This window comes from Cololabis saira, chromosome 3 (assembly GCF_033807715.1).
Source record: "Cololabis saira isolate AMF1-May2022 chromosome 3, fColSai1.1, whole genome shotgun sequence".
NCBI classification, from domain to species: Eukaryota; Metazoa; Chordata; class Actinopteri; order Beloniformes; family Belonidae; genus Cololabis; species Cololabis saira.
Genome location: NC_084589.1, coordinates 24,439,537 through 24,571,644, shown reverse-complemented (window position 1 = coordinate 24,571,644; position 132,108 = coordinate 24,439,537). Strand labels below are relative to the sequence as shown.

Below are 132,108 nucleotides of genomic sequence, written 5' to 3'. Positions count from 1 at the left end.
GCCTGAACCCACATGATGCACAACATGGGTCAAAAATCACCCACATTTATTTCCATGATTTGTTCATGCTGGCTGAGTTTTTCTTAGTTCTATCTTTTGAAATAAATGTATTTTAAATATTCCAAGTACTCTTTAAATATCCTATTTTTTTTTAAATAATACAGGTCATTATTTCCATTTTTCCTTTTATATTTTATGACCAAAAATAGTTTTTATGCCTCAATCAATTTTGGAGTTTGGGCGTCTATTCCACATGATCCTTCATGTGTGGCATGAAAAGCTCTTTGCCCAGTTCCTTGATGAACAACTATTGTGCGTTGTTCACACCACGTTGTTCACTGCACACCACCTTTATAATCAGGGTGCTGTGTGGTGAAGATGGTATAAGCATTGAGGGTAGCGACATCCAGCATATTATACCAGAGAACCATGGGCCACCTCCTTGTTCTCTGCTTACAGGAGTAGTTGCTAAGTATCTGATCCAATTTGTCCATTCCTCCTTTCGTTTTGTTGTAGTACTGGATCAGTTCTGGTTTCTTTTTCTGACCGCTTTCATCCACCGCTTTGTCATCATGCATAGTGCTCAGGAGGACAACAGCCTTTCCCTTCCTCTGCACATAACTCACTGTGGCCATTTTGCCTTTGAATCCCAATTCGGAGCTATAAATCTCCTGTGATTTAGATTAGCTTCATGAATAGTGGTGTGTGAGCTGGCTTGCTTACAGTGTCATGCCTAAATAGTGCAGTTAATGTGTGTGTGGAAACTTGATGAAGTGTTTGTTCATGAAATAAGAAAGGGAAATAGAACTCATTTGTGCTCAATAAAATCAAGATATTTACTATAATTTGATTAGTAAATGATAAAATATGTTTATTTCAAAGATATATCATAGAAACACTCGCTCATACATAAGACAACATAGAAAATGAATATGGGTCATCTTTGACTCATGTTGTGCTTTAGAGGGGTAGCCACTCAAAAAGGGTTTTTATTCAAAAATTTAAAACGTAAAAAATAAAATAAGGATGTTTTATGATCAAAAACACATTAACTGAGGAATACCTTTGAAGACTAAATGATGAAATACATTTTTTGCAAAGATACAGAAAACCTGTATCTTTGCAAAAAAAAAAACCTCAGCCAGGTCACTTTTGGTGTATGTTGTGCATCAAAGGGTTAATTACTGCTAGACCTTTATTTTAAAATTCTCATTGGCATTAGTATGACCTATCATGTTTTCTACAGGTCTTATTTTTGATGTCAAAGAGTCTGTTGAACCAAACCAAAATAGTCATTTATTAGGGCCCGAGCACCCACAGTTCAAAGGCCCCATTGTATCTGGAGGAATTTTTCTCGTTTTTATTTTTATTTTTCTGACGAGATGAGGGCCTTTTTGCCCCCCTAAACGTGCCCCAAAAGTCACCAAATTTTGCACGCAAGCCAGGCCTGGTGAAAAATTTTATATTTCATGGTTTGCATTAATGGGCGTGGCCTAATGGCTCAACAGCGCCCCCTAGAAAATGTTGTGCCTTAAGCCCCACAATACGGTTTGACGTACATGCACAAAAATCGCTACACACCTGTATCGTGTCGCAACTTAAAGAAAAGTCTCTTGGCGCCATGGCCGAAACCGAACAGGAAGTTGGCCATTTTGAATTAATACTGTAATTTTGCTGCAATTTATGCCATTTCAAACCGTAACGTGCATCCACGTGTGTTATACATCAAAATGTGCGTCTCGATCCTGCAATGATGCGACGATTACTTTTCTCAAAGTACTCTTCAAAAGTGTTACCGTGGCGACGATAGACACCAAAAAGCGCCCCCGCCCTTTACCTGATTGGCTGATATTTGATAGACACTATTCTCTGCCATAACTTTTGAATGGTTTTACATAAAGACTCGTGGGTGGTGTCATCGGACTCTGTATTGAGTACTTGACCTTCATTGGCCTGAATTAGCCCCGCCCCTTCTTCTGACTGGTTAATATTTGATAGTCCCTATTTTCTGCTATAACTTTTGAATGGTTTGACAGAGTTGTGGGTGGTGTCATCGGATATGGTTTTGAGTCCTTGAACATAATTGCTGCAAATTAGCCCCGCCCCTTCATCTGATTGGTCAATATCTGATAGTTCCTACTTTCTGCCATAACTATTGAATGGTTTGATATAAAGAGTCGTGGCTGGTGTCATCCGCTAAATGTCCAGGCCTGAAGACATCTACAAGCAAGTCATACAAGCGCTTCCACTGCAGCACGTCTGAACGTGCACAAGGGTGCGAGGGCCCGTTCATCACTGCTTGCAGCTTTAATTATTATTTTTTGTCTGCTTGAAGTTATTTCAGTGATCATTGTGGGTTTTTCTTTCTTTTATGGAAGGGTACCAGTGAATATGTCCACATCTGTAATAGCAAAGTTCAGTAAAGCAAGAGCTGCCAAGTGATATTCTGGACTGAAAACATTGTAAAGGTAATCATCTTATGAGTTTAAATTGACCATTATGATTCCTAACTTGTCACAAGTTGGCGGCTTTTTATCTCATACTGGAGGGGATATTTTGCCACAGAGCCACAGAAGCCACATTTCAGCACAGCTTTAAAAGCCACACTAATGTTACAGTTCCAAGAGTCTCATACAAGAAGCTATGTTGTGATGCTGCATTTTCCTAATACAGCCATACCTCAATTTGTTGTGAAAGTATTATATCATATCAGTCATTTACAGAGATAGGGATCAGCGCAGCGGAATGTTTTATGTTCATTTACCTCACAGCTTGCTTCCTTGAAAACAATGAGTCTTGACTTTCATGCTTTCTGTGTTGGCTGCAGGAAAAAAAATTGAAATGGCTTTCCTGATGCCAAGTGGGTTGCAGATTCGCACTCCTCACACCTTTTGTATCAACTGTAAATGGAGACACCATCATGTACCAGTCTGCAGTTTCATTCATTACAGTAATGTCTTTGCTTAAACATATCTTAAAACATATCTGACAGCCTTTCCAACATATTCAATGTATAGCCCTTTGGGGTTAAACTCTAATAATCTAATGAAACAAGACAAACATAAAAGGACTGTCACCCTTTGGGGTTAGATACTGTAATTATTTTACATTTTATGTGATATATTGTCACAACCACATACAGTAATCCTCTTTTTGGGAGATTTCCTTGTTGACAGTTAATTAGAAACACCATGTTCTAAATTTTTAAATCAAACAAAAGTTTGTATCCAGTCGTTATGGTTACCTTACTTCTTAACCATTAATAATATCCATTAATTATATATTATATATTGTGTAAAACACCTTGAATTACCTTGTTGCTGAAATGTGTGTAGTGATCCAGGCCTGGTTTACGACACCTCCAGTCACGGACAGACTCTGCCAAACCGAGGAGAGTGAAATACATATGACCTTTTTAAGTGAGGTCACACCTGGGGAGGAACGGCCCTCAGACTCCCCCAAAGAGATACACATTTTATGAAGTATTTTAAAAGGTACCTGTAGTGCCTAGCACCAGTGGGGGAGCATAGCGTTAAGAGTCATAAAACTGACAAAAAGGGGAGAAAAAGCAGACCTGACTCCGTCTCAGGCAACCCCATCTCCATGAGAGAAACTTTGAGACTGGAATGTATGAATTAACCTTAGTTAAGAAACCTTCAATGAGATTTTCCTTTGGTTAAACAACAGTTCTATCTCCTTGTCTATCACCATGGTTGAACTATTCTGTTGTTGTTCTTTCCATGCTTTGTAAAAGATATGAGATCCTTCATTAAGTCATAAGGCCGAAAAAAGCAAAAAGGTAACTTATGTATATTCATGAAGCTATATTATTCATGAAAACCGAAATAATGTTATATATTTTCTTCTCTGATCTTAGTCTAAAGATCCTATAATCACTTTATTAGGCCGTGTTTTCCTCCATATATACATATATGCATATAGATAACCACATTTGTGTTTATTTGACTTTGTGACTTTTTATAAATGTTCCTTGAATTAATCCGTTGTGTTGTTTATTTCATGTACTCAAACCAATCCTGATTAGAACCTACGTTCAGATGAGATACTGATAAATACAATTTATTCCCCCTTTGTAATCAAAGGTGGTGCCCCAACGAGTTTATTAAATTAGGTAGGATCACTACATGTACTATACAATCAAACTTGCCTTGCTTTGCTTTACAGCAGTGTAGCAGACAAGTGTAGCAATGTGAGTGCAACAGTTTAAGGTTAAATGCATTAACAGCCCCTGGCCTCAATTTGCTAATATCTCTCCTGGTCCCTCTGTCTGGCTGTTAGACCTGCTGTGGTGCCCTTATGAACTACTCATAATGATGCATTGTGGTATAAATGTCACACCCACATTTCTTCATTGACGTTGTTTTTTTACAGTACGCTTACACAGCATGGTTGTGTTTACACACCGCAGGTGGTACTTCTAAAGTGCCTTTATTATACCATAAACAACCAATCAAATGTCTTTCTTTTTGCTCTGCCAATGAGCCCCTGAGCCACATTCTTTAAAAAAAATGTCCTCCCCCAAGTATGGTCATTGGCTAGCACTTGCTTTGTGGCAAATTTCCCAACTTTTGACTGGAGGCAGTGATCCCAGGGTGACCCTGCTTGAGACGCTTGAGATCACTCTATTGAAAGTGAATAGATGGTGACGCACAAAACTAGGACATCTGCGCTTCCAACTCTGAAGAAATAAATGGAAGATATTATCTTTTTCATGGATTTCATTCTAAAAGCATTGTAAAACCAAATCCTGGGGAACCAGTAATACCTATTCCAATATCATGGACAGTCGAGTTCATCGTACTTCCCTTTATCAAAACAAAACAGAGTTGAATGTTTGCCTTTGATTATCCCAATTTAATGTGCAGAAGTTTAACAAGGATGCTTACATTTGTTCTAATGTAAATTAAATCAACAATGCTTTTAACTCTGTTAATGTTACTTCAGATCGTTTAATACCAATTGTTATGAAGCAAGAAACCCTTGATTCAGATAAGTTAGCTATTTTAGGTAGCCCAGTTAATCTAAAACTATGCCTTTCCCATTTAAACTAGTTAAAGTAAAATTGATTCAGTCGTATTGTGCAATGTACGAGCAGCGTTAATCCTTTTCTCGTTTGTGATCTTTACCACTCCACTTGTACTGTGATTTGCAAACCCTTGTGTCCACGTGAAGATTTTGTACATGTCCCTCTATCATATATTTATGTCCAAAATATATTTAAAAAATATCGGGAAAAGGTTTACAGACAGGCAGTCATCATTGCAAAACTGTAATTAACACCAATAGCATGTCCTACTTACAGTACCAACAGCAACTAAAGGGGTCAGGCCGTACCAACAAATTAATTGTCAATGAGGTAGCAAGAAGAGACTGCACAAGACTGAACAAACATGATTTTTTTCTCTGCAAACAAATGATAAATGAGTTCTATCATTTATCATTTACTAATTCTTTTTGGTGAATCACTTTTAACATGTCCCCCTTTTAAGTTTTGCCACTTGGTATTAACCATTAATATATATGCAGACAAAGTGGAAAAAAGTTATAAATAAAACCAGTGTTCATCTCTGGCATTTACGAAATAAACTTTATAGTGTCGAGATTTTTAATAGGACTTCTTTTACGAGATTGTTTGTCAAAACATAAACATTGGTGGAACCCAAGAATCAAAAACCATTCAACCATGTTTTAGTTCATTAAGTCTGATGTGCAGTGTTCCAGTCAAGTACTAAAAAATTTGGTGAATCTTAGAACAACTCTTTAATGAACTATTTCTAGTAACTCAGTAGACTGAAAAGAACGCCTGTGCCCATTAAGGCACAAGCAACATGAAAAAAGCGGGCTTGTAAATGCTGAGAAAATGATGCAAAGGTAACTGCAATTTATCTTAAACTGTGTCTGATATATCTGTGACAAATGTTAACGACAGTTGTAAGTGAAACAAGCCTATCATAAACATGGTTAACAAGAAAAGGTCAAATAAATTGGAGAGATGTTGAATTGTAAAACCCTCCCTATTACCTTGATATCGCCTCTAGCCCCATTAGGTCTCGCAGGGTCCCAAGAACTAAATGTAGACCCCATACAGGGCCTGCATAATCTCATAGACAGTAATAAAGAGCCTTCATTACTATTTGTAAAATTGTTGAAATATTCCTAGATGTAAACATAATATTCTGTTGCCGGTTGTAGAAACATGATGTCCTATCTGCTAGTACTAGTTCAATGCATTATAAGGCATATGTTTTAGCGCACCAGAGCCACAGATGTAACCTATTTTACATTCTTTATCAAGGAAACTTCCACTTTCATTGTGTTCATCCATGTCATCATTATTGTAAATTTCACAATATGATATTGTATTTTTATTTGCATGCTCTTCTCTGCTTCTACTAAACTTATAAATACTTATAAATACTCCAAAACCTTGTGGTGTAGAATTTGCCTGTTCTCCTCTCATCATAAGCTGCTGCACACGAGCACAGCTAGACTCTGTAGATGCTGAGGGTGATGGGAAAACCTGCATATAATCTGCACCCTTGGCAGCCTCACAATAGGAACTTGTTGGTTTTTGATTGTGCCTCTGCTCTCCTCATCGCAGTTTCTTAATTTCGCTTTCAATTCATTTTTTAACTCAACTCATTGACGTTCACAAGGACAGGATGGTGGGAGGGGCGGCACGGTCTGTTGCTGTCAGAAATAAATGAACCGACTGATGTTCCGTGTCAATAACCATCTGTAGTTTAGTGGTAAGTGGGCATGTTCAGATGGTGGAAATTTGCATTTTTTTACCCCCTGCAATATGACCCTATATCCTATATTTCTAATTTATTGTCATGCTCAAAATATGTTTTAAAGCAATCTGCATATTTTGATAATAACAGTCCGCTTAAGGCATCAATGTTGTCAAGCCATTATAATGACAAGCAATATTTATGTGCATTCCTAATTTACAGAAGCTCTACACTGGTCAGTGTAGAGCAGAAGTAGTTTTTGTTGGTACCTATTATGAACCAATGAATGCAAAAACACAAACCATTCCCAAACATCACTCACATTTTCAGGAATGCCAAAACATGCCTGAACTTCTCTCTATAAGCAGTTTACCCACACTTATTTTTAGCTTTCATTTCATGTATAAGGTCCAGTGTTTGTTACATTACAATGTGGATATACTGTATAGGCCTGACTATAAGACCATGAACTCATAAGACCTGTGAATCTTCCCTAAAGCACATCTCCTTGTTTCACTGGACTGGATTTGTCAATAACGATGTGAGACAATCCCTGATATAATGTATTATGTTTTCATGGTTATTGGTACATCTGGATCATTTAATGGCTGTGCGTTGCATGCATACAATTAGATTCCCAGCTTTTTATGTACTTCTTGCAATTTTACAATATCAGGTAAAATTACCCTACAGAACATAAGAATGTGGTTTCAAATTTGCATGTGCACCTTACAAACTAGATGGACACATGTTTTTTTTCACAATTATTTTAGTTGCAGTATTTGTAACTGTTGAAACACATTATCAGTATAGTTTGACTTAAGTGGGTTTTCTGAGTTTTGTTTGTGTCTTAAGTATGTAGTTGTTTGTGTAATATCCAGGTCTGTGGAGGTGGAGGTGGTCCAGGGGGGTTTGCATATACCTGTTGTGTGTGATAAATAGAGAGCACATTAAGCTAGCCAGCTACCGTATGACTTCAGCAGAATTTATTGCATGATTACGATTTGTTTGCATTGAAACTATTTAAAACTTGAATATGATCTGATTATTATTCCTGACACGAACCATTATTGTGCTTTGTATGTAGTCCATATTGAAAATGAATCCTTTGTTATTCTGAATATTCAGTCTCACAGTGTGACTGCCAATGTTAAAACCTGTTCCCAACTATGCATAGCATTGCAATACTACAGCAATGCCCTAAAACCTTGTGAAAACATTTTTTTTTCTGCATCAGAGGCTTTTCACAGCAGTATATGCAACTTTGTTGAGTTGCTCTCTTTCTTAGTGCATTGTGTTATGATGCCTATAAATCATGATGTATGTTTAAAATTAACAGGCTAAGGAAAGAAATAAAATGGATTTCTAATTAAAACACCAGCACTGAAGATAAACATTTTAACGCTTAGTAAATTTTAAAGATATGATTTACTATTCTTGCTATTACTGTAGTGTAGTGAAATATCATGTGGGGCAACTAGTTATAGATCTTTATAGTTTTCTAACCAGACTAAACTCTTCCCTGAGGTAAAAAGAACGTTCGGTAAGGCCGTAACCTAACTACAAACTTCCATGGGCTTTCATAAATAAAAAAATAAAAATAAAAAAACTGAGAAAAGCTGCAAGATACTGTATAAACTGCAGTGATAGTACTCACCTAAAAATCTAATTTGGCTTTTCAGCTAAATCAATTAATCATTATGTGCTGTGTGAGAACTGAGAAAAAGCCCCTTGTCACCGGCAAGCTGCTTCCTGATGTAATGGACTGCAATTTTAATCTCGGCAGGCTGGAAGATTGAGAAAATGATCGTGCTTCAATTCAGCAGACACTGAGAAAAGCTTGAGATTCAGTTCACACACATTGCTGTCCTGGGAGGTATGATGCATGTACCCGATGCTGAAGTCCTGAAGGCAGGGTTAAGGCTCACTGTACAATGCTGGACTTTCTAATAAATAAATACATAAATCTCAGTCAAGATTAACCACTTGGAGGAAGGTTTTAATAAGTTGAACTCTATTTTTTTTTCTCTCTCTCTTATTGTTCTTTCCTGACACACTCATAGTTCAGAGTTGCAAAGGCACAAGGCACACACACACATACATGTACACACACACACACACACACACACACACAGTATATATATATATATATATATATATATATATATATATATATATATATATATATATATATATATATATATATATATATATATATATATTAAGACTTTAGCGCGTTAATTTCAATTAATTAATTACAGAAAAAATAGCGCGCAAGAAAAAATAGCGCATTTTAAATCGCATTAGTTTTTTCCCGACGTTTCTCACGGGACGATTTTCACACGGACAGCGCACCAATCAACCAGACCCCTTGAGAGAGAGGCTGCGTCCGAAATCGCATACTTCCACCATAATGATATTTACAAAGCGTTTTACAACTCTCTCTCTCAAGGGTTCTGCAACCAACGTGCGTTGAGTGTTACAGCGAAGTGCGGCCGTCGTCATAACACAAGTTAAGTTGTTACCACACACGTTAAAGATGAATGAAGTCGCGGACGAAAAGGGTCTCGTTGGTCCTGTGGATGGGAAATTTTGTTTAAAAAAACGGATGGATGGAAGCGTGCCTTGTTTTCTAATGTGTTTCCATGTTCTGGAATGTACTTGAAACAGTTGAAAGTATTTTGTTATATTTAAGTGTTGTTTACAGAAGGTCCTTGACTATAGGCTACCTGTCCCATTCAATGTGCATACTGCCTATATTTAATTTACTGCACTTTATAGCAAATTGCACTGATTTGTTCTTGGTGAAGCACCACCTTGATAAAAATAAACTGTTTCATAAATTGAACATATGTTTTCATTAGTCAATCATTCACTCGTATACAAAAATCCATTTGAAACAAACAAAAAAAGGAAATCTCATTGTTCTCAGGTCTAAAATTGATATGCGATCAAATTGCAATTAATTAATTTTTTATCCCTGATTTTTTTTCCCATTTTTCATCACCCAGTGCTCCTACCTAAGTCAGTCCTGGGCATTGCCATCCTCAGGGCCCTGCACTGAGCTCAGGTCTCCTCCCTAACCTGAGGAGTGATTCATTTTTTTAATCGAGTCCCAGCCCTAATATATATATATATATATATATATATATATATATATATATATATATATATATATATATATATATATATATACATACATACATATATATATACATACATACATATATACTGTATATGAAAGACAATTACGTTTTTTGATTTCTTGTTATTCTTTCCCTATACGCGGCGAATGCTATCGCTAAAGCTTTCACAAAGCTGCACATGTTGTGTTGTACACATCATTATTACCACAAGAAAGCTAGTAAGCTACACTTACTCTTTGTAAGCCGAGTCTAAGTCGTCTCTAAGAAAGTCTCTAGAGGGGGAAATATTGCATATTGCCTCAGCCTGAAATAAAACAGTCAATTCATGATACTTTCTCATCTCCTAATTTTTATACCTAATGATACAATGTCAGTGTTGTGTACTTGAGACAACAATATTGATGAATTTATGGATTTCACGCTGTGATTGGTGATCAGCAATATCGGGATTGGCAGATGCTTTTGGAGATCGGTGATCTCCCCTCAAAATCCTGATCGGTGCATCTCTAATTCCTAGGAGTGAGTGATCAAAATAGGCTTGGATCTGATTTGACATCAGTACTGCCTACATCCCATGCTTTTCTCTGATTAGTCACACAGCCAATCAGCCTATGCAGCGGTGAACAGAAGACTTTTCTTTTGTGTCTGCCGTACCGCTTCGTTGAAATAAAAGTTGAATCCAAAGGGACCAGAATAATTTGTTGTATGGAATAGGAAAAAAATTAGGATGGCTGGCCAAGCTTGTCAGTTAAAGCCCTCTCACATCTTTGGATTTCTGGATTACACTGCTGTGTTGTTAACTGAGAGACCAGGAATCGGAACGGAGCCCTCAAACCTAATCAAATGAATCAGGCTTTAGGGGACTATCATGTCTGTGCTCGGATTGCCTACTGTGATTGCACCCTTACACTGTTTCTGGATTATATTAAATCTTTTTTAATGTATTTTTTTTTACTTACCAAATACACATATAATTTGTGTTTGAGTTTCACAAAATATATTTGCAATCAGTTTGTTATATCTTACTGATGACTTTGTCTCAGAAAGATTTTGTCATACATCAGTGTTGCACAAAAACCCATTCTGGCCAAAGTTTGGCTATCAATATAAGATATGATATCAGACTATCAATAAAATTCCCACGTGAAGCTCCTGTGAACTTAGGACTGTCTAGGAGTTTAAAATAAACATGACAGCAAATCAGGTGATGTGAGTTTGTTTCACAGCACACCTATATGACCACATTTTAATTCCTTCCGAAAGTAATATATACACTTTTTATAGGGTTTTATAATGTAATAAATTGATATCTCTCACACACACACACACACACACACACACACACACACACACACACACACACACACACACACACACACACACACACACACACACACACACACACACACACACACACACACACACACACACACACACACACACACACACACACACACACACACACACACACAGCCCAAAGCAGGAAATAGGCTAAAATTAACAGCAGTTCTTTGATAATGGCAGAATAACAGAATGCGGCAGAGTGTAAGGGATTACAGATTGTGAGTGCAGATAATGATTTTAGATGCAAGATAACAGCATGTTTGACTAAACGTTCAGCTGTGGGCATAAAAGGGAAGGCAAATTTCTCATTTAGCAGCATACTCAGTCATAGTGACAGCTACTCCATCTTCCTCTCCTTCTCCTTCTATCCCTGGATCATTAGTATTGGACAAACTGATTTCTCCAAGCCATTCTCCTCTGTTTCACTCATTGTTATAGAGTTTCCCTCCTCTTCTAAATGCCTAGTTGGTCTGACCTTTACTGCCTACTCAGCTAGTGCCAGGACATAATTGTATATTTATGGCAGCCAGGTGCTATACACCTGTAAATTGGATGGTGATTATAACAACGTATTAGCCATGCGGCTGCAGAGATTACGTCAATGCCAACTCGCTTTGCTACCCTTGTCTTTCTTGTGCAAGAAAAGCTCCTACTTACCTTCATATTCCTTGTTTCATCACTGCCATGCATACATCGCTGTATGCATGGGCATTGATTGTACATTTGGAAACACAGTATAATTAGTTTAACCTGACCTGATCTATTTCATTGTATATGTGCATATGTGGACATAGAAGAAGCATGGGCACCCAAGTGCTGCTAATATGCATGCCCTTGAGAGGGAGATGGGTTTGAGGGGTCAAGCATTTGTGTCAGAAATAGAGGAATCAATAACACCCTGAAAAGGGAGCGACCTGAGGGATACAATTGAATAACTTGAAGGGAAAGTGGAAAATGGTAATGGTCTATGTTTATCAAAGCAATGGATTTCAGCCTGTTTTTCAACACAGTTGGTAAAGAAAGAAAATATGGTTTTAATGCTAAAAAAAGAGACACTGAAGATGGAGATCTTTCCTTTTCAGTGGATAAAGAATTTCTTGCATCCTAAAAGTGTGACTACATTGCCAAGCAAAAAAAAACCCCTCATTAACTAAATAAAGCAAACTTTATGTAAAATTCCTATTGAAAACCACTGAAGTGACTCATGTGTTTCATCTGGCAAAAGCTTCTCAGTCCTCAGAGTTAACAGATTACTCTCATTTTCAACCATCTTTTATAGCTTTGCAAATAGCATAACTCCAGAACCCTTTAATTATTTCAGAATGACAGGGATGGATTGTGAATCAGAGGGAGAGGATCTTCCTGAAATGAGCAGATTTTGCTCAAGACCTTTCTAATTGGTTGAACTCCCAGAGGCTTGCTGGTGGGCAAAGGTAATGGCCCAAGACTTTGCTTAACTCCTGTTGCAACTCTGGCACACATGTTTTAAGTGCATCATGTAATCAATGGTTCTTTTTCAATGTTTACTGTAAACAAAGTCAACACCTCAAACTCTTCTCTGCATATCAGACTTAAATCAGACCTAAAGTATAGTATATGGGTAAACGCCATAATGTACTGTAACAACAAATAACACAGTTGGAGGCCTTTTTACAGTTAATACTGTGCTCTTTACCCGGTACTGGAATAACACTATTGATTATCTCATCTTTCAGTCACTCACCATCAATAGATGCATGTTTATCAGTATATGTTTGTGTCTATAAATGTGTATGTGGAAAGTGTGGTAAAGTGTAGTGTCTGTCGGAAACATTTGGCTTTCAGGAAACAGAAAAGCTAAGGACACTATAGCCGAACTACTTTTGACTCCATAGTTGCTTACAATTTATACTACCTTGGTGTCTTATTAGTAAAATTGATTCCTTTTATTGTGTGTGTCACATTCTTTTAATTGTTGTATTTATTCATTTAGTTATTTTGTCAGCTTGATAAAGGGCATAAATACATGGGAACATTGTTGCCAGGTTTATTCACTGTATCCATGACCTTTGCACTAAAGTCCACACGAACACACCCACGGTTTACTTTCCCTTCGCTGTTCAGACTCACGAGCTTCTAGCACTGCAACAGCGAAAATGATCAGTTTCAGTCATTCTGCAAATCCTGACCTCACTCAGAAAACAGTATTATGTGAGATATCTAAAAAACAAACAAAAAACTAAAATATGTTTGTTCAATGATAGGGCTTGAAAGAAAAAACACGAAATGCATCCACTAAGTAGTGGTTCGCCAACTTTTCCTCACACTAAAAGTACATTTATTTGGAGAAATTTGAGAATTCTAACTAAAACACACTGATACATATATTGTGCTTGATCTACTTAAAAAAAATAAGTAAACTTTTCTCAGGAGATTATTATGTAAGCCCCTATACTTCTACAAACTTTACTAGTAAGGTTGTCATAAATTCTCCTGTTGATTTTCTTTGATTAGATTTCCCCGTTTATTCAGTGATTTTCAATCAAGATAATTCTTTTTAAGTATTTATTTATTATTTTTATTTTTTTTTAATTATATATGTTCAGCAGTTTTTAATGCAATATTAGTCATTTCAGCATCGTCTTTAGTTGTTTATTTTGCTTGATGCAGAGCATAAATGTCATCCTTCTTGAAAGCCAGACGACGGTGTCTTCTGACATAGTTGTTTTAAGTGTCTATATCTGTCCTTTCTGACTTATCTACAGTGCTACTTCAATGAATTATCATCTTCGCTGTGACCAGAGGACAGAAAGAAAAGATGAATGTGATTATACCGGCTGCCACTTTAGTAGCTACTCCTGGTACACCTAATAGCCTTTTTCTAAAACTGGCTCTCTATGACACCATAGATGGCAAAATACAGCCCATGTGTGGCTGTATTTTTGAGACATGGCCTTTACACAGAGATTCATTCAAAAAAAGATATATATGTGCTGAAGAAGGTTTCAGATGGATCAGTCAGTACATTTACATGCACTAACAGTAAGTCAAATTGTTGCCTTAATCCGACCGATTTCAAATTTTTAAAAGCCATGTATACACCTTAGCCGGGCCGAACTGAAGCTCTTGAGATCAAGCTTTTAGTGCCAGATAATTCGGTCCTAATCTGAGTTATTTTGGCATGTATACGCAACCCCCCCCCCGGAAGTGACAAGCCAGGAGAGAGAATAATAAAATTCACGGCATCACAACAACACGGTAACAGATAAACAAGGGGGAGACTTTGTGCGCATCTTACCTGCAACATGATCAGGCTTAGTATGTTCAAAATTCACAGAGCTGCTGCATCGTTAGTGTCCATTAATTTGCATGTTGTTGTCCTCCTTCGCGCTTGTTTACTAATTGTGGGATGAAGTGGGAGCCCTCTGCATCAGGGGCGTCAACTGGCTCTGGCTGCGATGGGCCTTCATGGGGGTCCACCATGCTCTGGCTTGCTTCCAGTGGGAGAATCAAGCCGGACCTCTTTGCCCCTCCTGGGGTGGAGGCGTCCCCTGTTGACGGGTGGAACAGCTGGGCTGGCGTTCCCTTCCCGATGCAGATGGCTCTGTAAGGTGGTGTTTCCTCTCTGGTCCATCTGTGCTACTCCTTTTTTTATTATTATGATGTAGTGTGTATGTGGAGTAGTGGGGTTTGTGTGAGGGGTGGGGGGTTTTGGGCCCTGTTTTAACTTTTTAAATTGTACAATTTGCAAAATTGTAAAGCTCTTTGTGCTACATATAATGTATGAAAAGTGCTTTATAAATAAAGTTTGATTGATTGAATTGTACCGGAAGAATGCAACGCGAAAGTGCGTGTGGCGCCACCTAGCGTCGCGGAGTCAAACGCACCTCACTAAATAATCGATTGTCTTCTCGTGCATGTATACTTGGATTCTTCTGAACCTCCAGTTTAAACCTTTGCTAGATTGTTGCCAATAGCTTGATTTAGATGTGCATGTAACCACACTGAGTGTTTTATACCGTTTGCCATAATTTGATTCACCAGCTGAAAAACAGACCAATTCCACTGTGTCAAATTCCTATTATGGCCATTTTTATTCCAAGTCCCTTTACTTTCTTTTTTGAGTCAAAAAGTGTTAGCAGTTATTTACCCAAATAGAAACGGGGTAGTACTTTATGGTATAATAATGTGAAACTTGACAACACCTGGCAACACTGACCAATTCATTTTGAGGCAGTTGGTGTTCCCAAACGTCTAACTCATACTGTAGAGTAGAACAAGAAAACTTGGATGAGTTAACTGCTAACTTACTTTTTAAATTTGATATAGTTATATGATATAAACTTTGTTCTGGGAAATTAGGTCTTCCAGTCTTAGAGAACGTCCAACCTTTCCAAAGACCTGTATACCTTCTACTATATATTCAATGGCTTGTAAGTCATGCTGTTTTGCAGATCCAAATGTCTGTTATCTTGAAAGAACTCAAAAGACAGTAAAGCTGCTGAGCAAAAGTAGAAACTGACCTTTTTTAGGTTAGGCATGATGAGTCTTCCCAACTATGGGAATATAAATCATTCTCTTATGTCTTTTTGTTGCCGTTAGACAGCAAAGCTCTCTTATATTGTTTACAACAGATTTCTACCATAGGTCAAAATCTTCAGTTTCTCCTTGTATATAGTTTTGGTGCTTCATATAGCTGTCTTCATGGTGCCTGATTAGACAGGTGTTTTAATATTTCTGGACTTTGTTGTGATTGCTTTTAACTCCACTGCATAGAATACATGTGCACATGTGTATGGATAAAAGGTTTATTCTGAAATTGTTTAAAAAAAAAAAAGGAAACTCATTTCAGGCTCTGACAACTCGACAACAACAAGTTCTATGTCATGCTGTATGAATGAATTTTAAAAGCCAATATTTGCCTTTTAAAGCAAAGTATAGTTTAAAATTATGTATTATCTATTTCAGTGGAAAAGAAAACAAAACAATATATTGCATTCGGAATCAATAACAGCTATTTGATAGCAACTATGTGAAAAGTATGCAAATAAAAATGTTAACTGGATTAAATTGTAAATTGCAATGTTTTCTGGTAGAAATGCAATTATCAGTTGTCCTTGAGAAACAGAGAATAAAGCATGTTAAAAGCATTTACTAATATATTATTCTATTTACAGTAAATAATGGCAGTTTTACAACAAGGTATTTTTTGTAAATACTGTAAGTTCTTTACCGTGCTTGATTCAACCCGTCTCCTCTTTTGGCTGGTTCCTTTCCCAACCTTGTCGTATCCGAGTGAGGGTGCGGTCCACGCAGGGCAGGAGGATGATCAGTTTGAGCACCAGCACCACCGAAGGCACAATCAGACAGAGCATGAACGCTGGGGGGGTGTACCATTTGTAGGTAGCCGGAAGAAGAAATTTATTCCAGCCATAAAGGTAGCCATGGGTCGTGCACACCAACAGAGTCAGATAGCCCAGCTTAGACTGAAAAATAAAAGAATAAATATATTACCTTTATATAAAATGTAAATACCAAAAGAATAATAAGACACTTAAATGAATTATGTCACTTTCTTATGTGTATTCATTTTCATTTGTGTGTTCAGCAAAGATTCTGCTTATAAAATCAAAGTTGCTCTCCAGAGGCAACATTCAATTCAGTTCAATTCAATTTTATTTATATCGCGTCTATTACAACAGAAGTTGCTTCTAGGCTCTTTCCAGAGACCCAGAGCATGACTCCCGAGCAATTATTACATAAACAAGTAAAAACACCCCTAGTGTGCGGAAAACCTTAAGCCAAACAGAGGCAAGGAAACCTTTAGGAGGGAAGAAACCTTGTGCAGGACCCGGCTTATAAGGGGGGACCCTTTCTGCCAAAGGCCAGCTGCGCAGAGCAGGAAAAGTGAGAACAGACAGAGAGAATGAAAAACAGAGAAAAGGAGACACTGGCACAATGGCTAGCTGGTGCACTACTGGGATGACTGTATATACAGATGTAGACAGCAGACACTGAGGTGGTCAGAGGGCGGGACTGCAGGGCAGCATGCAGCTCCTGAAACTCTGGCCTGCTAACACACAGAATAGAAAAGAAGGGGGCAGACCAGCACAACAAACTACAAGAACAGTTGGGAACAATTTTCGTGATGGGATACTTCTAATTAATAACTGAGGGTTGATCTGAAGAAAGAAAAGAGAAGGAGGGGTGAGGGGCACCACCCAGTGGATCATGTTGGTTTCCCCCTGCAGCGTAGGCATAAAGCAGCATATCTACAACAAAGCTATCTTTAAGAAGAACTGTTTTAGTCTTGTCCTATAGCTGCAGCTATGACTACTGGCCCTAACAGACTTTACAGTTTACAATAACTATAGGCTTTACTAAACAGAAAGTTTGCTTTTAAAGGTGGATGTGGTGTCAGCCTCCTTAATCCAAATGGGAAGTTGGTTCCATAGTAATGGTGCTTGATAGCAGAACGCCAGTCCTCCAAATCTACATTTGGATACTATAGGAACTACGAGTAAACCTGCACTGAGAACGGAGAGCTCTGTTAGGAACACAAGGTACTATTAGGTCCTGCAAATATCGCGGAGCTAGGCCGTTTCGGGCTTTAAACGCAAGTAATAAAATGTTGAATTAGATTAGGAGTTTTACGGGGAGCCAATGTAGTGAGGCTAACAGTGGAGAGAGGTGGTCTCTGTTGATTCCTGTCAGCACTAGCACTGCTGCATTTTGGATCAGCTGGAGCCAGAGAATTACTTGGACATCCTGCTAATAATACATTACAGTAATCTAGCCTAGAAGATACAAATGCGCAAATTAGTTTCACTCCAGGAGAGGATGTTCCTAATCTTTGCAATATTACGGAGATGGAAAAACGCTGTTTTACAAACCTGATTAATATGCTGTTTAAACGACAAATCCTGTTTGAAAATAATATCAAGGTTTCGCACGGTAGCAGTGGAGGCCATCGCGGCATCATCTCATCCTTTCCTAAGATGCTTGGGACCAAAAATAATAACCTGTTTTATTGGAATTTTGAAGCAAAAAATAACTGGAAATTATAGGATTGATATGATTTTTTTTTTTTTTCAATCCCCGATTTTTTCCCCATTTTCATTACCCAGTGCTCTACCTAAGTGACAGTCCTGGACATTCTCCCCTCTACCAAGCTCGGGAGAGCCCTGCACTGAGCTCAGGTCTCTTCCTAGATAGATATGATTTAAACCAACCTAGAGCTGTCCCTTTAATCCCAACAACATGCTTTAACCTGTGCAGTAAAACGCTGTGATCTACAGTGTCAAAAGCAGCAGTGAGGTCCAGTAGAACCAGTATGAACAGTAATCCTTTATCTGAGGCCATAAGAAAGTCATTTGTTACTCGAACCAGTGCTGTTTCTATGCTATGATGCATTCTGAGCCCGACTGAAAACATTTCTATACAAATGATCACATAACTGGCTTGCAATTACCTTTTCCAGATTTTCAGATACAAATGGAAATTGGTTCCCAATTAGCTAAGATGTCTGGGTCAAGAGAAAGTTTTTTAAGTAAAGGTTTAATTACTGTAACTTTAAAAACATGTGGCATATATCCTAAGCTTAGGAATAAGTTGATATGATCCAGTATTGACATACCAATAAGAGAAAAAACCTTTTTGAGTAGTCGGGAGGGATGGGAATCACGTGGATGATTTAGCTCTATAGACGACTGAAGTCAGCTCAGGGAGGTCTACAGGATCAAAACAGCAGGCGCAGCTGGTAGTGCAGCCGGTGGCTAGTCAAGGGCTAGTCTACTGCATGTTTTAGATGTTTCCCTGTCTTCAACACACCTGATTCTAATCACTGGTCGTCATCAACATGTCATCAAGGTTTACACAACTCTGTTGGCGACACAGCCTTGTCTATTAGGGTTGTGTTGAGGCAGAGAAACATCTAAAACGTGCAGTAGACTGGCCCTAAAGTACCGGCTTGTGTGCACCCCTGTGTATAGCCCAGGACTGTGTGCATGTTTTTGTGAGGGTAGCTCACATTAGCTACCCAAGGGAACAAGGGGAGAACATGCAAACTCCACACAGAAAGAATATTTTTTTAACTCAAATTTACTGTAACTTCCCTGAACCAAAGAAATCACTCACTAGAGCTAACATTTCTAGACTTCTCTTGTTTTTGTTTTTTGTTTTTTTCCTGATGTGAAGATAAATGAGCTAAAAATACAAATTGCATCACAGAGATCTAGATAATTGGTTTTGTAGCACACGAGTGTCCCTTGGGGCTCAGTTATTGATAATTACTTGGATAATGTGCTTTCATTTACATTTCTAGTATACTGTTGCAGATTTCCACATCCATTGTGGATTACATTAAGTGTAAGTATCACAATAAAGCAACATTCATATTAATGTGATGCTAATAAAAGGCTCCTGATGATAATTAAGGATCTTGTTTAACCAGTTTGCAACCAAATGACAGTTATCGTATATTAATACAGCTGAATAAAATACATATACGGTAATAATAATACATTTTATAAAATGCATGCATAAGAATGTCATTCAAAAAGAAAAATTCCTATAAAAGACCTGTTTTTCAGAACTATTCTCACCAGATCATAAAAATGATCTTGACCCAGTCCTGTTTCTCAGAGTCCCATTCCCCATCTGAGGTCTACCTGTGGACTTGACCTTTACACAAATGGGTTTGTGACCTGTATTAACGACTCTATTGCTGAGAATAATAGCAGGTATAATAATTCTATTTAATGAATAACTTAACATTTAAAGTCCCCAGCAAAAGTTTGCTAGGGTTTCACTCCGTGTGTCTGTGTTAGGCAGTTAGTTATCTTGGTTCCCTGGTGATCTCCTGGGAGTGCCGGTGACGTACTGCTTCTAGAACAGTTTAACAACTCTGATAAAAATACACGGAAACCTCAAACATTAATTACCACAAAGGCTCCACAACACATTTTTACTGGTGGCATATGACTGATAATGTATGTGAGCTTAAAGGTGAACTCACACACACGCCCACACCTGATCCAAAGTCACACAAAGGACCAACAGAGCTCTGACCTGAACAAAGTTGAATTCTCTCCAGCTGAGGGAGCCTCCAACAGAGGGCAGGGATGTTAGTCCTAGCAGCACAAAAAGGAAGAAGCCCAGGATTCCCAGAGCGAAAAATGAGTCCGTGGCCCAAGCTTCAGTTTTACTGAATTCTGTGGTTTCATTATTCTTCATCTAAAGAAAGAGAGAGAGAGAATGAATAGAAAAGGCATTTATATTTATATTATTTCTATCTTTATGTCCTTAATTGTACAAACTTGCAGAAACAAGGAAGCTGACATGGACCAACTTGTTATACCTTATTCACTGCATCAGAGACAAGTGCATTCCAGAAAGTATAGCGAAGAGGAATGATTAATGTGTAGATGACATGTAGAAAAGCAAAGCCAAGCGCAAGAAGGCCCATCTGCTTCCTGCACAGCATCCAGCGGTCCAGCCAGTAAGGGAAACGACTGAAAGACAGACACACACACACAATCATTGATTGCACATACAATAGCAAAGCAAACTGTAAATATCCAACTTTGGTTTTTTTGTCCTGTTTCACTCTCCAACCTGTATTTGGTTCCTCTGTAGAGCTGAAGAAAAGCAGCAATAGCACCAGGCAGGTAACAGAGAGACAGCATAACGAGTGCCACAATTGGAAACACCTTCAATTTGAAAGAAAAAAAATAAACAGACCACATGAGAACAGAAAGCACAATACGTAAGAGAATAAACTCGAGGGCCAAACCTTTACCTTGTTGGCCAGGGACACCATGATTCGGTAGGAGATTTCATTCCCCTTTTCGACAAATGCATAGATGACATCTCTAATGAGCAAGTAGAAGAAGAAGAAGGCCAAGAGGCTTACAGCTATCAACAGAGGCAGCCTAAACTCTGGGAACAGTTGGAGGGGGAAGTCCTCCAGCTCTCGAGCTGCTGACAGAGAGCCTTTATCCAGAACGGTGAGGCCCAGTTTGGTTGCAATCTGTGCAACTGCCTGCTTTGCTTCGGCATGGTCCCCACACAGGTACACCTGCAGAATGGTATTGATTATGTTCAAAATATGCTGCACCAGAAATATTTAATTCCATATAAATGCAAAAAAACATGAAATGGCTTACTAAAGTCATTATTTTCAGACTTCAACACATTATCTTTGTCACTCAGCCTTAAATCCAAATTTTCTATAAGAAGTGTAAATTCTCACATTTGTACTTTTGTTGGGGTTTTTTTGTTTGCCCCCCCCCCCCTAATTTATTTGGAGCGTAAATGATTATCCCATAAAAACAAGTTACTAGATGTAGGGTTTCAGCACAATAAAAAAAAAAAAAAAGCTTATGATGCTTTATTGGTTGGGCGGTATCAAAATGCCACCGTGCTGAATACAGGACAAAACGGGTATAGAAAATGGATGGATGGATGAGTCAACATGTATTGTCTAATCGACTTCACAATGAGATTATGGCATTTTCAAAAGACGTATTCACATCAGCAGCATCAGTCGTGGTTGTTCAGGTACATTCTGATAAAAGAACAAGCTTCGATATTCTTCTGTTTTACTTTTGTTATTTAGTTTAAAGGGCAGATTTAAAAAAAATAAATACATGCACCCTTTCATTAAAGATGCCTTATGATGTCAAAATTATTCTATTTCTGCATCCACATAAGCTGTTTATTGACTGAAAAATGCTTTAGACCATTATTAGATGAATTAGCAGACCTGTTATGGATATCTAGGGCATGACTGCTATGTTTTTCTAGAATAACCTTTCCTTTTTCTTTTTCTTTAAATCTCCTGGTGTTGTACCGGTAATTTTTTAGATGAAACCCTTGGCTTGTTTTACTATGTAAAGACACAAGCCCACCCAATATAGCTACATATGCTCAGTATGTAATCCCATTTCTTGATCTCGGCGTGCTGAAGCTTATTACCACACTCACAGCTCTGTGATAAGACGATTAAGTTGTTTGTGAAAGATGAGAGCTGGAGAGCGTTGGAGAGCAGTTTGACAGGCATATAGGGGAATCGGTGGGATTGAGCAGTTTTCCCCAGGTGTGTATAAGTGGACCGGGCAGCCAGCCATGTCCCCCTACATTACCGCACCAGTAACAGCATGGGACAGCCGACAGGCTAAATCTCCATCTGAATGTAAATGTGGTAAAGCCACAGCCCTGCTGTGGATCTAATCAAATTGCTGGCCAGGGAATAGTACACACTGCCAAGCCTGTGTGTGAAAGTATACTGTAATTACACATACACAGGGAAAAAAATAAAAAATCTAAGACAAAGATACCACCCCTGTTCTTTACCTGTTTTTAAAGAAATAGAGCACTGCAGTGGGGTGAGTGTGTGTAAGTGTGTCTGTGTCTGCATGTGCATCTATGAGGGCTTGTTTGTGTTGAGGAGGATTTGAGGCAGATTCAGGTTTGGTCTCCAGAGGTTCCAGCATGTTTGTGTTTCTCTTTGTAGCAGTGAAACGAACGCTGCAATAAACACAGGTCTTTCAACTTTGCAGCATCATAAAGTGTGTTTGTTCATGGATTTTTACAAACACTGTCCTCGTTTTTTTCTTGCTTTTTTTATAGAAGAGGGCAAAATCAATAACCAGCATCATGACAAATGAAATAAAATCCTTTCCTACAATTTGTATTTTGAATGGTGAAGCGATTCCCACTTATGCTTCTCAGCATAAAATAAAATGAACAAAGTAGTTATTTTTTCCTGGTTTCTTGTCAAATGTTTCTCATCGTGAAAGGATCAAGTTGGTAATCTCCCCTCCTGCTACTGCTTTGTTTTCACATCTTCTCTCTTGTCAACCAAAGTCTTCTCTAATGCTTGGAAGCTTTCTGGCTCTGTTTTACCTTGATCTCACTGATATTGTCTAATGGATTGCTTACTTTTTCCACTTCTCTCACCTGCTTTCCAGCTAGGAGTCCATTCTGCAGGGCCCAGGCGGACAGCGTGTTAAGGCCTTTCACCACAGCAGCTTTGGGAACCAGCCTGGAGAAAGCACAACATGGATTTCACTTGCTTCTATTTACAAATAACCTTGGTAGTGAGAAGATATATATTTCATCTTTGATAAATTAAGAGACCCAGCAGACCAACCTGCCTTTGGACGTTAAGGCACAGCATATTTGCGATTTACAATCAAACTTTCACAGGAGTCTGTTACCTCTGCAAGTAGGCTGCATTGGCTTCTGGGTACATGTTTTTCTTCAGGTTGTTACTGAGGTCCACCAGCACCTTAAAATCACCAATCATTATTGATCAAGAACAGAAATAAAGGAATTAGTTTAATGTATAGCTGCTATTTTTTCTAAATAAAATGTATATACTTTTGTATTTATACTTTTTTTCATCATCCATTTAGGCTTAGTCCCTCTTGGAGGGGTTGCCACAGCAGATCATAGTACGCACACCGATTTGGTGCAGTTTTACGCCAGATGCCCTTCCTGCCGCAAGCACGGGGAGACACGCGGTATTCATACTTGATTTTAATTTTTTTAATTTGTATATAAACCTTTTTCAATGAAGATAAGTCTCCATACTAGGATAATGTAACATGTTTTGTGTTGGTATCTGAAATTTATTTCAGTTATCCACGGTCAGCTGTGGGATACCATGGCAACTTGGCAGCACAACTTTGTAACTTCTTTGTATTTTTTTTTCTTTCTTTCCTTTTCCAAAGGAAATTAAAACAGTTCTTACGTTTACACAACTCTGGCACAACGGAAATTATTTTGCATTTGTGTTCATACATCATACTAGCCACATTTATTAATAAGACTATTTGTAAATTTTACACACACACACACACACACACACACACACACACACACACACACACACACACACACACACACACACACACACACACACACACACACACACACACACACACACACACACACACACACACACACACACACACACACACACACACACACACACACACAAGCTGCCAGTAAGCAGCAGCTGGAGAATAATCTGTAACATCTGTTAGACTTGTTTCAACTTGTGTTCTAAGTCCTGAATTTAAAAAAAAAGGGAATCTCAAAATCAATTAAAAAATGTTAAATACAGCAAAAGAAACCCATTGAATCATGGAAATCATTGTTATGTTTTGCCTTATGAGGAGGGCAATAACGCACTGTCACAATGTTATTTTGAAAGGTCTTGAAAATAGTCAGGAATCATTAATTTCATTAAGATAATTTCATCAACAACAGACTACTTTAGTAACATAATATTTAATTGTCCTTTTTATGTCCCTTCAGATGATGTGAGTATTTGGCATCATTGTTACTCCAGTAATATTTTTTGGGACTACTTCTGATTGGTAGGCAGGTACAAGAGAAAAAGTAACTTAAGCAATGATTAATTCAATTATATACTGTTTGAACCATTGCACGTGTGTTCCAGAACTCACAAAGCTGTATTATGCTCCCAGGTAACTTTACAACTCTAATGAATGAAAAATAGAGAAATCTGTTGTGTCTATTTAACATTCCACATAAACTGTCTATGTACCTTTCCTTTAAGATGAGGTGCCATCGTCTCCAAGAAGTCATAGTGTTCTCTGTGAACACAAATGAAGATCAAACTGGCAGCCTGAGTTGCTTCCGCATGGGTCATCACCTGCACAAAACCACATACACCACATTAAGACACACTGATACATCTGTATTTGTATGCCTTAAAACATTTTTTAAAAGCCCTATGATTTTAGAGTGATGCTATAAGTGTTGTACCTGAGCTCCTAGAGGCAAAAGACCACAGCTTTGAGGTCTGCGGCTTCCATACACCACTCTGAAGCCAGACTGAAGCAGACGCATGCCCAGAGAGCGCCCTAGGTCCCCAGTCCCAAATATGCACAGCGGCTCTAGTTCGGGGAGAGCTTCCATATCCAGAGTTTCCATTGACATGCTGTTCTACTATCTTCTCTGATGTGCTAGTTGTCAGTCATGTTTGGTCTGTTATTCCTGCCGTTAGTTATATTGCTGTGGAAACTGACCTTCACTCTGCCTCTCCCTTTTTGTCCATGACGTATCTGATGTAACAATCATGATGTGTGTGTGCCCATGTGTGTGTGTGAGTGGTGTATTTGTTTATGACACTTGTAATCAACACTTCCGAGCATGTGTTGGATAGTGCAAACATAATCATGTCTTTGCTAATATGCCACTATGAGTCATTTTTTTTAAATAGTAACATCTGATGAACAGATATAAACTGGGACTGCGAGATGTTAAACTGTAAATTATCAGCATGGGGTAATTCTCCTCACTTTGCAGTCATACTATTAACCCAAGATCCACATTTTCAAGCGTTTTATCATTTTTTTAGAAACAGAGACGGTTTTATGTTTCTAATGCAGCCAGAATCTGACTTTCTCATTTCACAGGAAAAAAGTGAAATAAAAATATCTTATGCGCCTGCTTTCTAGAGCTGTCTTGTTTTTCTATTTCCTCTGTTTTCCACAGTTGATGCCATGTGGGAGCTCCTGGCCCACATATTCATTATCATTTCAAAACCTGCTGTTCCAACCAAATGACTATAAAGAGAATTTGTGCAAATTTGGTGTTCATGTCCCCGTGGCTTAAACATCTGCAAAGTTGTGTCACAAACAGACTCAACAGAGCAGAAATTAAGGTTGGCACATATGTAAGTGTTTTGTGTGTGGCTTTTGCACTTTACTATGTATTTTTGACTTTGCTTGCAAGCTCTTTTCAGTATATGTGTATGAATTTGTGCATTTGTGTGCACTGAAATGGGTCAGAACGATCATGGCTGAATTAAGTCTCAGCTGTGATGTGCAGCACCTGGGGAGTTGGCTCTGCAGACGAGGTGACAACCTGGCTACAGAAATGACACACAGCATCACATCAAGTTTACTGACTATTGTCACAAAAAACCTACTGTTATCTCCATAAAAGCAACCTCTTTGAAATGACAAAGATACATATACATAGCCAGCAATATGTATGGCATACAAGTTGCATGTTACTTCTTTTACTGTCGTGTCCATAACTAAAGCATTAATGTCCACCTTGGGGGATATTGGGGGATACAATATGAGAAATCTTTTTCCGTCTAACTTTTAAGGCATCCATTTAGTTGCAGCATTGTTAGAACAGAACTGGTAGCAGATCCACTCTGATGACTCATTTACTAGCTCTGCCCCAGGGAAATATCTTCTTACTTTCTATTCCTATGTTTCGCTCTTTCACTATGTATTGTCACATCACACTTCTCCCAATTCTTTCTTTTGGTATTTCACTTCATTTTTAGTGCTTTCTCCAAATTCTTTTACCATTTTGCAACAAACAAGATTGGATCCTCTTACTGTGGAAAATCACTTAAAGGGGACCTATTATGAAAAACAAGTTTTTTCTTGTTTTAACATATATAAAGTGGTCTCCCCTCACCCTGCCAACACAGAAAAGATGATATCCCATGAAAATCTGCAAGGTCTGTTCCCCCCCGCCCGACTGAATCCCCCAGTGTCATGTGGTTTCCACGGGCCGTTTAGATTTGTGCATTTTCTTTACGTCACCAAAATGCAAACCACGCCCTCGGTCTCCTCCGCTGCTGAAACCACGTCCACAACCAGCTCTCTCCGCCCGCTCGAGCTTCCGCCATTGTTCAGCAGCGGTGGCTGTTTCCACCGGTTTCAACAGCGAGGGAGAGTTAAAATGAGGTTTTGCATCGACATTTACCCTCATAAAAGGATCAGATCCCACAGCACGGACCCGGCAACTGCACACGAGTCAGCGGTAACTTCCTTTTTTTGTTATTTATATTTGTATGATCTTTGCATGGGCTAAGTATTTAGCTTAGCTCCGGAGCCCCGGCGCCGAATACGGACCGGGCCGTCGAGGAGCCCCGGGTTCGGAACTCCGAACCCGGAGCCCCCGGGTTCGGAGGTCCGGAGGTCCGGTTCGGAGTGTATGTTATTATGTATATTATGTAATGTATATTATTACATGTATAGTATTACATATATTATTAACGTATTAATATAATATAATTACATAATATATATTAATATAATACATCCGTGGAATGCACGGACACGGCTGTGACGTCAGCCGTGACGTCACGCCCAGAAAGAGACTTTTCTTTGACTTTTCCGGCCGTTATAAAACATTTTTGACGGATATAAAGTCCATGACTTAAAAATATAGAATACAAAGATTAGTAAATGCCGGTGATTACAGCTGGAGGTTCCTGTGAACAGTTTTAGAGGCTTCTCTTTTACTATTGCGGTCTATGGGAAAAAAGCTTTCTGGGCCCCATGGGATTTTTTGTTGCAGTACCGCGGCTGGCCACTGGAAAAAATCGGCATGCCTTCTGAGCGCGAGATTCGGGGGCTGGACTCAGTCGGCTGGGCTTTCCTCCGCGGCCCAGTCGCGCCGGGAGCGCGCAGCCCCCCGGCCACGCGCCGCGCCGACAGCCGGTGTTCTGAGATTTCTTCCTACCTAAAATGTTTTCTACGGAGCCCCTAAAGGGACACAGATTTTTTTTATTTTTTATAATGAGCTTTAAGCGCGCGCGTGAAACCTTTACGCGCGCGCGTAAAACCTTTAAGTGAGCACGTAAAGTCGTTTACGTGAGCACGTAAAACGTTTATGCACTCACTAAAAACTTTCACGCGCTCTCGCAAAACTTATAAGTGAGCACCTAAAAGTTGTTCTACGTGAGCGCGTAAAAACAAGTACATGGGAGTATTGCTGGAACAGGAGACCCTCCAGTTGCGCCCTGCTCTGTTTATGAATGGAAATGACATTACAGGATTTAGCTGAGCTATATTTTAAAGCAGCACAACGTAACTTTCAGCTTTTCTAAGTTTGGCGGCATCTTTTGGACAAAAGCGGTAGTGCTTTACCAGAAAGAACACTACATTTCCCATGAGCACCAGCGCGTACTGCCGGAAAACTCCTGTCCCGTCGCGTGCATTTGTTTTGAGAGAAGACGGGACGCTTTTCTGTTTCACCAAGTGAACAGACGGAACGCAAAAAAAAAAGATGTTAAACTGCTGGAAAGGAACTGGAATTTACCGGGATACCTTAAACAAGGAAGCCAGGGAGCGGTATATGGAGAAAATAATGATTATTAACGGGCTGGATCCATATGAAATCCCTACTGAAGAATGGAGCTCCTCGTCAGAGCTGCACTCTTTAGAAAGCAGAAACGTATATGCATTAAATACTGTCCATACAAAGTATTAAAATACAAGAAACCAGGGGCGAAGATAGGATGTTTGAACTGGGGGGGACCAAGCTGTCAGCAAATGATTCCAACTATTTTGTGTAAATGCATATATATATACATATATATATACATTATATATATATATATATATATATGATCAGAAACTCTTTTAGGGGGCCTATGTGTACGTGGTGGAACAATGGGCCATAGAGACAGATTGTCACACTTGTCCTCTGCCTCCTTAAGTGGGAAACGGGCCCTCTTCTATTTCATTTAGGGTATGCGTGTATGTATGTATGTGTGTGTGTGTGTGTGTGTGTGTGTGTGTGTGTGTGTGTGTGTGTGTGTGTGTGTGTGTGTGTGTGTGTGTGTGTGTGTGTATTATGTATAAAAAAAATTGTTAACAAAAAAATAATATAATAATAGGATAATATTTCTTTCTGCCACTTTATTGAGGTTTTTGTAGTGAAATGAGGAGATATCATAGAGATAACTTCTCCGTTCTTCATCCATGACTGTTTCCTACAGCGCTTTCAACCTGCTTTCAACGGTGTTCTGAGATTTCTTCCTACCTAAAATTCTTTCCTACCGTAGCCAAAAATTATAATAAATGAAATCAATCAAACCTTCTTGCTGGATGTTGCAGTTAACCTTTGGTGGTCTGTCCATTTCCTGCTCTACCTGTTGATTTCCATCACTGCTTTTGGCACAAAACTGAATAACTTTTCCAGCTGTTTAATAGCCTACAGCTGGAAAAGCACATTCACACACACACATGCATAAAGACATGCATTTAATTTGTCCCTCAAACGTATATGCATTAAATACTGTCCATACAAAGTATTAAAATACAAGAAACTAACCTTTTCTCTTCCGCGGCGATCAGGTAGCAGGATATTATGGCCTTCTGAAGTCTGAAGTTGCTGCTATACGCATGCGCAGTCAACTCGAGTAGGAAAAAATGATGGGTAGGAAGAAATCTCATAAAACCGGCTCAGTCCCAACACTATGATCTTGAAGTTTGCATCATAACTTCTCCTCAGCTGCCGGTTTACCTGGCCGATCTTCGACCAAGTTTTCTCCTGATTGTCCTGATTGCAACGTTTCTCCATTTTCTGTTATCTCTTCTCTTATTTTCTTCTCTTTTCTTTCTCTGCTATTTTTTCTTTTTCTTCTTCGTGACAGGGGTTCGCTTTAAAGATATCTGGCGCCATCTAGCGTTGTGAATGGGTATAATGTCTAGACCCCGAATGTTTTCAGTTTTATTTCAAAAAACACCGTCTTATATTTGGGCCAATACGGTATTTCAGTCCAACAACGTTGCATGGGCCAGATAACAGCATTACAGATAATGCACTAAAATAGCCACAATATATGCAAATAGAGTTCACTGTAAAATATAATTATTCAGAGCAACACGCTGGTTTGGTGGTTAGCACTGTTGACTCAAAGCAAGAAGATTCTTGGTTCAAGTAGGATGGAGTTTGCATGTTTTTTCTGTACATGTGTTGGGGCACCACCTTACTACCACAATCCAAAATGTCAGCTTAATTGTTGAATTTAAATTGCCCAGGGCATTGCATGTGTGTGGTCGTTTGTCTGTGTGTAGCCTTGTGATGAATTAGTGACCTGTCCAGGATGTGCATTTGCCCAAGACAGCTGAAATAGGCTCCAAACGATCTACATGAGCCTGAAAAGGAATAAGGAGGAATACAATGATAAATTGCTTCTTTTTTTTTTCATTATTTGTATATGGTATAGCTACTACTGATGTTACAAATTATTAGATTTGTGTATTAATTTATCTAAAATTAGTAGAAGGTTCTGTCCAAGTTAGTCCCAAGTATTTGTCCAACTTCTTTACACATAGTAATTTCTTTTTGTAAGGCCTTTACACAGTTCACCAGGTACACTTTGTTCAAACATTGTATAACATTAATTACAACAGCTTAGACGGTAAAACTGCTTATCAGTTTTACATTAATTTCATGTCTGAGCTCCGACAAAATGCTTTAAAACACACAGCAGCACAAAAAGCACAAGCATGTAACTATTCATGTTTCAATCACACCTTGATTTGCACAAAACCCAAATATCAAAAAAGAAATGTGCCTGTTTTGGAAATGGATCTAATTAAAAGAAATCTCCCAAATATTGCAAAAACCTTTTTAAACATTCACAAGGTGGTTTTTCAAGCATTTCGATAATCCAGTGTAATGGAAATCATTTTTGTGCATTTCCACGCCTCTGAATGTGACATAGCGGTCAATCTAAAGTCATCAAAATCTAGTTTCCAGCTCTTTTTGGCTTCATTAATATGGTATAATTATTTGAATGATCATGCACTGCCTTCATCATCTGACTATTTTCTCAACAGCAGTGGCGGCAATCACAATAATTTGTCAAAGACTAAAGATATTTTTGTCCATCTTCTTATATCTTATAGATACGAAGAGTTATGCAGAGAGAACTGAGAGTTAAACTACGGTACATAGAAAAACACTCTTCATTGGAAACACCGCCCCCCCCTTCGCAGGGTTATCTTTGTCACAAATTTAGTTTTGCTTTTCATTGCAAAAAGGTGTAATGGAACAAGTTAATTTTTGTTAACTCATAGCTAGCTGCTGTTTCTCAGTTTCATGTTTTTCAGACTTGAGCTAGGTGACAGTTGTCATTAAATGTTCTTTCACATATTAACAATAACCAACATGAGGATCTGTGACCTGAAAAACAAATTCCACAAAATATGGACCACCAAATCCATGTTAAATGTTTTCTTTATTCTTCTACTTCTGTAAATTGTATTGATTGAAAAACATTCCTAATTTGGAGTGTTTTATATACTGTAGCTGTTTGGCATAGAGTTGCATCCACCTGTAAGCTGATTGTCATCTAGAACAGATGAGTGATAGGACAGGGACAATTCAGTGGGCTAATCAGATTTGAGCTGGGGCCAATGCCCATGTGTCCCTCTGGAACTTATTAGGGCCCGAGCACTTAAGGCCCTATTGTATCTGTAGGATTTTTTTTCTTCTCGTTTTTCTTCTCTCGAAATGAGGGCCTTTTTGCCCCCCTAAACGTGCCCCAAAAGTCACCAAATTTTGCACGCACGCCAGGCCTGGCGAAAAATTGGCTATTTAATGGTTTGCATTAATGGGCGTGGCCTAATGGCTCAAAAAAATAAATACACAATACGGTTTGACGTACATGCACGAAAATCGGTACACACCTGTATCATGTTGCAACTTAAAGAAAAGTCTCTTGGCGCCATGGCTGAAACTGAACAGGAAGTGGGCCATTTTGAATTAATGGTGTAATTTTGGCACAATTTATGCCATTCCTTCGGCAGTTAATACGGCACGAACCATAACGTGCACAGATATTCTGTGATATTTTTTTATATTAATAAAAAAATAAAATTATAAAAAATAAAGGATCCCCATAACTTTGATCGGGTGGGCAGGACGCACGTTTGGGTGGGCACAGCCCACCCCTGCCCCCCCCCCCCTAAAACCAGCCTTGTGTGTTATACATCAAAATGTGCGTCTCCATCCTGCCAAGACGCACATTACTTTTCTCAGTCAAAAGCGTTACCGTGGCGACTGATTGGTCCATATTTGATAGTTCCTATTTTCTGCCATAACTTTTGGACGGGTTGCGATAAAGACATGTGGGTGGTGTCATCTGACTCGGTTTTGAGTACTTGACCTTCATTGGCCTGAATTAGCCCCGCCCCTTCTTCTGATTGGTCAATATTTGATAGTCCCTATTTTCTGGCATAACTTTTGAATGGTTTCCCATAGAGAGTCGTTGGTGGTGTCATCTGACTCGGTTTTGACTCCTTCACCTTAATTGGTGCAAATTAGCCCCGCCCCTTCTTCTGATTGGTCGATATGTGATAGTTCCGATTTTCTGCAATAACTTTTGAATGCTTTGACATAAAGACTCATGGGTGGTGTTATCGAACATGGTTTTGAGTCCTTGAATATAATTGCTGCAAATTAGCCCCGCCCCTTCATATGATTGGTTGATATCTGATAGTTCCTACTTTCTGCCATAACTTTTGAAGGTTTGATATAGAGAGTCATAGCTGGTGTCATCCGCTAAATGTCCAGGCCTGAAGACATCTACATGCAAGTCATACAAGCGCTTCCACTGCAGCACGCCTGAACATGCACAAGGGTGCAAGGGCCCGTTCATCGCTGCTTGCAGCTTTAATTATTATTATTATTAGGGCCCGAGCACTTGCAGTGCGAAGGCCCTATTGTATCTGTAGGAATTTTTTCTTTCTTTCTTTCTTTCTTTTTCTTCTGACGAAAGGAGGGCCTTTTTGCCCCCCTAAACGTCCCCAAAAAGTCACCAAATTTTGCATGCAAGTCAGGCCTGGCGAAAAATTTGATATTTAATGGTTTACATTAATGGGCGTGGCAAAATGGCTCAACAGCGCCCCCTTGAAAACTTTGTGCCTCAAGCCCCACAATATGGTTTGTCGTACATGCATGAAAATCGGTACACACCTGTATCATGGCACAACTTAAACAAAAGTCTCTTGGGGTCATGCCCGCAACCGAACAGGATGTCGGCCATTTTGAATTAAACGTGTCATTTTGGCGAAATGTATGCCATTCCTTTGGCAGTTAATTCAGCCCGAACCGTAACGTGCACCCAGGTGTGTTATACAGAAAAATGTGCGTCTCCATCGTGCGACACCACGCATTACTTTTCTCTTTCAAAAGCGTTACCGTGGAGACGCTAGACGCAAAAAAGCGCGGCCACCCTTCATCTGATTGGTTCAGACAGAAAAAACTTTGAGCCTCAAGCCCCATAATACGGTTTGACGTACATGAACGAAAATCGGTACACACCTGTATCATGTCGCAACTAAAAGAAAAGTCTCTTGGCGCCATGCCCGAAACCGAACAGGAAGTCGGCCATTTTGAACATTCTGAATTAATCGCGTAATTTTGGAGCAATATATGCCATTCCTTCGAGAGTTAATTCAGCCCGAACCGTATCGTGAACCCAGATGTGTTATACATCAAAATGTGCGTCTCCATCCTGCGACTACACGCATTACTTTTCTCTTTCAAAAGTGTTACCGTGGCGACGCTAGACGCCAACAAGCGCACCCCCCCTTCATCTGATTGGTCCATATTTGATAGTTCCCCAAAAGGCACCAAATTTGGCATTCAAGCCAGGCCTGGCGATAAATTTGATATTTCATGGTTTGCATTAATGGGCAAGGCAAAATGGCTCAACAGCGCCACCCGGAAAACTTTGTGCCTCAAGCCCCACAATACGGTTTGACGTACATGCACGAAAATCACTACACACCTGTATCATGTCGCAACTTAAAGAAAAGTCTCTTGAAGCCATGGCCGAAACCGAACAGGATGTCGGCCATTTTGAATAAATTGTGTCATTTTGGCGAAATTTATGCCATTCATTCGGCAGTTAATTCAGCCCGAACCGCAACGTGCACCCAGGTGTGTTATACATCAAAATGTGCGTGTACATCCTGCGACACCACGCATTACTTTTCTCTTTCAAAAGTGTTACCGTGGCGACGCTAGACGCCAAAAGGCGCGCCCCCCCTTCATGTGATTGGTCCATATTTGATAGTTCTCCAAAAGTCACCAAATTTTGCATGCAAGCCAGACTTGGCGATAAATTTGATATTTCATGGTTTGCATTAATGGGCGTGGTCTAACGGCTCAACAGCGCCCTCTAGATGACTTTTATCTCCCATAACTTTTGAATAGTTTGACATAGGAAGTTGTGGGTGGTGTCATGGGACTCTTTAATGAGTCCTTAAGCTTCGTTGGCCTGAATTAGCCCCGCCCCTTTTTCTGATTGGTTGTCCCGATTTTCTGCTATAACTTTGGAATGGTTTGACATAGAGAGTCGTGGGTGGTGCCATCAGATTCTTTATGGAGTCCTTGACCTCCATTGGCCTGAATTAGCCCCGCCCCTTCTTCTGATTGGTTGTCCCTTTTTTCTGCTATAACGTTTTAATGGTTTGACATAGGAAGTCGTGGGTGGTGTCATGGGACTCTGTAATGAGTTCTTAAGCTTCGTTGGACTTCATTAGCCCCGCCCCTTCTTCTGATTGGTTGTCCCGATTTTCTGCTTTTCTGCAACTTTTGAATGGTTTGACATAGGAAGTCGTGGGTGGTGTCATTTCTGATATGCTTATGGGGGGAGGTGGCCGTGAGTGCGAGGGCCCGTTCATCGCTGCTTGCAGCTTTAATTATTATTAACCATGTGCCGTTTTATGTCTATCCCAATACATCTTACAACATTTACAGCAATTTGCTTAGGGACATGTTTACATCAAACATCTACTGAACTGCTACTCAGTAAATCCCAGAAAAAGTTGCAGTTTAAAAGCTCATGAGAAACCAAACTATAAAGTTTCCTGTTTTTTTCTGTTTTATCAGTCTTTATGGTATTAAGAACATGAATACAATATTGAATTTAAAGCACTTAATCTGCCTGCTTAATAAATAAAAATGAAGAGTTCTCATTTGCAACTGCTTTTGATAAATGCAGGGAATGCACTGGAGACTGCAGCGCTCAAGTTCACCTCCTGATGGGAATTATTTAAAAGACTCCAGCTGTTTCCAGCTTTCTCCAGCTGTCAGAAAGTGTACAGAGGAGTATAAAGTGTATGATGTGATTTTTTTTGTATTTTTTTTTATTAGAGTGCACATGTTCTGCTCAGATCCATGCTGCTACACTGGAAAAGGAATAGCCTGAAGGATAGATGGGTTCTGAAGGACTCCCGTTACAGTATATGATTGCTATTATGGTGATGCATTACATATGAGGTTCCGACTGAAGTTGGGACTGAGCTCAGGTTACAAACGTTGTTCAAAAACCAGAGGTGGAGAAACGAAGATCCTGTGTATGTACGAGACACAAATACAGAGAAGACTGGGGAACAGAAAGAAAGATGGAATACAGTATACAACAAAAAAAAGAAAGAAATTGCCAACAAATAGAACAAAGGCATTAGCTGCTTTAAAGACAAAGATGCTTGGGGTGTCCATTGTGAAACATTCGGTTAAAGGCGATCAAGGAAAAGATTTGAAAATGTAGCTTCTTTTTAATTCAACAAAATTGCTGGTTTAATCCTAATTAGATAATTGAATGGGTTTTTGGGAGATGGAGTGTCCTGTCTGGATTGTTGTATATAGTAGTTTAAAGAGGCTTTATGTGTGCATGAGTTTTTAGTAAATATTGAATTATTGTTCCTTTTATCAGTGGAAGACGTGCATGCTGTACAGAAATAGCGCAGCTCATAGACCATCATCTTCTATTTCTGCTTTAACAGGATCAGCACTGACTGCATGTTTGAAGTGGGAATCTTATCTGGCAAGACAAGCAGCAGAAACCAGAGGTGGGGAGGAGCTGCATGAAACTGCAGATGTAGAGATTTCCCTCTTTAGTCCGGCACACATTGCTGTCCTTATGGCCTCAGATAAGGGATTAGTGTCCATACTGGTTCTACTGGACCTCAGTGCTGCTTTTGACACTATAGATCATGGCATTTTACTGCACAGGTTAGAGCATGTTGTTGGGATTAAAGGGACAGCTCTATGTTGGTTTAAATCATATCTATCTGACAGGTTCCAGTTTGTTCATGTACATGAGGTTTCTTCAGAACAGTCAAGGGTCTGTTATGGTGTTCCGCAGGGTTCAGTGCTAGGGCCAATCTTGTTCAGTTTATACATGCAGCCGTTGGGAAGTATAATCCAGAATCACGGCATACACTTTCATTGTTATGCTGATGATACGCAGCTCTATTTGTCTATGAAGCCGGATGAAACAGAACCGTTAGTTAAACTTCAGGCATGTCTTAGGGACATCAAGGACTGGATGTCCAGAAATTTCCTGCTTCTAAATTCAGATAAAACAGAGGTTATCATTCTTGGTCCAGAGCATCTTAGGAAGGGATTAGATGGTGTTGCGATGGCTTCCAGTGCAACTGTGAGAAACCTTGGTGTTATTTTCGATCAGGATTTGTCGTTTAAACCATATGTCAATCAGGTTTGTAAAATAGCCTTTTTCCATCTCCGTAATATTGCAAAGATTAGGAAAATCCTCTCACAGAGTGATGCAGAAAAACTAGTTCATGCGTTTGTATCTTCTAGACTAGATTACTGTAATGTGTTGTTAGCAGGATGTCCAAGTAATTTGCTGAATAGGCTCCAGCTGATCCAAAATGCAGCAGCACGAGTACTGACAGGAATTAGCAGGAGAGACCACGTCTCTCCAGTGTTAGCGTCGCTCCATTGGTTACCCGTAAAATTCAGAATCCAATTTAAAATTTTATTACTTGCGTATAAAGCCCAAAACGGCTTAGCTCCGCATTATTTGCAAGACCTGATAGTGCCTTATGTTCCTGTCAGAGCTCTCCGTTCTCAGAGTGCAGGTTTACTCGTAGTTCCTAGAGTATCTAAATGTAGATTTGGAGGGCGGGCGTTCTGCTATCAGGCACCATTACTTTGGAACCAACTTCCAATCTGGGTTAAGGAGGCTGACTCCACCTCCACCTTTAAAACTAAACTTAAAACCTTTCTGTTTAGTAAAGCCTATAGTTAGTGTTTAGTAAACCTCTAGCTGGTGTTGGTAAATCTCTAGGTAGTGTAAACTTTAGTGTGTCAGAGTCGCTCCTGTAGTTTCTTGTGCTGGCCCCCCCTTCTCCTCCCTTTTCTCTCTTTTGTCCATGTTGCAGCATCCTTTGCCGGACACCGGAACCTGCAGGTGGTCGTGGGTGGCTTGTAGCTTGCATTACGGAGCACAAGTCTTTCCCTGACCCTGCACCCCAACCTGGGACTTGCTGATTGGGCCGGAGCTTCGGGAGCTGTGTGCTGGCCTGCGGTCCCCACCCCTGGTCATCCCGTTGCTGCCTCCCCCTTCTCCTCCCTTTTCTCTCTTTTGTCCTGCAGGTGGCCGTGGGTGGCTTGTAGCTTGCATTACGGAGCACAAGTCTTTCCCCGACCCTGCACCCCAACCTGGGACTTGCTGATTGGGCCGGAGCTTCGGGAGCTGTGTGCTGGCCTGCGGTCCCCACCCCCGGTCATCCCGTTGCTGCTTCCACCTGCCTGCTGTGCTGTTGCCGTCCCTGACCCACCAGTCTGGCCCTCGGCAGGAGGGTCCCCCCTGATGAGCCTGGTCCTGCTCAAGGTTTCTTCCCTCCTAAAGGGGAGTTTTTCCTTGCCACTGTTTGGCTTAAGGTTTTTCTCCCACTAGGGGAGTTTTTTACCTGCCATTGTTTATGTAATATCTGCTCGGGGGTCATGTTCTGGGTATGGGTCTCTGTAAAGCGTCTAGAGACAACTCTGTTGTATTAGACGCTATATAAATAAAATTGAATTGAATTGAATTGAACTGTTGAATTATACGACCCTGCGTTCTCTTGAAAAAAAAATCAGCCTTTTCAGCAAAAGGGTTGGAAACTGAATCTTTCCAAAGGTCTCAATAAAGACAATGGCTCCATGGAATTGTCTCGTATCCTCCTTGGAAAGCAGGCTTTGACAATCTTTTTGCCTTATCTAGCTCCTCTTCTGTCCTTTGCTCTCCATGTCACTTTTTTTACGATAGTGGAAAGAACGCATTTTTTTTCAATTGCTGAGAAATTTGAGATTAAAATCTATCATGAATTTGTGTCATAGTATATGAAATTGTATCTTTAACAAACAGCTGTGATCTGCAAATAGCATGTGTCCAGACAGCTCCTCTTCATGGCTGAGCTGCCCCATTATAAACAGAAATATGCCAAGAGAATGTGTCGCCTTATCTCTTCACCCGTACTTCCATTCAAGTGAAAGAACTGAGAAAAAACAGTAGGAAAAAGCTGAGACAGAAGCCTAATTCTATAGAAATGATAATCTTACCGTCATTAGGGGTGCAATTTCTTAATTGTGTCTTCTTTGTTTTGTTTTGTTTTTGTCAGATAGACAAAGGGACAAAGAGAGTAGACCAGGTACCATGCAGTTTGCCCAAATTTAATGAATACTATGATTAATTGTGATTAGATTAATTATTGTTGTCTGGTATACAGAGGCGGTCCTGGCTACTTTTGCGCCCTGGGCGAACTGTCCATCTCCCACAGTTGTTTGTGTGACAATAATAGCACCGATTGAATAAATTTGAGATGGAACTGTCAGAGCAATCTTTTTTTTTTTTTGAGAGCGCTCGTGCGCCCCCACCCAGATTTCGCCCTGGGCAGTCGCCCATATTGCCCATAGCAAAAACCGGCCCTGCTGGTATATTTTTTCACAGAATGTATGGGACAAAATAAATCTTCTAAAAGGCAAGGATGCCATTTTTTCTCATTTTCTTTCAAACATCTCTCTGGGATACAATAACCAAATGACACTTACACAGACTCATGATTGAAAAAAAAAAATAATAATAATACTAATCACAAGCCTTGTTGTCCATTATATCATCATGGCAACCAACTGAGATATTGACTGCCAGCTGAGTTGAGAAACTCTTTTTCTGCCTTAGATTTATAATATATTATAGAAATATTTTTTCTCAACTGCTCTGTATTTATTAATATTTTATGAGGTTTTATAACAATCTATTTGATTGTAAATGTCAGTACAAGGCAGTGTTTCAACAAGTGACAGAGGGGAGTCCCTCTTCCTCAACTTAACCCTAACAAAAGGAAAATGGTTAAAATACATTATTCATAGTGGAAAGATGGGTTTGTGATTTATATATAGGCTACATTTGTTACACGGGTTAGTTAGGAAAAGATGTCAAAGCTACTACATGTAAAATTATACTTCAACACATTTTTAAAAGGTCAACCTAACAAATGAAAGTATACCAGAAAAAAAAGAAAAACATGTTGACGCTATGTTAAACTGATTGCTGATCAAAATGCCACTGAAAATATGATGTTGATGAGTGCCACTTTGTCCCAATAGAGTTGATCTAAATCATTCTAGTATTTGGTCTACATTGATATGTTCAAATGAAGAAGAGGAGACTGAATTCTACTCGCCTGTCAATCATGTTACAATCCCAGATTTAGGCTCAAGTGCCAACCATCTACAGTATCTTCCAGTTTGAGGCTCATGCAGAACAGAGATTCGTCGCGGTTCCATGACTGGCTGCTAGAGTCTGGGAGCAAAACCAAGTCAATCAATCTCCTATGCTAAAATGTCCAAATTTAGAACAGAAATAAACATATACACAGCCTGGTTCAAAAAGTGGATTTGGTCACAATCGTTTCATTACACACCCATGACAACTCTGAGGGGTGCAAATTTTTTTTGTACCATACCAGGACAATTTATATAAGGCATTAAATTTGCTTCTAAAATGATTGATTGACAGTTGGCTTAGCCAATGGCTTCCAGTGGGCTTCCAGAGCAATATAGCTGCATCCCGTACAAAGAAAAAAGGGCTTCAAGCCGTTCTTCATGAATCAATGGATAATTTGACCTAATACTTTTTTCCATTGTTTTTACAGTACATGTTTAGGCTGAGCTCATAGATTGGTCAGGGACCAATTGATGAGTGGTTGGTGATTGCCCATCGGCAGGCAATTGTTGGCAGGCAATGAACAACTCATAGATGCATGTGAATGTAACATGAAGGCATCTCTGATGGCACTTTTCCACAAGTAGGCTACCTGCTCAGCCTGACTCGACTTGCCTTGCCTCGTCTCAACTCAACTCAACTTGCCCTCGTTTCTTTTCCATGCCAGATCAGAATTAGGCGGGGTTGGAGCGAAGCTGCTGTGACGTACTCGATTGTGCGACACAAACGAAGAAGTAAGACGCCAAAGACGGAGAACATGGATGAGATGATATATCGGCTGCTTGCTCTGTGGCTTGTATTAAATATAAAATTAAAACAACGGAGGGAGAGAAGGCTTCAAGCGGCGAGATGAAACACCATTGAGAAGCACAGGAGAGTGCTCGAAGCCATACAGTCCTACCTGGCAGAAGACAACCGGAGAAGAGCAAGACATCGTAGCAGGGTAAGCTAATTGCAGCTAATTTTAACTGGCCTAAGTCATGGTATACAGTGTCCAACGTAATGCTTTAATGTCTGCACGTTATAGCTATCAAGTATCAAAACAAATGATCTGCTGCCTGTTTCAGGTTGCTGTGCTAGAGCAACTTTGTCGCCGCAAACCGTCAGTCTGGAAGTTCAACCCAACCTCAGAGTGATGGGATATTATTGTTCCCAGCTTCACGCGCCAGTAGTGGGTGGAGAATGTGGTGGCAAAAATTGTTGTTCAAAAATGATGTCAGGACACCTCAGCTGTCTTTCTGATGCTTTAATGAAAAGAGGAAAAATTTACATTCATGAATGGAGCCACACAGTCCAACAGTCAGTCCTGTGTGAGCTGCCCCAGATTAGAGACCAGTTATCTTATACTTGAGGAGCTGGGAACTAGACAAAATATCGCCCATTACCCTGACAACCGTACTGTGTCAACGGTGCAGGACCTCGGCAAGTAATGATGACTTGAAAACATGCAAAAGGCTGTTATACCAAAATGTTCCACTACAAGAACTTCAGGATGTCCGAGGAAACGTACAACTGCCTCTGAAACAAGCTACACCCTGTCATGGAGCGCCAGTACACAACTTTCCGTGAGTGTGTGGCCCTAAAAAAAGAGAGTGGCTGTTGCACTCTGGAATCTTGCCACCGGCTTGCAGTATCGGAGCGTTGGACACCTTTTTGGAGTCGGCATCACTACTGTGTGCATTGGACATGTCTGATGAGTCTGATAAGAAGAGATGGCATTCATCGCACCCGGGAGCGTACAGCTCTTATTTCTAGAAGTCTGGCTGATATCATTAGACACTCCCCCTGACAATCCAGGGTCCAGGACAGGATGCAGAGTTCCAGTCTTACACGCTTCTCTGCTGCTTTTCGAGGAATATCGCCTGCCAATAAAAACATAGGAATAGATAATGTAATTGGTGATTCTAACAAGGTGCTTAGCTAAATAATATTGGTGTCAATTCCCTGCCCAAAAGTTCACCAAGTGTGGCGTGATAAAGGCACTAATCAAAATAACCTTGTAAAAATAAAAAACAATCCGCAATCATTACCAATATTTTTTTTCTTTTATTGGCCCGACAATACTGGATCAGATCAACTTATCCCTTATGATATGTACCACAGGTTTTTAAGGTGGCAGCAATTAAACCTTTACTTAAAAAGCTTTCTCTTGACCCAGACATTTTAGCTAATTATAGACCAATTTTCAACCTTCCATCTGTATCTAAAATTCTGGAAAAGGTAGTTGCAAGCAAGTTTTGTGATTATTTGTATAGAAATGATCTATTTGAAGTTTTTTACTCAGGGTTCAGAATGCCTTATAGCACAGAAACAGCACTGGTTCTACTGGACCTTCTAATGGCCTCAAATAGGATTACTGTTCATAGTTTTTCTACTGGACCTCAGTGCTGCTTTTGACACTGTAGATCACAGCATTTTACTGCACAGGTTAGAGCATGTTGTTGGGATTAAATGGACAGTTTTGTTATTTAATTTCTGTTTTATTTTGAAAGCTGTGTCTTTGTTTCAGTTACGTCTTGACTTTGCTTGTTCCCATCTTCCCTGATCGTCTGCACCTGTGTCACGTCAACCCTTCTGTGTATATCTTGTCTTGTCTTTTCCTTGCTCCCTCCTGGTTCGTACTGTTCCTTCCTCCATGTTTCAGGTCAGGTTTTTGTACTTTGTCATGTTCATTTTCTGGTTTCTTTGCAATCCTGCTAAGCAGCGCTTTTCTTAGTTTTAAGTTGAAATAAAACGTGTTTTCTGGAACTCTTGCATCTGGGTCCTATCTTCCACATCCATGACGCTAGGTTGGTTTCAATCATATCTTTCTGACACATTGCAGTTCGTTCGCGATAAAAGAGGTCTCTTCAGAAAAGACAAGGGTATGCGATGGTGTTCCGCAGGGTTCAGTGCTAGGGCCAATCTTGTTCAATTTATAAATGCAGCCCTTGAGAAGTATAATCTAGAATCATGGCGAAAGTTTTCATTGCTATGCTGATGATACGTAGCTCTATTTATCTATGAAGCCAGATGAAACAGAACCGTTAGCTAAACTTCAGGCATGTCTTAGGGACATCAAGAACTGGATGTCCACCAATTTTTTGCTTCCAAATTCTGATAAAACAGAGACTGTTGTTTTTGGTCCCAAGCATCTTGGTCCCAAGCATCTGTTGTAATAGACGCTATATAAATAAAATTGAATTGAATTTCCCTTGTTCCCGCCCTGATCGTGTGCACCTGTGTCTCGTCAAACTTTCTATTTCTTGTCTTGTCTTTTATTTACTCTCTGCTGATATGTACTGTTTCCATCCTCCACGTGCTATTTCTTTCACATCACACAGTTAGTGTGAACTTTTTTCGGAAAATCTATCTCCATTCTGCACCAATCGTAGTGCAAGTGGAGTCAGATAACTCCGGGTCTGGTTTCTCACTTAATGCTCATCGTAAAGCAGTAGTTTTCCCCTAATGTATTTTCTGGTGGCAAAATAAAAGTCATTTTCTGTCATGCCTCCAATGATCAACCTGACATTGCAAATGTTTTTTTTTACAGAAACATCTGGGTATTCCTGCACAGCAACTGTTAGGAAAAAGGAAAGCACCTTCACTTTTTTTTGCAGGTGACTGTATGCTGGGGGTGGGTTTAAATAAAGGGAGGATTAAAACACAAAGTCTTAAATTAGAGAAAATTATTTACAGTACAGTGCACACTTCTCAACTCTTTCAAGCTTCTTTTGTGCTGAATTCTTGACTGTTGTCGCCATCAGTCTCATGGTCTCATTCTGTGGAGCAAGACACTCAAGCAACTGCATATCAATCTCATGAATTTGGTTTCTACATCCCCTCTTTAAATTACTCCCACTTGCAATGCCCGAAGAAGTGAAGCAGTGGAAAATACATTATTAGAAGAAAGAAGAAAATGTGTAAGAGCTAACCCTCTGAAAGCGACAACTCTGGTAAACTATTGAATTGGGTTTGAGCGAAAGCAACTTGTATCAATACAAACTTAGGCAAAATCGAACACAAAAATTTGGGGACAGCCTTTGAAACAATTCATGAATCTCACTCTGATTAAATAGAAAAATCTAGTACTTGGTTTAAACCCTCTCATACATTTTCTTTAAAAAAAAAGTAAAGTAAAAAAAGAAAAAAAATGGTTTTTCAAACACAGAAAAGAGTACATATAATCACAGGCCACCTCCATAAAATGCAATGCAAAAGGCATATTCCCTTATAAATAAATAAATAAATAAAATTAGCAACATGGTGATTTAGTGGTTAGTACTGTTTTACAGCAAGATGGTTTCTTTGTGGAGTTTACATGTTTTCCTTATTCTTGTGGGTTTTTATCTTCTTTGAAACTTTGTCAATTTGTCTACATACACAAACACATATATATATGTATACACACACACACACATATATATATATATATATATATATATATATATATATATATATATATATATATATATATATATATATATATATATATATATATATATATATATATATATATATACACACACACACACACACATATATATACATTCTAAAAAAAAAAGCAACCAGGAGAGAACCCCAGAACACCTTTCAAACTTAAAAACCTTTACCTAATAGCGGTTGGCTTTTGTTTTGAACAATAAAATGGCTTTTTTCTTTGTTGGAATAGATACAGTATATGCAGTAGCGGAACATATCATCTTTGCAGCTCTGGAGCAGCTAGCAGCTGAGTCCCTATTATCATCGCTACAGCCGAGAGACAGAGAAGGAAATAAGCTAGGCGGCCGGGCTACTACAGTATATCAACAATTTACCACAAACTCACATTTTCTTGCTGACAGTGTGTGTCTGTGATCGTTATAACTGTTGCCTACCTGTAAACCTGGCTCCCTGACCATGATGCAGCTTTTGGCGGGCCCGGGGATGAATCGCTGCTAACAACGCCAGGTTCATCTCCCACAGGAGGATTGGGACGAACAAAATATGCGTCTAGCTTGGGCAATTTGGCTTTTTCTTGCTCCCTTTTTTCTTTTTCTTTGCATTTTATCGCTCCACTTTTGTGTTTATAACTGCCGCTCATGTTTAGGCTGTAGGATTACTGTGCTCTGTTGACAAGTGATCGATGATGACGTATGACGTTGATAGACGGCTGTTTATGACGAACGATTTAACCAAAAATACATTTGGAGATTCACTCATTTTTGTTTTAATGTTAACTGTGAGTTTGAAAATCTCAGCACAACATATTATACAATGCTTTATACCTAACATGAACCAAGTGGTGCCACAAAAAAATTAAAATAAAAATCTTGCGGGCGGGGCCTGCTGCCTCAGGGCCGGGGGAGTACCGCCCACACAGCCCCCCCCCCCCCCCCCCCCTCCCCCCTCCTCCCCTCCTCTGAGGCCCCGCCCCTGATTACATATACAGTTTCATGTAAAACTGTTTTATTTATTTCAATTTGTTACTCATCTTTCACTATAATTCAAAGTTAAGTTAGGTTTAGGCACCAGGGACTGACCATGGTTTTGCATAAAACACAGCCTCGAAGTAACAGCATGGCAAATTTTGAGTAACATGTTTTAGATAAGAAACATTTTGATTTTACAATACATATTTATCATTTCTATAAATGTTAAATGGCAACAAATAACTGTTTTGGCAGGTTTGTTCAGCAGTGACAATTAAAATTACCCATGACTGGTTTCTCCAAGTTACCTCTGATTGTCTGTTTACACCAGAAGGAAATATGAATGTAAACTTATAACCTCAGATTTCACTTATCATTCTATCAGTTTGGTTTCTCCCTAAACCTGTGAAAATAATGTTGTAAGGGGGGGAAAAAAATGTAAGCAGTGATGACAGCCTGTATTTTCTCCTTGTGTTGTGGTTATTGACTGTGAAATGTTTGTATATCTTCAAATTTCCTTGAAGTATCATTTCCCTGCTGGTTATCTGCTTGCTGGTTGCATACTGAAAAGCAACTCTTTAGCAACATTATGATAGCAGTGAAAGGCATTTGTTACTTACATTTCTCTCATTGCCAATAATTCATAACCCCCCAGCACTGCCCTGCTTCCTGCTTCCCTGGAGAGAATACAACCGTACATACTGTTAGGACTGATAAGACACTAGATTTGTGTGCATTCTTCCCTCTCAAATAGGTTTTTAATAGAGTGAATATTTCATTGTCTTCCACGCAAATCTGTTAACTGTATGTCTGTTTGTCATTCAGGGGGCTTCAATTATATTCTATTGTGCTGAACATTTCAGCACTTTTCATTCAACATTGTGTTTCTAAATAGAAGATGGCTTGCTGGCCATGATGAGAAATAAACATCTATCAGATGAATTAATAAATAAAAATTGGCACGGGGTATAATATCTAATATTTATGTAATTCAAAGCTGTCAGAAATGTCCCTTCTTCGAAATCTTCTTATTCTTTCCTCCTAACATTATTTGTCTAAGGTTTAATTTTGATATAATTTTTCATTGTGACAAATTTATTTTGGAGTTTTCAAATGAGCAAAATATATTAGAAAATATTTATTGAAAGATGAAACGAAGATACATAACTGTATAACAGACTCACACCTAAACCGTAACGTAAACGTGAATAAACAGTAATGTGTCTCAAATTGTGGAAGAAGAAAAAATTAAATTTTGCAAACCAAAACATTTTACCAAATTTGCTACTGATTGGTCAGTGTTTTATCTAATTATTACTGTCAAAGGAGTCCTGAAGCTCCACCCATCAATATCAAGGAAAGGTAAATAACAACTGAAAAAATAGTTAACCAGAATGTCTAGAAAACAAAAAAGAACAGAACATGTGTTTTTTTCCCCCACAACATTCAATAAAAATGGTTTCTCATAATTTATCCATGAAATATGACGGTTTATATATTGACATCTATGTAGTGAATTGGCGACCACTAGGTGGCGCACAGTATTTGAGTAAGCAATGGTTCTGTTGTAAGAGTAAGAGGTAATAAAATAAAAGGCAATGCTACATTGTGGCAGCATTCGAACAGAGCACCACAGATCAATAACGTAATATAAACTGGGGATGATGTGCGGTTCTGACACTTTGTCTTGCTGCTGGTGTAAGTGATACGGCAAATGATAGTGAACAAAGGACGTCCCCACTACAAGAGCACTGGCCAATGAGCTAGCTGTGTGAAGGCTGCTGCAGGGGTCTTTCTCTTCAATGATTTGAAATGTCTCATCACATGCTGATGTCTCCAGCAGCTATGATGCTGGAAACATCATGGCTGGAGTGATCGGACATATGGATCCTTATGATGTGTCCAGTGAGCAATGGATGACATATATTGAATGTTTTGAACATTATCTGCTCACTAATGATATTAGGGATGCCAAAAAAGTCCTGGTGTTGCTTAGTGTGTTGGGGCTGAAGACTCAGGGATTGCTCCGCAGCTTGATTGCCCCTACAAAGCCTGGAAACAGGCATTAAAGACATTGTGCATGTTGTGCACAATGTCTTTTGCTCCAAAGCTCCTGGTGATGGCTGTGAGGTACTGGTTTCACAAACGGAATCAGAAGGAAGGAGAGTCAGTGGCCCAGTATGTGGCAGTGCTGAAAAGATTTTCAACATTGTGAGTTTGGTGCCCATTTGCAGGATGCACTGTGGGACAGATTTGTTTGCGGACTGAAGTTTGAAACTTTCCAGAACCGCTTGTTGACTGACGAATATCGAATCTTTCAGAAAGCAGTCAATCTCGCGATGTACGCTGAGATGGTAAAACGGGATGCACAGCAGTTAAGCGGCTCATTCAAAATGAATGCTGTGCTCTAACAGAAACCCAGTGCTAAATGCAGAAAGTGTGGTAAGACAAACCATGCTCTGGATGACTGTGACATCAGTGTGGAAAAAATGGGCATATTGGACGATGTCTAAGAGTAATAATAAATTTATAGTCGCAAGAGTTTAAAAGTAATGCAACCAAGCACAATTTTAGAAATAATAAGAAGAGAGTGTATTGAGTATGGGCTGATGATAATGAAAGTGAAGACAACAAATCTAACACTGATGACAAACTAGCACTGAACTCAGTTACCAATAAGATGTACAAGTGATTATCATGCAGTGAAGGACCACAATAGCCAGAGTGGGTCTCACTCTGGAAGTGGTTCAACCAGATGGACGCCATTTATGGACAGCGACCGGCGAGGAATGGGAGAGAGAGTGGTCTTGACTCGGCTACAGCCTAGTTGGAGAGTTTGACTGAGGAAGGTGAGTGTTTTGGGGCTTTTATGTTACATATTGCATTGGTGTATGAGAGAAAATACCCCAGCTAGTTAAAGGGAAGGTTCGTTTTTTTACAACCTGGACCTTATTTCTGGCATTTTTTATGGTCGTATACTCACCCAGGCAAGTTTGGTGTCATTTGGAGTCCATCGGAAGATATTAGGGGTTTTTTTGCGAGCCGCTTCTCCATATAACGGTAGTGAATGGGGCACAGCGGGACACAGACGATGCAGCGTCTAAATAACACATGATTGCCGCGAAACTCGTTCATTTATTTTATGAATCACTAGATCTGCTTCCAGGACCTGTTGTCTACATCCGGGGCTGTGTGTGCAACAAATAAATCAGTTTGTAAACAAGACCTCTGAACTCATGACGTCATCTCTGTGCGCGCATCGCAGACACAGCTCTGTGTACAGCTGGAGTTCGCTACTGTTAGTTTACTGTTAGTTATTTGAAACATGTCTGAATATTTGTCAAATTCTGAGGTTGTGGACGACGACTTTGAATATGATGGACGTCCTTACCGTTTTGAGCCAGAGTATACAGCTGAAGAGCTCACTGAACGGAGGACAGAGTGCGCGCTCCTCTACTTCTACCCCAGCAGTTATGGCTTCCTCAACACCTAACCCTTCCTCACCACCATCACAGGTGTCGTCTAGTTGTTCACGACGTCTAATGGCTGGTAAGAATTGAGAATTTCAACCATATTGGTCTGTAACAACAGACTGCAGTGACGTGAATTTGTTTTTATTTATGTTTGGTTAGTATAAGGAATGTCAGTCATCTTCTTGTCTCTTCTGATTCTTCTATTTCTTAGAGATATGATTTAATAGGTTCAGAGCAGGACACACGGCTGTTTATAGTTTTTTTTTGACTTGCTATTGGTTAACTGTCTTTTTTTCCCAATTGCATTTTGATTAGGAAAAAGAAAAAAGGTCACCCCCACATCTGAGTTAGTCGGTGTCCTGAGGGAGATGAGGGGTGATGATGAATTGCTCCAGGCCCAGCGTGATGAGCATGTACAGATGCTTATCAATAATGCCCGTGAGGCAAGGGAACACGAAGCCACCTTACAGCACAAAAAAATGCAACAGAAGGCACAATTTAATCAATCTTTTCTTGGTGTGCTAGACCAGCTTGTCAAGTCGTTGAGTGGCCGACATGTGTGATGCATGACTGAAATTTTTGTATCATTTTATTGAATATCTTTTATAATTAAACTGTTATTTGTATTTGTCCGGTTATTGTAATTTATGACTCACAATTCAGTTATGTGGTGAAAAGTTGATGCTTCGCCCACTGTTTGGTAGAGAGTGGGTCAGAGCTATTCAACTAAATGGAAAGACTTGAAGTCATTGTTGTGGGAAAAGGTGAGAAAGTCAGCCTAGAAAGTATGTCAAAGAGACATTCTGCTGTTTTCTCATCCAAATTGGGCAAGTTGCAAGGAGTTAAAGCTAGAGTGACTCTCAAACCTGATTGTGTGCGCAAATTCTGGCCCCACCTAATGTGCTTCATGCCCTTCGACCAAAAGTGAAGGCTGAACTGACATGCCTCACTGAACTAGGTGTCATCTCACCAGTGGACCACAGTGACTGGACACCTATGGTTCCAGTAAGCAAAGAAGATTTGAAAGAGTTTGTAGATACTTTAAGGTCACAATCAAACCAGTTCTCTGTGTGGAAATGTCTAATTCCATGCATTGATGATCTGTTTGCATCCCTGGCCACCAGCCAACGTTTCAGTGAACTGGAATTCTCAAATGCATCAAAGAAGTTGCTGACCATCTTAACATCTTAAATCTGTTCTGTCATTATTCCAGAAAGCAATGGATCAAGTGCTCCCAGACTTTCTTTTACTCACTGTTACTTGGATGACATTCTTCTGAATGGACCGAATGAAGAGACTCATCCGAAAGCTTTGGATCCAGTTTTAGGAAGGCTGGAGGAGTAAGGCTTGCATGCCAAACAGGAAAAGCGCCTGTTTTTCCAAGACATGCTATTGTGGAGTCCCCTGCACCAAGCAATTTTGGTCAAATGCATTCCTGCCTCAGAATGATAAATTATAATGGACGCTTTTATTCCTGACTTGCCATGATTTGAAAAGCCATTAGTGCACTGCTGAAAAAGAAACAAAAATTGACTTAGCCGAAACCCTGTGAATCGGTGTTGCAAAAAGCTAAAGTGATGATGTTGTCTCAGGTTGTGTTGACCCACTACAATGCTGAACTGTCCCTCCCCCTAGCATGTAATGTCTCCCCCTATGGGATGGGGGCTGTTCTCTCACATGTGTTGCCAGATGGGGAGGAAATACCCATCGCCTATGCTTTTTGAATGCTAAGCAAGGCAGAGTAAACTATGCACAAATTAGGAGGGAGGCGTTGGCAATTGTTTTAGGAATCAGCTAGATTCATCAATACCTCTATGGTAACAAATTCCCTCTCCTCACTGACCATCACCTCCTGACTTCCATTCTGGGCCCACTGAAACGTATTGCATCAATGGCTGTGTTGTGCAACAGGTTAGCTTGGCCGTCCAGTTATCGAAGGTTATTAATAATTTTATTCAAGAATGATTAATAATTAATAAAGTCGACTATTTATCAAATTAAATGATCAAAAAATGATAAAAAAAATCCTCGGGCACCACCCTGTTCCTTAAGCAGGGAAATGATAACTTTTACAGCAGAATATCAGTCTCAAGAGTAGTTGTTACGCATCATATGATTTGAAGGGGTGAGATCCGAACACTGAGCTCTGTCAAACAAATCAATTGTGACCAAAATTGTATGAAAAAACACACAAACAACTCATTAAAAATCAACCAGAATTTATTTACATATAGGTGTCAAAAGATGGTAACCTAACACCCCAATTAAATCCTGATGCACACTATGATAAATACGACCATTAACTAACCAGAAAAACATCAATAAAAATGAAATGAAAGTTAAATGCATGGAATGAAAAAGAAACCAAGCGATGACAATGATATCAACGACCATCTACGGTTTAAAATGTGGCTGCACTGTTTAAAGAAGCCGGGGCTCCTGTGGTATTAAAAGATGGCGGAACCCTCTTTAAGCCACGTGCAATTTAGACCGGATGGTGATCCCGGTGTTTTAAACCGTGATCAACTGGCAAAACGGCGCCACCAAATGAACAAATAACCGTAATATGCACACAGTAATTTCATTAAGCATAAATTCAGGTCTACACCGTTCTAAGTGACTGATCGCCCAGGACGCAGCCTCACGCGTCCTCGGGAGTCCGGATCTGAAGCTGCAGGCTCCGTCGCCTGCGGGCGCGGTCTTGCAGGAGTTTCCCAGTCCCCCGGCTCACGTCAGGTCGGCTTTTGATCCCCCCGCCGATCGCTTTCCTCGTGGGGATCCTCAGTCTCAGCGTCCGCTCAGTCTCTCTCCTGCTCCTAACTTCAAAGAAAAAGTGAACAGTGGCTGGAGCAACCTCACACCGGCTCTCCGGATCCTGATCGCGGCCTCAAGACGCCGCCTCGCTGCGCACGGGGGCCGGTTCCTGCCTTCAGAACGTTAGCTCGTCCCGTGTGTGCGTCGCCGGGCTGCAGGAAGGCCTCGCGGTCCAAGGCTGTCACAGAAGCAGAAGCCTCTGCTTCCTCTGGTTACTGCCAAATTAAATCTTAGAAAGCATCACAAGGTAACCTCCATGCCTGTTTAAACCCTGTGAGCTAAAAACTGCAATTGCTGTTGTATTCAATTCAATTCAATTTTATTTATATAGCGTCTATTACAACAGAAGTTGTCTCTAGGCGCTTTCCAGAGACCAATAAACATAACATAAACAATGGCAGGTAATTGTATGACTGGTCGTAGCACTAACAAGCTGTGTGCAATGGTAGTTTCATCCACCGTTGGAGTCGGGCTACTCAATCCCCTCTGTAAACAATGTCCGTAAAGCACCTCTTCCTCTACCTTTGTTTGCTTTAATGTCGGCTTAGCAGATCAAAAGTCAGGTTTCATGGTTATACCAAACTGAGTTTTTAAAAATGACATCTTCACAAGCTGTGCTACACAAAGCTAGCCAAGCACTGATGTCTCTTCTTTTTTCACAATGGAATCCTTACCTTAAGGGTCCACTACTAGGTCCAGGGCAAGTCTTCATTGTGCGCGAGACTCACACATTTCAACAAGTTCACAAGCTCTCATGCCACACATGGCATTTATCATGCTGAGAAATTAACCTCACCGCACAGTAATGTCAACAGCCCATCTTACAAACAAGAGTTAAGAGTCAGGAGTTTCGTTTGTGTTTGCTATGTTAAGTAGTGTTCATTAGGAACAAACTGCAGAACATGAGGACAACACTGCTTAACAGCTTCTGTATGGAGATAAAATCGACTCAAAACATTTGTGTGTGTTTACTACTTGATTTGTGTGTGTGTATTATCTGATTTGTGCATATTACTAGATTTGTGCGTGCGTAACACGCATAATGCTGTAGATACGCACTCCCTCGATACTTAATTACCTACCCTAAATAGATATACCTACTTCACACCAGCTTAGACCACCGTGATGTGCCACCATTACCATCTTCTTGCCTCCCGACCTTGCCTTGACCGTCAGTTTTTCCCAGCCAAAGAACAAGTCAACCACCTAGCGGTCGTTGCTTTAAAACATCTAATTACATTTCTATGGCTCATAAATGCATCCATCCATTGTCTATACCCGTTTTATCTTGTGCAGGGTCACGGGGGTCTTCCGGAGCCTATCCCAGCAAATCAAAAGCGAGAGGCAGGTTTATACCCTGGTCGCCAGTCTATCGCAGTGCCACATACTGTATACAGACAGACAACCAGGCATACTCACACTCACACCTACGGGCAATTTTGAATCATCAATTAACCTAGTAGCCTATGCATGTTTTTGGACTGTGGGAGGAAGCCGGAGTACCTGAAGGGAATCCATGCAAGCACAGGGAGAACATGCAAACTCCACACAGAAAGACCCCTGCCGAGCCAGGGAGTCGAACCAGGAACTTTCTTGCTGTGAGGCAACAGTGCTAACCACTAAGTCACCGTGCTGCCCTCATAAATGCATATCTGTCCATATAAAGAATTATAGAATATTACAAAGTAAATTTGTTATAACCATAGGGTGCTGAGATATAGGTAACTAAGTATCGAGGGAAATAACGCTTGACTCAGATGAAGATACAGATGACTCAGCTTTCCACCAGTACTTAAATGCACCATGTACGGACGAATCTGTGAGGCTTCTTGGAGGCATGAAAGGAGTCTCAAAACCATTTGTGCGTATCTATAGCTTCGTGCGTGTGTATCAGTCGATTCGTGCATGCGTATTTAACGATTTGTGTGTGCAGGAGGCTTTTTGAATTCGTAATTATCTTTTTGTCCGTAACTTCGAGCAAGTTACACACACACAAATCTAATAATAGGCACAAATAAAGTACTACGCACAAATCAGATAATACGCAAACACAAATGTTTTGAGTCGATTTTCTCTCCATACTTCTTCTACTGGGACGTACTTTTCATGTACAATATTGGATGGGGGTTTTCTTACAATGGAACATTTCCCTACCTACACTTAACACCGAGATCTCAGCTCAGAGCAGCTGTCTCGAGTTACCACCCTTTCATCCAATCAGAAAATAGAATCTTTTGTTGCCGTGTAAGGTCTGAATTTCAGCTTCAAGTGTGTTTAAGAAAGATGTGTGTTGTAACTTAGGTTACCTCTGCCACGCATGGAACGCTTGAAGCTGAAACTCAGACCTTACACACATCTCTCTTAAACACACACACACACACACACACACACACACACACACACACACACACACACACACACACACACACACACACACACACACACACACACACACACACACACACACACACACGGTCTAATTTCATGCTGAATCTGTTTTTGCTTTATTTAATTTTTTTGTTTGTTTGTTTAGAGGTTGGCTTAGTTTTTTTTTCTTTTTTATTGTTATTATACATCACTAAGACAAATTATTTAATATAGCAATTTATATTGTGAAGAGACAACAACCACTGTCAAAATGTGTCTTTTTGAAGAAGCATTTCTGAAGAAGCAGTTTATTACATGAATAGTAAGTAGATACAGGATTTTTCTGTTTTTTTCCAAGTATTGTAAAAATCAATTTACAGTGACATTCTGCAATTTCGTCCCTGATTAACTGTATTAACGTAGTGCTGCTTACAAACATCTTTTTTTTTTGTTTGCTTGAAATATAAGCATCCTCTATTAAGCATAAAAATATAGATAAACAACATCTAATTTAAAATTAGATCCATCATCTGACAAAATAGAAGATTTATTTTTTGACTTGTTTACAGGACAAGATACAAGAAATACTGAATACTATGTACGTGTGAATATTTGACAAAGGAAACTAGCTGTTCAAACCGCTATGCAATCCCACCAGATCTATTCACTTCAGTGTGCAAGTGGCTTTGCTAGAATATTCCATTTGATAAAAGTGACCCCATTTATAGAACTACAGATAGAGAAGAGCTGGAGAGTGAGACATGCAATTCAAATTTGCATCAGTTGTATTTCATTCGTGTGTGTGATAAAGAGAAGAGTGAAGAGCACATAGTTTTCACAGTATGCGTAGGTTAATTGCTGTGTGACCACAATGTGAGCAGTGAATACTCACATATCAAGGGTCATGGATGGCCGTTACTGATTGGCTTTCAACCAAAAAAATGTATAATTAGCAAGAATAACCTTCGTAATGACTTCAGCAAAATGTATTATAGACACACTTTCAGTATAAAATAATATCAATACACATTTACCAGTTCTCTGATGCAAGGACACAGTCCAGTTTTTCTAATATTCCTGTTTGTATCACTTGCATCCAACATTGGTTTATTCATAAAAAAAGTTTTTCATTATTGTTTTCCTTTCTTAGAAAATATTTATAAAAAAATAAAAAAAATAAAAATTAAGAAAACCTCCAGTTCAAAGGGTTTAATGATCTTATGTATTATGGGATGCATATTCTCAATACAGTGGTCATGGTAACTATATTGATAGATATAACTTAAAAAAACAAAAACAACAACATGTGGTTAACCGTTTATGTGTGTGGGAGTGAAAGTGAGTGTGAATGGGCATTTATTAACCAGGGCATTAATCCTTCAGGCTTTGTCCAGGTCACATATCCTGTCAGGTAGCTCCGGAGATTTTGAGAAAGGGCCGGTGGAATGTCTTTGTGTCAGCACAGGCACATAATTAGTCTCCTGAGTTCCTGAGCCATAGGTTGACGTTTAAGTGTCATTACCTTTGCCTGTATTTTGTGTGTCATTGCACAAATATGTTTGCTCTATGATTATGCCAAATTATGTAAGTTTTATTGTCTTTGCACATGTGCACAGGAGCTGGTTCAAACACTGAAGCTGGCCAGAAATCTTACTTCACAAATTATGACAGAAACCCTGATACCATGGTGGGTCAGGCTGACTGCACTCAGTACTAAATTCTTATTATGTTGTGAATTTTACAATAATGTGGTAATGTCATGCTGAGAAGAGCTGCACTGTGCCTCATCATGTTGTATCCTCTGAATAATTCACTGTGCCTTTACGAAGATTGTTTAGGATCATGTCGGGTTTCCTATTGCCTGTTCATGTGACCAATTTACTCAAGTGCAGTAGACATGTCCAGGAAACTGTCTGTAAATGTTAATATTAGTGACAATATTCCATAATGTAAGTGTGCATGCTTTCTTGTACAATTTGTGTGTTTTGTGTGAGAGTGCACCTGTTTCAGCATAAATGCCATGGAGGAATGTGCGAAAGCTGTCAGAGAACATCATGTTCTTAAAATAGAAACTCCTCATGGGAGAGATAGGAGAAAGAGAGAAATGGTAGTCAAAATTGTTTAAAAATTGTGTCTATCTCATTTTAATTAGAAGGTTATAAAAATGGGGTTAGTTAGATATTACTCAAAGATGATACATGTTAAAATAGAATAATCTAATTTGATGTGATTTGGTTTTATGCAGTCTGATACAGCACTTAACATTTGCTATTTGTTTAATGTATTTATTCAGTTTTTCACTGTAAATTAAAAAAAGGCTTGCTACTTTGAAAATATGTATTTGATAATAGACCAAAGATATACAATATATTTGTTTTTTTATAATAAAAGTTTATGTGACAATTAAAAAAAAATATATATATATTTATTTGATCATGACTTTAATCATAATCCAGTTACCTAAAAACACTACACAAAAGCCATTAAGATTGAAATCAGAGTTTATAAATAGATAAAAACACTAAACATTCCCATCACTCAATGAACACCTCCTTCCCCCTGCTGTCACTCAAAAAAAAAGAAAATGAGATTACTCTGCATAACCGGAAATTTACAAATGGACACGTCTGTATAACAAAAGTACCAAGAGTAAAAGACCGGTCAATACAAGGCACAACAGTTGCCGTCCAGTCCATATTCGGCGCACGCTCACTCGAAAATTACTGGATAGTGCTCCAACTGGAGACTCCATTGTTCTACTGGGGGACTTTAACGCTCACGTGGGCAATGACAGTGATACCTGGAGAGTCGTGATTGGGAGGAACGGCCTCCCCGATCTGAACCTGAACGGTGCTTTGTTGTTGGACTTCTGTACTAGTCACAGTTTGTCCATAACGAACACCAAGTTCAAGCATAAGGGTGTCCATCAGTGCACGTGGCACCAGGACACCCTAGGCCGGAGGTCAATGATCGACTTTGTTGTCGTTTCATCTGACCTTCGGCCGCATGTCTTGGACACTCGGGTGAAGAGAGGGGCTGAGCTGTCAACTGATCACCAACTGGTGGTGAGTTGGATGCGCTGGTGGAGGAGGAGGTTGGACAGACCAGGCAGACCTAAACGGATTGTGAGGGTCTGTTGGGAACGTCTGGCTGAGCCCTCTGTCAGGGACAATTTCAACTCTCACCTCCGAGAGAACTTCTCTCAGATCCCGGGGGAGGCGGGGGACATTGAGTCCGAGTGGACCATGTTCTCTGCCTCCATTGTCGACGCGGCGGCTCGAAGTTGTGGACGCAAGGTCTCTGGTACCTGTCGTGGCGGCAATCCTAGAACCCAGTGGTGGACACCGGAAGTAAAGAATGCCGTCAGACTGAAGAAGGAGTCCCACCGTGCTATGTTGGCCTGTGGGACTCCTGACGCGGTAGATAGGTACCGGCAGGCCAAGCAGCCCGCGGCTCAGGCAGTCCTGGAGGCAAAAACTCAGGTCTGTGAGGAGTTCGGGGAGGCCATGGAGGAAGACTTTCGGTCGGCCTCGAGGAAATTCTGGCGGACCGTTCGGCGCCTCAGAAGCAGTACTCTGCCAGCACTGTTTATGGTGCGGGTGGGGAACTGTTGACCTCGACTGGGGACATCTTCAGACGGTGGAAGGAATACTTCGAGGATCTCCTCAACCCGACTGACATGCCTTCCACTGAGGAAGCAGAGGGTGAAGACTTGGGGACGTGCTCATCCATCACCCAAGCCGTAGTTCGTAAGCTCCTCAGTGGCAGGGCACCGGGGGTGGATGAGATTCGCCCTGAGTCCTGTTGGCTTCATCGGACCAGGACCTTCAACATGTGCTGGGGCGGTTTGAGGCCGAGTGCGACGCGGCGGGGTTGAGAAGCACCTCCAAATCCGAGGCCATGGTTCTCCACCGGGAAAGGGTGGCGTGCCTTCTCCGGGTGGGTGGGGAAGTCCTGCCTCAGGTGGAGGAGTTTAAGTATCTTGGGGTCTTGTTCACGAGTGAGGGAATAATGGAGCGGGAGATTGACAGACGGATCAGTGCAGCGTCCGCAGTTAGTTAGTTATGCGGTCGATGTACCGGACCATCGTGGTAAAGAAGGAGCTGAGTCGAAAGGCAAAGCTCTCGATTTACCGGTCAATCTACACACCTAGCCTCACCTATGTGTCATGCTGAGTGCCAGGCTGTGTTTAATTGTTTGTTTATTGTTTTATAATTGTTGTATTAACTTTTTCTGTGTTTTTGAGTTTGACATGCAATTACCTTTTTTTTGAGTTGATTAGACACAGTTGAACACTATCAAGGCAGGAACTGAATCCTTACTGACACCCTCAGAAGAGCTGGAGGAAGTGTCTGACGTGAAGGAAGTCTGGGCATCACTGTTGAGACTGCTGCCCCCGCGACCCGGGAACGGATAAGCGGCGGACAATGGATGGATGGATGGACTCACTCCAAAATTTACAAAACTAGGTAGGCTAATTTACAAATCTTGTACAAACCTTATAGATCTTGCTTAGAAAGCTAAGAGCTAAGCTAAGTCCAGTAGATCCTATCCAGTAAAGTATTTAGTCCAAAATACATTATTATACCAGTAAATATCTCTTCATCTCGACCGTCGTCGGAGAAGCACATGTTGTTATGTTTACAGGTCTGTAACTCCTTCGTGCACGTTTTCAGACGGGAGAACGCGATGGTAAAATGGAGTATACACTCTATATTGATTGACAGGTCATCCGGCAATACAAGAGCTTCCTGTCCCCTCATAGCGAATGAGCACCTGTATTGGGGCGGGACGAGCTTTCTGTCCGGGTTTTTGTCATGAGAAAAACGTAGGTAATTGCAGCAATCGCCCAGAAGATGGTGCAATTGTATAGCCAATGAAATGCTGAAACCAACGATGTAGGCCTTGAGATTGTATGTTCAACGGTTCAAAAGTTATGCCCATGGGACATTATTGTTATAATAAAAATCTTTGTAAGACATGTAAAAACATGTGTAAAATACTAATTTGTTGTGGTATTGTTATCATATTTGAACTTGCACTAGATAAGGCTTCAGGCTGTGGTCTCATTGTGTTTTCCAGCTAATGAGTCTCAAATTCAATTATCTGCAGACATCTGATTACAAAAAAAATTTCCAGCTGAAATAAAAACCTTCTATTTCAGTGTGTTCAAACTGAGATTACTGAATAATAGTAGTAGTTACAGTGATGACAGTTGGGGGAAGAACTTCAGAGTGTTACCTTTCAAAAGAGACCTAAACATTCCCTGTACTTCAAACGGTTCAAGAACAGCTTTCAATTTACTTTGGGTATGCCTTGGATAGGCGTTTTGGGCGACTTTTACAAGAGTGGGAACCATTTGGAGTAAAGTTGAAAGCTGAAACGCACTGCAGAGGCAGCGTGGCAAGGCCTGGAACGTCAACGGTCATAGTCAGACACATGTTGAGTATTATTTTTTCACTTGTGTGGAGGATTTGTCAAAAAATGTCAAAAAAGGCCGTCACACTCTAAAAAGTTTGTTTTCAGAGCCCCTTAGTGTGTACCTGATTTTCTCAAGCTACTGGTCAGATGGCACATCCCTTATCCAGTGTGAGACTGAGGGTGGGACAGCCTTTTTCCATCTCAAAATTACCAAACTGCGTGCCAGGAGGGTGGTAAAAGCAATTATTTTATGACAACCTAAAGGTAGCTCAATCCCTTCAGGAATAATTTCGAATATAATTGTAACTGTTGAGACAGTAGAGAGAGCCTCAAAGATAGCCTTTATATACCCCTTTAGCCTTTTGAAAAGTGCACCCGGTGTATAACTTAAAATTGGACCACCGTTTGTCGTGTATACATTGAAGACAAGAAAACTCTTTTCATAATTTTTATGATTTTTTTTATAACCATATATCAGACATGCCAAATTCTGAAATGTGGGAAGCTGATATGGATGCCACATGATCTAGTATGCTTTAAGACCTGTCCATCCCAGGGTCTAAAAAGAAATTAAAATCTCCTTCCATAATGAGCAGGTGATAATTAAGATCTGGAAGTAATTTGAAGAGACACTCAAAAAACTGGGTATCGTCAAAATTCGGAGCATATACATTAGCCTGTATGACTTTGGTGTTATAGAGTTGGCCGGTAACTATAATGTAGTATCCATTTGAGTCTGCTATAGTGTCAGATGGGGTAAAAGATATGTCCTTATTTATCAATATGGCTCAGCTGTGCTTTTGTTTTTTTTTTTAAACAACTTTTTATGACGGTGTGCTCAACCCCGATGCTCGGCTGGTAGGCGAACTGCAGCGGGTCGGTGGGGGAGCTCGCCAGGGGGCGCAAGTGGTGGAGGACCAGCCTCTCTAGGGTCTTTGCCAGGTGCGATGTCAGGGCCACTGGCCGGTAGTGGTTGAAGTCGCTGGGTCGAGATGACTTGGCCACCGGTACCACACAGGATGTCTTCCGCAGCTGTGGTACCTTGTGCAACCTCAGGTTCAGGTAGAACATGTGCTCCACAATCCTGCACAGTTGCCTGGAGCGGGATTTGAGCAGCCTGGAGGTGATGCCATCTGGACCTGTCGCCTACTTCGCCTTGAGCCTGGCCAGTCCTCTCTCTACCTGGCAGAGGAGCGCACCATGCTGGGCTGGGGGGTGGTGAGTGGGCTGGGTGGGGTTGCAGGGATGGGGGTTGGTGGGTTCGGTGGAGTAGAGAGTGGGCAGAGGGATTGTGGAGGGGGGTTGAGGTGTGAGTCCTTAGAGCAGCAGCGGCTCCAGTCCGTGGAAGTTGCAGCAGGGCTGGTTGGGTGAGGGGAGGGGTTGGCTGGTTGTTCAAACCTGTTGAAAAACCTGTTCAGGGGTCTCATTTATAAAAGAGCCGAAAATGGCGTGCGCACAAAAAAATTCTGATTTATAAAACCGTGTGCACGCACACTTTATAAATCACAGTCCAGCTGGAAGGTTGCGCACGTGTATTTGCCTCATATCCCGCCCTCTACACGCCCACTTTATACCATAAATGGGCAATGCAAAGTACTTGATGACTGTATTTGCATATAAATGAGCCTGCCGATCAATGGTGTTTTACACTCAAAAATCATGGCAGGGAAGACCAGAAAGCGAAATTTCGCGGAGACTGAGATCGAGGTGCTCGTGGATGAGGTGGAGTTCAGGAAAATGACATTATTTGGTGGTCACAGTAGTGGCATCACTAATAAAAAGAAAGCAATTGAGTGGCAGCACGTCGTTGCTGCGCTAAACGCCCTGAGTGCCACGGACAGATCTGTGAAAGAAATAAAAAGAAGTGGTCCGATTTGAAGCTGAAGGCCAAGAGGACAGTGGCCCGGCACCGTCAGAGCGTGTCTGCGACAGGTGGGGGCCAGTGCACACCCGAGCCCACACCGCTGGACACCAAAATAGCCTCCATCCTTGGGACGGCCAGCATGTGCGGTGTAGTGTCGGAGAGGGAAGGAGACACTGATTTGGCGGAGACCACAGAGGAGAGTGGTAAGTACAGTTTTATCTGTTTATTAATATACATTTCAACAACAACTTGGGAAAAGGCACATTGGACTTATTTGTTATGTCCTTAGTCACTCTACAGTTGGAAGCGGTGGGAGACGAAGACGTTCCCGGCACGCCGTGTCCTGCACCGCAGCTTCAGCACCAGCAGCACCAGAGTGATCCAAGCACATGGCGCAGCTGGAAGTGGCCGAGTCCTGACTGACGCGTTTTCCTGTCCTCCACCTCATCCTCAACATTTTGATGTCAGTCTCTGTGAAATGTAATGGCACGGTGGCCCGACACGTCTTATTCATTCTGACGCCAAACAGGCTGCAGGAAGCCACTGCGCAAGCTCAGCAGGCTAATTCATATGCAAATACTACTTTGCATTGCCCTTTTAAGGTATGAAGTGGGCGTGTAGAGGGCGGGATATGAGGCGAATTCACCTGCGCAACCTTCCAGCTGGACTGTGATTTATAAAGCGAACATTGCGTGCAAGTGTGCGTGCAAGTGTGCGTGCAAGTGTGCGTGCACGCGGTTTTATAAATCCGGATTCTTTTTTGCGCCCACGATTTTCGGCTTTTGGGTGTACGTGCACTTTTAGTATGAATACTAGGCACTCCTTTATAAATGAGGCCCCAGGTCTTTAATGTCAGGGGTGATCCATGGTGATCCACTATATCAGCTTAAATGACACCAAAAACAGTTTGTAACTACATTTTGATGGTTTAAGATTGACCGATACATCAAACCTAGGAATGCAAATACGAAAAAATTATTTCCATCACACTTTTGATATGAACTGGATTATCTGGATTATATAATGCGTCTAAAAAAATCGTCTAAAAGAAACACCTCATGAAAGCGTAAAAAGTTTTTTTTACAGTTTTTTTTTAAATTACAGGCATTTCCATTGCATGTATTTCTTTGCGATATTTACGTTTTGCGGTGTTCTAGTCACAATGGAAATGCGACTACTGTCAGAGATGGCCTTGTGAAGAGTTATTAGGCACCCAGATTAAATATTTTTGGCTGAGAATATGTAATTATTTATGCTGATGAAAAATGGATAATATGGTAGTACTATTTCTCATTTCAATGAGCCTGGGGATTTTTGGGCTGCTACATGTTTTATTGGAATAAAGAACAATTAGGAATTTGCCTTCTCATGTCTGTGTCACCATGCCAATGGTTTGGACTTTGAAACACTCAAATCAGTCTGACAATTCATTTATATTTCATCATGATGCAGTTACATTCTGCCTTGTGCCAGCAGTAAATATCAGTTTGCTTCTCTCCTACTCTCTTTGTATATTCATATCCCCAATGATATTCATGTCATTCATACATTTTTCTGGTTCTTATGTCAGACGGCAAAACAAGCCAAATCATTTTTAAAAAGCAGCCCGTTCAGATTACGTGTCAACCAGCTCACTATCAAAGCAACTTCGGAATTCAGCTTTTCATTAGTAAACTCCTTATTCACTGTGCAGTTATTTTGGCTAAAATTAGATGTATGATGTCACTCAGAGAGACATGTGTTATATTCACAAATTCCACTTAATACTTTACTGTGCAAAAGAAGTATAACTCTGGACTGAAACACATCAGGGGTAAATTGTGTTTTGTTATGGAGTTGCATCAGTATCTTTGGTGTAGATTGTTTACAGTTCTGTGATTCCAGAAAGCTACATGGCTGAAGAAGAGCATGTACGGGTACTAGACTGCTCTGACTGCAGTCCAGGGGCCGGATTCACAAAACATTCTTAAGAAAAAAAATCTTCTTATGTGTCATTTTTTTCTTAAGTTCAGTCTTAAGAAGAAAAAAGAGAAGAAGTCATATTCTCCAAAAAGATTCTTAAGTATTTTCTCAAGTTTTTTCTTGAGAAAAAACTTAAGAATAAATGGTATTCTTGAAATAAAAGTTCTCAAATTTGTTCTTGACTTTTTTCTTAACTTTAAGACAACCTTGACCTGTCTTAAAATTTCTTCTGTGAAAAGGTCAGCCTCTAATATCACCTTTTTCAACACATTTTAGACAAGTTTAGACTAGTAGGTCATAGTTTGGGGATATACTTTGTAATTAATTACACAAAGAGCCTGTTAACTGTTTGTTAGCATGTTAGTTAGCGTGGTAGTTAATTATTATTAATTTTCCCCAATAGTATTTTTTTTCGCACATTAATCTCATCCACCATAACCTCAAGCTCCTGCCTTGAAAAGTTCCTGCATCTCTTTTTCTCCTTCTCCATGTTTAGTGAGTGACTGACGGTTAAGACGCAACTACATATGTTGTTTGTTGGCGCGTGCAATGCACTGACATTTTAAGAAGTTCTTAAGTAGGAAAAATAAGAATAAAAATAAGAAATTCGTAAGAAATGACAGTTCTTAAGACGGTTCTATATTGAGGAATTGCACTTAAGAACTTTCTTATGAACTTCTTAATTTTAGAACTTAAGACATTTCTTAAGATTGTTCTTAAGAACATATTGGTGAATCCGACCCCTGATCTCTCGCCAACAGAAAATGATTTGGAGAATTCTGAAGTGAAAAAATAAAACAAAAATGATGACACGACGCCTTTTCACAAAGTAAAACTGATTTGAAGGAAAACATCTATCAATAGAAAGGCTTTGTTGCTTGGTATCCTTAATGTCAGAATGCTTTTCAAGGTTTGTCAAAGGAATTACAACATTACAAAGTGGTATAAACACTTCTGTCAATATTTTTTTATGTCATCTGTTTAGTTTTTTAATATTCAATTTAGGGTTATAAATCTGAAAGAGAAATGTAGTAATGTAAAATGACCAGATGACATACACTGCATGTTCGTTGTGATTGGAGTGTGTTGAGAAATTCACAATATCAAGACAAAAAAATGACAGATTTTATAAAAACTTTTTATAAAACTATTCCTTCTGGCCTTTCAGGCTTTTGAAAAAATTGTGGAAGCCTTTTTTCTTGGAAGTAAATGTTTATTTTGTTAATGGCTCCCCTTCCCCCCGACAGCTGTATGCACCAGTTAATGTGTGGAAAAAGTTACTCAAGTGCTGTCAGGGTATTTTCTTCCAACTGATTCTCAAACAAGAAACCCTAAAGCCAATGTAGCATCCCCGACTGATGACGGTTGACTCTCTAACTGATGGTTCACAATGTTTTTATTCCTTCGAAGTAAACACACTGCAAACACACCGTAAGAGCTATTAAGGAATAAAAACATTGTGAACCATCAGTTAGAGAGTCAACCGTCATCAGTCGGGGATGCTACAGTAAGAGCTTGTGCCCCTTATCAGCCAGGTGCTTTTTGTGTCGGTTAGGCACACTTTAGCACTCCCGACACAGTGTTGCCAACTCCTCAGTAAGGAAAGTAGCTATTGGCTGTCCCAAAAGTCGCTAGAAGTCGCTAAATGAAGTCATCGCCTAATTTGCATAATCTGCAATTTGCATATAACTGTAATGGACGCTGTAGGAGAGGAATAACGTCGTGGGAGAGACAAAAGTGAGTAAAAAAACACCCTAAATATGTTTAGAACTACAAATGTACAAAAATAATTTCAACATTAACAACATTTAATGATTTCAATGCTTTGTCTAGATCCACACACATCAGTTTTGTCCTGTATTGTTAAATACATAAAAAAACACAAAAAAACAGCAAATTTAATCAAAAGATTGTTATGTAGGGTGAAATTCCTAGCTCTACAACCAGCCCTCATCCTTTATCCGGGCTTGGGACTGACAAAGTGACCCAAAAGAAAAAAGAAACGTTTACATTTACATCCCGCTCTGCAAGCCAGCGGCGGCTTTGCGCAAGCACATTTCATTTGCAGTCTGGACGTGGAATTGTGAGGGTCTCGTCTCTGCTCTGCTCTGCCCACCAGATAAGTCTCCAATAACACCAGAAAAAGTTGCTAGATTTGTCGCTAGTCGCTTTTTTGAAAAAAAGTCGCTATAGGGGTCTGAAAAGTCGCTAAATCTAGCGACAAAGTCGCTAAGTTGGCAACACTGTCCCGACACTCGTTTAGTCTTGCAGAAAACTTTTCTACAGCCGTGGTGGCGATGTTGTACGGATACTCTCTTCTCCATCGGCCCCAGAACTGCTTTGCCAGGTACTGAACACGACGCCACCTCTTACGAGCATACATATCCTCTCTGATGAATCTGCCAGGAGGTGGTAAGGCTGCCGTGGGTTTCATGATGAGCAGGTGATTTAGCGTCAGCGGTTCTTGACTATCTGGATCATTTAAGTTGTCAACTGTGAGTGGTCGACTGTTCACAATAGCTGCTGCCTCATAAAAGAATGTCCGTAGAGAGGCATCGTCCAGCCTGCCTGATGAGGGTGAGAGAGTGAAACGAAGAACATTCTTCACCGTTCGGATCTGTCTCTCCCATACGCCTCCAGCATGGCTTGCATGTGGAGCGTTCATGCTAAAGTCACATTGTTTCTCAGCCAAAAACGTAGTCAGACGATCAGCATTCAATTGCTTGAGAGCTTCATTTAGTTCGTTTTTAGCTCCAACGAAATTCATTCCTCGGTCACACTTTATGTCTCGTACTGCTACTCTTATAGCAATGAAACAACGAAGTCCATTTATGAAGGCATCTGTTGACATGTCGTCTAACTTTTCAATGTGAATAGCTCGACAGCAAAGGCAGAAAAGCAGTCCGTATCTTTTTTGTACCTTACGTACTTGTTTGGTGAAAAACAGGCCGAAACAGTCCATTCCACAATAGGTGAAAGGTGGTGATGGATCCACACGCTCAGACGGCAAATCCGCCATTCGCTGTTCCTCTGTGAACCTTCTGAGTTTTCGACATGTAACACATTGATGTAGATGCGTTGCCACAGCTCTGTTGATTCCTGGAATCCAAAATCCGTTTGATCTGATCTCATTAATAGTCAAGCCTTTTCCTTGATGTTTGACCATCTCGTGACAGTGAGCAATTATTGCTTTGGTGATGGGATGACTCTTTGGTATAATTACCAGATGCTTCAGTGAGGTAGGGAGCGATGCATTTTTTAGTCTTCCTCCCACCTTGAGGAGTCCATCTTGATCAATAAAGGCATCCAACCTAAACAGTTTACTCTGAGAAGGAAGTTGAGTTACCTTACTGAGCAAATTTATCTCTTCTGGATACGCGTGTCTCTGTAAGTCTCATATGATGATGCAGCGCGTGTCTTCTTGTTCTTGCACGGTGCTGTGGTCTGTCAACTTATCATTTCTGACCCGACGAATGAGACGAGCGACAGCCTGAGTTGCCTTTGACCATGAAGAAAACTTTGACAGGCGGTCTGAGAGACATCCGTAGCTGGATGTATCTCTTTCCAGGAAGCACATAGCAGCGTGGTATGGTGATTTTCCTGCAAATTTGCAAGATCATTCTTCCAGCGTTCCCACACTGGTTGCATTTCGCTGGGAAGGGGGTCATCCATGCCTGCACATTTCCTGAAGCACCCTTTTTCCAGTGAGCAGGAAAGGGGCAACAAACCCCAGCGGGTCAAAAAGGGATGCAACCGTAGACAGGATACCACGTCGTGTTGCTGGCTGGTCCTTCCAGCAAACACGAAATCTGAAGGTGTCTGTTTCAATGTGCCAGTGCATTCCCAAGGCTCTCTCTAACATCACATCCTTGAAGACCAGATCGAGAGACTTCACCTCAGCAGCACGCTCAGATGAAGGTATGCTCTCCAGCACAGATCTGTTGTTACACATAAACTTGTGCAGTCTTAATCCACCTGAAGCACAGAGTATCCGTGCTTCCTGTGCAAGCTGAATAGCATCATTCACACTTTCTATACTAGTGACACCGTCGTCAACATAAAAGTCTGTCATGATGAGCTGTGAGCCAAGGGGAAACTTACTGGCGTTGTCCGTTGCAAGCTGCTTCAGTCCGTAGTTAGCACATCCCGGCATGACGCAGCACCAAAGAGATACACTTTCACTCTGAATTCTTGTGACTCTGCATTAAAGTTACAGTTTTTCCACCATAGGAAACGTAGATAGTCTCTGTCAGCTTCATACACGTAGAACTGGTGAAACATCTTTTCGATGTCGCACATCAATGCAACATGGTGCTGTCTGAATCTGAGAAGCATGCCATTCAGATTGTTCAGCAGATCTGGGCCTGACAGGTTCGGACAGGATATCCTCCGTCACAGTTAACGGTTGTTGTCAGGGTTTTTTTGATGCTGCAACTGCTGCGTGTGTACATACTTTTCTAAACGGACGGAGATTTCAACGGATTTTTTGTGATAGTGTCTCAGTTAGAGAGGAAAAAGGTAATATTGTCATGAATATGTTTGTAAATATTTGTTTCAAGTGTTTTAAGATGAATATCTGTTTACTGCAGTTCTTACAGTGTGAAGGAACTTAATAAACTCCTGAACATCAGTTGAAGACTCCAACGTTTCTTTCTGAGGACACTACAGCCAATATGTCAAAACTCCAAGTACGTTTTGTCAACAAAGTATTTGATTTATAACAACCTAAAAATACATATGCTATCGATTGAGACCAAGATTATGCATATTGTCCATATAATTGTGGAGATATTGTTGATTTAATTTGGATAGGCCTGTTCAGGCGAAATTCACATCCAAAATCCCTAGGGGTGAACAAGTTAATGCCCTTCAAAGGGAATTTTATGAACAATGTTTCCAAACCCAGGTGCACAAGTACAGATGAAACCCTCCGAACCAAGCCAGCATTATCATTAACTGATAATGTTGTTGCTTTCACCCAAACATGGTCCCTTCTGGCTTCAAACCCCTAAACAATTCAACAATGAAATACAAAACCTCTGGCTTCAAAATAATAGCACAGACAACAGGTGGCATCAAAGTGGATACATTTTTTTTTTTTTTTTATCTTAAACAAAATAGTATAATGGTCGTGAATAATAACTGCAGATAGTTCATACTGTCAAAGAAGGCATGCATTTATCCAATGAACACAGAGTAAACGCCACAAAATGAACCTGTGGGTGTTGGAGTATTTGTCTACTTTAAACACCTCAAAGCAGGTATTGGTTTTAGTTCAGCTAGTAGACACTTGAAACTTTCTCGAGTTGAGTACCATAATCCATCACTGTAAACACTAATTCAGCACTATTGTTTAATTTATTACTGTGATAATGCATTGTTGGCTGTTCAAAATTACTTTGCATATAAATGGCCATAACAAGAAGGTGACTTTGATAAAAAGTGTATGTTGACTTGATTTTTTTTTTTACTGAAATTGTTTAGAAAACAAGCTCAATGTATCACCTGACTGATTTTAAGAACAATCTCAATACAATGTAAACAACCCAATCCACGACAGCAAATTGTGCTAAATGTTTAGCTTGGCTAGTAAACACACAAGTAAAAAATAAAAAACTAGTGCTTGGACTTGACTGCGACAGACAGTTTTACAGTGGCATAGTGAGTAAGCTGCAGAGGCTCATGGATCAAGGTAAATACCAAGCTGCTGAGAGTAATTCATTGTTTAGTGACACATTTCATAATGTCTTCTCTTTAATGTATCCTTGTAAAAGACATTCACTTGACTGTAGATTGTACTTTGAAGGTGCACTCGACATTTGTTTCATGGTTCTGGCATTTTCTTTTCGCCTCTTTTTTTTTTCTCACACCCAACTAATAGCCCTGAAGGGGGAACAAGAATGTCAAAATATCAGGTCATATTATTCTCTACCACAATGAATTTTAGTGTCACACTCTAAGTGCACCATGCAAATGTGATTGTGCACTTGTTTTATTGAAATGCAGCAGAGACAAGAGTTTAACAGACTCTTTTAAGACAACAAAGAGATGATTCCTCTCTAATAACATTAGACAGAAGGAAGATGTATGTGGGAGAGAAGAAAAAGATGGAACTCGGTCATTAAATCATCATACGCTATTATTGAGCATCTGATGAAAGAAAGTAAGCCTCCCGCCATCTCTGTCCTTCCATACCGACCCTCTGCTTTCCATGAAGGAGTGGTGGATAATTAAAAGATAGAGCGATAGCACAGAGCCACCGAGACCTCATCTCTGTTCTCCCTGCCCTGACATAATAAATATGGAGACTTTATGAAATCATATGCTGGATTCATCCAACTTAAGTTTCTTTTCTTTCTTTTTGATCATACTTTATACTATCAGGACAATTCATGTAGAGATGTGAAGGATGAGCTAAACATCTCAGAAAAGACGACCTGTTAGAGGCATAGAGTATGCTACAGCCACGATCACTGCAGGCTTCAGTCCTTTTAATTGCTCTAGGCAGATAATTGAGAGGTTCATTTCTTCATTAGGGTCTCAATTTAACTAAAGTAAAGTCCTCAGGCTAGTAGTTACTCTAGTTATTAATTGTACTGCTGTAATTATGACTACTATAATTAGCTTTTCTGTTGCTTTTAAGCAGATGCGCGTTACTGTGCTAGCATAGAAAAGACAGCTTATCAGGGTATGGCTGGAGCAAATTGAATAAATGCTGTTCCACTTCTTTTTCTATGTAAAAAGACCTGTTTAGCTTTTAGGCTACTGAGAGTTCACTTTTATTTCTCAGTTTTGTCTGTTTTTACTGTCATTCACACAACAAACAGCCATTTTTGGTTTTGATTGTTTCATAGTTTATTTCAAACATGTCACCACGTCATCATGTAATTGCCTTTTCAAACAAAAGAAACAACCTCAGATGTCATTCTGTCGATAAAAGTAGCAATACAGCAATATAAAAATATTCAGTAACAAAAACATATAACAGCTTAATGAAAGAGCACTTCTCGGAAGACCTATAGGTGATGTCACAGGGTTTGTCCAACTCTTCTTATACAGTCTATGGCAAAAGTACATAAGATCTTGTAGAAAAATGCATCCTCTGATTTATTACACTTTACAATTATACTTACCTTAACTCTGTAAATATAGATGGTTAAATATGTAAAATTCAGAAGATTTAAACCTACCACTGTGCCATCTGCAAGGACAATGATTACATACAAAGCCATGAAACAATAAAATTAGTAAGTTATACTTTTGTTGTTCATTAATCCTTTTTTTTTTTTTGCACTGTACAGAAATTAGCCCGAAGTGACACAGCATGTTTTAAAACCATTACCATGTACTAAATACTGCAATGTACAATATAACATCAACACAATGATACTCCGTAGAATCACAATACCTGTACTGACAACGTGATAGTGATGACTTAATATATTTAATACATCATATTAAGTATTGGGGAACATCAAACGGTTTCCAAAAGACTTGTGTCTTTACTGCCTCTTTAGAAGATAGTATTTGGTTTCTTTCATCAACAGAAACATTTCTACAATATTACTCAACCAAATATAAACTATGAGAGTCTGTATCTGACATGACTGAGGGTTCAAGAACAGTAAGCCTTCTGTCCTTGGAGCGAGACTTTTTCTATTGGCCAATGTTTTCAAAGTCAAAGATGAATCTAAAAGCTTTAAAGTGATTCAAATTTTCCAGAAAGTCTTCAAAGTCTGATAATGTAATATGTTCATGGTCTGCGGAACAGCTAATGAATTTAGGATGAGATTCCTTTGCCAAACAAGCAATAAAAAAACTGATTATCCATCTGATTTTGTTGGTTATTTTGACTTCTACTCTCAAATAGTAGATTGTATTGTTGAGACAAGAAGGTTTCTTATTGAGAACATGTGATTCACACCATTTCCTGTTCATTTTGAAGAACTTTATAATACTCTATCATTTTATTGTCGAGGGTCAAAAAGAGCTGCTACATCAGTGCTGCCATGTGAACACATTACAGTAGTTCTCTGTTTGTTTTTGTGTTTATTTTGTTTCTCAGGTCCCATTCTCTGCTTTTCTACAGCCTCACACATAGACAGATTAATATTCTCTGAAACTCAGTTCTCACCATGTCTTCTTGAGAACCTTCATATCTCCTCTTCCCTTTCCTGTCATCCCTGCAACCAACCCCAGGATGCCCCATTGTGATCCCTCTCTAGCTCTCATTTGCTCACCTTGCTTATTTTTCACTCTCCTTTTCTCTCAGTCTTTGGGTCTACAGCTTCTTTTAGCCTTGAGGTGTGTGTGTGTGTGTGTGTGTGTGTGTGTGTGTGTGTGTGTGTGTGTGTGTGTGTGTGTGTGTGTGTGTGTGTGTGTGTGTGTGTGTGTGTGTGTGTGTGTGTGTGTGTGCATGCACACATGTGTGTGATATTGAGAGAAAGAGAAAGAGGGAGCCCTACCAGAGCTTTTCTAAATCCCAGGTAAGAGCCTAGACTCTAAGGGAGAATTTCATTTCAACACCTCTCATCTTGAACAGAGAGCAGGAGGATAGGACTCTCCCCGTTATGAATCCAATAACTATTGTATGTGTGCCATAGGTGCGTGTGTATCCATATATCTGTGTGTGTGTGTGTGTGTGTGTGTGTGTGTGTGTGTGTGTGTGTGTGGGTGGGGGGGTGCCTGACTGTGCCTTGTTTACAGGATTGGAGGTTACTCCCATCAACTCAAGCTCAAGGTCAGAAATAAGAAAGATGAAAAAGACTGAGACTCAGCTATGTAAGATTTGATTTTCTATAAACATGTTTATGTGAATGAGAGGGGTCCCAGAGTCAATGCATGAGGGGGGCAATACAAAGGTGAATATCGTAATGCACCACCATATGCTCTTTTTCTGAATGTAAATGGGAAAGAATAAGCAAGCCTTCTCTTAGACACATATTTGTACAAACGTAAGCACCCTACAGCTAACTGGAAAGGAGTGTATTGAGTAAGAGAGCTTGAGGTCAGGTCTAAATCATTAGAGGTCACTATTTTACCACATTAGATTAAAGCCTAGTTGATAGACCCAGCCAAGCACATTAAACACACACACACACCAACACATACTTGAATAAACACAAAAGTAAATACTCCAGCCCATTAATCAATGTGAGCCTCGATGTAATGTTCCCTGATGTAGCTTTGGTTTCTTGAATTGAAAGGGAGGCAGTTTGCTGACCTCTGATCAGTAAACAGCTATGCAGCAGATAAAAACAACAGCAGTTGCACTGGGGTAGACTGTTGGGAAACAAGCCTATTAGGAAGTTAAAGAGACTGATTAGATTAAAGAAGACTGAGAAGGGTCACCGAGCTGGTCTTCTGGCTCCAAAAGCTCTCGCCAAAAGGGCAACATACACTAGGCCAGAGCTGCAGATACTGTACTTGACTGTGCTTAATTCTTTGAGCAAAAACAATTCTTTATGGGGATTAGAAGATATTTCTGTGCAGGCGGGTGGAAGGAAGGACAAAATGAATAGAGGAGCAGCTGCTTTTTATCTGCTTGGCATCTCTGCTTTCAAGCACAAGAACAGGACTATAAACCCCCTCGGTGGGATGTGTATTACTGCAAGCAAAGTCTGGCTCTATATCGCACTCTTTGCATCACTTGCACTTTTTTTCCTCTGGTTGAAAAGAACAATAAAGGAAAGATGGAAGATTCCTATCTCTTTGCTCCTCCCCTCCTCCTCATAGCTTTCTATGTCTTTCTCCCTGAGCAGCATGCTGCCTGGCTCTCTCTATAAGGTGATGTACGTGTGACCTTCGGTGGTGAATTTGCCATTTGCTGCCAAGTGGATCTTTAACTGCTTCCATGATTCACATGACCTCACCTCCTCTGACCCGGTTAGGTGCTTCTCAGCGTGGCTGCCATCCAAGAGAACAGGGGCACCGAGCCAGGCCAGATAAGGGCTCGTCCAAATCAGCTCGAAGCTCCATGATAGCTCTCCTCTTTTCGATCTTCTCTCCTCCTCTTCAGTCAGTGATGTAAGGTTGCAGAGCCCCTGTGATTTAATCTTCACTTCCATTGCTTTGAAGTACAATAACTGCAGACGTGAGGACTCTTGAGTGTGCTCCACTGTTTGACTGATATTGGTTGAGCGCGTTTCCCAGTGTCCTCTGGGATAAACCAGAGACCCTATACTCAGACTTTATCTATTATTTACACAGCACCACAGATATTATAATAAATAAGCTAACTGCCATCGCAAACAACTTTCTTCTGTCACAAACAGCAGAAACACAGGTAAAGCAGCATCTTTTGATGTCGTGAAGTGCCTTTTGAATACGGCTTTATCAAACAAGTATGGGTTTGGCAGGTAAGGTATGTGCACACATGTAACAGCTTGCAAAAGCAGGCCAGAAAACTGTTGAATATTTCTTGCTGAAGCTGGAAATAACATAAAGAAGTCACAGACATGGTAATAAACACATTGTAATACAGATTTTTTTTTCTTTTTTTCTGTTCAAATTAAAAAAAAAATAGTTTGGACATCCATCGGGTTATATAAATATTGAGCAAGCTTTTGTGAAAGTAAATGAGTGAAAGAAAAGAGAACTATTCAAGCTTACAATGAGACATGGTGATGGATGTGTGACCTTTTGTTGGAGCCAATCAACTTGGCAACCTCACCAAAATACCTGGTTTAGAAAAGAATCTATGTTTAGATTCCTGAGGAAAACTTCAGACAGCTTTGCAGAAAAAGACTGACTTTGGACAGCACTGCAAGCGCTAATAAGGGAGTTTTTGAAAACACACAACCAACGTAGAAACGATATCAGCTTTGGAGTGTCCCACACCGATAGAGAGTTCCCTCCAGAATCTGTGGAGGGTGCTAAAGACCAGACAAGGAAACCATTCATTGTTAAAGAGAGTCACAGAGGAGAAGTGGCTCAGAGTCAAGGTGGAGCTGCGAAAAAAAAAGTTAATATTTAGAGGAAATGGTCTAGGAAATAGTGATTCCTGTGAAAGGACGACCCAGCCAAAGATAACTGGAGAAGGTGTATTGACAAAATGTGTAAAATAAATAAATGAATAATAACATAAAAATCAGCATCTCTAAAATATTTTTTAACTTTTGAATGTCTTTTGCGCATGCCATTTCTTACAGACATAAAAACAAACACAAAAAACTACAGGGCCAATAAAAATGGACCATAAATCAAAATTTGGCATGGGTATGAATAATTCTGGGCTTAACAAGCAGACTCACACTGTGTGACAAATAATGATCCATTCCAGTGCTAACTCGAAGAGCCTTTGCTTCCATCTTGAGCAGGATATATGCTGATTATCTTCCAGAGAGCTAGCCACAGGAGGTGATAGGGCTGCAGAGAGGTGTGCAGGCAAAAGAGGGAGGTGAAGAGGGATGGGGGATCTTGAGATATGTGAAATGAAATTCTGTCAAAGTGCATTAAAACTTCATCTTGAATCTCTATCCTGCCGAAATGTGGAAGAGGAAGTTTGAGCAAATGTAACGAGGGATACAAACAGACACAGAGACTCAAATTGAAGCATGCACGCCTAAAAATACACATTTTCTCTGTATATGCATGAGTGACAATTACAATTTCATTAATAGTGTTTGAACAGCATTACACCTCAGCGATTCTTATCTTGACATCATTTCATTTCAGCTGCAAGGGCAGCAGAGATCACACCAGGACAGGTAACGACTCTGAACAGATATCAAAGACATATCAGCACTTTACCAAAGAATGACCCTTGAGACGTCTGAAGCCAGGCTGTCAGCTCTGACAATACAGACTTTGCCCCCCCCCCCCCCCCCCCCCGACTCCCCACCCCCCACCCAATCCCCATCCATTACCCCACCCCACCATCCCCCATCTCAGCTTCGTGCTGAACAGTCATTTTCAGAGCTGAGGTGACTCCACTCCTGTTTTCTTGCAGTTCTGTCTTCTTATTTCCAATTTCTTGTCACTTTGCAGTCTGCACTCACAACGTTCCACCATGTAACCATAACTAAATATAAATCATCCTTCTTTAACTCTTTCCTTCTGATAGGTCTGCCACAATTCATTGGTCTCTACAAACCCCCTCCCTCTTTTCTGTCTGTCATATTCTCTCTTTCTCTTTCTTAGTCCCCACCTTACACAAACAGAGCTCTAATAAATCGTGCACTGGTAATTACATAGAACCCACCGGTAAATTTCACTTCCATTTACATTTAGATTAAAGAATATTTCATTCCCATAAATCTGCAGTGTGCATGACTTTGCCCATATGCAGACACAACTGTTCATAGCTTTTTTACACTCTCACTGAAGCATATGTACACACACACACACACACACACACACACACACACACACACACACACACACACACACACACACACACACACACACACACACACACACACACACACACTGAAAGCAGCTGGGGGTAAGCACTCAGTACATGAATCTGAAGTGTGTAAGAGGGCACGAACAAATGACACATGCTAATGCTCACAGACAAAAAGAGACTGACGGATATACGTACTTAAATGTGCACCAGCACGCATGGACAAGAGCACGTTAATCCGAAATTAATTGGCCACACACACACCATAAGAACCACTAGACGCCAGTGTTTTAAAGTCAGATATTTTGTGTTCATAAATTGAATATTGTTTAAGAAAAGAGCTCCAATGAACCTTGAACTGTGCAATGTTTATCCATTAACGTGTTAGAGGAAGTGGCAGTGGAATTCTCATCTTGTTGATGTAAGAGGTGAAGTTTTCTTTTGTTTAAATTTTAAATACTTGCATTCATTTTAAACTCATGGACACACACAAATTCCTAACATAGTATTTCACTGTAAAGCCACAGTGGGTCTGTCAAACAAACACATTCCAGTGTCCCTCACGCAGACACTCCAAAGGCACAGTTTTGCATTTAGTCTCACAGAGACACAGAAACGTACCCTTTTTTGGATCATTATACTTTCAGAACCAATCTCATTCACTGTGCAGAAAGACAGCAATATGCGCCCAAAACCAAACTGTAATATTTCAAAGGTTTTATATGGAGAGAGGAAAGGAAAGAAAAAAGAGAGAGACAGAGAGCCAGAGGCAGTGACTGGAGAAAACGGATACCACCAAGATACTCTTTCTCTCACACACACACACTGTCTGTCTCTGGCTCCCACTTTCCCCCCATCCTCCCTCCTCTCAGTATTACTGCATCATTTCCAACAGTAATGAGTGCACCAGGAGCAGGGAATGAGTAGGCTGGGTGGGGGGTGGGGGGGGCACTTCAGGGAATTTGAAGGTTTAAAATGTACACAACAGTTTTCCTCTCGTGGGTGATCAAAGTAAATAACACCAAGGATAACCAGCAGGTACTGACGCACCACGCAGCTGCAGTTGTGATGGATCCCTAATGCTATTATAGCGTTATTAATAAAGAAGCTTATTTTCTAATCGCCACCTTTTCTTGAGTGTTTGTGAGCATTGGGTCTGTCATTAAACCAGATTGCTCAGGGTGCATTCTTTGCTCTTACTGGCACTCTGGGAGATAGAAAAAAAACATTATCTAGCAATGCTTAAGTGTATTAGACATTAACTAAAGCATTTGTCAGAAGATACGATGGAAGTAATTTCCTGTGTGAAATTGGTGCCTTCTTGCTTGTGAGAGGGAAGTGCATGCACAATCTTTAAACTGGCAGTGAGAGTAAACAAACAAAAAAAATAAATTTTGTTTCAGTCCGACAGACATCTGACACAGTGCACAGACAAATATCTGCAGGCATTTGTATATGTTTGTACAGGTCAACCCACTGCAGATACAACTTTACAGTCATTACAGAGTTGTTTTGCTATAATCTGATGATTTGGACCAGTGGCTGCCAAAGGAAGTTACAACAACAGCATGATGTTATTGAGTGAAACTGCTGAGCATTGGGGTGCCAACAAACTGATAAGGCTGCACCATGCCACACATTTGTGTTCATATACAAACACATGCTGGAACCTTTGGAGTCACAATGAAGAGCCAAAAAACTGCAAGACAGTTTGACATGAAGCAAATCACTGGAAATGGTTTAGACTAAGTGGACAAACTGTCGTACTCATGGAAGTGCATACAGAACAGTGACAGAAAACCACAAACTCAACTTTGTGGGCACAAATTATCTTTCTTGTGAAAGAGAACACAGATTTCTGCACATGACGCTGCTTTTTCATGTTATCTGCACATAGCAGTAAGCTAAGAAATCCCTTATTCCTAGCCACATGGTACAGTATTGTATCTAATCAAACAGCAAGTAAAACAAGAGCAAACAGTTATTGAACATGCAAAAAAAGCGAAACAGGGAAAATGTTTGTGTCATAAGTGAGATCTCATCATAATTCTTAGCTTTGTGTTTGTGCCTGTACCAGTATTGTCACACTGACTTTAAACAGTGTCGCCAAAAAAAAAGAATTGCTTAAAAAGATGTTCCTTTTCTTTTGTGATAGAATGGAAATTTAAAGCCAATATCCACTTGAGATAAAATCAGGAAGGTCTCATTTAAGTTTTACATTGGATTCTCTCTACAAAAAAAAGTTTTTCTAAACAGAAATCCAAGGTTAGGCCTTTATGTCCAAACAAGTGCTCTTCAATCAGTCATGGAATAAGGCTCAGTAAAAGCATAGCAAGTTGTTATAACCTCTATGTAAGAACACATTAATGCACTCACAGAAGCAAAACTTTGCTTGTGACGCACATTTCCACTGGGTAGGGAAATTTATTTATCAATATGGGATCACATTTTCACTGACAGTTACATCAGATGAGACATAATCCCTCAGGAATGCCTGTTCTCCCTAAAAGATGTTACTACAGTGTCAAAAAGAGAGTATGAGTAGTAAGCTGAGTATAGTGGATCCCTTGCTCATACTTTTTTCTTTTCTATTTCTTTTTCATTGTGAAGCAAGAAGCGGTAACATCCCTAAGGAACCAACCTCTCTTGTAGGAGGGCATACAGATAAAAACATCACCGTCACACACTCTCTCAGTCATAACAGATCAAAACCAGCACACAAAACAACTTTGAATCATACAACTCTAAGGCTAGTTCATATAATGATGGAGGCTGCTACAAAGGACCGTGCTCCGAGAGGGCTGACAAGTGGCAGTAACCCATCCTCAAGGACTGGACAGAAACTTATTAGGGAGCTTAGGAGAACACTGCAGAATAAAAGATTGAGTTGCTTTCAGAGAGGCAACAAAGAGTAGGAGGTTGCAGAGAATAATATGTTTTCAAAAGCTCCAAAGGTACAAAGATCAGGCACCGTTTGTGTTGGAAATCTTTGAAAGCTTGGCTGCCACAGAAACAGCAATATAAACCGAATATTATGTGAGAGGCTGCGACCAAATGTGGATTAAAATAACTATTAACAAAGTGGTTTAATGTTCAACTTCCAGTTTGGTTGTCTATTTTGATTCTGTTGCCAGTGCAAATATTTAAATATCAAAGGGCCTGATTTACTAAGATCCTAAATAAAGAGTACTAAATTGCGTGTGCACTGAAAAAGTTTGCACGTGCTGTTGTTGTGTGTTTTGCGGGTGATCAACTAAGAATGCTTGCGCAATTGATAACAGGTGCAAACCGCATTATTTAAATGAGGTGTTGCGTGTCTTACGGTTTGCGCCATGGAGAGTTTGGATGGAAAGCAGGATAGTCGCAAGCGCAAAATGAAATTTGACGAGTTGGAGTTGGAGATATTAGTGGAAGAGGCAAATAAACACATTCATGAACAACAGCAAAGAAATTTAAACATTACCAAAAGAAACGCAATATGGGAGAAAATCTGCGATAGAATAAATGCAGTTGGTAAGACAAAAAGAACGGCAGATGAGGTTAAAAGAAGGTGGCAAGATATAAGGCGAAAAACTAAAGAAAAAGTGGCCTTTAATAAAACTTCGGCAAAGGCTCTCTCTCTGCGTATTCTTTGATTTTGGCGATGTCGCCTATGTTGTGCCGTATTCAGCACCCCTGCCGTGAAAAGCACCCCCTCGTCGACATATATTACCCACAGATCTCTTATTCACGAGTAAATGTCAAAAAGGACTAAATGCTCATGTTTAATTTACTACAAATGACAACGTACACACAATGACAAAAATTATATTCTCATTCCGTACACCGTTCTGTTTTGCGTCCAGTTTTGTGTTAATGATTCATGTTTAAATGCGCTCATGGATTCCACAATAGTCATACTTTCCCACAATCACAGTCACAGATAACAAAAATCGGGTAAATGGTTATTGATGTCATTAATTAATAGCCTGCTTACTGTGTTGTCTTCCATAATATTTGTAAATATATATAATATAAACTCCTAAGTATGTGTTTGTGTGAGTGTGTATGGGGGGTGCTTTTCACGGCAGGGGTGCTGAATACGGCACAACACCACAATAACAGCAGCCATCGGTGCGTAATGCTGGGCAGATTAGCACCTTCCTTTCGAACGTATTAAATACAGACGCAATCACAATCCCCGCAATTACTTTCGGGCTTGGTAAATCTCATTGCGTGTGGTAAATGAACCTATTTGCATTTTCCCCTCCCAGTATTTAGCACTTTCTGGTGGGTACGCTCCATATTGATTATTCATCAGGGCAAAAGTACAAAATGAACAGCGTGTGCTATTTTTCTCATTTGAGTGGCGCAGTCCTCTTTGCACGCTGTTAGTAGATCAGCTTGCACATTGGTTTGCGGGTGATGTCAAGTTTGCACACGTTTTTACGCACGCAAACCTTTAGTAAATCAGGCCCAAAGTGTACTAAATCAGAAGACTGTTGAAAGAAAAAGGGTAAGTAACCTAACAAATTATTACATTTGTATTAAGGTACCTTGGTGTGACATCTGACCCTACATAAATAATTGAATCTGAAATTGTGTAATCTGACATATTTTGGGTGGGCGTTACACAAATGTAAAGGAACGAAAAGTGGAGTTTGTCAATCGTTTGGTGTATTGGACACCTTTATTAGGGCCCGAGCACTTACAGTGCGAAGGCCCTATTGTATCTGTAGGAATTTTTTTCCTCGTTTTTTTTTTCCCCCTTCTTCCAACGAAATGAGGGCATTTTTGCCCCCCTAAACGTGCCCCAAAAGTCACCAAATTTTGCATGCAAGCCAGGCCTGGCGAAAACAAATTATATTTCATGGTTTGCATCAATGGGCGTGGGCTAACGGCTCAACAGCGCCCCCTAGAAAACTTTGTGCCTCAAGCCCCACAATACGGTTTGATGTACATGCACGAAAATCGGTACACACCTGTATCATGTCGCAACTTAAAGAAAAGTCTCTTGGCGCCATGGCCGAAACCGAACAGGAATTCGGCCATTTTGATTTAATCGTGTAATTTTGGCGCAATTTATGCCATTTCTCCGGCCGTTAATGCGGTGCAACCGTAACGTGCACCCAGGTGTGTTATACATCAAAATGTGCGACTCGATCCTGCGACGATGGGCATTACTTTTCTCAGTCAAAAGCGTTACCGTGGCGACGATAGACGCCAAAACGCCCTTCATCTGATTGGTCCATATTCTGCCATAACTTTTGAATGGTTTGATATAAAGAGTCGTGGGTGGTGTCATCCGCTAAATGTCCAGGCCTGAAGAATCTACATGCATGTCATACAAGCGCTTCCACTGCAGCACGCCTGAACGTGCACAAGGGTGCGAGGGCCCGTTCATCGCTGCTTGCAGCTTTAATTCTGATTGTTAGTGCGATGCCGCGGCTGCTCGCAGTGTAATAGTTTCAGCACCTCGCAGGGGGACAGCTCTGCTCCCGAGCTGCTCCCTGACGGGAACCAGCGGAGACCGAGAACCAACCTTTTATTTGTAATCACATCATCAGCCTCGGGGTTGCAGCAGAGTGAGCTTTCCTTTCCCTCGAGATACATTCCTCGCCAAAAAGCGTAGCCCTTTAACTCTAATGCCCCTAAGGGGATCTCCCGTTGCTCTAATGGGAGAAAAGGGTGAGCCGGGGGTAACAATGAACTAGAAGATTTGAAGGAGAAAAAGAAATAAAAATAACACCCAAACATCGCGATGGGCCCATCTGCACACTTCGCAAATTAAGTTATTTATTTATTTATTTATTTATTTATTTATTTATTTATTTATTTATTTATTTATTTATTTAAGCACAATACAGAGAATGAAGATTGAGGAGAAAACTGAAAAAAGGACAAAAGAAGAGATTGACGCGTGTATGGAAGTGGGTGTATGCGCTTCAGTCTGAAGTTACTTAATCATTGAATAGACTACTAGAAGACCTCTCCTGCCCCAGACGATCGGATTTTGGCTGCATTTGTGTGTGTGTGTGTGTGTGTGTGTGTGTGTGTGTGTGTGTGTGTGTGTGTGTGTGTGTGTGTGTGTGTGTGTGTGTGTGTGTGTGTGTGTGTGTGTGTGTGTGTGCGCGCGCGCTCTTGAGAAAGAATGAACCTCTTTAGCCTGACTGCGCTGGAGCCCCATAATAACTATAGGAGTTCTCTGGACGGATTTCGCCTGCTTGCTTCGCACCGAATAATTTCATTCACAAGACAGATGACAGTTACACCACTGTCAACAAAAAAAAAAGCTGAGGGAAAGAAGAAAAAAAAAAGAGAGTCGAAATTGTCCCCCTTTCTTTCTTTCTTTCTTGCCTCCTCGAAGTGAGAGGAGGGGAAGGCGCAACTGCGAACGTCTCTTTTTCTTTTCTTTTTCCACGAGCTGAAATGCGGAGCCGTTTGCCGCCGAGACAACAGGCTGCACTTTAGAGACTGGACCAGTGGACTGGCCGGGTTTAAAACGAGCCAGGGAGGAACAGGAGTGTGTTTGTGAGTGTGTGTGTGTGTGTGTGTGTGTGTGTGTGTGTGTGTGTGTGTGTGTGTGTGTGTGTGTGTGTGTGAGAGAGAGAGAGAGAGAGAGAGAGAGAGAGAGAGAGAGAGAGAGAGAGAGAGAGAGAGAGAGATTGGATGGATCCATCTCTTTCTCTGGCACATCACATGCGCTCATCCATTTATTTAAGTCCGGCCGACGACAGGCAGCACGCCGAAAGCAGACTCCGGTAGCAGAGCTCGGTTAGTAGAACATCCCTGCATCGTTCTGTCTATTTATTTCTCTTCTGCTTGTACTTTTTTCCTTCACACACTCACCCGCGCAAGACATCACAGAATCATGCGTCCTTACAGAGCCTTTTCTTGTTTCATCTCCCTTTTATCACGCAGGCACACTTCCCAACAGAGATCAGGACTGAGACGTCCTCCGACAGAGTTCTCGCCCGCATCAGCATCCTTGCGGGACGCGGCATTGTCGACACTGGGGGTCTTTTAATGGGCCCCAAACCTCGCCAGCACCCCGGGATGGCGTGCAGCGCTTGTTACTACCTGGTCATCAGCTCCACTCACCTGAGCAATGGACACTTTCGGCGGGTCAAGGGGGTCTTCAGGGGACCGCTGTGTCCAGCCTCCAGCACTGATTCACCGGTAGGAGCACATGTTCATCTGGATAGATTTCCCAAAGTTTTGAGAGAAACAGACTGAGAATATGTGAAGTGGGAGCTTCTGCGTGTGATTGTGTTTTTATGGTATGGATTTGGAACAAGTTGGAATCTTAGAGCTTTATAAAATAGTCTAAAAGAGTCAACGTAAGGTTATACTCTTCTCTTCTTTTTTTCTTCTTTTTTTCTTTTTGGAGCATGTGAGGTTTCAGGATATGGGCAAATTTGGAAATGCATTCCAAGTGTAGTTAGATAATGTGTTTGCGGAAGAGAAACCCACTGGAGAGTTTACAACAAACAAAAAAAATCAGAGACCTATAACCAAGTCACACTACAGCTGGGGGAATGGGGACATTTTTCCTTGTAATGATCATTTCTTTCCCTGAGCTTTAAAAGAAAATGTTTTTGTGGAGGAGAGTAGAAGTGGATATCTTAAAAAAGAGGGGAAATGTCTATCCAACCATGAAGCCATTGTCCTTCCACGCCTTCGCTCTCTTATGGGAATTACACAAATCAAATTACATCAGCTCTTTGAGGAGGAGATGAATCCAACAGACAAAAATAGGCATAATTACCTAGATTTTTTTTTAGGTGTGCGTGGGTGCTCACACTTGATGGGGCAGAGTGTAACCCCGAGGAAGAAATAAACAGTTAAGTAGCAGAGAAAACATAACAGTGCAAATAGAAGTGGAAATGAGAATAAGTGTGAATATCTACATCGTATTTTGGACTGTGTGAATTTGGCCTCATTGTGCAAATACATGTGTATGTGTGCATGTGCATGCATTGTAAGTTTGCTCCAGAAGCTGCTCGGAGGGTCTCCAATAATCACACATTATTCATGAGCTCTTAATGTGAGATGAGACAAACTGGCGGGGCTGATGACAAGTTTGATGAGAAATGAGGAGAGGAACAGCTGGTGTATGTGTGTGTGTGTGTGTGTGTGTGTGTGTGTGTGTGTGTGTGTGTGTTTGCGTGTGTTCATACTCAAATCATTACCAGTCTGTCATGTTCGGCCTGCGTAGACGATGTGATGGAATGAGCGAGGAGTGCTGAGCAGAACAGTCATAGTGGCACAGGAAGAAGCTCTGCAGTGAGTCACATTCACAAATATCCTTACAAAATTTCACACACATTTTCAAAATACTATAAAAATGTTTTGTCTTGCTCCATCTCAAACTTTAGATGCATATCATACTGATGCTTTACAAAGTAACACTTCTCTTTTGAAAATTGATTTCTACTACCTGTCCCAGAGCTCCTCATTTTCTTGAAACATCAAAAGCTCATTGATTCATTTCAACAGATATTGTCTTGTTGCAGTCAAATTTCTCAGAGAAAGTGAAATTTGGATGCATTTGATGCTTACTCATTGTTTAAATTTAGAGGGAATGTGCAGCTATGATTATTCCTAATTTCCAAGTTTAGCCTTTTATATTTGTTAAGGACTTCCTGCTTAAAATGAGAAATAGATCACATTATCTACCACATTTTTGATCAAATTTATACAATAGTTGCACCTAGAAAAGACTTCATGTTTGCAAAACGTAAACAGTACAGACCTAAATCTGTCAATAGCATCCCATATTGAAAGCTGTCATGGAGAATTGTTGTTATTTGCTCAGTTTAGAGGATTGGTCAGTTGATGACCAGATAACTGATCTACACATATTTTTACAATCAACTTTGCATTCTGAATGTGTTGATTTAGAAACTCATTATCTTTGGCTTTTGGGTTGCAATAAAAACAACCAAGTCTCTGCTGACTCTCGGATATCGTTTTTTTCTCCCTTTCTCTTTTGCAATTTAAGATTAATTCATCAAAGAAAAAAATCATTAGTTGTATAGTTGGTGGAGGTGATAATTGCCTTCCTCTAATGCTTGGCAGTTGTTTTTTTTTGTTGTTCTGCTTATTTTTTTCCTTTGGTGTTGTCTGATTTTAGTCAAGATCATTTCATCTTTATTCAATATTCTACCCAGAATGTGCTATGTATAATATGTACGTTACAAGAAAACAACTCTGTAGTCGTGGAAAAGCTGATTATTGTTACTTGGCTTGCAGAGTATATTAAACGTATGTAAGAAAAGCAAAGATTCATTGAACTTTCTCAAATTCTCTTCATATAAGTGTCAACATTTATGTACAACCCCAATTCAAAGTGATTGGGTGAAATGATAAATGGATGTATGGATAAATACATTCACATACGAATGCACTCAACAAACAAAAACAGTAGGATAATTCATATTTTGATTTCTCATCTTACTTTCACATTTTAATTTACATCCAATCCTGTGTTCATCCCTGCGGTATATTCCTAAACAAGTCTGGATGTAACGCTTTTCCCACCTTTTCATGTTTCAGCTCCTTCTCACATCACTTAAAAAGAGTTCTGGTATCGAGGATACAAAGTGATGAAGTGTATTTTGTACCTATCCAGTTGCCAACACCTCCATAGTGTGCAACATGGGGTTGTCGTCACAGTTTCCATTTTAAAATCCTCCTCACATTCATCATTGTGGACAGGTCAAAAAGCATGTGGGGTTCTTACATCCACCCTCTTCTTCCACAGCCATTTCTTTGTAATGCTACAGTAGTTTGGTCTTTCTCGTTTGACAATATTGTCTGACCAATACACATTTCCACTTAGTGGCAGCCCAAATCAGTTGCCCATCTCTGGATGGTTGTTAACACATTACTGTTTCTTTGCCTTTAAACAATGACGTTTTCATTGGTTTTTTTGTGTTACTCTGCATTGTAATTCAAGACAAATAGAAATTCCTTGTGTTATCATCTCCTGAGGAATGACAGTTCTGATGCAGTCCTGTGTTATGGTTTGGACCTCAAGGATTTCATTGTGGGAAGGACATTGTGTACATCTAAGGCCATGTCAAAGATAATGCAGAAAAATCTACATGCAGAAAGTTTTCAGTCATGCAAAATGCTGGCTTAGTAGGTCTGGAAGGTCAAAAAAACAAAAAAACAATGTGCTTTCAGATATATCCATATTAGTTCAGACAAGGTAAGATATATAGGCCTGTCAGCATGATAAACAGTCGGTGCTTGTGGTCAAGCACTTTAAAAATGACCCCATGAGTTAGGTGAAGTTATGAGAGGGAGTTTAGCAATTGCGTCAAGGCAGCCAAACATGCTGAGCAGCTTCTTTTGCTGCTGTCCACCCCACTGTAGAGAAGCCCAACAGTTGGTTGCTCTTTGATTTCGCTTAGATGAGTGGAGTACAAAGGATTTTCCAACTGGGATTTGTCAGGAGCAACTTCAAGTGTCTTCACTTTGATATGGTATTGCAGCATTAAGAAAACACCAGGCATCACAGAGTGGTGGAACAGGCAACCCCCCTTCCCCCTACGCGACAAATCCTCTTGTATATATTAAGGGTACTCGGTTATGATATTTAGATTATGTCTCTGGAGTCTCTTCTGCCATGTCAAGGACAAAGATTTTCCTCATGAATAGCCTACTGTTTGGCAATTGTAAGAGATTTATCAAATGGGCTTAAAATTTGGATTTCGTATGTACATTAGTACTTAATCATCACTGGTAAGCCTTTCTTCAAACAACATTAACACTTGAAAGGCTTTTTTTTCTTGGTGTCAACATTAAGTGAATATGGAAGGAAAGACATACAGTAGGAGGGAAAAGGTGTGAGCAAAAAGTGATATTTCAGGTCTAATTAGTACCTCTTTTCACATGAAGCCAAGCCCATTCACAGCCATTGCACTTTCCTGTTGCCTTCTTCCCCTTTTCAGCCAGTTTCCCACTGGATAAAAAGAAAAAAAATACCTGCTGAGAATGAGAACAATGGTTTAAAGGGAACATGTACAGTTTGCTTTCAGTCCCTGTTCAAACCCCTTTATGCTACCTGTTATGGGGATATATAAGCTCAAGCTCTGTTTCAGAATGTAAGAGTAGACGTTTTATACCCTGAAAACCACATTTAAAAAGAACACCAATTTTAGCAACCCAATGATCCTGTATATTTTACACCGTCTGTCATAAAGTGATTGGCATCTGGATAGAAAAATGACTTTGTTAGGTGTCCGGATTTGAATAAATAAGTCTCAAAAAGTATTTGAATGGTGTGTTAAAATACACAAAACTGTTCTGAGAACTATATTGACTGACCAAAAAAAATCTGATTATGTGTAAAGAAATGGTGGCATAGTATGACAATGAATTTATTTTTGAATTTGTAATATTACACGCCAACAAAGTTGATGTGCAAAAACCTTTATCGTTCAAAGCATCTTACGTGGATATTCAGCGAGTGAGGTGGCAGAAAGAACCATTTTAAGTTGAGGAAATGAATACATTATTTTGAGGTTGTTGGAAAAAAGACAATTACAGTAACATCACATAAAAAAAATTATATATGAATGACATTATTGACTGTTAGCAGTGAAGGGGACACTTGGAGGGTAAACCCTGCTGCATGTTGCTTGTTGAGTTTATGGAGAAATAAATACCACTGATATCCACTGCAGATATTTATATGAGCTCAACACAATTGATTTTGTGTTTATATGTAAACATAATTGTTGATAAAGGGCAGTGAAGTGGATATAACATCCATTGTATCTTTCATTAGCTTGTGCAGTTTTAGATATAGACCAAACAGACAGTAAGTACGGTACGTTCCAAAGGTAGACGTACTTTGACGTTATAACCAAAGAGGACAAGGAATTGCAAAGAGGTGCTCCTATTTGGCAATATAACAGTACACTAAAATGTGACTTTTCATTGCAAGTGACTTTGTAATGTAAGTAGTAACTTTTTAATAACAATGATCCTATATTCTAATTTGTAAAGTGAAAATGAATGTTTTCTAACACTTCTTGGCAGCATGGAAACAATGTCAGGACAATGTGAAATGGCAGATTTCTTTATGCTGGACTCAATCTCTCCACGTCAGGGTCATATATGGACCCAGTGGGAAATTCAGTTGTTGTTTGATTAGGTTTGGGCCTCAAAAATCTAATACTGGTATAATATTACAGGGCTTTGGCAACCTGATCCCTGAAAAACAACATGATATCAGCAAACCTTTGAACAAACACATCTCTGACCATTTCACATAAGTGGCCGTGTTGTTGGTGCCTCCTACGAAGGGACTTCTTATTAAATACCCCCTTTCCACCAAACCGGTTCCAGAGCTGGTTCTGGGCCAGTGCTGGTGCCGGTTCACAACTCATTCAATTTGCGAACCAGCTGAGAACCGGTTTGTTTTTTCATAGCTCGGGTGCTAAGGGGAGCCACGTCATTACGTCACTGTAAATGTCAGTTATGTCGCTGCAAACATCAGGTACGTCGCTGCGTTTGCATTGGCTCGAAAATTGAAGCAACAACAACTTATTTGCTCTAATACGGACTTGGTCCGCGTCGCATCCTCCGTGGATCACATCGCTAAAAGACAGTTTGTCTCCTCCTCAAACCACTGCTGCTTTGCTGCATCAATATTAATTTGTCGCTTATCTGAAAATGTTGCAGTTTTTTCGCGGTTCTTTCATCAAGCCCTGCAAAGTGTTAGTGCTACCTTGAACAACCTTGCACAAGGCTTTATTGGCGACAGTCGAAAGTGGAGATGTCTATTGCTTTTTGTGTTACATGACCTGCCCTGTCCACAAAGCGTAGTCTCAAAAAGCTCATTTCAGTATTTCTGAGACCCTGCTGCTATGGATTGTGGTGATATGATGGTATACATATTCCTGTAAGGGTGTATTCATATCTGAAAACCTATACATGTGTTCTAATTTTTTTATTGGAAGGATGTTTCTTTCCATTAACAAACCTGCCACTCTCCATACCGTCATATGATAATAAAGAAACACGCTTGTCGCTCATCCACCACGGACAACTTTAATATCAATTGCACTGTATTTGCAGGACACGGGTGAATAAAAACATCTGCGTAACAAGGTGTCAGAGTGGGTGCAGTTCTGCTGTGGTGTATATATGTTTGTGAATGAGGGGGGGGAGGGGGGGGGGCATTTCTCCCTTTGCACCGTTGTATTTTCATTGATTCTGGAGGGAGCTGAGCAATGTTTATGTAAATGAGGTAGCATTTAAACAAATGCTCTGAGCAATTACCTTGAAACAACTATTTAGCAACACAAAGGCACTGCTGTGTTCAGAGTGAGTCACGTAGTTAGCTACAAATATTAAGCCATCATTAGGGCATTGAGGTGAGATGAGCCAATTGGATGACCATTATGGTGTGGCGGTTTGACTGTGGATGTAAACACAATACCCACGACTCTGACCCAGGCAGTTTTATTTATGTACACCGTGAGGACAAGGAATGCAGGATCAGAGTTGAACTTCCAGGAGAAGATCAAGCCAGTAACAGAACCTCGTCATAAACTCTACAAATGACAGAGAGAACTAGAGTCTTGAATTTAAAATAAAACAAAGATCTACAAGGCTGCAGTCACTATACTACTGTACTCACACACTCGCTGGCTCAAGACCACACCATTTAGATCCTAGAAGAGCACTGTTAAACAGAGAAGAGGCGTGTTGCTGAATGCTGAAGTCTTGTGCGCCTGGATTATTCCCAGCCGACCGCTGCAAAGTGCTCCTGCTGATCACCATTAAGGTCCTTGATCACAGTTCACACTCAACACTCTGGAGAAACCGTGTGTGCAAGTGTGTGTTGTGAAGAAAGTGTGACAATTTGGACAGATGGGGGAGAGAGAGAATGAAAAGAATGAAAATGGAGAGGGGGAGAGCAAGACAGCTGGCATCAATTTTAACACTTTTCCCAGATTTTATTGGAATTTCATTTAGATAATGAATTCGTCAGCGGTTCATAGCATAATAACCTTCGCTGGTGTACGGGAATGGCTGCTCAGAGGAGCAGTGCTGTCGGTGCAGTGCTGCTGCTTCGTTTCTGACTTTTACAAACTTATTTTCAGCTTTCTTTGCCCTTCCCTTCTGTATTTGGATATTTTTCATCTGCTGAGAATGATTCCACTGTTTGCTTTTTGCTTTATTGCATAACTTGTGAATGAAGTCGCTGTTTGAGGTGATATAACCCGTCATTCTCCGAGCAACATCACAGCATACCCTTAGGACTGCAGAAGGAAGGAGGTGCAAGATAATAGAACATATTCATCTCTATCTATAGATAGGTATCTTTCTGCTTTTGCTTTATAGTGCTTGTTGGCTGTGAGGTGTCTGTTCACGAAGTGGAGGGGACTTGTTTTCAGTTTTCAGTATTTGGGTTTTCTGATTATTTGTGCCTGTTTAGTCTTGCTTACTGATGCATACCACAGCAGCACTGTCTTACTACAATGGAATATTGTAGGGTTGAAAAACAAACTTTCCTGAACAGTCACAATTATCTTGGACAGTTCTAATCCCAGGTCGCAGCAACATTACCTCACAAAGTAGTGTCAAAAGAGAACCATGGGAGAACATGCTGTCTGGATTGGAAGGTGCAGAGTTGGCAAAATATATGGAAATTAAAAATGAATGAAGACCACATAGTTGGGCACGTATCTACAAAAGATTTAAACTTCTTTCTTTTTTTCTTTCTTTCTTTCTTTCTGGGTACTCATGTATTTCTTACAGTGGGGTAGATTACCGTTGGCATTAAGCCACATTGTAGAAGAAGGCAGTAGTGCCAGCGCAGAAGGTAAGCAATGCGCTGCTGGGGAACGGGACAGCAGGAAAATATCCGTCAGCCATCTACAGACAGTTTCACCCAAAGGAAAGAAAACAGAAAGCAAGCTATAAACTATGATCATAATAGTTTCACCTTTTTTTGTATTCAACAATATTTTCCAATTGAAAGACAAATTTATTATGGAACATTGCTCTCTTCAAAGTCACAAAACTCCTTTGAAAAACAAAATGTCAAATTCAAAGCTGTTAAAGCCCAAAAGTCCCACAGCAACATAAATGAAATAGCTGACAAAGGCGGGTTCAGACCAGCTACTCCTGTTTACTGGGAGGTATAAAGGTAAAACTGCTTGGTTTTGTTTTTTATTGTGACACCTTTTGAAGAGTGTGTTTGTGGATGTTTTTTTGTTTTTGTTTTTTTTGTTTGTTGGATATTCAGACCTTCTTAGCTTTTCTGCTCATATCCTCACCAGTATGTCATTTCACTTCCTGTCGTTCTGTCTTCTTCAAACTGGGGGAATGCCAGCCCCCATCTACACTCATTATGGATGAGTACCTCATACAAGCCCTCCAAATAATTAAAACCAGCCCTTTAAAGTGCTCCATTTGGCTTTAGATTGGTGTGGTGAGTTAGACACAAGTGAGAAGAGACTCACAAATGCCCGCTTGCAGAAACAGCAGATGGGCAGCCGCTCATTTTGTATATTACCCCAGGACAGATGTTTGTCTGTGTGGTCATTAGTGATCACAGCATCAGATAATCACCTGGAGACACACCAGCACATAAACACACACTCACATACAATTAGGGAGTGTTTGATGATTACGGGATGTTTGATGAACCATCTGGAACACTGCTCAGGCGGAGACTGAAAGACACACTCAAAACAAAATCATACACACAAAACCTCATATCCTCAAAAGAGCATCATGACTCAAGTCTTGAACAAAACTGGATTGCAAGGTGAGACACGAAGAATATTTTTTTCTCAGACATTGGGACACCGTGGGTTCAGTAATTTCTTCTTTCATTCTTTTTTCAAGTGATTTTCGCCTGCAGTCTAAACTTGGCACCGTCTGGAGCTGACTTTTTTTTCTTCCTTTTTTGTTTTTCATTTGTTACCATGTTCCTGCTTCTCCCACAACCATATCTCGAGCAATACCTCTGCTCTCACCCTGGGACCTCTCTCATTGCCTTCTCCTATTGCTTTCCATCTCATCTTCGAGGCCCATTCATTTTTTAGCGGGTCAAAGGTTTAGCTGTTTAGGCATCTGAATCTTGTGTGTGAGGGTAGTGGTGTGCATATATATATGTGTGTGTGATGTGCCTATATGGGTATTTTTGTGTGGGCGATGGGACTGATATTGCAGTAGCAGTATTATTGCAGGAAAATCCTTGAAGGAATGAAAAGAAAGGCTGTGCTTGCTTTATTTGATATTCACTTCTGTTGTTTTTTTAGTTCTCCTTGACTGTGGCGCCTGTTTTGCTGCTCTGTTGAGATTTGTACTTTCGTCTAAAAAGATATGTGGCTATACAGTCATATCTTTGTATATATCGTTAGCTATAGCCTGCATACTTGGATAATGCCTCCATGCACATACAGGTGTGTGCGTTACACATGTTTGCACCTGTGTGCCTGCACATCCACCACTGACCTGCAGGCCAAGGTTAAGAACAGCTTAGACAAATTAATTATCTCTTCTCTGGAAGAGCGATGATTCACTGAAAGTGAGGCTGTGAACCAGCACATAGCTGAGCAGAAGCCCGGGAATTGCTACTAGCCTAATAGAGACCCAGGGACCTCTTCTGAATAAGGCAGCTTAGATTTCATTCCCAGCTTAATCTTCACATCATATTTTCTTTCAATTCTTTATATGCATAAAGAAGAGTTATAAAAATAAGTGTGAATGAAAGATACAGGCACATTGCATTTATAGATCAAAGTGGCTGAGCAATTTTAATGCATATTAACAAGTTTTGCTTCCCTGAGTTCGATGACATAAGATCGAGGCTTTGATGTTTTGCATTGCTGGGCTTTGGATGGAAAATTCTGTTATTGTAAGGACTGGTCTGTACACCAATACACCCAAGCAGATCACTTTAAGGTGCAGTCTTAGTTAATAGAACTGAAAGATAATTAAACTTAGATGACATGCAATGGTTGGTTACTTGTGAAAATGAGGATGTATGATTTGTTGTCCTGATTTGGTTGTGATGGAAAATGTAAATTCCTGACTGAGAATTGAATTGATTTCTTATTCTAACCTGGTTTCATGATAAATCTTGAAGTAGGCTTGAAACAAAAATAACTTTTCTGAAAAGATGGACAGAAATGCAAATTGTTCCGACAGCCAGCGTGAATTCAAACCATTTTAGTTCTATGGGAAAGTTGTTGATGCCAACAAAACATTTTGCCTGGGCTTAATGAAGTGGGACCTGAAACTTCATATGAGAAAGAAAAACTGGGCATTTCTAATGTGTTAGAAATTCAGATGAGTTCTACTTTAGGTGAGTAAGTAAGTAAATAAATAAATAAATGTTTTTAATTTTAATTGAAACAAACACACTGCTTTCATCTCTACAATCATACTACAAAATTACAGTATTTTAGGGCAAACTAGTGTGTTCCTTACCTTGACCAAGTCATTTTCCATGCCTAAACCAACCAGCCAGTATATGTGTATGGACCCCATTAAGTGGAGTTGGAAGTAACATAAAAACAGTAAGTGTAAAGAGCCCCTTTTAAATCAGAATAAATAATAAAAACATACTAGTTTGTAGCAGGAAATTAACTGTTACATGTAACCATGGCCTCTAAATACTAATTTTTCACCTGTTTAAGGTTGTGTTATCCTCCAGGACGCAAATGATCAGCTTCAAGACAGCTTCATGAACTTGTTGTTGTGAATTTGTTGCAGTCAACATAATGACAAAAATAAATGAATAGATAACTTATACTAACAAAACAATTATGTAAAATGTTTATGTTTCTATTGCCTCAGCCTCATTTTCTTACTCCTGACCTAATCTTTCCTCTCTGACCTCCGATCATCAGCTGTTTTTACATATATATATATATATATATATATATATATATATATATATATATATATATATATATATATATATATATATATATATATATATATATATATATATATATATATATACACCAAAAAAAAAGGAGTTAAAGGCCAATGTTATGGTCAAGGATACAGAGAGACAAAGGGTTTTACTGAGTCTCTACCTTTTTTGTTTTTATTTGTTACTAAATGTGTATCTAGAATTATGTACTCACATCTTCTGTCAAGAATTTAAAAGTGTAAGGGAAAATAAATTTGCCCTATCAGGGAAACAATATGTTTTTTCTCATGTATCTTCATTGTGGTGTGCTCTCATGTTTATGTATTAAAGCAGATAAGACCTACTTGGACATTCTAATGGCAAAGGATAGGTCACACATCTGCGGCAATGCAACTAATTATATCAGCCATACCTCCACCAGTGGTCTGAGCCGCGATGCAAACACTAATAATTCATGTTGTTCGCTTCAACCACCATTCGTGGCGAAAACAACTCCCTGCAATTATCATGAGCAGCAGCATTACTATGTTTAGCAAATTGGAAATGCCAGGCACTCAGCTTAGCTTAGCACTGCGAAGAAATGTCCTGGATGCATGCTGCCAGGATGACAGGATCAGAGTGGTCTGCAAGCAGCCTCCAGCTACCAGCCACCAGGCTGTGGCTAACTCCTTTATTTGGGCAGTGTGCCTGCTCCCTCTGCCTGTTTTATATGTATGTTTGGCATGATTGCATTTCTGTGTTTTTGTGTGAGTCTGCTGTGTGGCCTTCTTACCCTTGCTGTGAGGTATATTCTTAACCCTGTGGTGCTGGATTAGTCACAACAGTGGATGGGAAGGCATGGAAAGAAGACAACGGAGACAAGAAAAGGGGTTTAAAAATATCCTTTATTGACCATTCTGACATAAACCATCCAAACCTATATACCTGCAAAATGTAGGTAATTTTCAAAACTCAGGAAACATCATTTTCACATCCACGCATCCAACAGATTGACAGAGTGATTCACAGTGCTTTACAAAGTATATGTGCAAGAGGTGTTTACAAGAGGTGTTTACAATGAACACGTGCTTTGTATCTGTCGGTGATTATGGTAGCATGCACTGGAGGTCAGCTGCTTATTTCTAAACAGGCAGCTTGTATGAAATTATCAGTTTGTGCGAACGCACAAATAACGCAAATGGGGCAGCTGTCATTTCCATTCAGACTGACTAGCACAAACACTATCCATCACATCACCCCTGTTATATTTAACAAGTCTGGAAATTTTCAGAAACACAAAAATGTCCAAGAATCTTTTTTGCCTGATTCACTTTTGCTGTTGATAACTTCATTTAAATATTCCTCCTTTAAAGCTCCAAAGTGATAATCATTAACATTTACAAACCAAAATATTTCTGTCGAGATTGGGACTGTCCATCACACTTATGTCAAGGAATTGAACTGCACCTTAAACACTGTATGTAAGAGAGCTATAAGTTTCAAGGTCTTCAGTTCAGAGTCAAATGTCCTTTTTCAATAAACTGGACGACAAGATCTCTGCAAAGAGATACAGGTAGGTTTTCCTGTTTGAAACAGGCCAGGAACACGTCATGAAGGTATGGTAAAATTTAGTCCCACAGGATCTTTACTCTCAGTCTGTCCACAATATAGCATGTTTGTAATCCATTACACCCAAGGTTGTAGTCAACTCCTCCAAAGCATGCACTATATCACTGGTCTCCACTGCTCTGAGCTGAGGAACACCATCCAACAGTTTAGCAGCACTCTATGGGTAACAGACTTCTTCAGAAAAATGTCAGTATATAATTCTGCTGCAAGGTTTCTCATCTCCCCGGGATCTGTTGTTGCGCTCCCGCCCAAAAATGTCAAATAAGACAACAACTTACTCCTTTCTATGTTCTTCTCCAAGCTGAAGAAAAGCAAGCATAAAGTATCAATATATCTTTTGCTAAAATAATGAGAAAGGCCCGCTCTTCACTGTCTCCTTCATACAGTAGTGTTTGTAAACTCAAGCCTCTTTTTCCTGCAGCAAGCTATCCATAGCAGGGTTTGCATTGATGACTTTGATGATTGATGGTTTGAAGTGATGGCTACTAAAGAGATTTCACTGCAGACTAGATTGTCGTGTATCAAATGTGTAAAATATATCTAACATGGCAGCCCTTTCTCCGTGCCCTCTTACCCTAACCCATGCACTGCATACTGTCTTTCGTTTTCAAGTTTTCATCTCTGAGCAGCATAAACTTCTTAATATCTCCAAGCCCTGTTTAGGCAGGCTGAAGATGGAACATGATGGTCCTCGCTGGTTCACTCAAGTGTTAAATCAATAGTCCAATTCCAATCTCTTTCCAGAATTAGCTGGTCATTTCTATGCTCCTAAAGTAAAAAAAAAAAAAAATCAGTTCTTTCTCCTGCTGAGTTTGGTGAAAACACACTGGCTACAGAAAATCTTCAATTTCAGTTCTCTTTATAATAATCTTCTTTTAACCACTACATTATATCATAAAATATTCACCTATCAAAGCTGTGTTTTTCCCATCCCTTCTGGCATATATATATATATATTAAGAGAGCCCACCCAAAGTTTGTGTATTCAAAGGAAAGATGGGCCAAAAGGAAAAAGAAAGACCAGCAGGAACCTCTGGGAAACAGCAGAGTTCATCCTGTTATGGATGATCATTATTTTCATTTCACTGATTTGATTTCTTCACCACTTTGTTTCTCGTCTCCTTTCTCATTGTTGGAACTTGTTTCGGGAGCCTAATGCTTTTTCTCATATAATACATCAAGGCCAACAGATGGCTGCCAAAAGCTGACAGTTCTGATTAGCTTTTCTATATCAGGAAAATATACATATATTTGGTTCTGGATTTTCCAAAAGTTCAATGCATAAATAACACTATTTCATTCAGCAATTCACAAATGCATCGAACTCAGTGGGATAGCAATACCACAGGCATGGTTTCATGTTTAGCATCTGCTGGATCTTTGGGATCCTCGCTTAAACTAAACATACTTTGTCCTTCACGACTACTGTTGTGCCATCCTTCAAATATAAGTGTAGAGTTACCTGATACCATCAAGCTCTCATTTGTTGAAACACAACTTAAGACTCTTTCTCCACAATTTAATGTATAATGGAAATACCTATGGCTGCCCCTAAGCATCAATCACACTCTCTGTAGATGACGTTGCAACACTGTCAGCGCTGCATCCATATCTGACCTTTCCTCTGATGTAACAACCCCCTTTCCAAAGGACAGCACTCTCCAAACCAAAACAGCACCAGTTGCTCATAATCTGTTCTACCTTTCCTTCTGCAATCTATCTGGGCATGAAAACTGCTTATGGCTAGCATCCCCACACTCGAAGCACTTTAACTGGCCGGAGTTTGGACGGACCATGCAGCTTCTGTCGTATTTAATCTTGAAGGATACTCCCAGAGTTTGAGTCAGGTTATTAGGGAACGCGAATACTTGCTTCCAGAGAGACCTTCATGTATGAGTGCTGCCTTATTGTCTAAAATTGAGTTACAAATTTCTCCAAGTTTTTGCTCATTCTTCAATAGCCCATTAAATATGAAGGGCAGGATGCCAAAAACTGTGATGAGGACTGGGAGAAATCTTATTAAAAAGGTTTATAATAACGGCAGCGTTCACTATCATTCCATCCACATGAGTCACCTCCTCCCAGAAATATAACAGCCTTATTCATCCGGGATGACTAGTAGATTGCCATGTCCTACCTGCTCTCCAACAGCTGGCCATTCTTCCTCCACCTTATAGTGGCTGATACTTGGGAGGAGGAATCTCAGAGGATACCATCCATCTGACATGTTGAACTTCTCAGAACCCAGAAAGACTTTTTGTTGCTATTTCTCCTTATAATAAAAAAGGACTGTGAGGGAACTGTGTGTCTGTAAGTGCATATGTGCTTGCATGCTGTGAGTTTTCATCTATTTCCTGAAGATTCTCTACTTTTCTCTGACATAGAAACCCAGAGGCAAAGAGAAACCACAAATTCTGTATTATTCTGCTTCTCTCTGCTTCTTTTTATGTCTTTCTTCATTTCCAAGCCATCGCTATGTCTTTTCTGTGTATCAGGTTAGCAAAGTATGTGTGTGATTGTTGCATATGCAAAACTTGTCTGTCATGTAGTGAAGGAAAACAAATGTGCTGTGAGGTCCAAAAGCATGTGGAACAACTTTTCTTTCATCCCTGTGTCTGCTGCTGTTGTTGCTGCTCGATGCTTGTCTTGGAGAGAAAAAAGGCCTAATTTGAAATTTTGTATTCGCAGTTCAGATAACTTGCTTTTGCCATGCATGACAGCAATGTGTGTTTTTGGGGAAATCATTGTAAAAAAAAAAAAAAAAAAAAAAAAGTGTGAGCCGTGCACTTTGAACAGTGAGCTTAAAATCCATGGACTTTGTGTGTGCGGCTGTGTGTGGGTGTGTATTTGTGTTCATGTGCAAGTGTGTGAAATACAGCAGCATGTGATTTATGTAAATGAGTGTCACCGGCAGAGAAGGAGGCAGAATTCCCAGGCCTGATGAGTGGCTTAATGATTCATCAGCTTGGCTGAGGCAGGCATCAATAATGGATGACAGAGTGGGTCATGCAGGATTGCTCGCCCCTTGATTAAAGTGCTCCACAGCTAAACGACTCACTTCCTCCCCCCGCTCACCTACCTTCTGCTGGAGATAAATACAGAAATGTGCTGTACATGCACACCGGCGCACACTTGCACATGTGGCCGCACACACACCTCTTCCTCAATCTCCGTCTGAACAGCTTAATGTCATCTCACCTCTCACATGCTTAATAAGCTCTCATCCCTTGCTCATTTCCACACTCTGTTTCTTTGGTCTTAATCCAATCATGGTGAGTAAAGGAGGGAGAGAAATGGGGTAAGAAGAGAGAGGGAGAAGGCTGAAGAAGGAGATGGAGAGTGTGGGAGAAAAGAGGAGAAAGCCACAAATGAATGGTTTATGGTTTGTACAGAAATGGAACCTTCCTCTTTGGAGATAAGACAGGAACATAAACGTTCCTCCTCTTCTCTTCACACGCAGAGTGGAAGGATCGTTCTCCTGCTGTGCCTAGCTATAAGCTGTATGTGGGTGTTGGTGTGACAGGACAAATCTCTGTCTATTAGGAGACATAAACCTCTAAACCCTGAGCAACACGGCCATACATACTAATGCAGCCATACAGAGAGAGAATGCACAGTGAGGATGATAGTTTGGGGCGCCCACTGAAGGAACGAGATGTGAAGAAGAGAGATGGAAGGAAGCAGAAGAGGATGTAAAAAAAAGAGAGATCTCTGGCCGACTCATAGTCTTAACTGTTGTATAGTTACAGAACATCGAATCCAGCTCTCTGAAAGTTGTGCAAAAACAGAATGAATGCAGGAAGGGAGTGAATGTATATCTCCAAAACGGTAATTTCATCCTCTAAAGGTATCATTAGTCACCCATGCACTCATACTGTAATGTGCCAGGGAAAAAGCTTACCCAGTCTTATTGGACACACTCATGTTATCCCCTGATAGCACAAATGAACCACACAAAGCGAACAAGCACACGCACACAAATGCTCATCTGCACTGGAAAGCTTCAAAAGGATCGGCAATCATAAAAGCTTGAAAGAGAGCAATCATTCTTCAATTCACCGACATCAGCAACCCATCGTTCCCTCTCATTCGCACTCGCTCCTTCATCTATAAGTTTCTGAGTTGTCGAGACTTAGCCAAGCATTAAGCGTAGTGTATAATCTTCGATTATATTAACCCTGTTCTACAAATCTGTCACTTTCCGTGCTGATTACCTTTCATCTGCTTAACTCCGCTTTCACTCTAATCTGTATGATCACACCAACAGGCTACAGTGTGATCACTTTAACAGGTGGACACTCATCCTCTTTGAAACTGCCTGTCAGGTGCTTTTCTGGACTGACAGGGAAGTGACAGACAGCTCAAGAGAAGAATGTATAAGTATTCGGCGTATGTGTGTGTGATAACTCAGCATTGCTCTATATCCATATATCCATCCAGAGGTTTCGATTCTGTCTGTAATGCGAATGTCAAGAGTGAATGGTCCATATAATTCAATTTTTGTTCCCTCTTTCTTCACCCGGGAGAGAAAAACGTTTAATATTGGAGGTGACATTCAGCACAAGGGAAGAGAGACCTGAGGCACGTAGATGAAAAGATGCATAACTGACAAGTGCTTGTGATGCACAAAAGAGGACAAAACTACATGAATCCAAAATAAAATATATGTGATTTCAATAAGAGAGCTTATCTGGCCTAAAAAAAGGGGGGGGGGGAGTGAAGAGGTGCATTAGGCAAGACAGAAAACATAATATGTGCTCAAATATCAAAAGAAGCAGACAGCATACGTATAATACTGTAAAATTCAGAAATCACAGACCTGGGATGTAAAGTTCAACTTTCTCTGCCTTATTTCCACCATCCTTTAGTGAATAATACAGCGAGGGAGTGATAGGGCTGTGAAGAAAGACCGGAAGGCAGAGAGGAGACCGCAATTAGTACACTGTCTGAAAACAGTAGTCCAGGAATTTACATGCACACATCGCTGTTTTCATCTTTATGCCTTGATGCCTCCGAGCACAAATTTAATCCAGAAAATGCCTGGAAAGAAACTGTTTGTTCAATTAGTGAAAATGTCTTGAGATGTTTTTCTGCTTCATTTTTTTTATTTTTTTTTGTCCGCAAGCTATGCCTGGTGAATTATTTTAAATTGGCCTTTGCAAGCCACAGGCTGAATTAACATTGTATTTAAGATGGCATGAGCACAGTGAGAATGAGAGAGGAGAGCTGCGATGATAAGTGTGCAGATTTTAAATGTGGCACAGAGTAGCGGAGATCAGCTGTACGGCATGGATAACTCCGAGAAAACAATGCAGCCCTGCTGAGCGAGGAAGAGAAATGGGGAGAGACAAGAGAGGGTGAAGGCAGGAGGGGTGCCGGCAGATCAGCCTCTTCTGGTTTTGCATTGTGACTGCCAGGGAGTTAAAGTTTGATTGTTTGCTGAGTGATTGTTTGGTTGGGCCTTGTGACTAATCATGGATTTATGACTTCAACAGGAGACCGGCACAATTTGTCTCCAGGCTTCTCTCTGTGGCCCGAAACACAGAAGCATTCCAGTTATTTTGAGGCTCCTGAGAGGATCTTTTTCCTCCCATTATTATTCTTATATATTAAATGTGGCATATTGCAGTTTTTATAGAGTTAGAAAGTTGTACTAGTTTTCTATTGAATTTTTATTTTTTTTATAGAATCTATCAGTAGCATATAGTAGATTCCTCCTCTACATTCTGTTTTTTTTCTTGTATCTCCATTGAAAAATGTCTTTTTTAGCGACACTATGGAGCATTTCTGTTCAGAAATTTGGTTTCAAATTCATTTCAGGGAATATTTGGTTCATTCTAGGAAACGCTATCTGTCTTTCTGGAGTTTGCATGTTTTCCCCGTGCTTGCGTTGGTTTTCTCTGAGTACTCTCGTTTCCTCCCACAGTCCAAAAACATATTATGTTAAGTGGATTGATGAGTATAAATTGCCCGTAGGTGTTGATCGTGCATGGTTGTTCATTTATGTGGCCCTGCGATAGACTGGCGACCTGTCCAGGGTGAACCCCTGCCTTTCGCCTGTAATGAGCTGGCATAGGCTCCAGCAGACCCCAGTTACCCTGTACAGGATGAAAGTGGGTATAAGAAAATGGATGGATGGATGGGTTATCTACCTCTCACAGTCTCTACTATTGGCTATGACCACCCAAAGAAGTTTTGAACCCATCTCCCGGTTGTCTCTGGCAACAGAGGCATATAACTTTACGGCACTATGTCACACATCGTAGCAGTGGATATAAGATGAAGGTAGCTCACAGAGCCACAGCAGCCATTATAGAAAAGGTGACCTACAGAAACAATAAAGTAATGATGAAAGCAGATAGAAAGAGAAAATAAGAGATTGAGGAAGAGATTGAACAAAAGTGAATCTTGGACAAAAAGGCAACTTAACCTCCACATCTATAGGAGGAGCCTAATAAACATAAAAAATGGCAAAAAATGGCTAAAAATGGCAAAAGACCATTGGACCTTTGTCAAAACCACACACATCATTTAAATGAGTGAGTTATTCCAGGATTGTAATCTTAAATTATCTTATTTTTTCCAAAGATAACATAAGAGAGACTTGATATCAAACTCAGATACATGTATGTAAGAAATTCTTCTATAACTGCAGATAAAGAGAATTAAAAAAGGTTCAAAGTTCAAAAAAAGTTCACAAAGCTACAAAAACATTAAATAATGATTTATTGCAGCAGAAATAATCATTAATTTTGATTCATACTTTTCGCATCTGTTCAAATATCAGATTAAGTCTGAGCAGGATTAAATAGATTAACAAATAACATGGCTCTTTAGGATTTAGTCTAATCATCAGATCAAAGAAATGAGACATTTAATCAGATTTTGGTTACTGTTTTAGGAACAGTAGAGAAAAGAAAGAAGAGAATAGGGACAACAGAGAAGATAAAGATTGCAGCATTGATGGGACACCATAGGAGCTGCAAAGGTCAAGAAGAGGAGGGTGTGACATCGATGAGACACAGAGTTAACTCAGTTTGTCAGAGATGAAAAACAACCTTTCTGTCTGAAGCAAAAACTCTCACACTCAAGTAAATTGAAAGGATTTAAATAGGTGTTCTCAATATTTAGTCATCAGTGTCAAGTCCCTCATTTAATCGTATATTGAATAGGGCCGTAATTTGCCTTTTGACTTATTTGTTTCATTATAAATAAGTTTCAAAAACACTGTTATCTTGTGTTCAGGGGGAAAACCTCAAATCACAAAAATACGTGGAAACCAAAAATACATTAAAAAAAAAAGAAAAGACAAGGAGGCCATGAAGTGTGAACAAATTTGTATTTCCCTTCATTTTCTGCAGTGTCTGTTTACAAATATCCCTGGAGTTAACAGTGGCCTGATCCACAGAGAAGTTCATGCTTACATGGCCTCTGCTGTAGCACCAGGAGACAAGCTGCACCTGTCGTTTTTCAATTACAGGCTCATGATTAACTACAAAGGCACATGCTACAAACCCAGGTAGTGGCCTAGCAAGGTTTGTCGAGTCTAAAGCCAGATCTTCCACTATCAAGAACCTGCTAGATCACCCGGGTAATAGGATGTGGAACTCATGACCTTCCTCTGTAACAGCTTATGTTTAGAGTTTCAGATAAAATTGTCTGTAAAATCTTCCCCTGATTCTTTTTGAGATCATGTTGAAATATCGTCAAGGCTGATGTAGTACTGCTGATTTCTATCATTTTGTAGATAAGCATACCATCTTTTTATTATTTTTGCTTTCACGGCATTTTTATCAATTTCAAAATCTGAATTTATTGAATAAGAAGACTCTAAACACTACTGTAACTCAAATAAATAAATACTTTTATGAGCCTGAACAGGAAAGGATGGATCGACAAATAGAGACGCAGTGCAACATTTTTACCACATGTTCAAGAAAGCCAGGTTGTATTTAGTTACTAGTGCATTAATACACTCCAGTCCGCTTGCTTACTAATGGTTGTCCACGTGTTTGTAGATCAGTGTCCTTTAAGGACTCCAGGGGCCTTATGTACTAAGAGTGCGGCGCACAAAAAACGTGCGTACGCCACTTTCTACGCTCACGGTCGGATGTACAAAGAATGACGTAGAAAGCTGCGGTCCTTCTCTCACACATTAAGGCTTTTGTACGCACTTTTCTGAGGTTCTGCCCGTTGGCGACACTCACTGGTGATGCAGTGAAGTGCAGAATATGAGGAAACTTAACGTCAACAATAAATTCACGACCACGTGATGGACACGACAATCCCGACATCACCAGATAAATTACACAAGAGTGGAGCTGCAACAATCTCACAATCAACCACATGATCTGAACAAACAACTAAAGGAGCTCAACGATGGAAGCTGCAAATCCTGATGGAGCTTTGGCTCCGTTAGAGGAACCTGCTGATGCAGGATCAGGAGCGAGTCCTCAGGCATCACACCGATCTGCTGGTCCAGGACTAAGACTGGACCATCAGCTGGTTTAGGTACCAAGAGGATCCTCCTGGATCTCTGCCCTGAACTGGACCAGCTGCTCCGGTTCAGACCAACATGATGCTTCAGCTGGAGCTGCTGCAGGTCGGACATCTCTGTCACCATGACGACCGTATGGGAGGACTACTGGAGATAAAAGCCAGACCCTAAACATCCCATAACTGTGTCTGGACAGAAATACATTAAAATTAATTTTGAAGCAAAAACCGGTGTTGTGCCAAAAAGTGATTGCCTGCCAGAATCTGATTTCTTCTGATTTCTGGCCGCGGGAGCGCGCACAGCAGCCCGTTGAGCGAGAGAGCTAAACCGTCAGATTTCAGATTATGAAGCTCAAGAATGAGATCTAGTCATATTTAGGCAGAAACAACTTTTCATTAACTGTATTTGGCCTTCAATCACTTTTTGGCACGACACCTGTCTCTCCTCCTGCGGATGAAACACTCCGAGTTACAGCAATTTTGCTCTTTATTTCTCACGTTTGCACCTCGATCCGTCGGCACAAATTGTCTTTATTTCCGCAGCGGAGGAATCAGATCGTAATGCTTCATGTTTTAAATATAAATTTATTTTCTTCACATTGTTATACTTATGAGAGTGGTGATCGCGGACATCCATAATGTGTAAGACTCAATAAATGGTCTTAATGCGTCAGCATGACAATAAAGCAGAACGAGGAGCCGTTTTTCATCCACCAAAAATTCTGGTGTCGGTTCTTAAATTACAAACAAGAAAAGCAGAGTGTAATGATTCACTAAAGCTGCCCATAAACATTCACAAACCCGTACGATCATAATAAAACCACAACTTTTCACCGAACGCAACGCAAAGCAAAGAACAGCATAATATAGGTGTCAAACTGAATCCCAGAAGGGCCGGTGTCCTGCATGTTTTAGATGTTTCTCTGCTTTAACACACCTGATTCTAATTAATCATCGTCACCAACTTGTCATCAAGTCTGGATAGTTCTGTTGATGACACAGTCACTTGTATCATGGTGCAATGAAGCAGGGAAACATCTAAAACCTGCAGGGACACCGGCCCTCGAGGGACCGGAGTCCGACACCCCTAAATGCCCCAAAATGAATTATTTATTCCAGCTCAGAGCATTTTCTTGTTAGGATGAGCGGTTTTTAATGGATAATTATCTTCATATCATATTCAAACATATATTTGAGGGAGGAGACAGGGCGGAGTGTTGTGCTCCCGCATGTGCGCTCAAATCCACACTGATTGAGATGTACAGAGAAACCTGCGTGGATTTGGGCGTACGCACAGCTTTGTACATATGAATTTTTGCGGTCTTGTTAATTCCACGCACGGATTCACGTTGAAATCCACGCACTCTTAGTACATGAGGCCCCAGGAGTCCAAGAACCAGACACTCCTATAAGCAATATTTATGGTTTGCAATAATGTTCATTTGCTGCCATTTAGGATCCTGCTATTTTTTTCTCCTTCTTTCTTTATTGGTAATTTTATTGATCTGTTTGGATGAAGTTTGCTGGTGATAGATGGTCGTGTACATGGGGTTCATCCTCTATTGTTCAGTCCTGTAGCCAACTCGTGCTACCAGGGTCAGCCGACAGGAATGAGGACACAAGGTTTAGCGGAGAAACGGTGCTCAATCAGCTAATCCAAGCCAGCGCCACCTGTGCGCTACTCCCCCGCAGACCACGCCCAATCCTCCACCCTGCCACATACCCCCATCGCCCGACTCAGGCCGGGGACCATCTGGCCTAGCCAACTCCAGAAACCGTTGCGTCCAGGACCGCCTCAGGAACTGGCGTGTCCGCCTGAGGAACAGGCGCTTCCGGGACCGAGGGCCGCCCCAGACGGTTCAGCGCCGCTCGCCGCACGTCCGGGTATGCAAAGGTGAAGGGTCTGTCCTCCGCGAACGGAGTAGGCGGTCGACCCCCCCCCGCTGCCTGCTGCTGCGCCGCCAGCGCCTCCAGCGCTGCGGTCCGCTGCTCCGCCTGGCTCTGGAGCAGGGCTGCCATGTCCGCCAGCACCTGCGCCAGCACCTGCGCCAGCGACGCCACCGCCTCAACCCTGCCACAAGTCCCTTTTAATGCATCTAAAGAACGAGATTAGACTGGGGAGCCACACTTTAGCATAATTTACTTGGAGATACAACAAAGAGATGTGGATGGGGGGGACTAAACAGTGTATGAAAAGTATGCAAATAATTTATTATTTTATTATTAGTTTAATACTAATAATAATTAATAATAATACAACATAGGTTTTATATAGTGCTTTTCTAAGTACCCAAAGATGCATCTCAATGGTCATATTATTCATTCACTCCATTCATACTTGGTGATGGTAAACTACATGTGTAGCCACAGCTGCCCTGCGCAGACTGTCGGAAACGTGGCACCACCGACCACCACCGGAACATTCATACATGGCCCATAACATTATATGGCCCATACCTAAGGCCTCCATAAGATATTTTAGTTATCTTGACTTGACTTCGTTTGAATTCGTTTGAACTCTGCAATCATGGATGAGATCTTCTTATCTCCAGCCCAAGGAGACAAGGACAAAGGCGGTGCCTTTTAGAGTCAACGTTGAAAAAGCTTGGACAAATCCTATATGCACTAATCTTTTATCAAGTGGCATGCCTTAGAAATGTCACATATCCACTGGTGCACATGTTTATATGACTTACAACTGACATAATGGAATCAAAGATTTCTCATTTGACAGCTTTACCTTTCCTACCTGAGCATCTACTCTTCACTTCTCTCAAATAGCTGCTTTCATTCATGAATATAAAGAAATATTTCCAAAATGTAGGTGCTGACTTTGTGCACAGTTCATACATGCATTGCACAGTGTAGCCTTGATAGCTCACACAGTATGCAAAATGCATAAAGTAAACATTCAGTTTTGAGAAGCAGATGGGACTCCTTCACTACTATTTGGATTTTGACACTCATACATGCGTATGGATGTCAAAATCCAATCCTGCTGTACTCATATTCATGCTGCATGAGTGCAGCAGGAGGCACTTAGAAATGCTTCTCTTTGACAAATGCCAGCGAGTGAGTGAGTGGGAGAAACCATCCTTAAACCTTTTGGAGTCTCCCACGTCATAGTGCGGCATGGTGATGATGTTATCACCACAGGGCTGGCAGAGAAACAGCTGTAAAGGGGAATGACGTGGTTGTTCATAGCTGTTGTACCTGAATGACCGTCACATCACAGCAATGAAGTTCTGGCTTTAAATTCCTCCTGAGTCTGCATGTTTTCCTTGTGTCTAGATAGGCTCTTTATGGGATGCTCCAGCTCCTTTCCACAGCCCAAAAGCATTCATAGTAGATTGACTGGTGATTTTGAATTGCCTGGAGGATACCCCATCCCCCTCCCCCTGCCAAACACGCACAGATACACACAGACACACACACACACACACACACACACACACACACACACACACACACACACACACACACACACACACACACACACACACACACACACACACACACACACACACTCCCCTTGCCCTCAGTCCTGTAACCTTGAACAACAGATGAACAATAGATGAAGCACGTAAAGGAAATGCATGAATGAATGAATTATTTGGACGTATCCACAATATCATCAAAGTAAGTAGAAATGAACGTAAAAGTCAGCATAAAAATGGGTGAAGCAGCAACTTTTTCAGCACGCACACTCACTCACTTCAAATCCTCTGGAGGATGCCAGCTGTGCTCACACATGGACTCACTTGCTCAGTTTCTGAACTTCTTGCAAAGTATCTGGCTCGGCAATCTCCGACTTCTAGCGAGAATGTTTCAGACATTTCATGGTCTCACATACATATATACATATATATAGTCTGCACTATAGGTTGATCAAAGCATGCAGTATCCTGACATAATTCCAATCTAAATGGGAGAATCTGGTGTAAGATCAAATAGAAATGACATTTAAGATTAAAACTGTACTTATCTCAACATGGTAACAAAAGGTTTATGGATAAATAAGCAATTATAATCTCTTCATGCATTCACAAATTCAGTTTGTTTCCTGCCTGCAGCTCGACTTGAAAGGTCAGAGGGAGATGAAACATTTTGATACATCTGTAAACATGTGATATCATGTTAGTGGTGCTTTGTACTTTTTGTGCTAGTTGTAATCTTATTTTCTGAAGGATTTTAGCCTCATGTTTCCTTCTCCGAGTTGTTTGTTGGCTGTGTGGAAGGACATTTGTAGCTCACTGGTACTAACACATCTGTTCTTTTAGCTAAAAAAAAACACAAAAAACTTAATGGGCTGATGCATCTGGCATTTTGGCCGTGGACACAGCTTGCTCTTGTTTCAGCCAACACTAACTATAATGATCTGTAGTAAACAAAGATACACAAACAGTATCAAATGTTTGCAGTGTTGAAGGAAAAAAAAAACACTGGCTACAACACCACATCATACTGTACATGCAGATGCAAAACCGCAACTAAGATGAATAAATAGGTAGGTACAGACCATAAAGGGCATATTAAAGGCAGTCAGAGGAGATGCATTAGGACGGTAAATATCAGCTCATTAACACTCAGGCATCCTGCCTGGTGCTTTGTGTGCGTGTGTGTGCTTGTACACAATAATGCATGCCACTGGGATCCATAGGTCATTACAGTAACAAGCAATTCAGCCTGCAGGACGGCTGCCATCGGCCTCCTAAGAAATAGAAATCCCACTAGTTTGCCAGACTTCTGTGCTGTGGAAGTCTCCACGTGTGAATACATGTGTCTGATGCTTTTGGAAGTAAGAAAAGAACAAAAACAAAACAGTAACTATAGATTTTTTTTTTTTTTTAAATCAGATTAAAACGATACATTCACATTCATTGCACTGGCCAAGTTAGGGAGATGATTATAGTTGGCGATAATTACAGATCTAATTGAGCATGATAAACAGTTGTGAGTTGTTTATTGAATTGTTCTCTGAAGGCAGACTAGTAATTAGAAGCTCAGTGAATTCGTAAATGTCACCTATTCACAGTGAATCCCTGTGACACCCCTCGCCTATCCTCTCTTCTCTTTGTCTGCTGAATGTGAATGACTTTCATGTGGTCTTATAATGCCAGCTTTGCAGCATTTTGATGATTTAAACACCTCTAAAAAGAGGGAGAAGAGCGCTGAGTCAAGAGGAGAGAGAGTACCCCACGCAATCAAACACCACAGAATAAATAAGCGGTACACTTAATAACGCAAATTACAAACAGAAGCATCAGTCACAAGGTTTTTATCAGTAATAAAACAACAGATACTTGTAATTTCAGGTTTAAACAGCATTAAGACCTTTTGAACAATTAAAATAAAGGGAATGGTAAAAGTTAGCAGTGCCTTGGAGAAGAGAAAATGCCAAAGCAACATCATAAACCAGACGCATATGATACAGGGCTTCATAGGAGACTTTCTGCTTATTGTCATAAGGCTTTATAAGGCTTGTGTTTGCATGAGCTCTGTAACTACAGTTACTGTAACTATAGTTTCTTCAGTTTGCAATATTTATAAGGTTCTTACTTTATCTTTTGTACCCCCTGCAAGCATTGTTTTTGAATGGAAGTTTGTATAGTTGAACAGAGAATCTGTAGCCATCAGCTGTGCTCCTGCTATCCCATTTTTTATGCATGCAGAGTGTTGTTTCATCCTATTTTTTCTCTGGTTCTGCTGTGTTTTGAGTTTTCTCTGAATCAAGATTGCAATTAAAATGTGTTGTTGCGGGTCTGTTAACAGCTATAACATTTGATCATTTATGTTCCAGAATGTCCAAACCAACATTTCTGATAGAGAACATGGAATTGACTTCATGCCTTTCTGAATTTCATGTGAATGGGTTCCTTTGTGTACTGTAAGGTCCCCACTACATCCCACTAGAACTAAGGTTGTGTTTTGTGTGCAGGGATCTGACGAACCTTCAGGATTGTGTGTTTTGCACATACTGTTAAAACAAACTCGTATAATCATATTTTAGTTCATTTTTAACTTGAAATAACATAAAATTAGACGCAGCTACAAGTTTTTAAAAACCTGGCATGTTTCCTAAAAATTACAAGGATTTAATAATTAATTTTTATATATTTCTATGTTTTTATACATTTTTTTTAACGATAAAACACCACTAACTAGGAATCTATATTATGAACATGAAACTTGATGAATTTGAAAGCACTAACTGGTTTACTTTTTCCAATCAGCCAAAGAGAAGTCTGATTTTGCAGGAATCAGATTTTGGCACGACCTTGGCTCGTTAATTAGGGCTTTCACAGTTACTCAAGTACAGTTCGTGAACTACCAGGGATTTGAAACGCACACAAAGTACATCCATTCAGTCCCAAAATGTAGTTTGCATTGTACAGGAATCTCAGTGGAGGCATTCATCAGTGTCAGTTATCCGGTCCGGTGTGCAGATCTGTGTTTTTTTATAGAATTCCTCAGTACAGAACTATTGCGCTATTTATTATAGTTCTCTGTAAGATCAATTTTGTATCTTTTCCCGTCTCCTTAGTGTTCCTGAGGAACAAAGTCCCAAAATGCATCAAGGCCGCTGAAACCTTGCTTTTAATTAAGGTTGAAAACCTTTTTATTTACTGCTGCATTTTAGTAATCTACCACAATGCACCATAACCTCTATTTCTTGCATCTCATTGATTTTTTTTCTTGTTTAACTTATGTCTGCCTGTCTGTATTTATTTCCCTCATAAACTTTTCTGATCCTTTACTTTTTAAAGCATTTTTAATGTTTTAATGAGCACTTTGAATTGTTGAACTGTCTTGTACATAAAACGTGTGTAACAAATAAACTTGCCTTGCCTCAGTACCTAGTACCTAATATGCCACCATAAAAATAATGAAAGTATGGCATTTGTGGCTAGGTCTTGAAACAAGTTTGACCGCTGCATGTGAAGTGCTCCATTGTACAATTGCAGAGTATGCGAGGTCGATTGCTTATGGGGAATTTTCTGAAAGTAGCACACGATCCAGATATGTTTCACATATTACAGGTTAAGCAGCTATAATACATACTAGATTTTGTTAAAATTAGTTGGGTTTTTTTTCGTTTTTTTTATTCCATAACACTGCCTCTGTCTTCCCCAGTTTTAATGATTTTTACCCTCATGATGTATCATCCAAACATCATTCTATATAGGAGGCAAATACTGCTCTGTAGTTGCAATCATCTGTTATCAGCTTATAAAACTGAAAATCCTGAAATCCATGTAATTAGTGTTGAATATTAATTACAACCAACAAGAAAGTGACCCATGAGATAAAAGAGAAAAGCTCAGCAGCATTGGCTAGTAAAGCTAAATAAATTGTTAATTGAAGTATAATTGATTAAATCATAACAACTTTTGATGTCAGTCATGTACACTGCAAATTAACAGAAGACTTCTGACTATTCCCCACATTCTTGCTCACTCGAAGTATTAAAGTCTTAGCTTCATATGGCATTTTCAAAAGGAATGTGCAAGAAACTCTGCTGTGCATATCAGCATTGGAATTGTCCCAAGTGGCTGTCAAAGAGTCATATTTAAATGATGATATACAATGTACAGATCCAAAAGAAGAGAAATTATACTAAATCTCACCTGCTAGCTAAATTGTACATTGACTGATCAGGGCAAGTCATTTTGTAGATTGTGCTATTATGTGAAATAAAGAGCACTTCCTTTCACTTCTAATGTTTTCTGTATCAAGATATTTATTTAAAATATAATCTTGCATCAATAAAATCTTAAGGTTAGCTAAATACAACCTCACACAAGCAGCAGCAACTCACATATTACGACATTTCATTGGTTCAGTCGTTTGTAGAACCAGCTTCAGCAGTGATAACTTGAAGGAATCATTTCCTTTATCGTGTTATAAGTCTGTCACCTCAGTGTGGAGAAATTTTGGCTTCAGGTCTTTGACGTTTGCAGGTGTTCATTCAGATATTTTATGGGTCAACCGCAGCGTTTCCATCAGGCTGAGGTCTGGACCCTGACTGAGCCGCTGCAACACTGAGTCTTCTTTTTCTTTGTCATTTTATTGTAGTACTTGGGATCATTGTCCTGTTACATTACCTGATTTCAGCCCAGCTTTAGCTGTCAAACAGATGGTTTCATACATCGCAACATTTAACCCTGTACTGTCAGATCTCAAAACCTACTTAATCAGACAGGCATTTTTTTAATTTTATATTTTTCTAGTTTGTAAAATGAAACACAATTAAATTTGTCTTCTGATTTTAACCCATTACTTAGACCATGTTAGAGCATTTTTCTAGCGGAGAAATTAGAGTTAAGGGTCTTGCTCAGGGGCCCAAAGTGGTTCAAAGCAGCTTGAACCCGTGTCCTCCAGACTAAACGCACCTCTGTAACCACTTGACTACAGTCTTACATCTTCTGTACAGCGACTTTGAGTGCCATGAAAAGTGCCTTACAAATAATATGTATAAATATTATTAATAATACTTAGAAATGTATAATACTAACATTTAACTGACCCTAATAAAGTGAATATCTGTCAAAGTTTTTTGATAATCAGATATCTTTTTTGGAAGTAACAGTAGCAGCTTTTGATTAAAATTAAATCCTTTTGATTTGATCAGTCCGTCCAACTGTTTAATGCTTTAGGTGAACTTAAGATTTGGTCACCAAACACTTAGACTGATTTATTGTGAGGGAGAACTCCTTTTAAGTCCTGTATGGACATGAGACAGGGGAATGGCAGCAAGGTTAACCTTTTCTGATTGTCATTCATGTACCTGAATGCCTCTTTAATGTCCTTCTCACACTGGACTAAAATTACCTCTGGACCTGCGGTGATTCTAAAACCCCAACATCTGTATTTGGTTGCGTACATAAGGCAAATCTGTGGTTCATTGTAATTTACAGACATTGATCCCGAAAGTGACGTTGAGGTTTATCAAACAAAATTTTTACTGCGTGATGCAGCCACACGTGTCTTCATCTCATGTCGTTCTTCTGCTGATCTGGACTTCTTGGCCATTCAAGTGTTACTGTGAAGCTTGATGTTGATTCATTTCTCTAAGTTTAACATTTAAAAATATCAGATCATGACACTGTATTGGCTAGGTATAGGCTGAAGTTGCAATATAATATCCCAGTATGGACCTCAATTGCCACAAGTAAGCTGAAAAAGAGGCAGAAAAGGCAACAAGAGGACTTTTATTTTTTTTTAAATTCAGGCTCGTTCATCACTGAATCACCGACATGTGCATTCAAATGGGATCAAAAGTATCTCATGACCTCAGTGTTTGATGAAATAGGGTATACAATTTGCTGTGGAATTTTTACCTTACAAATCACAGGCATGGCGGATTCGGATGGGATTAAAATCAGACATCTTCCGTTAATTATTAGGCTGCGTATTACCGCAGGTCCCCAGATGATATAAATCCTGTGTGAATGGGGCATAAGACTGATAAATAACTGTAGACTTGTCCCCAAACACTGATATTAATATGAGGGAAGCCTACTGTTCCAGCCACTTAAAAAGGCAATGATCAATATCCTAGTACAGTGTATGAAAGGATAGTGCTCATATTATCTCCACTTGTGACAAACCCACTGGGAACTGCATATGTAAGTACCTTCCCTCAAGTGAGGAAGGAGTATGGACTCTGATATGAACTGGATCAGTGAGATGAAATAAGATGATACCTCACACGTTGTATGACTCAAGTTTTGCCTGAAGGTCTCCCCAAAGGCCCTTTGAACATATTATAGAGTGCATCTGTGTCACATACCATCACTGTCAGGATGTGGGATCAAAAAGGATAGGGATTAGATGACCTATGTTTCCTAACCATAGGGAGGACCTTCACAGTTTCTGACCTTTTAGGATTTTTTCTACATATGTAGCACAAATACGGAAAAAACAAAACATGTACGCCATGAACCCATCCATTATTGATGACAGTAATTCATAACAATGCCATACATAGTGGTAGTCTGTCTGTATTAATGTTGATAAATTCAGACAGAACTGTTGAACAGTAAAATCAGCTGAGTGTTTACTTTGCTAATGCAAATAGCAGTCATGTTGGATTCTCAAGAAGGGTCAGTTGAGATAAGAATGTCTGAGTTATAATTATGAACTCAGGGAGCGGTCTATTTGAAACTTATAACAAGCAAATCGGACAGTCTTACTTCTAAGGACCAATGGAATATGCAATAAGTGGTATACTGTATATGAAGGAAAATAAAGAATTTCCAGAGGTTTGATGGCTTCCTCAGACATCTCAGTAAATCATGAGTTCCTGGAGATTAAATAAATCGTTGATCCTTGTCATTTTAATTAATTGTATGCTACTTTTGGAAGGAACTGAGGGTTTACCCAGGCCAGCCTTGGCAACCTTTTTCTGATCATGGGTGCCTGGGGTATTCTCGTCATTAAACAAAATAGTCATTTTTGAAAAAGAATGACGGGTGACCGAAAATTAGAAATATGCTACCACAGTTTCAGTTTGAAAACTCTCAGAAATACCACACCTTCATTATTATGCTGTGTATCATTTCTGTAACATTAAAATAAACTGCAAATAAATCCTTTAAGACTAAATAACATGCATAAATGCCTGATACTTTGCAGAGTGCGTAGGTGAGGAATGATCCGTATTTGCAGCAGAGTCAGGAGTAAAAATTGCATTTTTTTCTGCAGTCTTGGGATAAGCAAAAAGAAAAGCAAAGAAATGCATTCAGAAGCCTGAACAAACACATAAACATGCAGTGCTCATTGTTCTTTCAGGTCTTCAGATATATATCTCTTGTGCTTATTCTGAAAACAGGTTTATGCTAGTAAGGTAAATTGAAACTTAAATTAATTTGGCACTGGCATAACAGGTTGACAGACGCTGTGTGATTGTGCATGAATAACTGTGTGTGGGGTTGCTCAGTGTGTACATGCACTCGTGTATATATGTTTATGCATCCTGGCAAACAGAGTAAGGAGTAAAAAAATCTTATGATGTGTTAGTATTTGAAGTAAATCAAAGTTCTCATGTTTGATTTCAGTGTACAGCAGAAAAATGGCTTGTCAGGGTGCCACTGACACAAACAAATAGCTCCTGAGTGCATTTCAGCTTCAGTGCATTCACACCTTTCATCTTATATGTACACCACTCCCTATATTTCATTGTTCCAATAATTAACCTGACAGAATGCAGAGAGGTGAGAGGGAAGTGTTGGGTTATCCCAACACTGAATACTGAGCACACCCAAAAAACATACATCTCCCATGCAAAGGGATGCGTCTAAAAAGTTGTCATGGAATCTTGACAAATACGAAGCATTCATTATCTAAATCGCTTTCGTCCACCCCCACCCACCCTCAAGAAATGAAGGCCGCTCACAGTGATTGGATCATTTCCTGCAAGTGACTTAAGCCTGCAGGGAAGATCAATACCACGGCGCACACATACACACTTGGGGAATCACAAGATCAATACATATCAGTTCCCCTCTCAGTTGATTTAAGTATAGGAGAGTCCTGTCAGCCTCCCTTCCTCGTTGCTTGTTGTGTGTAAAAGCCACCTACTATAACAGCAGAACAGAGGGAAGACAATGCCTTTTAGTTATAAATGTGTTTGCATTTAAATAAAAGATGCAGCTTAAGAGAGACAAAAAAAATCTCTTTTTTTTTCTCTTTTTTTTAGAAGTTTACATGTTCGCTGTGGTCTGATGAAATGTCTGTGGAACACCCCGGTCAAAATACCACAGAAATTCAGTAAAACAGCCTCCTTTCAGTGTGTTTTTAAATAATTTACATGTTTTACATATTGCATCAAAACTGCTAAATGCGCTTCCATGGAAAATTGTGGAGCACTTAGCAACTAGCAATACTAGGCAGGCATGGCAGGCACTCCAGCATCTTACCAGCTACAGGGGTTGCACCATGACTGACTCTAACAGCACCACTTCACTGGCAGAGGAGCTCAACTGCTTCTTTGCTCAGTTGGAAGTAGAAACTCCACTCACACATGTGGCTCCCTGTTACAAGAGCATGAGGTGCAACAGCTGTTCAGGAGTTTGAACTCACAAATGGCTGCTGCCTACATGCCATTCCCAGAAAGATGCTCAGAGCATGCGCCGTTGAAACTGATGGTGTTTTTATAAAAATCTACAACCTGTCCCCTTGGTCAGGCCACCACCCCATTGTGCATAATATCATCTGTCATCATTCCAATCCCCAAAAAATTGCCATTCACAGTTTAAACAACCAACATTGGTACTTGTACGCCCATTATCACCCAACGCTTAAAAAAATGTCTCTTGATGCAAATCAAAAGTAGCCTTGTTCCCACCTTTGACAGCCGACAATTTTGCTACAGGCCAAACAGATCCACAGAGCACACCATCATCATCACTTTACAAACTACTCTACAGCATCTGGAGCCAAGAGGGCCATACGTGCACATTATATTCGTAGACTATAGCTCCACTAAACTATAATACCACCAATTCTCATTAGGAAACTGCTGCTGGCCTTTCACCTCACTTCTGTACCAGACGTTTTTTTTTAACCACACCACGCTGTCAAATTGGGCTCCCACATATCCTCCACCATCCATTTCAGCATGGTTCTCCACAGGGCTGCATATTAAGTCCACTTCTGTATTCACCTTGCCTCACCTTCAACTACATATCAAAATTTGCTGATGACACTACAGTGGTTGGCCTCATCTCAGGAGAGGATTCAGTGACCTACAGGGATGGGGTTCATAAACTGACCTTGTGGTGTCTCAAATATAATCTTACACTGAACACTAAGAAAACAAAAGAACTGATCTTGGATTTCAAGAAGACGACCACCTTCCCATTTTGATCAAAGTACCAATCGTTTGGAGAAAATTACAGAGCCACATATCTGTGAACTTCTCCTGGTCAACAAACGTCACAGCTGTTGTTAAAAAAGCACAGCAGCATCTAACCCCTGTCACAGACTGTTGCTTTCGTTCTGCCATTCAGTGCCAGAGAACATACTAACAGACTGTCTCACAGTGTTGGCGTACAGTCTACAAAGGGTCATAAAAACTACCTGAAAAAAGGCTCTCTTCTTTCCTCACTTGAGGACATTGCAATAGCGCAAAGACCATCATTAAGGATACTCCTCATCCTGGTCATCGTTTTTATGAACTCCTGCCGTCAGGAAAATGGTATAGGTCACTCAAAACACTCACCAACAAGCTGTTGAGTATTTTTTCTTCCAAAAGCTATCCAGTCTCTTGATAGTTATTCAGTATAAATATTCAGTAATTGTGCAATATGCTTGAAACTCACTTCACTTGATATCTTTCATTAAAACCATTGTATAGCCCACTTTTTAACCTGCTTTGGATGTTGCTGTTAGTATGTTGTACAGTATATAAAAGTGTCATATCTTTAAGATAACTCATCTTATATTTATAGCAGCTGGTTCTCGGGAGCAGAGTCAGTTGCTTGGCTTCCAACCCTCTCCTCTGCAGGGTTGTGATTTTTCAAATGATGTTTTCCCATCTTTTTGATAGTCACTTCAAAGGAACAGAGAATGCTGCATGATGTGAAGTTGAGTGGAGGTGAAGATTAGGAGGCTGGATAACGATACTGACTAGGCTCTGTGATGTCACAGAACCCTGGGAATCTGAAATGAATATTTTATATTTGTTTTAAATATTTTATATATTTTCAGAATCGGGCAAACGAAAATTAAGTGACAGGGTTATGTTATATTAGCGTTTTTGATTTGGTATTCACTTCAAAGGAAACATTTTTTCACACTTTGTTTGCTCTAAAGCATTACAAAGTGATTGTACAAAGTGACTGCTGATGTTTATGTGTGGTTCTGCATTTTCATTTCTCTTCTTTCCAACATTCTTACACCAATATTTATTTCCACTCACTTTTGTTCCTGTGTGCAAGCATATTACTGAAGCAAATTGGGGTCAATAGACTCTGTCACTTCATGACTCCGGACTCATCAAAGAGAAAAAAAGCACAGCAGGAAGAGAGAGAAAAATACAAACAGATGTGATAAAAGGGGAAATAGAGTAAAGAAGAAAATGTATGAGTCGAGGCAGAAATCTTAAAAAGGCTGGGACAGCACAAGACGTAGCAAAGAGAGAGGGAAGAGTGGGATATGGACACAGGGAGGGAAAGAAGAGTAGAACCTAAAAAACAAGTGACAACCTCAAATTAAATTCCCATCATGTCAGTGTAGAACAGAATTCAATAGTGTTTATTGGCAGCCCCTAGCCTGAGGGAAATTACATTCTGAAGCAGAGCATGGAATGAATACACACACACCCTTCAACACAGACACACACATGCATACACAACCAAGTAACAACACATCTATTGTACACAGTACTGTGCATGTGTCTGGACCCAAAATAAGTCCTTCTGGCTGATGCAAGCATACAGACAGGCAATTTATCCCCTCAGGTCTATGTGCCATTTGCACAGTGCATGCATATGTGTATCTGTCAGTGCTGGGTCTATTTGCGTGCCTTTATATGTGTGTATTTGAACTTTCTTCTTCCCCTGCACGCTTTTGCTGATGTGAAAAAGTCTAAACTGTGCATTTTAGATGCATTTTATACATTTTTATGTCATTTTCCATTCTCTCCGCACTCATACTCACCGTAAATGGGATCACACTACATACACAGGTTTTATATTATAGTGGCTGTATTAAATGTGTCCCCAGGCTCAAGCTGCCATGAGCACAGAGCTTCAGTGGCTTTTTCCAACCTCCAGCATCAGCAGCGAAAGGCAATGTACTTTAATGGCATGCCATTTAACAGTTTTATGCAGAGCACATGTGGAGGCTATTATTGCTGATGTTTCTCCGATGCAGATTTGCTTTAAGTGGCAAACTGTCTGCCTTTCTCTTGACCCCCCTCAAACCCTCTTCTCACTGTTTCTCTGCTGTTCTAACCCTACGTTTGTCATTGTCATCACCAACCATCCACTCATTCTTTCCTCCTTTCTCTCTTCCTCTAGGAATGCGCAGAGAGGGCTTTGGGGTGCTCAGGAGAAGATCTGAAGTCTCTTTTCTACTGTGAGCTGTGTGACAAGCAGTACCTGAGACACCAGGAGTTTGACAACCACATCAACTCCTACGACCATGCACACAAACAGGTACTGAAAATGCACCTGACACTCAAACAGGCATTTTTTTCTGTGATGTCTTATTGTAGAATTTGAGTGCATTAATGTGGCACTTCATGTACTGATGGAAACTTACCCCATCTAGCTGCGCCAACCTTCCCATTGGGTAGTGTTTCCAAGCAGTAGGAGCATGACAGCTGCAGCATCTTTAACAAGCACACACGCTGAGGTGGAAGATCTCAGCATGTACAAAGCACACAGTCTAAAACAAAATAAAGAGGCATGAGCTCATAACTGCATTCGTACCAAGACTTCCATTTTTACTCATTTATGTCTGAAAAATCTGGTTATCATGTGTTTTACTGTTGATATGGGCTGTGCATAAACAAATAAAACTACTTTTTTTTGTTTGTTAGTTTTTTTGTTTGTTTGAATAAAATGTTACAAACACTGTCTTGTTCCAAATGTTGCCATAGATACTGAATATGTGTGAGAACATAGTGCAGGTGTAATTGATGTAACTAGTTTGTAAAACATTTATCAACCTTTTTCTACATGCTGGAACAAACTTGATTGGACGAGCCATGTAACCCACTACCTGACTGTTTTGTTCAAATTATGTGATTGTTTTAAGATGAGGTCAGAGCCTCCTCCAGTGTTACAGTGGTAAAGTGTTACTGTGCTTAATGCAGAACCAAATACTTTATTTATATTTGAAGGAATATTTAATTCCTTTTAGGAAGTACCATTAAGCTCTCAAGGTCTCAGTTGTCTCTTGTGATAACGGTGTATTGCTTTATGTCACACACCAACAGTGAAACTACCTCACATAGCAACAAGGAATTCCAGAAAGTATTGATGGAAGAGAAGACAAGAGCGGCCCAAGCAAGACACCAAACAAATGTCACTGTCTTGCAAAAGTAGCTCAATCTCCACTCCTAAAGGGAGAGCTGTTTAACCAAAAATTGCATAAGCTCCTTTGTACTGCTTTGAGGTGAAGCTGTAAGGTTTGAAAGTGTCCATCCTTTTGTGGATGCTCCACTAATCCACTATCTTTACTAAAACAACAGGTTTTTCCACAACATATAACAGTTCTTGTGTAATCCTGTTTTTTAAACTGTTGAAATATGTATCTTAAGCAGAAGGTTAATTTTAATTCAGCATGAAAAATATAAATGACTACAACAAAATATACTTGAAAAAGTACCCATTATGTGTACAGTATTTAATACTGTTGAGATTCTAACCCTCACCTAGATGACAGAATACTCCTTTTTGTTTTTTGTTTTTTTTCCTCTTGTCCAAAGTTCATAGCAGTTGATTTGTATGTATGATGCACATCGAAATGCCATTGCTATTTTACTTTAATTCTCAACTCGTTCTTCATCCAACGTACAAAGTTTCAGCACCAACTAAACCATGGAGCTGTTAGTCATGTCTAAAGCAGAACTCTGTTAGGCCCGTTTGGACAAGATGAGTCCACTGGACCATTAGGAAAAGCCCCGGCAGCAGGTTTCCTTCAGCTTTCACATTCACTTTCATAACCAACCTGCACTCTGGACTAACAAGCTGAAGGTTCTGCTGATAGCTCAGTCTCCTACAGCTATCTGTTGTCAGGCCAAGGCATATACTCGCAAGCACAAACATACAGCCGTGCAGTTAACCGTGTACACACTTGTCCTCAAATGTAGGCAATCTCTCAACCAAGCCAAGTCTCTTCCCACTTCTGAACGCCCACACTGTGCAACATGAAATAAACATTGAAAAAGAACGTTCCTCCTCTGTCATTGTTCTTTAAAAATAAATTGAAGCAACTGCAGGCCAATGTTAATGCTTTGTTTTAGCCAGCGGCAGGCACATGAAACGAGCTGTATGAGGCACTGAGCTGACAGTAGCCACTGGCACCGTGGCAACAGACGTGCACACACACACAAATACAAAGATGCACGCACACTTTGCCTGCAGAACAGACAACAGATGAAATTCTAGCTGAAGACAGCTTCCCTGTAGAAGTGTTGGCTTGGGAGAATGGAAGCTGATTGCGTTAGCTGTGTCTTCTTTCGTTGTCATCGATTGAGGGATAAACATATCCGAATGCAGGGCTCAATGAGCCCTCATGGCTGATTATGGACATAGCTCATTACAACAGAATCACACATCTTTTAAAAGAAAAGAGCAATCAGCCCATTAGTATGTCCCCTCACATGCTATATAAGTATACTTAATCCTTCATGCTAAGGCCCTAGTGGATTTGAATTAACTCTGATTCATCTATAGTTGCCTCAGCCTGAGCACTCCTAAACACATCTAAAAGAATATTGATCGTCGCTTTGACCGATGCATTGAGCTGCACAGCTCACGGTTACGATGCCATGATACAGAGCAGGCTCAATATCACTTTCAACTGTATAGGGCATGACATTATCTATGAAGATAAAATAATCCACTTACGAGTGCGAAAGATAGAACAGTCTGTCTAGTTTGCTCTCTGAAAAATGTGTTCGACATGTTGTCTGGGTCTAAATATAATCACAGGTGCACGTGCAGCGAGCTCTCTTCTGCCTGACATATGTGAGAGGAATTTCATCTCATCTAGAATGTTTTATCTTCCTCTCTCTCCAATCTTCTTTCTTTTTTCTCCCTTTCACTGTCTCAGGATCTCAGTATCATGGATGTAAGATGAAATATTTCCCATTGAATAAGTTTGGCAACAAAATCCACTCTAAGCTTCTCACACGGGCAATACACAAATATTTACAATGTACAGGCATCTGAGATGTGTATGTTGCAGGGCTTCAAACCCACAGTTTCAGCAGCATATAGGTAATACCATCCTCAGTATCTTCAGTGAGCTGAGAGTGGGATGTTGAGTGTTGTGTGATAATTTAAAACGACACAAGCTTGTGCAAGACTGAGCTGAGATTAACCTGACAACTGTAAGCTTCTGCATTAGATCTGGGCGTGAAAAAGGGTGTAAAAATAAATCTGATGACTGAGAATCTAATTTTATGACCGCATGTATGTGTGTAATACATATTGTATGATTGGATAACGCCGAAGAATGATTTTAGAAGCACCTGCATCCTGTTACAACATGTACTACAAGATACATTCACAAAGGAATAAAGTAAAGCCAGTTCATAAAGCATGGCTGGGGTTCACCCCAAAGTAGCTCAAATACACTGGGATCCAAGAAGAAGATAGGGGGTGAAGTGGCGTATAATACTCTGTTCCCAAACTCCTGACTCCTTCCATCAGACAAGCACAGACAAAGACAAAAAGAAGCACGCCAACAATGCATGTGCACACACACCTGCCAAGCCCTGATAAAGGAAGGATTAAAGTGTGTCAAAAAAGGAAACCTGAGAGACAGGCACGGATAATTGTTTCCCTAGGAGCACTGGTGCACCCAGTGCTATAGACATAGTTTCACATACACACACTCGTGCAGGTGCACACTCTCTCATCCACAAATGTGTATGCTCAGATGCATATATTATTAATTGTCCTGCAATATAATGCAAGTTAAGATCTACCATGTTAGTACCCGACCCCCCCCCCCCACACACACACACACACAAAGTAGTTTCTTGCATCTACGCTTATGTGTTTGACATAATCAAGCCGGCGTAGATGGAGCCTCGTTTCACTTTCATTTCATCAAATGCCAACGTTTGTCAAAACCCTTTGGCATCACACTGTAAATCCACATGGTACCCCTTGGCATTTTATTCAATGTACAAGGATAAAGCAGTGAAAGAGTGTATTTGAAGCCCTTCATCATTTGTGACAACCCTGAAAATCCAGTAATGTTACCTTTTATAACGCCATGTCATGAGGTTTCTTCTTAGAGCGCACTGAACAGATCGAGTCTGCTCCACGTCACTCGAGAGAGAAAAGTCTAGGATAGCTCAAACTAATGAATGGCCAACATCAGTACATCTGGAATAAGTGTATATAGTATTTAAAGCCAAATGAGTGTATTTCCTGATCCTGAAAAGACAGTTTTGTAATCTAACATGTACTAAGGAAACAAGGTGTCTCAAATGAATTAAGAGCAGTTAAAAGTAAGAAATAATAAAAAAGATGGTCCACCACCCAACTTGAACTTAGATATCTATTCCACACTCTCTGTTGCTCTTAACTAGTAGTAGTTGAACCCAGCATTTAAACTTTTTTAAATTCCTCTTTCAGTCCCCAAAATGATGCATTATAGATTGATCACCTGCAGCAATGAGTGTGTGTCATGGTTTGTTTTGTGTGGTCGTATGGACTTGCAACCTGTTCATGATGCACCGTGTCGCTGAACAGGAATAAGTGGTGCAGAAAATGAATGAACATCAACAAAACATTTATTTTCAAAGACCAAAAAAGATTTCAGGAGGGTTTTCTTTGTTGTTGTTGTATTTTATTTCTCAAAAAGTTTGTTTCTCTCATTAAATACTGTTCTTTTAATAATATTTAGTTGTTCTGTCCTCACCCATATTTGTGTGTTGATGAAAATTTTGTTTTTTAAATTTATTGTGGCGCTCTGGTGAACTGCTGTTTTTCTTCCTTTTGCCTTTGTGTTTTTTCTGGCCCTTTGTTATGTTTTAACAATAATTTTGTGTTTTCCAACTGAGGCCTGATGTCATTCTGACATCAACTTATGCCATCAGTGTCAACTGCATTTGTAGTCTACTTGTCAATGTTTAGTAGTTTGGTGCAAAGACCCTTTCTTCGAGGCCAAATGGAGTTCATTTCACACGAGCTTTAGGGATAAACATCTGCGAACACTGTACACTGAAGTTTTGAAAGACAACTGCCTGCAAAGGGCTTCTGAAAACTAATATCTCACTTACTCCCACCTCTCTGCCCCACTCTTTCATCTCACCTCTGCCATCCTCATCCTCTTTCTGTTTCCTCCCACACCCTTTATGTCCACCTCTTGCAGAGGCTGAAGGAACTGAAGCACAGGGAGTTTGTTCGTAATGTAGCCTCCAAATCATGGAAGGACCAGCGCAAACAGGAGAAGGCGCTCAGGCGTCTGCACCAGCTCGCACAGCTGCAACAGGAAACCCAGCGGTGAGTGGGAGGAGTGTGTATTTGTGTGTGTCTGTGGCATTGTATGTTTGTAATGACACCGGTGGCAGGAGTCCAGAGGGGTGAGAGTGCGTCACATCCACTCAACATTTCTTAGATTTGATGGATGCAAGCACTCGGTTGTCCTAGATAGGCCACAGGTGAAGTAAATATAACTAAAAGATGCATTCTTGCTTATGCGCTGAGAACAGGTGATGAGTAGGCAAACGGAATGAAAAACATTGAGTTAATAAAATGAGGGAACAAAGCTGACAAATGAAACCTGCCTCTCTAGTTGCAAATCCAAGTTCATGAATGCAACTGATACAAAGCAATATGTTGTGCAGGCAGTAATCACATTGATTGCTTCTGTGTCCTTTGCAAATGTTAAATGTATTTTCCTCTAGTCAAATGACACTCTGTGAAAAGTGTTAATTTGAGCACTAATAGCATGTATTTTTATTTCTTCTTTTCTGTCTTTGCTACATGTGGGATGATTATCTTCTGCAACTTGAAAACAGCCTCTGCAGAATTATAGACTTATAGAAGGAACAAATGCGCTTGAATTTCTCTCTACCAACATATAAAATGCTCTGATAAATGCTGTAATCAATCATTTATCTAATCATACAACTAAACTGTGGCGTGCAAAAGTTTAGGTAGCATTGTGAAAAAAAAACGAGTGCCACTGTGTGCAGAGTGAGTGAAAGATGATCTGATTTTGAAAAGGCAAAGCAGGAAAGAACAAAGATTTCTTTAATATTCTGAGCTCCTTTGCATTTTTATTTCTTTAGCTTCTTCATTTACCGTTTCATAACAACAAAAACAGCCTCAAGCTGTTTTTGGGCACACTTTATGGTCAGTGCCTTTCAGCCCATTTTCATTTTAAAGCTTGAAATATTCATAAAACAGAAATGTTGTATTTGTTGTTGCTGCTTTCTTTCTCTCTTTTTTGTACATCTCTATTATCATTTTTGTGCCACCCAGAACAACTTTCAAAGTAGTATTTTGCAGTATGTGTGGTTTATATGCACATTGCACAACACATTTTTTTTTCTTAAGTATTCCAGGAAAGGGATTTTTAGGGGGAAAAAAAAAAGAAAAGGTTTTTTGGACGCAATCTATATTTTTCGAGGAACTTTGATAAACGCAATGATATTTTTCTGAATTAAACTGAGTTGTTACAAAAAAAAAGTAACAAACCAGAGAAAAAAGTGCAATAAAACAGCAGGTGAATTTTAAACCAACATTTCAAACTAAAGCGTCTAAAGAGCACTTAACAGAAATCCGCTAGGTTTCTCTTCAGTGCCCTCTCAGGTGATCGTTTCAAGTCTGTTCCACTCTGAACACAGTGATCATCACCGGCAGGTAATTTCATGGGTTCTTGGATCCGACTTTAAACGGCAGCAAAAACAATGCTTTTGGTTTTCTCAGGGGTTAGTAAGGAATTGCTCTGAAGCAGGTTAAAATGAAGTCTTGAACTAAAGTTAACTTATTTGTCTCGTCACATCTTGTTGCAGAGTCCCAAGAAGGATGTGTGGGCTGAGACGTGGAGTCAGAGCTTTTAGCCAGCAACGAGACAGAGATGTGGATAAAAGAGAGCACAGCCCTGAGGGCAATCCTGAAATTGTCAACCACCCCCAGCGTGCCCCTACTACACCACGACGGACTCTCAGCCACCGGTCAGACAATTCGTGCCAATCTTCCTTACAAATACCTATCGCCCCTGCTCCAGTGGAGCCACCACTAATCCCTTCGACATCTGATGTAGACTCTCCTGCGGCGCATCCCCAATCCTGCCACAGCTTGTGTCCCCAGCTGCTCGTTCCGGCACAGGGGAGAGTGGGAGGCAGGCTCGGAGTGTCCTTCTGCTTCTCACGCAGGGGGCCCCGGCTGGAGCCTTCAGCATCCGTGTTCTCTGACCAAGAAGAGGAGGAGAGAGAGAACAGGGAACAAAAGAAAGAAAGGATAAGGGAGATCATCGAGGATATTGACAGGGAAATAAGGGAAACCAATGAAAGAAAACACAGTGAGAGTGAGGGAGAAAAGTCAGTTTCTGGCAAAAATGACATTCAGCTAATCCCCAGAGAGTCCACAGCAGAGGAGGAAACGATGGATAAAAGAGACATAGTAACAGAACATTGCCCCATTTCCATCACAGCCCCTTATAATCAGATCTATGACTCAAAAGTCTCACGATCACCGACCCAGGTGGCAGTGTGGGACACAGCATTGGCATTGGCACACATGGACACCAAACAGAGAGAGACGGGGAGAAATCATGAAGCACACAGAGGGAGGGAAGTCAGTGCTTTTGTGTCTGTGCTGGGGAAAGATGGTTCAGGCCTGAGATGGCCTGAAGGTTTGCTTAAGTTCACCAAGTCTCAACCACACATCTCCTACAGCTGCAACCCACTCTGCTTGAACCTTCAGCCACCAGAAAAATACACCGACGGTTTGCAGGACTCCACAAAAAATCAGTTCTGCGATCTTTCTGATGAATCAAAGCCACCTGTGGCAGCAGATGCTGTTTCCTGTTTACAAAGACAAGCAAGAAATGTATTTAGAGCACAGGAAAAAGATGAGCAGGAACATCATATCATTGTGCAGACAGAAGCACATCTGCTCCTTAAAAATGAAAACCTTTCATCATCAGAAACTGGACCCCAAAGAGGAAGATACAGTTTAAGTAATCTGAATTGTGAGAAGGAAGCCTCCCCATCGTTTGACCCTGCTCAGTGTGACAGATCTACCACGAACTCCAGGAATCCTCTGGGAGGCAGATTAAAGGATGCAAAAGGGATCAGGAAGAGAGCCATCAAAGCCCTGAGCTGTAAATTAGAGTCTGTCGCCCAGTCTAGCACACAGGGGATACGCATCAGCCCGTCCAGGTGTGAATGTGGGAGTGAGACAATGTGCAACTGTGCCAGCGCTCCACAGTTATGTGTGGGTGTCCCAAAAGTGTCACGCAAGAAGAGGAAGACCAAAACAAAGAAGCACAGGCTGAGAAAGAGGAAGGGGGTAGAGAGGGAAAAGGCCTCAAACAAGCGCCAATTTACAAAGTGCAAAGTGAAGAGTGTTGTTTCTACAGTTTCTAATGGAGGACAGAGCAGAGGAGAATCTGGGGGAAGATGGGAGAAGAAAAGGAGGCAAAGAGAGATGAGGATGAGGAGGGTGGCTATAGTAGGAAGCCACGGTCTCCCGGGGAGCTATGAAGCTGAGCCAGTATCTGTCTCTGTCAGAAAGCGGCCTCACAGGAGCAACAGCACTGAATACAAGTCTCAGCCAGGCAGGGAGCAGGCAGAGGACTGTAACATCTACTCCCAGCTCACCAGAGTCACAGCAGATAGACATACTGAAGGGGAGTGTAGGCGAGATGGAGATTCAGTGACTTTTCCCTGGCGGTCTCACTTCTCTTTACGCGCCTTCTCACCAGGATGTGACTCAAACTTGATTTGGGAAAGGGGTCACCATAACAACCCCAGGAGTATCATTGACTCCTGTTACCCTGACAACAGGTGTGTTAGAAGCCCAGCTAAAAAGAGAAAACTTCTCCACAGGGACTGGAAAGTCATTCATAGTAAGAGAAACTGTGAAGTCTGGGAGGAGAGTGGAAGGAAAATCAGGGGACACTCAGACAGTAGAGACAGAGGACCCATCTCAGACACTGAACACTGGGAGTGGATGAGGAGGGACTGTTCCAGAGGTAATGAGGAGGGCAGGTCAAGGGCTTGCTGGAGCTCAAGAAATAGGTCAATAGATTGGGATCATGCTGCCAGGTTTAGTCCTAGTCCTAGCAGCTGGAGCAGGAGACACAGACATCTCAGCACTGAAGATGTAGACTGGGACAGGTGTAGTGTAGATACATGGACGTGGGGCAGCAGTGACAGCTGGGAAGATAGGCAAACATACAAGTCCATTTCAGGGTCCAGGGTAGGAGCTGACAGCAGAGACAGCCCGTATAGTATGTGGAGATGTGGAAGCACCAGACGCTCAAGTTCGAGACATCCATCAAGCCCTGAGTGGTGGATGAGAGGACACCCGCATTGCTGCCAAAGTGTAATCCGCACACAGGGCAGCAGATGCCAGAGCCCACGCTCCTGCAGCCCTTGCAGCAGTACCAATATGTCTGAACTGAGCTGTGAGTGGAGCAGAAGCAGCACTTGTTCAGGAGTCACTGCAGATGAGTCCTGCAAGACGTTCTCAAGAACGGAAGAACTTCCCGAGGAGGCAAGAAAGCACCACGGCCCCATGTCCAATTCATCTGGCCTTTCCTCTGCCCCCCCTTCTGATTCCACCCCACACATATCCACTCCAAGAGATCCAGGCCTCAATATGAACCACTGTGACAAAAGTCACTCACAGCTAAAAGAGACCACTCCACAGTCAGACCCTTCTGTTGGATTCTCTGCCACTGGCACCACTCTGTTAAGACTATGTCCCAGTAAGACTTTGCCACAAAAACCAGCTAGGATGTTGATTTTCCCTCTCATAGGAAAACTTCCTGCAATCCAGAGGGAGGCAAGAAGAAGGAAAGGGCTGCTGGAGAAGAATCAAGAAAAGGAGAGGGATGAGGGCCATGGAGTTGATCCTGGCACAACTGTTGACAGTCCAAAATGTCCTCTGGACAATGCTGAGTCAAATCCCAGCAGCATGCCAAATCTCTGCCTGTCACAGATTAGGACTGACGACAAACAAACTGTTGGAGAGAGAACTCCACCAATCAGCTTTTCAGCTGAGGAGATGGACAAATATCGTCTGCTGCAAGAGCAGGCGAGAGAACACATGCAGAAAGTCCTGGAAAAGAAACAAGAGTGTGCAGATACACACATACAGATAAGCTATTCACACAGAGCACATACAGAGAACTGTGTGAAATCAGAAGAACAATACACACCTGAACCTTTGCACAGCCCAGCACAGCCTCAAGCCCTGTTGATGCATACAAATACAATGCAAAGACAATTCCAACACACCCTACACATCAGTGTCCCCATCCCACAAGTGAACCCACAAGAGAGCTTTACCCAGGCCATGGCTCCAGCAGTCCCCAGCCTCACCCCTCTAACGCTGTCTCCCCCTCTCTCCAGTCTCCATCAAATCATTTTACAACACACAGCTCTCTCCCTTCCCCCCCACTCCCCCTCCACTTCCAGCTCTTCACCCTCTCCTGCCTTCCACCCACACCCACAGCCACCTCACTGTCCCCTTTCCCTCCCTCATACTTTTCACCTCTCCCCTGTTGCCATCTCCTCCCTGTTTCCCTCCATCGTGCTCTCCCATCATCCCATCCCTCTCCTTCCCCAGTCCCCGGCTTTCCACACACCTACACTCACCCCACTCTCCCCGGTCCTGCAACCATTGAACCCCCAGCCTTTCATGGACAGATCGTGGCCAGTGAGGTTTCAGCAGAAGGCGATATGATTCTCACAGAGTGGCTGCCATGTCCATTAATCTTTCTTGGCAACACTGACCAATGAGAGAACGAAATGGAATGGTTGAAGAAAAGCCCGATTTTTGGAGTCGGGTTGTGCCAGCGCTTTTTGCCTGTTTTCAAATGAAAACTTGTGTCCCCATTTAGGTTCCACTGTCCTGCAGCTGACAGTGAGGCACCAGACTTTGATCCTTTGCATTCGCTATCATTTCCCATTCAGACCCAGAATAAAAAGAAAGGTGCACCTGCTATTCAAAGACAAACTGGGCTTGTGTCATCCTCTCTTCTTCCTTTAGAGCCACAGGGAGACCAGCTGCCTTTTGAAGTACCCTCCAAGCTAGGGACAGAATAACAAGAGAAAGTGATAATACTCCTTCCCTATCTCCATTTCATACAGGTTATCTGAGTCAAAGTGTGACTTTCAACAAACATAAATAATGTACCAATAGCCAGAGGGGCTGGCGCAGGCATTTATAGGGATTTCTGGACACAAATTCACATCTGGAAGAACAACAATTATTTTCCATATCTGATATTGGTAAGGACCCATTTTGTAGACAGTGTAAATATTATGAAAGTAAGCATATATATATATATATATATACATATGACATCATTGGAAAACTGGAACATTAAAATGAAAAGTGAATTTAAACTTGACTACTTGTCCATTTGATTATTCTCCACAATGGCTTCAGATAGATGTTTTTCATTATGTGATATGTTATGGCCACACAGCATCTAGCAAATCAATTAATGAGACAGCAATGAATAGTGTGATATGTTGCATTAAAGCGTGAGTGAAAATGAATAGAGTTTAAAGGCTTTTATATTACTCTACTTGTTGTTGATCCAACATTTTACAAAATAGTCCACATAAAGCTTCAATATGGTGTTCTTTACAACATCTAATAAGAAAGCAAATAAATCCGAACAGTCTTAGATTACACAACCCTGCGGCTTCAAATATCGAACTTTTGCCCCTTTCACGGAAAACAGCGTTTTCTTTAAAATCCTTGAGCGTACCATCAGCATGTTCACTGTAAAGGGATTTTCTCTTTTAAACTGGAATGTTTGGGACATGTCCAGGAGGGTAAACTAAAGGACACAAGTAAAACACGACTTTGTTTAATAGAATTTAGATTTAGAAAAGGGCTCACCATAACACTGGTAACCACACCAGCCATTTGCAAAGGTCCTGATCGTCCTAAAGGCACAAAAGAAAAAGGTAATTAGTTTATTGACCAATTTAAAAAGGAACAATAGGTATGAAAGCATTTTTCAATCGTGTCGTACCCAGAGGAATAGTCTGCCCTTCAAAAAAACATAAAAACTATATATATATATATATATATATATATATATATATATATATATATATATATATATATATATATATATATATATATATATATATATATATTTATTTATTTATTTACACACACAGTTGGAACAACTTTTTTTTTTTTTCCAAAAACTGCAGCTATTTTATTGAAAGAGACATATTTATTTGACCCCATTTCAAGCTGAAGAAAAATAATAATTCTTGCATCTTAATATAGCTGATGAGCTTCTTCCTTATACAGGTTGCCAGGGTTATGGGTGATGGTAACTGTTGCTAGGCCTGGTAATAAAGCTGCTTGCCAAGGAGTTGATAGCTGCAGCGGATGCTACTAAGGGAGTAAAACACTGAAGAGAACTGAGAGAAGAGAGAACATCCAGATGGTCTATAGAGTGCTTGGAGAAAATGGATTGACTTCCCCTCTGTGATATGAGTCAACATATCCAAGCACAATGGGGGATACATCAGGGGTTGGTATAAATACAAAAAGTAAAACAAGACACAAAATCTACATTCTCTGCCCTGAGGTAATGCCTAAAAGTTAACTCTTGAAGACTCAATAATTATTATGTCTTCTTTCTCCTTCTTATGACCCCTTAGCTTGTGTGTGTGCGCATTTGTGTGTGTGTGTGTGTGTGTGTGTGTGTGTGTATGTATTTAAGTTTATGAGAAACAGAGGATCCCTATCTCTCTCCACAGAACAGGAGATCAAACAGACTCAGTGAAATATAGAGCAGCAATAATTAGCAGCTGTTACGGCATCAAACCTCTCTATCTCTACCTCTCATTCTCTGACACACACAACCCATGTCTCTGTTATTCTCCAAGAGTTTGAATTAGAGATACTCACATGCACTGCAACTTCACAGTTTTCCAAAACTAATAATAAGAGAGATGGTATAAAATCACCCCTCCCCCCTTTTGCATTCCATATGAATTGTAATAACTTCTGCAGACAAAATGCAAAAAGGTTTTATTATATATTTTCTTTTAAACGTACGGTGAAGTCAAATAATTTAAATAATTTCAGAAGCATATATATACCTATAAACCTGAGAGTTTTGTTTTATTATAAGACAAGATGTCGAGGGTCTTTCTGTCATTCTTACAGTTATTCACACTGCGGTCATGTGGAAATTAGTAATCACAATATCACTGTACTTTCTGTCAGTGACTGATTAAACCATTACCTAAGCCCTTAGACTTGCCCCCTGGTGTGTTCATGTTTTGCTGCTGCCCGTGCACCCACAGGACTGTAAGTTGATTTATGATCGAGAGGAAGCAGTTTCTTCAGTCAATCTGCTTCTGAGAACTAATGAGGAATAAAAGCTAAAGCTGGCACTCAGACAAAAAGGAATAATAAAAAAAATCGGTGCTTGCAGAGAGCTCACTGCTAAGGCACAATCTCTTCTATTGGCTCCACATTTGATTGTTAGATTGCGGGTATGGCTGTAGATTGAATTGAGCAAAAAGAGCCCCTTGCGGCGACTGAAGCAATCCATCGAGCCAAAATTGCGATGTTGTATAAATGAGACACTTCTCCATCTCTTGTACCCTTCCTTTCTTTTCTTTTTTTCTCTTTTTTTTTAGGTTTGCCTCCTACCATTCTCTGTGATTCAAGCAAGTCAGCAGGGCTGTGTTCAGCTCCCCTGGCTGTTCTCTGACAGTGCAGAAAAAGAAAGGCACCATTACATTTCATCCCCTTTCTGCCCCTCATTCAGAGGCCGGTTGTCTGAATGCCCCTCTGCTGCACAATCCTCCACAGGAACAAGCACGCTACCTACTATTATTACGCAGAAAGAAAGAGAAAACCCTTCCCATACCATTTCTCTTACAGTAACACTCATTAAAACTTTTCCAAAGTTGTGGGAGAGTGTAACACAAAGAACCATACAGTTCAACTCCAATTTACTTCATTTTTACTGGACCTCTGTGGCTCAAGG

General features: G+C 40.4%; 2 protein-coding genes across 2 annotated transcripts; one reads left to right on the top strand and one right to left on the bottom strand.

The window, feature by feature from the left end:
- Positions 1–16,018: 16,018 nt before the first annotated feature.
- Positions 16,019–25,259, bottom strand: LOC133430685 (metalloreductase STEAP4-like). Its single transcript, XM_061716746.1, has 10 exons — positions 25,025–25,259; positions 24,804–24,911; positions 23,446–23,516; positions 23,186–23,270; positions 21,024–21,302; positions 20,840–20,934; positions 20,583–20,736; positions 20,294–20,458; positions 16,458–16,710; positions 16,019–16,340 (listed from the first exon to the last, which is right to left on the bottom strand). The coding sequence occupies exons 1-9, from the start codon at positions 25,196–25,198 to the stop codon at positions 16,468–16,470; spliced, it is 1,374 nt and encodes a 457-aa protein (XP_061572730.1). The 5' UTR covers positions 25,199–25,259; the 3' UTR covers positions 16,019–16,340; positions 16,458–16,467.
- A 56,561-nt stretch (positions 25,260–81,820) lies between these two features.
- LOC133430669 (G patch domain-containing protein 8) lies at positions 81,821–129,391 on the top strand. The gene is made up of 5 exons (XM_061716745.1): positions 81,821–81,944; positions 82,092–82,349; positions 118,221–118,358; positions 123,262–123,392; positions 124,910–129,391. The coding sequence occupies exons 2-5, from the start codon at positions 82,197–82,199 to the stop codon at positions 128,811–128,813; spliced, it is 4,326 nt and encodes a 1,441-aa protein (XP_061572729.1). The 5' UTR covers positions 81,821–81,944; positions 82,092–82,196; the 3' UTR covers positions 128,814–129,391.
- Positions 129,392–132,108: the final 2,717 nt, after the last annotated feature.

Excerpts from the sequence above, each read along its gene's own strand:
- LOC133430685 (XM_061716746.1), bottom strand. The coding sequence starts at position 25,198 with ATGTCAATGGAAACTCTGGATATGGAAGCTCTCCCCGAACTAGAGCCG. Across the intron at positions 24,912-25,024 it reads TTTTGCCTCTAGGAGCTCAG|GTGATGACCCATGCGGAAGC; the intron begins GTACAACACTTA and ends GGTTTTGTGCAG. Across the intron at positions 20,737-20,839 it reads TACAGAGGAACCAAATACAG|TCGTTTCCCTTACTGGCTGG; the intron begins GTTGGAGAGTGA and ends TCTGTCTTTCAG.
- LOC133430669 (XM_061716745.1), top strand. The coding sequence starts at position 82,197 with ATGGGCCCCAAACCTCGCCAGCACCCCGGGATGGCGTGCAGCGCTTGT. Across the intron at positions 118,359-123,261 it reads ACGACCATGCACACAAACAG|AGGCTGAAGGAACTGAAGCA; the intron begins GTACTGAAAATG and ends CACCTCTTGCAG. Across the intron at positions 123,393-124,909 it reads CTGCAACAGGAAACCCAGCG|AGTCCCAAGAAGGATGTGTG; the intron begins GTGAGTGGGAGG and ends ATCTTGTTGCAG.